This window comes from Falco cherrug, chromosome 6 (genome assembly GCF_023634085.1).
Source record: "Falco cherrug isolate bFalChe1 chromosome 6, bFalChe1.pri, whole genome shotgun sequence".
Lineage (NCBI taxonomy): Eukaryota > Metazoa > Chordata > Aves > Falconiformes > Falconidae > Falco > Falco cherrug.
The window spans coordinates 51,670,517-51,792,789 of record NC_073702.1 but is presented as its reverse complement, the minus strand read 5'-3'; the positions used below and the strand labels follow the sequence as shown (position 1 = coordinate 51,792,789).

At 39.3% G+C, this 122,273-nt stretch overlaps 2 protein-coding genes across 13 annotated transcripts; one reads left to right on the top strand and one right to left on the bottom strand.

Moving 5' to 3' along the window:
* Positions 1-8,179: 8,179 nt before the first annotated feature.
* REPS1 (RALBP1 associated Eps domain containing 1) lies at positions 8,180-78,187 on the bottom strand. 11 transcript variants are annotated; one of them, XM_055713064.1, is made up of 20 exons: positions 77,790-78,187; positions 61,571-61,694; positions 57,084-57,280; positions 47,162-47,315; positions 40,671-40,798; positions 40,039-40,201; positions 39,672-39,735; positions 38,663-38,817; positions 33,282-33,421; positions 28,656-28,736; positions 25,596-25,683; positions 24,643-24,744; positions 20,627-20,699; positions 18,271-18,389; positions 17,454-17,518; positions 15,623-15,808; positions 14,158-14,253; positions 13,481-13,586; positions 12,700-12,805; positions 8,180-11,636 (listed from the first exon to the last, which is right to left on the bottom strand). In XM_055713064.1, the coding sequence occupies exons 1-19, from the start codon at positions 77,940-77,942 to the stop codon at positions 12,726-12,728; spliced, it is 2,274 nt and encodes a 757-aa protein (XP_055569039.1). In that variant the 5' UTR covers positions 77,943-78,187; the 3' UTR covers positions 8,180-11,636; positions 12,700-12,725. The 11 variants fall into 11 exon arrangements, with proteins under 11 accessions (XP_055569039.1, XP_055569029.1, XP_055569030.1 ...); XM_055713054.1 differs by having other exon boundaries at positions 13,438-13,586; positions 77,790-78,186; XM_055713055.1 differs by having other exon boundaries at positions 13,438-13,586; positions 20,627-20,696; positions 77,790-78,186.
* Positions 78,188-94,923: 16,736 nt separating this feature from the next.
* On the top strand, positions 94,924-99,156 carry ABRACL (ABRA C-terminal like). 2 transcript variants are annotated; one of them, XM_055714831.1, is made up of 3 exons: positions 94,924-95,069; positions 97,431-97,497; positions 98,591-99,156. In XM_055714831.1, the coding sequence occupies exons 2-3, from the start codon at positions 97,437-97,439 to the stop codon at positions 98,773-98,775; spliced, it is 246 nt and encodes an 81-aa protein (XP_055570806.1). In that variant the 5' UTR covers positions 94,924-95,069; positions 97,431-97,436; the 3' UTR covers positions 98,776-99,156. The 2 variants fall into 2 exon arrangements, with proteins under 2 accessions (XP_055570806.1, XP_055570807.1); XM_055714832.1 differs by lacking the exon at positions 94,924-95,069 and adding an exon at positions 95,206-95,350.
* The last annotated feature ends 23,117 nt before the right edge of the window (positions 99,157-122,273 follow it).

Sequence of the window (122,273 nt, the reverse complement as noted above, 5' to 3'; positions counted from 1 at the left end):
TTCTTAGCGAAGTCCCATCTGGTCACCAAAACTGTTGTCGCTAAAATGTGAGTCTGTTCCTGGCGTGCAGCGAGCCAATCTTAGACACTTGCAACGAGACACCGTTTTATTACAGAGTGCACAAGCCTGGAGCTGGCAAATCAAGCCAGCGTACCACAGCACTAAGCTGTACGTCATATAGAAAACACTTTCTGCGCTTTCCCTGCCCAGAGGGCAGGTCCATACAGATGACTGGCTGCACATCTGCATCTCCATTACCTAACTTCTTCTACTGCTAGGCATGCTCTCTGAGGAAGGGTCTCTTCTAACGGGCCTGGGTCTTTCCCTTAGGGGGTGTGACTTCTAGTATGATAATGAGGGTCGTTCACTTCTAGGGCAAGGCTAAGGACCGTAAGAGCTGGACATGAACAAGCTAATCTAAGTACATATGGCTTGCATCACAAAGATGGGATGTTCTTTGTTCTGTCATTCCCAAGGCTGACTCCCTTGATTACAAGGCCCTCCATTCATCATTCTTGACAGCTCTAGCAGGTCAGCTTGACCTAAATTCTGTGCACGTGTTCGTTTAACATGGTTAAATACTAAATCAGAGTTCAACCCTAAATCAGAGTAAAGAATTTGGGAGTTTAGACAACACAAGGGATTCTCAACTGGCAATTCTCACATTCTCTGCACAAAAGACCTTAAGTAAAACAGCCTGAATTCCTGTGCAAGCAAACTCATATTTTTCCTTATAAAACTACCAATGTAATTAAACATTCAAAAAGGCATCTATCTGCTCCCCGGTGAATAGCATATTCTATATATATGCTCCACATGTGTGTATATATATCCATGCATATATATATATATGGAGAATAGACTCCACGCATATCCTTTGATTGATGGTCTTGTTCTCCGACTAAGTGCATGATGTTTGGGTCTTGAAGAACAATAAGAATCAAAGCTGCAGTTCATGACCTACAGCCAAGAAAATCAGTTTTAAATGAGTATTTCTCCTAACGATCCTTCTTAGCTAGGTTTTAAAAAAGTGACACGCTTTGCATAACACTTAGTAAGGTGTTAAGGCCTACCACATTTTAATACAATTAATATTAGTTTCCGGTAATAACCGTACTTTAGAACTTAAGCAGCTCTCAGATTTGGGAGTAACCGCAGATCCCTGTAACACTATTTGGTTCTCTAAAGAGTCAATTTATTTTGGTAATTTTTAGTTTGATTCTTAATAACGCTTTAGTTTTCAAAGTTGCAAAATAAACAGTCTGACTGTTAATATGGAACACTTTTCAAAAAGAACAGCGTTACTAGCTTAGCTCTTCCATACAACTTGGCTCGTTTTTAGTTTTGGCTAGGAATCTGCAAGTGGTTGATGCCTCATCAGACACTTAAAACAGATGCGAACATATGAAGTGAATGAGTGCTGCTCGGTTTTGTGAACTCTTCAACATAACCAACACTCAGGAGTCATTATGTATGGTGCTGGGATAAGGACCGCACGGTTACCCAAGTATCACTGGCTCATTCGTGGATAAAGTGGTCTACTTATCGTTGGCTAATGAAGAAAAACAATTACTATTTGCTTTTCCCCCCACTACACAACCATACACACAGAGCTCATAAGTTATCCCTGCACGGAGTGTGACCTGGTCCATGCCTCCAGGTGCACCACTCTCTCTCCAGCAGAACACGTGCCCAGAGGCTAGCTGGTCAGCTAACCCACCTACCTGCCAGTGCTTGGCCTTCAGCTTCAGCGTCTGGTTTGGGTCCAGCCAATGCTTCATGTCTTACCAGGTTATTCCTGAAGGACATTCACGCCTCTGTCAGACAAACACCGCTCAGGCTGGGGCAGTGCCACAGCAAAAGGCAGATTGCTGCTGGGCTCCTACGTGAGAGGGAGGCCTGAAGGTACAGGAGCAAAGTCTGCTTCTCCTCACCCATGTCTGTCGTGCAGGATGAATTCAGGCACAGCTGGGGGCGCAGAGCCTTTAGAAGCATTTTCTCAGAAGTTTCTTACTGCAGTAAGTTTGATTGCATTACTAACACTTTAAAAGCTTTTATAAGAATCATTGTAACACATACACATATTTAAGACTTCTGCCAGTCAAAAAAAGTTGACAAACTATAGCAGCTAGACCAGGGAAAAATTTTAACAGCTTAATGTGAGTAAATACTTTAAACAATGTGTTTCCTATTCAAATGCAAAAAGGTCTATATTGAATTCTCAAATGTATCACAGAAAATGAGATATCCCTGAATCGCAGAGCTAATCGAAGAATGACCAAGAACATGTAAATCACCACATAGAGTCTATAAGCAGTGAAATTATTTTACATTGTTTTCTGTGTATTTTTACGCTACAGGTTACTATATAAACACTAGAAGATTAAAACTCCCAGCAAAATAGACATAGAAACGCACATACGAGTATTTCTGTAGCAAGTGCTACTTTTTGTTAAGCAGGTGCCTAAAGACCATTTTTATTTTGGAATCTGTAAGCAGAATTCAGAGGTGAATGCCTCAAGGAATACATAATTTTAATTTTTGTACTTTAAACAACAAATAATCTTTGCCATTAATTCGTTTTTTTGTTCTTCCTGTGCTCTGATCAAAACAAAAAAAATCTATAGATATTACAGAGCTGAAAAAAACACCATTTCCTTGTTTAAACCATCATCAGACCAAAGTGAAACTCAAGGCGGTGCTGCATTTCAGCTGTTTGTCCCCACCGCTGCAGAAATTTAACACCACTGAGTTAACAATACCAAAATTTTATTCAGCCTCAGAGTAGAAAGTCCTGCTCCATGCAGAAATACAGAAAGTACATCTTTCTTCAAACACCATTAATGACGTTTTCACTACAACTTCTGATCTATCCTAGAGCAAAACTTGATTTTTTTAAATAAAAATACTTCACTGATGGCCAGGGCTGCTGATACTTCAAGTTTAGGTTGTTGATTTGACAGGTTGCCCTGCATTAACTTAAAAAACAAGATTTTCTTCAGGATCTCTGCATTAAAGGGATACTTGTATCTGAATAAATGCGGGACAACTCTTCAGTTATGAAGACATCACCCTTCTGTTTTACAATTATGCAAGCATTTAAAAAAAACCACAAACAAACCAAAAAACACCCACTTTTTCTTCTGAAGCCATGTAAAGCAATTATCTATTTTACTCCTTTTGTGTACTGTTTAGTGTATGTGTGTATTGTGTAACCTCCACCAGTCACAGACCTATTTTAGTCACTAAAACACCTAATTTGGATTTTAGGGTGAAGCCACAGCAGACACACGAACCAAGCTTGCCAGGAAGCTGCTCACAAGCAGGAAGAGCTACATGCAAACTCTGGAAATTGTGAAGGTTTATTTCATTCCAAGGAAAGCAGCATCCAAAGTCACGTTCAAGTGATCTTCTCTGATATCACGATCTTACAAGTGACAAAGTGTGCTTTTAGCAACCAAGACAGACGAGCAGGAATCTGCTCAGAAGCGCTGCTGAGGTCGCACCCGTTGGTTCAGTGACTGGGAGCTGCAGCCCTGCCTGGGGCACTGGCTGAGCTGAGGGCCCTCACTCCAGTTTTGCTCATGCTGCTGGCTTCTCACACCCTATCCCTGGGAAGTCCTCCTTCTTTAATGACAGTCTGCAGGAGCAAAAGATAACACAGAAGAGTTCTAATATATCACAAACGACTGCGGCTCCAATTCTGAAAGACCTCACGTGGCAGGTTTCCACATTAGCACTGAACTTCGCTGAAATAAGGCTTTACACAGAGAACTGTGGCACACTCCCATGAAAGCTGTAAATCTAAGTCAAAATACAACAATAAAAACCAGAACGTGAAACAACTGAGAACAAACTAGGTTTTCCCACAAACTGGGGGAAACTGAGACCAGAGTGCATGAAAGAAAAAGTAGTCTGCAAATCATCTGACCTCCCCAATTAATGCAATGTTGCAGCACTAAGCCAAAGGCCAAAATACTGAAAAGACCGAACATTTCAAAACACTAGAACACACACAGTCTAACAATTGAGCATGTGCCAATACGAGAAACTTGTATATGGAACCCCAAAAATGGCAATGCACCTTGAAAGAAAGTAGGGGTATGTTAGAAGAAAACGAAAACGAGCATTCCAGGTTAAAACCATTCAGACCACCATTTGCAACAAATACAAATTGTTTCAATTTCTGTATCAGTATTTTCAGCCTAATTTAAAGTAAAATAAACCCCACAGAAACTACAAGAAAAAAGTAAGCATTTCTTATCGCAGTTTTAAAAGCTGGCAATTCAGCTGGTTCAAAATGTAGCCTTGGCAGATACTTCAATGTTCACTGGTTTTACAAGAAAGAATATGCAACCCAGCTGAGAAAAAGTGTTCTTACTTTTTCAGAAACTGCAGAGTTATAAGCATCTTAATACTTTCAAAGCAGTAGTAAGGGGCTGAACAGACTACCAAATCAAACCAGGTCAGAGATCAAAGCTGTACATTTATAAGGTGTCTTGAATTCATAGAGAACCTGAGGATCTTAACAACAAAACCAGAAACCTCTCACTGGGTTACCTCCTAACTCAAGAATGAAAATTAATAATGATACTACAATATATATATACTATACGTGTATACACATACATATGCTAAGCACCAGTCTAGAAAGAGAAAGTAGACTGAGAATTTTTTTAGAGTAGTAAAACCAGTTTTTAAAAGTTTAAAAGCACCTGCTAAGTTGGGCTTATATTTCACAGGGTAACAATTTATTTTGTTCTCATTTGAAACCTAAGCAGATCTTAGATATTCTGACAGAAACATTTTGAGAGTAAAGTGAGCCCAGACCTTAAGCAAATTATTAAATTCAGTCTACTCCTTCAAACATGTACAAACTCCTTCCGCAACACGCTTTATCCTGCAGACTCTGCGGTTTGCAGGGTAAAGCTGAGATTGACAGCCAAAGTCCACATTTATGGTGCTGGAAATGTACAAGAGCTTCTCACAGCTTTAATAGAAGAGTGAGTTTGAACAAAAGATTGATTCCACAGGATCCCACCTCAGAACTGAAATTCGCTGAAGACAACCACAAGCAGGATGTAAATCCACACGAAACAAGAATGCATCTTCTATTAAGACTACTAACTTCATGCATCTCCACCACAACTAGATGTACCGTACTACTACAAGTTTGCACCAGGCTGTACTTCCACATTAGTTTCAGGAATACACTTCAAATACTGCCTTGCTCAGGAAGAAAGCTGCACGCATGCATGACTTCAGATGTCTATTGGTAAATTTATAGACCTAAGTAAGGAGTACACAGAAATGCACATAACGCACCAAAAGTCTCACTCAGTAAATTCATTTTGAAGTTACCGGCTTGATCATCCGAACATGTGGATGCAGCACAAAAATTGCAAGTCTCAACCCTGTTCCTACCTTATTTAAGCAGACTAGGCAAACGCGTATTCAGGCTTATAATTAGGCACGTAGTATCTAGTACCAGAGCTGGACAATAGAATTACGTCTATAGATTCTACTACACACAGTTGCAAGCTTCCTTTGGATCCAGGACGCAGTTGATTTGCCCCCGCTTTTCTTATCCTTACTGTTAAAGTGTGAGGACACGAATATAAAACAACACATAAAATAATACATGGTAATGCTATCTTTATAAAAATTTTAAACCCAGAATTCTAGCTTGGATTCAACATCGCATCTATTTTCAGTTCAATTCTTAGGAGTACTCACTTTGTATTAATTCAGATCAGGAAGATCTTGAGTTGTGACAGCTGAAACGCAACCCCATTTCAATCAATGGATAAAATTTTTTTCCACAAGTGGAACCAATATTTTCCTACTATTCCACATGCGCAGTTACTTGGAAAAAGAAAGTTTTAAAACTTCAAAGGATTTCACCGTTTGAAAAGGCTACAGGAAAAGAGGATAAAAAACCATTCACAAAACAACATTTGATACTTTTGGCAAGAAAAGTTAAAAGAGACTATCAATTTTAGCTGGTTTGTTGGTTAGTGGATCCACCCATGGAAACAACTTGGCATAAACCATAAAAACTATCAAAATCATCAGCCTCTTAATTTTGATAAAATGATATGCAAATTACTACTGCTTTTTCACAGGAATTTTCTTGCTTCAACACAACCTTTCCCTAAAGGCAAAGTGCAGAGCAAACCAAGGAATATTTCCTTTTAACTACCCTTCTACAAGCAAAAGGACCTCTTCATTCTTCCATAACCTTACGGTTCCTTCTGATCAGAACACAGGTGACTGAGTTCCTTCATGAAGGCAGTGAAAGACAATGGGACTGAAACTCTAGGAAAAGGGTTTGTTGTAAATTGCAGCACTCTTCTTCCAAAGGCAGGGGTACGTAACAGAAAAAAGAAGGTACAGTTGGAGGCATGTCACTTGTGCATTTTCTGACAGAATACATTGAATTACAACTTCCTATAGATTCCTTTTATAATCTTTTTCTTGAAATACATACTGTATTTTCATACTTAGACTGAACTCAAGCTTTGTATCAGTTCAAGAACTGCAAAATTAAGGCATAACAGCACTTGGCAGAGTGCTGAATTCCACGGCAAGTTAATGAAACACATTCCTAAGATGTATCACAAGGGTTCAAAAAAATTTCCTTCAATTTCTGCTGAGAAATCATATATTGCTGAAGCTACCCACTATACATACCTTCCCGCTAAGTCTGACACAACCAACCACGTATGCTAGACCTTCAGAAGCCCTTAAGAAGTGTTTACACACAGAAGTGTTCACAGTTTAGAGCAACCTTTCTAACACTTATTCCACCCCATGCTCCCCCAGTTGCGTATCAGGGCAAACCACTGATTTTAGTGCCTCCTTTCTCAATATGCAGCTGTTTTTTCACACGCTAGTCTTTAATTGCCTTTTGAATGGATACCAAAGATGACAGGCTCTTTGCAGAAGGCATTCCTAATTCAACGTGCTGTTTTTTACATTTAACTTGTTCCACCCCATTGACCGTACCTCTTCTGTCAGTTTAAATGCAGTCTCATTCAAGCCAAAGAGAGAAACAGTTAGACCCCTGAGGTCAGATGACAAAGCAAAAGCCACCATTGCTGCTATATGGGCTATATCAAAAGAGTTTACGTGCATTGTGGAGTAGGATGTATCTGTCGAATTCTTCAGCAAACCGGGAAACAAATACTACAGTCACACAAGGTTCAACAGCAGCATGGCTAAAATTTGGTTTTTCATCAATATACCACTGAATATCAGTTTGAGTCACTTTCACTTGTTTATGACGCTTTGTTCATTTCCTAGGTCCCTCATAATCCAGGTTAGTCAAAACAACAAAGTTCAACTGCTCCCACATTCTTACATATTAAGATGCATTCTTAGTGTCTGCAGGAGTGGAAGTATCAAGAACATATCCTACCAGAGATGGAAGGGAATTCATGCAGCTCTCTGCACCACAGCGTGCTGTTACGAGTGTGATAACCAGTACTAACAGTCATCTTCAAACTTTGGGTGCAAGTTGTGAGATCACATGGAATTTCACAGTTACAATTCTGAATTTTTGAGTATTACAGTGAAACAAAGGCTGTACATCGCATGCAATTTTTTTTTGTTGTTTTTAGAGAATAAAGTCCTTTGTTTTCATGTGTTTTCTTCCAAAGAGCTGTACCCCAGATGGTTAGTAGATCAATATGCATGGCCAAATAAGCTGGCATTCTGCCTATGAAATTAAGTTGTATGTCTGAAATACGTGGAACTTTGTGGCAGGGAGTATAAATGCTCAACAGCACATGCACTGCTTTGTAAAGTATTTAAGCAGCTTAAGCACACAACTATGTTTAAAATACCCAAGTTATTCTTTAATCTTCCTGAGTAAGAACTGCATTATTACTCACTTGGGAGTACCGTGTTTTTATAATATATTACCATTTCATGAAACTACATTCTACTAGAAACCCAGACCAGAATGAGTCAGGAGACAGTGATTTCCACCCCCCATTCCCTCCACCCCCATTTTTTTTTCTTCTAGGAAAAAGTGATTCAGACTAGGTCATCCGTAAAGCTGCACTTAGAGACAAACTCTGTGCATAGCCAAACCCAGGAAAGTAACTCAACTTTGTCCTAAATGTAGAATGGAAACAAAGCACACCCCATCCATAAGGGACAGAGACATCTCACACAAGAAACAATGCTGCAAATTTATTTTCTTTTTATAACCTCAACTTTGTGTATCCCACATAAGACATTTCAGTAATAAGAGATCCTCTAGTTCATGTACTATACAATTGCAAGTAAAATGAGGGGCATGTGAAGTACAAAAAAATTGAAAATACTAGCTTACATTGGGTAGACTTCAAATACTGCTCAAAAGAAGTGGCTTTTCAGGTTTTTACCTTTGCGCTTTGGAAATCTTCTCTGCAGTCAAAGACAGGCAATGAATGGAGAAAAAAGTAACTCCAAAGCAGGTGGAATGAAGAAAGAGGCACATTAGTAGGAGAATGAAAGGAAACACAAATCAAATGAGGAAAGAGACACTCCTCCAGTCACAAAGTCCAAAGAAAAACATTTTGCAGCTGTTTCAGAAATTCATGCTGCTGTCCATCCATCCTAGCTGGGTACATGAATCACACTCCATACTATTTAGTAGTCTACATTTGTACTTGCAATATAGAGAGCACATCTCTCACATGGTACATAATTCCTTGCCCCAAAGAGCTTACAATCTAAGTTCATTAAAAAAAAAAAATGCATCAAGTAGCTGGATCAAGATCAAACAAATGGAGAAGACAGGGAAATAATTTTATAAGGGATTAAAGTTGGGTTACATTACTGAGGTACTTGCTGAACATCACTGGCAGTGATGTTCTTAAGACATAAGTATTTTTTCAGTTAGAAGCTCTTCTGATCATGAAAACTGCCTTAAAATGTACTGAATGATGCATTTAAAGTAATCCGCAAAAATTCTTAAAAACAGACTTGTTGGTAAGACACAAAGATGTTCAGGCTGCCTAAGTTCTTCACTTGAGACACTAACTTGTCTTTCTACTAGAAAGATATGGATGTTACAGAAATTCGTATGTACACGTCACATTTGAATGTAAAAGGCTCTTTACATTTAAGCGTAAAATGTTAAATTCCGATTTACGCTTTCTGCTGCTATAAACATAGGCTTAATACTTAAATATTAATATGAAAATAGTACTATTTAAAAATGTATTTTTGATTTTAAAATAAACTATGGACAAGATAGTTGGTTTGAAACCAACAGTTTTTAACTACAGTAAGTGACCCACTTTTCCCACTGTTTTTAAACACTAGTCTTGCTACTTGGCAATTATAATGGAAGTGATCAGTCCATCAACTGTAAAGCTTTTTAGTTTTCTTTTGGGCTGGGTTGTTTTTGTGGTTTTTCTTTTGGTTTGGGGTTTTTTTGCACTTCACTAGACATCTTATTTTCTGAAGGTCTTGCACTTTATCTAATAATTGCGCTTTATCTACTAATTGGCAAGACACAGTTGAAATGTAATTTATATGTAACCTTTGTGCCCATTTAGTTATCATTTCTTAATCCCTTTACATGCAAATATAAAGTACCATCTTTCATGCAACTATGGCATTTGTGTCTTTCATACCAGGGAATCTTGCTTTGAATTATATACATACGCCATGTGCAACATTTCTACGACATTTGAAAAAATGTTGGAATAGTTATAGTAATAAAAATTAACCATAATTATCCAGTGTGCATATGATAAACAAAAAGAGAAATACCTCTTTTTCCCTGTAACAAACAGCATATCCAGCGGGAAAAAAATTCTGACTTCAGCTGTCCTCTTGGAGGGGAGTCAGATGTTAAGAAAATTTCATTCAAGCGCAGAAGTGAGAAAATGAGGATAAGGACTGCTAACGGGCAATCACTTAGTTTTAGTTTTTAAAGGTACTTTCAAGAAAACCAAACCAGGAATAAATACTAAAGAACTATAAGTTTCTTTGACCCAACTCACTACTAGCATTTACTTTTTAGAAATTACAACTGTATTTTAAATTTGCTTGTAGGAGGATATGAAAGGAATATAGCCACAGATTACCAAGAGAATTTGATCACTTCTAACCAACAGCTAAAAAAAGGGAAGAAAATGGTCACGGGATTATGAGCAACTGTTTCTCATACTTGCCACAGAATTACAAAAAAATTCCCTGCAGACCTGTAACAAAACCCTCCCCCCTATTTGAATGAGTTTCAATTCCCAGGTAAAGATGAATCAACGAAATTAAAATATTGTGCTGTTTTATTGGTGTAAAAATCACACAATTGCTAGTTCTGATTCTGCAGAGATACATCCATGCAGTTAAACATCTATGACCCCACAGCCAGAAGAAGCCATTAAATAGAATATCTGCTGTTAGTCAGCAATTAATGCAAATTTACATATGAGATCAAAATGTGTGTATCGTACAATATACAACAAATCCTAATACAGTACATCAACCTGAATAGCAGGATACACTCAAGGAACTCTGTTAATAGTGAAGCCTGTCTATATGCCAGAGAAATAAGGCCTGGAAACAAGATGACAGAAGGTACCCCGGAATTCCTAAGAAGCAAACTGTTCATTTTCTGTTGTTTTCTTTTATTGTGTTTGTTGGGGATTTTTTTGCTGGGAATTAGAAGTTCATAGAGGTATTGACATATTACTTGACAATATGATTTGTTATAGTGAAAACTGGTGGATGTGAACCATTATTAAAAGGTAATGTGTGAAACATGCAATTACAGGTGGTGCTTAGGTAACGTGTGAATAGTATGCTGGGGATTTACACCCAACTTTTTCACATGAGGGAGGACTGAAAAAGGTCTGGTTGATAGACTACCAATTGTACCATAAATCTTTATATGCATGCGGCTGAATCAGGATCATGAATGGATAAAATGGGAACAATCTGGCAATCTGTGGTTACGTACTCTATAATGTATGCAACAAAAGCACAAAATCAAATCCAGCTGATATGGCAAACAGCCTGCAAGAACTCTCTCAACCTGAATAAGTTGGTTTATTGCAAAGAGGCAGGCTTTCTAGAATTGCGAACAACTTTCCAATTGTGAAAGGCAGCTTGGGAAGTAACACTGGCTGATGACAGATTACTAGTTTTTCTTTGTTCTGGCACAATAAATGCCATAGAGAGAAAGAAGGGTTTATGTGCTTAAGGTCAACTGATTAGCAGTCCGCTGCTGCAAAGATGTTTCAACAGGAAAAAAGAAACCACTAAAAAATTCCAGTTGGAAATTTTGGCGACAAACTCTGCAAACTCAAGTCCAACAAAGATCACAGATGCCCACAGTAAGTGATGTGAGAGGCAGTGTCACATTCAAGGAAAAAGTTGTTTGTTTTTTTTTTCTCTGTACTGAAATTAAAATACTTAAATACAAAAGTGGACAAATGACAAAACAGAACATCAACATTTAATGTAGAATAGAGTGCACTGAGCTATATGCATGGATCTTTAAATAGGCTTTGAAACCAATACCCCTTTCAAAATTAGTAAATTCACAGTTAACGGCAGTAGGCTTAGAGGTGAGAGAAGGGTCGAAGTTGTTCCAGTTGGACTTCCAGGGAGATTCTCTCTTCAAGAACATCCTACAAAAGAAAGATTTTCTACTGACTGTCCACAGAAAATGAATGTTAAAAATTTCTTTACGCCATTACAAGAACTGGTAAATATCAGTTTCAGTTTTGAGAACTAACATCTTTTTCTAGAGTCTAGAGAACTCTTCCCATAATCCGCATAGAAGACTGGCTAGCTAGTAATTACACGTATATGAAAATAAATACTTTGCTTAAAGGTGAAGCCATTTAGTATTTTTTCCATCACTTTCAAATCGCTCAAAACCACAAAGTTGTAACCAGCTGCAAATCCAACTATAATATTTTCAAACAAAGTCTAAAATGTTACAGAGGCAAGCTCTCATCTCGACGGATTGGAAACTCCATTTCTGCCCCCCACCCACTGTTTTTCCTCTTACGTGAATTTTTATACACCTTGACTCTCACAAAAAGTGAAAATCAGGCCTGATAAGTTTTTAAAATGGCTTATCTTTCAGTCTAGACAGTTATCACATTAATTTTCCAGTTTGGATTTCTTTTTTATTAACTTGATAATTAAAATTAGATATCTTAAGGTAAGACAGCAAGAGAAAGATGTTAAGATGGTGCCTACAGATAAATCCAAAACCGTAATAGCTGACATAGATAAACAGACTACTATTGTTGTTGTTCTTAAACTGCAAGTTTTGTATCCCAGATTATAGTGTTAAAAATATTTATGATTTTATTAAGCCTTTGAGGTTTGCTTTTTCTTTCAGCATCTAGCCACCTCAGCTGCTCTTCTCAATACTAAGTATCTGATGACCACAACAGCTACTTCTAATTACTAAGTTTAGATTTCTGGGTTATTTTATTTTAGTGTAGCTGAAAACAAATCAATACATTGAAAAATGTGGTTTGTAGTAGTAAAGTGTCCTTTGTAATTTCACAAAACTTGTCATAATTAGGTATCTTCTGTGATCTACAAAAACAACTAAGTATTTTGTAACAATATAATCTATGTGTATGACTGGCTTGCAGAGATGCCTGTTACTTTGCATCACTAACATCTTGCCCTCTCAGCCTCTTCTTTTAAAGAGAAAGATTATGGAATTACCTTTAGTTGCTGCTGTAATTCACTGTTCAATCTGGCCAAAACAGTGTTGGTTTCCTTGTTACGTCTGATTGATGCCTGAATTGCCTTCTTGTCTTTCCCCACTGATCTGAGAATATATTAAAAGTATTGTAATAAGTAATTTTGTCACTTAACTGAGTATCTCTCATACAGTCCCTCTTTTCTAAATGAGCAGAATCCTCTATTTGAATTTTTTTAACTTGTTACGCTGTTGATTTTCCCTCTTCTGCCTGGTTCAGTTAACCTCATTTGTTTGCATGGAAGCCACACATACTTGGTTAAAACCAAACAGCAAGCAGCATATTTAAAAAACTTGTAATCAACTTTCTGAAGTCCCAACACACCATACCACATTCACTTACCTCAAAGTGACTAAGGTAATAGTCTACTTTCAAGCTAGGAAACAAACTGCACATTTTTGACTGTTTATAGCAACCATTATTTGAAGTTAAACACTACATCTTAATACTTCCACCACTTATTTCCAACGTACTTGTAGAAGTTAAAGAGTTCACAGTCCAAAATTCAGGATCTCTAAAAAGTCTCCCAGTAGCAGAGGCTCCAGGACAATCTTGTTTAAAAACCAAAAACTTTTATTCTGTTAAATTAATCTAATTCAAACACACTGAAATTCTTTGCAGTTCCTGGAACAGAAAGTGTGTATGCTGTTTAAATGTAAGCTTTCCAGTAACAGATGTATTTATACACTTCTTGGGTTACCTAGGAATAGATGGCTGTGAAGCAAGAACAGCAGCTATGACACCTGTTTTCTGTGTATGTTCCTCAGCTTCAGGTCTTAGCTCATCTTCTGATTTTAATCTTCTGCGAATAGGCTTTGGTGGCGGAGCAAGTGGGGTAGTGCCTTTACCCTGAAGAGGAAAACACAGCCTGTAATTCTCACAAACTGCATTTTACTTTGATTAAAATGGGGTAACTTGTTTGTGTTATATATTCTTAAAATCAGTTACTGAGCTAACTGAATTTACAACTGCATTTTCATACGGTCTGGGAAAAAATAATTAAGTACTAAATCTCACCCCTTGGTGAAAGGTAAGTTGCTACACAGTGACAAAGAACTGTGCAAGCAGAAACACCATGCTACAACTGACAATCGCAAATAAGCATCTCAGAGCATGCTTCCCCCAGTAATTATGTGTCTGTAACGAAAAAATGCTGTTAACCAAGTTCTGCACTAAAAGATTTGCTCCATTACAAAAATTTGAACACTTAAGAGTATCTTAATTTTCTGCTATCTTGAGAATAAACCCAATCACAAACATCACCTGATGCAAAAATTCACCATACACATGCCCATTTCAAGAACATATTTAAGAAAATCGGGTTCAAGTGCAAGCGTATAAAGTTGCTGCTGCATATCAAAACAAATGTATAATTTCATATACATCAACTGCGCTCTCCTTCCAAGTGTACTTTGCATACCGCACTAGTGGGGATGTTAACAGGTGCTTTGTCTTCAACTCTTCCATCTGCTTTGGCAACTCTAAGAGAACTTGCAGAATCAGAGGGCTTTTCAACCTAAAGGGATATGCATTATAATTTAGAAAATTAGTTCTTAAATACTTCATTCAGCAACATTTAGATTAAATACAAGTATGTTGTGTTATAACAAAATAGTTGACACCTAAAATTCCAGTTCAAGTCCTCTTTAGAAACACAAACTGGAATACAACAATACCTGCTTTGGAACAAAGCCATCTAAATCTTGGTCACAAACACTGTTTTGGCCTGGGAACAGCTTAAGAGGCGGCACATAAGTGCATAATGTACAGAAAGCTGTACTTCCAGAATCAACAGTTAGACCTATCTTTTGATACAGAAATTAAGATTTGATACAGAATCTAAAATCACTATTAAAAAAGATGAAATAGCTACTTGAAAGTACTCTCAAGCACTGTACTCTGAATAAAGTCAAATCCTCAATGTTATGAGGCAGAGTACAAAAGTCTATGGCCTGATGATAAACTGCTACAGCTGTTTCTTCTATTACATTACCACCATTACCTGTTTGTTACTGCCAAAGGTTAATCCCTCCGATGGAACGCAATGTAACAGTTCCCCATCCACCTCAACGCAAAATGATAAGCTTAACAGTTTTCAGTGGCAGCTTAAGCTAACGTAGCTGATTTTGCAATGAGATTCATAGAATGCTCAAGTAATTCCACATCATCCACCTTCCTGATTCAAGGGAAGCAAGAACACGCTGCTGATACTTGGGAGAACTTTACAGCACCACAAGTACTTTTGCAACTGAGGATGCAGAAGCGCCCTAGAGAATTTACAATCTGAGGAAAACACGAAGTAATTCATGTAATAGCAGTAAGCTATTAAGACATTAATAGGAATAAACCATGAGGCTCCTTTTAAAGTCCTATGTCTGCAGTAGGAAACAAGGTTTTGTAAACATCTCTCATGATCCATTACAGAAGAATGCCAGAGCTCATTTTAGCTGTTTGTCCAATGGCTTTGAACAAAACCAAATCAAGGATTTTTAGCAGATGTTTACAATACCTGACTGTCATCCCAATTATTAAGATAGACTACTTTAAAACTTGCCAGTAGGTCATTTGGAAGGCTGACAAGAGTGAGAAGAAGAAAAGTTTTGCCTGTGCTAAATCTTAAATGCAATAATGCAATTGTATTTGTGCATATATGCTAGTAAGTACAAAATCTTTTGAATTACAATCAAGAACTGAGAAGAATTTCTTCTGCCTTGGTGTTTTGTTGCAATTACTAAATAAGTGTAGTAGCGTGTCATGTAATTGCTTTCTAGCAATGGATTGGGACACCATAAAAAACCCACTAAGTTCAAACGGCAGACGTAGGTATTAATACCACCAACATTATGAGGCTTTAAGCGACTGACAAGTTCTTCACTTCTGCTCACCTGCAAGACTTCTGAGTGTGTTTCAATTTCATCTTCTTCCTCTTTGTTTACACCTGAAACAGCAAATGCCTCAAACTGGCTGAAGTCAGCAAAATTTGGCTGTTCTGGTATTTGTTGAGGTGAGGTACTGCTATGAGCTATTAGGCCTTCAGCATCTACTGGGCGATGCACATGAGGACCTGCACCCTGCAATAAAATAACAAAAATATTTAGTGATATTGTTCTTAACAGTTATCTGATGTAAAGAATCTCTCCAAACAATAGTTTGTGACAAAACATTTTTTGTGGTTTAACTCCAGCTGGCAGCCAAACACCATGCAACCGCTCACTCACTCCCTCCACAGTGGAATGGGGGAGATAACTGGAAGAGTAAAGTCAGAAAAACTCACGGGTTGAGATACAGACAGTTTAACAGCAAAAACCACACACGCAAAGCAAAACAAGGAATTCATTCACCAGTTCCCATGAGCAGGCAGGTGTTCAGCCATCCCCAGGGAAGCAGGGCTCCATCATGTGTAATGGTTACTCGGGAAGACAAATGCCGTAATGTCCCCCCTTTCCTTCTTCCCCCAGTTTATACACTCAGCATGACATCATATGGTGTGGAATATCCCTTTGGCTAGTTGGGGTCAGCTGTCCTGGCTGTGTCCCCTCCCAGCTTCCCGTGCCCCTCCAGCCCTCTCGCTGGCAGGGCCCAAGGAATGGAAAAGTCCTTGACTTGGTATAAGCATCACCCAGCAACGCCAAAACCATCAGTGTGCTATCAGCATTGTTCTCACACCAAATCCAAATCACAGCTCACAGCGCTGCACCAGCTAAGGAGAAGGAAATTAACTCTATCCCAGCTGAGACCAGGACAATGTTAAAGACTATTTGCCTTTTTAGTGAACAAAGATTTATGTCTTGTCAGTAGGACAAAGTGCATGTCCTCCAAGACACAAACAGCCAGACCATTCTCTGTTCATAAAAAGAGAGAAATATTTAAGAAAAAAGGAAGTTCAGATGGGCTATTACCCAGAGAATGAGACTAAAGATGGATGCACCACAGGACCAGCTAGACTCGTTGGACAGTAGATGTTTCTGCTATAACACAGTCCAGCTTGGCTCTGTCAGGCTCAATAGAGATTTTTAGTTTAGTTCCACAGGAACACATGCTTATGTGATCACAGTGTATGGAATATGTTTATATTGTACCCTCTTCCCTTGCAGATGGTTTCTGAATCCATTGACTGACTTAAATGGCTGGTAACTCAGATTCTAACAAATAGGTGCTGCTGAAAAACAACTGAAAAGCAATTTTATCTGTCCCATGTCAGATCTCCACAGCAGTTGAAGAATTCAGCTGGCTGAGACAAAGAAAAAACAACTTTTGCAGTATTCTTTATCCACCAAATCAGCTAACCAAACTGACTCAGACCAGGACTGCAAAGATCATGAATTCTATGACAAAGGAAGAAGTGGGATCACTCCTTTTGGGCACAGTCCTTTTGGGACTATGAAAGACTGCTCTCAGTCTGTTATGGCTTATTAGCTATACAGGGACAGGTAAAGAAATGTGGAAGTGTAACTTTCTTTCCTACAACTCGGAGCTCCAGAGCCACTCATTCCTCCTTGATCTCTACTTTAATCCCTTCCCATGGTTCCACCAGAAGCAACTCCTTATTCAGGAAAGGCTAACATTTGGCTATAGCCCAAGTTTTGCCATCATTCACATCCTGGCAGTTTCAAAAAACAGTAAGCAATGCTACTCATGTTAGAGATACATTAAAATTCAGAGTTAGATAGAAATGATGCACTGAGTGAGAGCATGATTTTTCAAAAGTGACATCACCTGTGAAGGCTGTGGTCTTGGAGGCACTGCAGGGGGATAGGCAACAACTCCAGCCTGTTGCTGTCCTGTAAAAGAAACATCATGTTTGGCCAAGACTGTTACTCTTCACATTAAAGTGCTATTTAATCTTTTGACTTATCAACATGAAGAAATCCTGCATTTTGCTTATGTATTAACCTGTCATACTGAGGAACTAATTGTAACAACTGAGAAGATAATTGTAATATCTTCTTTCAAATTCGTGAACAGACAAAACAAGGAATCAGAACATCGACCTTGTCCTTTTTTTCCAGCTCAAAGAACTCACATGGTCATACTTTTCTGATTTTAGTCCTTTTTTCCCTTTTACTCTCATTATACATTCTTAACATTTTCTCATACTTTGTGATCCTGAAAAGTACCGACAAGTCAGAAGTACAAGAAAAACCCTTAAGCAGAGAATCAGAAGTGACCTTTAATCATTTCCTCTGAAGTGAAATACTTAACACCCATCCCTGATACATGTGATAGCAAAAGAACCCTTCTTGAAAATTTAGTGGCAGATGCAATTTGTTGCCATGTGGATGCACTACCAAAACATTATCTCCTGACTTCGTTTCCCATGTTCATCCAAAGGATTACAATGTCAGCATTCAGAATTTACTTCTAAGTTATCTGTCTAAGCAAATAAAACCAGAAGAGTGACAACATTTTCAGCTTTTTCATTCAGAAGCAGTGTTTAAAAACACACTAAATCTTTCTTCAGAGGAAAAAGAATCATCTGCTTCAGGAATGTACATGGTGAAAAATAATATATTCTAGAACACAGTATACCTACCTGGGGTAACTGAGAATGATCTGTTCATATCTAAAGATGATGATCGAGAATGAGAAGGATGAGGCCTTGGAGGGGGTGGCGGTGGCGCAGTGTTATCTGGAGATGTTCCTGAATGTGATCTGCAAAACATATAGGCTTCGGTAATGATTTTAGGCAGCTACAACAGAACTAAAATTCAGAAGTTCTTCTAAATATGCAATTAAAAAACAAACTTTGACAGATGGAAGAGAGCCTGATCGCCGCCGATTTTGGAGATTGTAAGAATCGGGTTTGAACCTTCACAATTGGTTTTATATTTCTATTTATTTAAATCTCCATTATCCCAATTATTCCTGTGTTACACAAGTAATTTATTTTTGGGAAACCAATAGCTTGAGAAACTTCCCAAAGAATGATAGTTCAGGAACAGAGAATCCTAAATGTGGTAATTCTATCCAGACGATAGTCACTACAATTTGCAAAATGTTTAAGATTTAGTCAACATCTTGAATAGATTTTAAATGGTTTAAGTTCAATGTCATTGAAGAAACCTAAGTTTCTCTTGGACCTCCTCTCCATGTACATCAAGCTTAAGGAATATCTCAGTGTATGAGATAGCTATCCAATTCTCTGCCTGAAATTTTCCAAATCTATATACTTGGTAGCAGCTTGAGGAGTTAACTCATCCTTAGGCAGGACCACCATCTAGTGGATACCAACTGTAAGTTCATCGAACACACATGCAGAAAGGATAAAAAAGTATTGCACTGAGCGCCGTTTAAATGGGATTTGTTGTATATAAAATTTTTGTACAGCTTCCATTTAAAAACAGTGTGCAGAACCTTCCTAACTAGTCCAATTTGGGCAAGACAGATTTACTGCATCACTGACATGAATACAGCTACTCTTCTATTCAACTGAAATACATGACGAAATCTTTTCTATGACTGACTTCTGTAATATTCTTCTATAATTACCCTAAGATATAAAACTAAAAGTGGTAAGAGGTACCTAAATTTCACACAAAACCTGAAATTCCTGAATGTATAAGTCCAAACAGAAAGTTATCACAATAGTAAAATCTCCTTTCTTAATATACTCTCCAGGACAATGCTTCTGATGAAATACAAATCCAATTACATTGACTCCTAGGGTCATCCCTCTTGCTAGTCTAGTATAAAAGGCACAAGTAGGATTAAAAAAGGGAGAAAGTGGTTTAAGGACACTCCTTAAATATCATTATCTGACATAGCCTTATCAGTTTTTGCTTTTTGAAAATACAAAAAGTACCCTGGACTAATGGTAGCATTAAGGACAATGTTGTCTCTATAAAGTTGCAACTGGTAGAAGAGGTATCAGTGGAAGGAAGAAAAAGTGGAAGAAAAATTTTCTGGGTGGACACTGCCAGACCTGGACAGCTGAACAGAAGCTACCTGTGCCATGAAGTGGCAACTCATCAGAAAGCTTTATTCATCTACACAAGTTCAGCAAGAGAACCCAACCCAAAATTTAGAGATGAAAAAGAACATTTTGAAAACATCATGTTGGGCAGTGCAAAAACATACAAAGCCGTAGGACAGACAATCAAATTTGCCACTAAGTAATAATGGAGGAAAGAAGTTTTCAAGCTGCTGTACTGACGGGCAATTACAAATCTTTCTTTGCTACTGAAGTCAGCCTAATTATTATTTTCTTTTAAACTTACCTCTCAAACTGATAGTAAGATGGTTAATGGCTAGCTGGTTTTTAATCCTATTCAGGTAGATTCAATGGGAACAACTAGCACCAGCTAGTATAGCACATTCTCTTACGTAAAACCACGCAGTTGTTCGTTACGTGCTTGCATAGCTCCCTCCAATCCCTTAATTTGTTGGGCCTATGACTGATTTATGTTTTATAAAATGACCATTGTTAAAACAGATTGAGTTACTGTCATGGTATTTCTAATTTATGTATTATTCTTCTTTTATATTATGAAGTCACAAGGTTCTTCTCCATTAATGCCTAATGGATATTTTCAAAAACACAAAAAATTGCTTTCAAGTAATATCATGATTGTTTGTGCTTACATTCTCTTGTGTTTAAGGAAAAAGTCTGTATTAAGATTTCTGACAATGTGGAGTTTCATTTCATTGGCCAATCCAAAAAACCCTTTTTAGACTACATAAATTTTTGAATTTTCACTTTATGTGTTAACAGGAATGGCATACACTGTTAATGCATTAGAAAACAGACTGTCTCCAGATTCCCGAGTGTTAAGAGTTCAGAATCTATTTAGCCATCATTTTACAAGCTAGTTGTCAAACAACCAGAAGCTCAGAACAGGCTTCTTTAAACACCTTTCAACACATTTTTTTTCAGTTGCTATTCTACTGACCGTTGCCGTGTTACAGTGCTTCCAATTTGCTCGGGATCTGAAGTATAGGAGTCCGAACTGCTGTAACCATCTGCTGGTAAAAGAAAGTACAAAGTTTCATATTTGTTTCGCACCATTAATATACCCCAACAGATATAGGTAGCACAATTTCAAATATCAAATTTTTATTTTTTTAAAAAGTTATGTCCTTGTATTGTTTCCCTGTAAGGTATCATCTGGGCAGGATTCAAAGTATCTTAGTTTGAATAACTGAGGGATCCAATAAAATCCAGCTCCACTCACCCAATACTACGAGTTGTTCGTTTCTACTGGGATGTACCAAAGAATAAACTATGACAATAATGTTGTACTTAAAATACAAAATATAAGTATCATAAGCAGTAATTTTTAAACACTTAACATTCTATCACTTCCACAACCTAGCCAACAAGGGTAAGGGACATCCAAGAAAAAAAGAAAGCAAGGAGTAAGACTGCTTGGTTTTAGAAGTGCTGAAGGATTTTCACCAACCTTAGAAATCAGGAAAAGGAAAAACTATGTACAGTACACAGATGAACTCAGCAGCTTTGCTAATACTGCAACTTCTGTACCTTCGAGGCTGGTAGTCAGCTCTGTTTCAGACTAAATCTTTTTATAAGCTTTCAGCTTTTGGTTAAGGCAATCTATAAAAATGAAAGATGGTATTATGGCATCACATAGGCTGTTTCTTTAAGGACACTCTTACCCTTAAAAATGGTGCAAAGCTTGAGGTTTTTCCCCCAGAAATGAGGAGTCTCACTAAAATCACAAGATTTATGTGGAATGAATGTATCTCAGAATAATTTATCACAAAGGATGACTCCAGAGCACCTAGTAAAGCACAATTCAAGGTAGATAATCACTGCAGCAATGAGACTCACCTGATTAGTTATCAGTAAAGAGGAAAATTCTACTCAAGAACATCAAGATTTTTCTGAATTACCCCATCTCAAAGGATTACTTTAACCTCCCAGGACACTAAAGCTTTCAAAAGGGTTAAGACACACCAACCAGGATGCAGAGAGAATCCTGCAGAGATGGCTTTCCTGTTCAGCAAGGTCTGTTCTTAGCCTTTTTTTCCCCCCCCTTAAAGCTGCAGGTACATTAATCTAGTGAAATTAGCTTAAGACCTTTATCATCCACAGTCAGCTGAGGAATACCTTATTTCAAGTTCATTTCAGATCAGAAGTTATTTTGCAGGTTTACAGGTATGTCTCTACTCAGTGAGTACTACAGAGTTTAAAAAAAATTATTTCTATACATACATTCTTTCAAAAAAGTCTACCATGAGACGACATTTAAGTTTTCCAGGATCAAGTGAGAAAATTAAGTTTTAAGCAGAAGTGGGTTATGTGGTAAATGAAATTATCTCCCTCCAATCCAAGCACCTCTAGTACTGCGTATATTTCTTGAGCCACTCAACCTAATCAAACAAGATTTGATTTAGAAGCAATCACACTTCTAAGGAGGAAAAAATAAGCCCTTTTGAACCAAAAAGTTTTACATCATTTCACTACAAATCTAATGGGTTTATACTGATGATAGAAGAAATATTTCTAAACCAATTTCAAAGATATGGACAGTAAACAATTGTAATGGGTATGTAAGGCAAAGGATGGTTACTTAGCAAATGTAATCTTCATGCCTCACCAACATGGGCTAACCCAAATTCATGAGTTTAAATCTAAGAGAATCCTTTTCCAGTATTTCCAGTAAAATAAGTATGATAAGTAAAGTTCCTAACATGAAGGACAGAGACTTTTGCAGTATTATTTTTGTTCTCAAGGGAGGTTTCTACTTTTCAGTCTTAAGTAATACAAGTTATTCTCCAGCTTTGTTTGTATTTCCTTATGAAGAAAAGCAATTGAAATCATTCCTTCCCTTCTGACTGCAGTACTCAATCTTGTTTATATCATCTAGCAGGAGTTTAAAGTAACATATTCACAAAATTGTCCTGAATGACATATTGAAGTTGCATGTTGCTTTAAAGTTAAAACAATCTGGGAAAACAGCAGTTACTTTTGCTGCTTTTATTTTTACTTGCATAATAACAGTTCCAACACTGGGGGTGTCCAACAATCAGAGGAATTACTGACGAACTTCTCCAGTTACCACTTTCTGAGGTTACAGATCCCCTCTCCTTTGTTCCAAATCACACAGCTTGCACAGAAAGACAATTGTGCAATGCGTATGCCTACTCACTTCCTTCTTATCTCATGCAATGAAAAAGTTTGTCCCTGCTTCCTGGCTTAGGTCTGAGCTGCTATTTACAAATTCATAACTTCCAAGACGAATTACTGTTGATGTAAAGCATGGGAAAAAGAGACAAATGCTTTTTTCTCAACATCAAGTTGATGCTTATCAATCTCCATTGGTTCTCAGTTCGAATACTGTTTTAATACATCTATCCATGAACAGTAGATTATAAGATGTAAAACAATTAACCTGCATCTAAATTTTGATCAATAAAACACCCAATCTGTACTCTTCTGTAGATGAAGCAAAAAAGATGTGAACCTATGAACAAAATATTATAGAAGTGTTCTTAAGAATACCCATTTGTGAAACAAACAACACTTCCAAAACTGCAAGACATAAACCAAAACAAAACCCACTTAGAAAAGGGTTTGCTTGATACACTATTATAACACTAAAGAACATTAAGAAATGCAATCACCAAGACAGCAAGTCTGCACAAAAATAATCCTGTTATATTTACAGTGTTTTTTTAAGCACCAGAAATTATTTTTCTAGAGCTAGCTTGCATTAAATGAGTCCTTCAGGATTCACCTGAAAGGTGTTAACCATTCAAATTACTTACAGTATTGACAAGAACCATTTCTTGACAACAAGGATAGGCGTCCCATAACTACAGCTTGAGGTACTACAGGATGGCTTTACGTTACACTGCAATGAGTTTTTTATTATTTCACTATGTTGTTCTTCTGAGGGAGATAAAATATTTGGTATAATCACAGTTAACAGGCCCTTTATCAAAGTTTAAGCTAAATTCAGATAAGGAAAATGGAGTGCAGAAGGGCTCTCAGAACTTAGAACCTGCATATAGTAGTAGTTTCCCTGCTAAAAGACCATGTTTTGCTCATTTTCTCTTTTGCATTAGAACACCAGCTAGTAAAAACAAAACTCTGCTTGAAAAGAAATAACAGGATCAAGCCATTGCTCAGAATAGAGTGCCACTGAAAGAGTTCGTGAGGAAACAAAACACATTGCAAGGAGGCACTTCCTAAATACTGCAAACCAATTAAAATACTTCTGTCTTAATAATGCAAAAGACTTAAAGTAATGAGTTCTCCAAACCTAATTTTTGCTGAAGAAAAGTTCCCAGCTTAAAGAAAAGAAAACAAAAAATATCAAGAACCCTGGATCCAGAGATTCAGTCAAACCACATATAATCTGGGATCTCTCAATATTAGAAGTGGACTAATCAAATCAAAGTAATGCAAAATTTTTTGGACACAGGAGATACTGAAAATCAAAGATGTTATTAGAAGCAAAGGAACTGTTGAAAAGCTGTACCTAATAAAGAAATCTAGAAGTCTACTGCATCTTCTTAGTAGCTAAACCAGATTAAAATTGCCTGAGAATTGTTGTTAACAGGTTTTCACTCTTCAGAAAATGTTTTACACGATTCTGAGGAAGTCTAATCAAAAGCTACTTAGTCAATTCCACTTTCCATACATTTAAATTCCTCATCCTGAGATTAAAAGAGAAAACAGGAAGATGGAATAGGGCTGGCAAAAATGAACTTTTTTGAACACATATGGCAGGAAAATATCTCCAGTGACATCAGCAGAACTTCCTTAATTGCTGCTTCTAATATATACTTTGTATCAGAAGCATGCCTATTCTTACGATAAGTTTATCTCACTTTAGAGCTTCTGCTGTCTAGCAAGTTTTCATTCACTGAAGAATATACATACCATATCTGCATTCCGTGTAATATAAAAAACGAGATCAGAAAATATTTTGATACTTACTAACTGTATTTCCAGCTGTAAATTTTACAGATGAACTCATTTTGTTTTCTTCTGGGAGATCAGGTGGTTTCACAAGTAGTGGGCTAGTAGGGTTAGCATGATCTAGACAGAAAAACAAGTCTAAATGAACAAGTGCATTCAAACTAGCCTTCACTTCTGATGCCAAAGCTTTAAATTAGTTTTCTTCTGCCTTTATCTGGAGGGCTGCACTGAAGACTAAAATAGCTCTACTTTAACACTTTTGGTGTACGAATTATTTTAAGTTTTACATTATAATAGTGTTATTTCTATTTCTCAGTGTTAAGAGTTGGGAATTTACCTATTTATAAGACTAAGGAAATTTTAAAAGAAATATGTTGTGGATACTTTTTTATTCTCATATGCTGAAGACTTTGAATGAGTTAGGTAACTTTAGGAAATACCAGCATATTGGGACACATCTATAAATTGAGACTCCACTGTTTCTCAAGGAAAATTATCAAACCACCTTGCTTATTACTGACCAGCGTATTACTTACAAAAAAAGAAAGGCCTGCCAATACTCCCAAATGCTGTCAGGTTTCAAAATAATAAACTCAGTATTTCTCACCACAGCAGAACAAGCTTTATCAATGCAGGCTTGTTCTCCATCTTCACAGTCTCCTTCACTATTTATTAAGGAAACCTAGACACTCTCCTGCAGGCCCAAATCAAACCTCTATCATGATGCTCCTGAAACACTCAAAGCAATGATCTCTAATAGATGGTGAAATCCTCACCAGCAAATGGCCAATTCAAACTCTGCACCTATCTGAGCAGTACTCTTAATTCTTGACAGAGAACCTCATTAATTATGCTGGTTACAACTGCAGATAAAATTCATCTACAGAGAAGAAAAAAAGTCAGCATGTTTAAGGAAGCAAAGGCAGCCTCAGCTGTACAAAACTTTCCTCATTAGTAAGAAAATATCCTACCGCTTCCAGTTCTTTTAAGCTCCATTTCCTGCATATGGATTTTGCTTGGAGTCATTCTTATGGGAACTGGGTGCACAATTGCCGTATCCTGCGGAGATCAGAATTAAGTGATGTTAATCTAGTTTTCAGTTTTTCTAATTCAAGTCTGACACCATGTGAAATGTAACTTGTAAATAAAATTTCACAGATTTAGGTTTTTACACAGTTCCAAGGAATTTCGTATACCCATAAACCAAAACTCTATAAGCTGATGTTTCTCTAACAATATGTAACGTGTAACCTAGCATACTACTTTAAAAGGACATTAGAAATGTTTCTCTAGATAACTGCGTTGCTAATAGGACCTGAATTTTACCAGCTTTCCGCCATTCTTGGCATACAAGATGTGTTACATCAAGTGCATCTCCAAAAAAACAATCCTCCAAAAACCCTGAAAGTCAACAGCAACACCCCCATTTCCCCCAGTTTCAAACCCCCTCTCTTCAGCTTCACTAACAATTCCCTAAAAAGTTATAGCCTCTTTAAATAGTATGAGTAATTATCTATAAAATAGGTACTTCGTAGTAGTTTAAGATAAATAGTTTCAGAGTCTTTAAAAATAGTAAGAACTTCTGAACTTTAGGATAATAAACCCTATGGAATGTACCTCTAGATAGGTGTTGACCTTACACTTAGTGATTTTCTTTGTAGTTCAGACAAGGGACTCCATTTTAATGTACTTTATAGATAGCCCTTTCCATTTGGTTTGGAGACTGAGTGTAGATAACTAAAAAAAAAATAAATCTCAAAACTTTACCTTTGTTCACAAGTAACAAAAATATGGACATAGCTGTCTGAGTGTTTGTTATTTTTACTGTCATTTATATTCAGAATATATGAATGGGTGGGACAAGGACAACACAAAAAAACCACCCCAGATTATATTCTGTCCCTAGAAATAACAAAAAGTTTCAAAACTACCCTTTTATCAGAAATTTAATCTGTTCTGACTACTTAAGTAGATAAATTTCACCAAGCATAATACACTTACACTAATATTTTCTAAAACTGTTTAAACTGACTTGCACTACTTGCTGCAAATAGTCTTTGAGCTTCATAGTCACAGCTCAAACACACTTGTTGCACCAGCCTTTTAGACACAGTTACCACTTTTAAATATATTGCTTCCCTGCCTGCCTCATAATGGGATTATCATGCAAAGATCGCTCTCTTGCTGTAGCTACTTCAGTCCTCTGCTGTAATTTAATGTGCAGCTACTACAAGAATGTCTCAAGTAGTTAAATGGATTTTTATATAATGTATTAATTCAGATCATGAATCTGACTTTACAAGCTGCTTTTCCAACAAGAAGAGGAAACACCCCCCCCATCTATGAATTTACTCATTAGTTAGTTATCAACAACTGCTCAGGAAAGCCAATTCATCTAGGAAAGCAGTTGTTCAAGAAATCAGTCCTATGCATCACTGTTGAGACTGCTAAAATAAGAAGTTTGCGCACTGCTACTGAAAATTTGCTGTCATTTGTTCTTATTTGCATATGAAAATGAAGTCTCTGAAGCATCTGTTCCCAAAAACCTGTTCCCTTAGCAAGCATTAACGATGCTCACCATTCTTCAAAATTATTCTTAACTACAAGCATTGTAAGAGAACATCTCAAGAGTGTGATCTTCCAGGATAATTTTTGTGTTTCTATTTAATTTCTGTTTATACACACATGGCTATATATGAGTTTTCTATACATTAACCACTGTTCTATACATACACCACTGTTCTACATTTTAGGTTATTAACATATGGGGAAAATTTCAAACTTCAGATTTCTGTCATTTACTAATTATGTATAAAAAAATTACTCTCTTACTGTGGAAACAAGATAGCGATAGCTCTTTACTGTGTATAATTGCTTGACAGTAAGAAGCATCTATAAACTGATTTCCATCATGTTTACTTCATTAAAACAATACAGTACATTTAACCAAAGAAGGCTCTCAGATGAAAAAGGGCTAGTTTTCACTTTAACTATGAAATTTTAATTTGTTTGGAACGTTTACTAAAGGCAATTGTGAGCACAGGGAACAGTGCAGTTTGAATTCTAGGTTCCAGCATCTACAAATGCTATTTCCACATCAGTGTTAACCCTGAGAGTGGAACACTGATGTATTTGAAGTATTTGTATATTTATGTATTGTATCTTTTCAGAAGTGACCTATTTAATATCAAAAGCGGTTAAATGCATATTATGTACACCTATTATATTTTGTTATATAATCAAATGAACACTAAACACTAATTAAATTAAAATGGACTCTTAACAGTGGTAATTAAATCTGTAAGAGAAGCAGGATGAAAGCAGCAGCTAAATACTGAAGTAATTTTAATGCATTTCAGAACTGCTTCAATGTCACATGCTGTGAAAGTTTAAAACCAGCAGAACTTGAAACACTGTAGTGAATTTCTGGCTCCCAAACTTGGCAAGACACTTTAACTACATAATTCTTCAGAGCACTCCTCACCGAGTAACGCATTAGAACAACACTAGTTTAGCTGGAGAAATACTAAAAGCCTATTAATAAAATAACTTGGTGAAAACATTAGGAATATGAAATACCCCACCCGCTAAAGTCCAGTAGTTTTTTTCAGTTAAGTTGGCATTGTCAACTCCTAAAGAGTTTATGCAAATCAAGCTCTGCAACTTGAAAGAAATGAAACACTGAAGACAAAGTCTAGAATGAGACTGGTTTATCACTGGGAGTAGCCCTTGCATTGACTTACAAACATTTTCAAAAAAACATTATGTTTAAATAATCTGTGTAATACAGATTTTGCTAGCCATGCTGTATTACATCAAAATCAAAGGGAAAAAAGCATTCTTTGCACTCAGATATTAAACATGAGCCGACTAGAAAATTTATATACCTAGTATAAGCCAAAAATTGAGAAGCCTGCTACCGTTCCCCAAAAAGCAATCCATGGAATCATGCATAACAGCTAAATACAATGAATGGAAATTCAGTGTTAATAAAATTAATTCCAAACAAGCAAGCTAAGTGATTGACTTACAGGATCAGCTGGTGCAATGTTAGAATCAAATTGGGTCAGAGTTTGTGAGCTTGAAGAGCGTTCGCTAAATGTCTCCCACTGCTGAACAGACAGAGGAGAGAAGTCAGCATGATCAGAAAGATGGGAGTAAAAGATCACTGAGGAGATTTAGCATAGTAGTTTGGAGATTGCACTGGTAAGCACTATACGTGCTCTGGACAGTACTTGACTTGGAATGCACAATAATACACAAAGTATTTCTATTTCAGTCTCAAATTGTTGTGCAACCAAGTTTGTTGTCTGTCAATATTAGTCTTTACATCCACATTTCTCAATGAGGATACAGATGCACAGTCAACATGGAAGTACCTTCAGAGTTCATATTTGGCAATGAAAATCATACAAGTAAAAAAACCCAGCCATTCAAATACTGTAAAGCTAAAATCAATGACACAACGTGTGTATTTGTAATTATAAAATCCACAGAAAGGTTCCTCAGCTTTGTAGCTGACAACTTTCTAACTTCTTTTGTAAATTCTGATTTCCTTACAAAATCCCAGACAAATGAACACTGATCAGAGTACTCCAATTACACCAGTCCAGCTTGCCAGTGCAACCCCTGAGAAGTGATTCTGTACTGTAAAAGAGCATTTTTACAAATCTAAATCACTGACAAGGCAAAGTAGTAAATTCAAACATACTGTTGATTGCCAAAAGCAAGTAAGTCCATCTCTGAACAATTTTACAAGATATAAGCATGCTGTATCATGGTTGTCAAGAGTCCCCATGCTTAATAAGTCAAGCTACAGCAACAACTGGATCAACAAAGCACCAGAGTACATAAAATTAGTCTGTGATCCAGAAAACAGATTACAAATCACAATAGGAATGCTAAACTTGTTATATTTTGGTAAAATAACAAGTAAATGTTAACAAAGTTTCAAACGCTACAACAAAAACTACAAATAAAAAAAATGTAGTCATCAAAATTTGACAAAAATGGTGTTAGTATAGCTGTGAAAACAAATCAATATTCTTGTCCTATTTCTATAGGCAAATTAATGTAAATGATTTTAGAGGATACAGGACAAACTATATGGTGTTAGTCAAACTAATCTCACATACTCCTCTACACTGAACTATAACCAGTGTATAGCCTGAACCTATCCTAAAACAGTTACTTCAGAAATAACTACAGAAACTCCTAAGTAACTGTTTTCAATCAACTGAAATTAAATTCAGAAAAAGATTAAATAAAGTGTTCTCCTGCATGGTGCCCCTCCTTCTGAAGACAGAGCCTTATCTCCTCATTTCAAACTTTAAGGCAAAGATTATGGGTTCATATGTGGGAGTTGTGTTTTTTTTTCCCCCTGTGGGTTTTGTGTTGTTTTTGCTTTTTGTTTGTTTTTTAAACACACAAAACACAACTTCATGGACAGAATCTAACAAAATCCTTTTAGTAAGGATGTAAGGTTTCCCTTCCCAACTGCTCTGTCCCACTCCCTGTATTAAACAGTTAATCTCCGTGTCACTCTACCCCTTCATGAAGGGGTAGCACTGCAAGTAGTTCACTGAGCCAGCTTTTACCAAATCAAAATCTTAACGGCCAAGTTCCACCAGCCTTTCCCCTGATTTTGCCTCTTGTATTTATACAGCTGCTCATTTTCATGAGAAGTGCATTAATATTTATTTTAGGGCTACCACTACCCTTTTAAACTTGATTTGGCCAGTGGCTTCAAAGTTACTGGCGAGACTGGAAAACAGACCATTCACTTACAGAAAAATTGTTTCTCAGTTTTCCAGAACTTCTGTAAAGGCATTCAGCATCTACATTACAGTTAAGATCAATGCTAAAACATTATTTCTTAGAAATGTATGCTGAATTTATCTCTTATTTTACTCCTCTGAAGCCAAACTGCAGGACATTTATTACTCATCTCCATCTTCCCTAGCTGCACACAGACAAACGAACACCAAAGCCTCCTAACTGTTCTGGGCAATATGCTATTGTGCTCCATCTCGAAATACTACCAGAAACCAGTTACTGCTAATTCCCTGGTTAATAGAAAGCTACATATATTAAGTATCTACTGGACTGCATCTCAAACTCTGTGCAAGGTTTAAAAGCACTGATAATAAAGTTCATTTGCTGGGATAAAGCTCCAAATAGCTTAAACTAAAATCCTCATCCTCTAGACTTGCAAAAATGTTTCAAAAAATACTTTCAAAAAGTTAATTATTAGAAACTGAAACTCACAGCAACTTGAACCATTACTAAAAGAACACCGAGACATTTGAAACAAGGTGTAACAGTTGTAAACTCAAAAGCAGAACTTCCTATCTGTGTCAAAGCTAACATGACCATATGACACTAGACTGTCTTCAGTGAAAATTTAGTAGCCTTTTCAAATTTTTGTTTTAAGCTCTCACAACTAAGTGCTCAGCCTTGAGACTTTATGGAAAAGGTGTCCAAAGTAAGAGAGAAGTGATGAGTGACGAGATGAGAACGTGAAGCATGTATTATCCGGAGTTAGGTAGATTTTCATGGTGCTTTTTATCCTGAAGTTGGAGATTGATGCCTTGGTTCATACTTGCGAGCTTACAGTAACTGAGGCTGGCAACTGGAGTCTAAAAATCAATTATGAGCTAGAAGGAACAGAATAAGCAACTGTTCTGAAACTAACGGGGATGAAATTGCCTGGAAAGGCAAATAATCCAAAAAAGCCCAGTTTTTTTGAGTAATTTGTTGGTGACAGTTATAAGAGGTTCAAAGAGGAAACAATTAGACTGGTGCCTGCAGTAATACCAGAAATTTTTTCATGGTATTAAAACCTTGAGGACTTTGACCTGACTCATGCTGAAAAGAAAATGCTGAGGAGCAAGAAGCATGCACGGCGATATAGCTGAAATGTCAGAAATTCCTTTGTGTTAGAACAAAACACTCAACACTTATTAAATGTTCAACTCTAATTTTAGTATAGTTAGTATCTGGTAGTATATTTAGTGTGAGAACTTTTTCAAATCTTTTAAAGTTTTAGTAGATTTTCAGAAAGAAAATACCACGTTATCTATCTGAATGGACAAAGCCAGTTTTGTAGCGCAAAATTTTGGCTGACAATCATCAATAACTTCGTTCTACTGCTGCAACTATCATATTCAATTGGCTTGAGTTGCATTGGATGCTGAAAGAATGTGTTCCACTACAATGCAGCTTACTGAATGATTAGCTTATTAACTCTTTATTGCAAACATGAGGGAATGTATCAATGCAAATTTAATACAGTTTCAGACATTTACAGCTTTTTAGCAACAACTGAGTATCTGCTCACCTCCCTCCTAAAACATAGCTTCCTACCAGAAGTCTAAGAGTCACTGTGTAATTTCCTATGTTTTTTATTTGGTAAGGACATCACTGTGAGGATAACATTCGTCCTTAAAGAGGGACAGCAGGCTTCGTAAAATCCTTTTTCCTGAGAAAGGAAGAAAATTCCCTCTGCTCCTAACTTTAATCCCCAAAACGTGCTTCTTTTCTGTTTCATACTGACTCTCCTTTGGTTTGTCTAAACCTTTTACTACCAACCCTTCTGTCCACTTGAAATCTAATGAAGAAAGAAGAAAGCCACAAAAAAACTATTTCAATAAGAGAAGGTAAGAATCCTCAGCTACTGACAGAACCATCTTAGATGTTAACACAAGTTTCAGATTCTTCTTGAAAGTCTCAGACTATTAAAAAAATAATTTAAATACTTTTTCCCCTTTTCCCCCCCTCTTACAATGAAAAATAAGTCTACATCATCTTTGTAGTATAGCTGTAGTCAGGAACTCATTAGAATCTCTGAAGTAGTTCTCAGAATAAAACATTGGTTTATTCTAAGTACAAGGCAAAAATGTTAAAACAGCAACAAGAAAAACTCTAGGAATCAATCCTTTACAGGCTTTTTAAATAACGGATGCTTGTGGAAAAATAAAAATATAAAAAGTCCTGTTTGGTAACTTCAGTTTCAAATTCTGCCAGAATACAGCTTTACTATATAAGACTGCTTATAGAGTAAATACGTATAGTAAAGGATGGTAAAGCAGCAGTACATAATAGTAAAAGCTCAAAATTAAAAAAAAAAATCTAGCCAGCGATTGGCTTCAGATTAAACTTTGTGTCTTTGCTTATGAAACAAACCCAGAGCTATGAATTCTCTACGTCGCTGGTGAGGTATATTTCAGGGTAACATCACCTCCAAAAATAATTCTCAATGTCTATGTCAGTCAGAAATTTATTTTGAGTTTTGCAAAAGTTTTGGCTATAAAAGCACTTCAGAGGTAAGAAAAAAAAAACCAACCAAAACCTCGCCCTAAACTGGGAAAAAAACCAAGCATGAATTCAACTTTTCCAATAAATGCTGTAATTCTGTGATTAATATAAAGCTTAAATACCATTAACAACAACATTATGTAGTAGCTCATCTCACAATGAGACAAAAATCAGAAGGAATTACCTTTTTTACCATTTAATGTGTAGAACCTTCCTGTGTCTACTGTCCTGCTAACTTTTTCATTATTTGCGATCAACAATCCACTTATGATCAATTATGGATGTGTACACAATTCAGTTATCGAATAGCAATGAAATAACTCTTAAATAAAAGTGCTAACCTCACTGCTCTGATTCAATTCTGGCCAGGTCTGGTTTAGGGATGGCATTGATGGAGACTTGCTTGGAGGTGCTTCTGCTGGAGAGCTGGAGTAACCTACCTCACCAGTCTGTTCCCCAACTTCTGAAATGACAGGAATCACTATAAACCAAAATTGCATTCAGTTTATTCTAAAAATAGCTGGTCATCTCATGCAAAGCGCAAAGTAACCTTTGGTTTCATCTTACCCAGGTAAATACCTAGCAGCAGACAAAAAGCACTTGTTCAAGTCAATCTATTTAATAGGTGCCACTCTTATTTTGAGGATCTTTCTGAAAACTAGACTTTGAAGATTACTCTGTACCATACTCTCTCCCTGTACTTTGGCTTTTAAATAATATTTTTAGGTTTTGATTACATGCAGAAATGAGTAATTCTTTCTTAAATTGAGACAGTAACTTCACACTACGTTTATTACATTAAATCCAGTACTGAGGAGTTTCTTACAGAATAAAATACTTTCTTAAATAAAAGGTTAAAGCAAAGCCAGTGTATCAATGCAATCAGAAACCAAAAATATGAAAACAGATTGAGAAAACCATTCCCCTTTAGATTATTTCCCAAAGAATATTTTAAGTTTTAAGCCTCCGTACTAAAACAATGGTGTTTCCATTCACCACATTTTGCAAACTGAACAAGTCTAGCAGCTGTCACATTGCAACTGTACATTGTTACTGTTATTTCAGTTTTCTCTGAGCTTTCAGCAAGTACAGTCCCTTGCAGAAACATTCCTTCAGAGTTGCACACATTGTCATGATGCAACATGCATTTTTGTTCTGTTCAAACTGTAAGAGAATTGGGTAAGCTAAACTGAAGAGCAGATTAAGCATTCTGCTTAACACAGTAAAATCCTGCTTAGTGTCTTTATTTTGCTAGATACACAATACAAGCTAAAGCAATGCATTGAAAGCCTCAAAAAACTGAAGCTGAGTTTATAACTGTATAATGTAAGTAACAGAAACAGAAGTGACTTGTAAGTAGCCAGACATAGTAACAAAATGTTTGTAGTCCAAAGAATGAAAACTCAAAACAAGACAAAATGCTGCACAAGAGGAAAGATGGCTTAATTGAATTACTATTTAAAATAACTGCTTAATAGATATGTGATTGAAGAGGCCTGCCACAAGCCTGTGTGATACACTGTACCAAAGTGATTAAAATTTAGAAAAAGGACTGGTTCCAGGCTCCTGAAGAGCTGAACTCTGCAGCCTGCTCTCCTGCTACAACTGCTCAATATTCTGCCTGCTTTCCTCCATTCAGAAGAAACCTGTAACAAATCCAGTGTCAAATTGAACTGGAAACACTTGAACAAACAACGGTGACCAACAGCACCTCTGAAAACCAACAACCCATTATGGTCTCCATAGTGCTGCTGGGGACAGCAAGAGGCACAGACTAAGATGAGGAGCCAAAACACTGAAGTCCAGAAAGAAGTTAAGTGTCCCATCTTGGGGTCAAAGGACACTGAGGTGCTACTGACATGAAAAAAGCCACACAAAAACCAGTCACTCATCAAAATTTTCAAAGGTCTTGTCAACTTCCAGTAAATGGCCAGATATCAGGTTGAGACTCAGTGGTCCCAAAACTGTGCCCAGCACCTAGCATCTTGTACAACTGTCTTTTAGGAAAAACGGCTTTACAAATTATTCCACACAGAACTGCATTTAATACCTGCCTTCACGCAAAAAAGCACCTGGCAATAAAAAATTGGCTACATCAGGCTGATATTTACAGATGCAATGACATCACCAAGCAGTCAAGATGATATGCTGTGGTCATTGGACACAAAATATACTAAGTTCTAAATATGTCAGTGGTAATATTTTGGGAATGCATACTGCATATTAATTGCCCTGAAGTGTAATATGAATAAAAGTTTTCTAATGAATTAAAAAAGCACCCAAAATTCTCATTTCAACAGTGGTATACTAGATAAATGAACTAACTACTAGCGTTAAGTGCAAGGTCAAAAGATAAGGCTGACAACTGCTGTGCACAGACTACACAGCTACTTGTAATTCAAGGAACTTTGCAAATATCTACACGAAACATGCATGAGACACTTAAAGAAAACTTCAGGGGTTAAGCTAACTAAATTGTGTAAGATGCAATGCATGGCAATTTTTTTTTTTCTTACCAAGAAACAGCATTGTTGCAGCAACCCAGACAAAAAACAAATTCACAGGGAAGCAAAACTTGCTGATTTTTTTAAAGGGTTGGAAGCTTATTAACTGAGATAAATTTGAGTTTCAAGGAAAATATTCACATTTTATTACATAACAGGAAGTGAGACTAGTATTCTTGTTAGCTGCAGACATAAATTCTGCCAAGAATGATGCAGATGCTATCAACAGTATTCAATTCATAAAGTAAGTGTATAAGCACTCTGAAAAGTATTTGTACAAAACTGCCTGATTTCATGCTCCCATTTTCATTCACTGCAGTTTTCTTCTCCGGGCTGCTCTTACACAGACAGATCCTGCTTATTCTGAAGTGCTGACATTGTCCATCTACAAATAGCCCAACACATTATTAACTCCTAAGCGGAGCTGCTACAATCCAGTTCAAAATACTAAATGTATTGCAGAATTACCACATTAGCCTAAGAACTTAAACCACCTCATCTCTCTCCAGCCAGCAGAATGATACTAGCACCTGATTTAACATTTTTTTTTTCTATTAAAATTCTGTAGAGGCATAGTGCTATACCAGAAAATTTACCAACTATATAAATGCGCTATTATACAATAGATCTATGCCATGTGAGAGAAATACATATTCCCTGGTCATGAAACCAGTGTGAGGCAAGAACATCCGTTAACAGGTTTGGAACACCTGCAGCTGGTCACATAACAGATTCAGAGGGGCTGGTGACGGAGAGGCTGCCAGCATCAACCCCTGTCTGAACAGACACACAGGTGCAGGGAGCCTCTGCTACTTTCTGCCAGCCACTAGTTCAAAATGAAAAGACAGCAAGTTTCAAGCACAGAGCAAAAGCATGGAAGATCAAGGGGAAAGTTTCTGACAAAAGGACAGAATTAACAACAGTACTGTTAATGCTTTTGAATAAAGTTTACCATCTTGCAACTGTTTTAAAAAGACATTGAAGTAATTCACCTTCTTGAACAATTCGAAAGCATGTTATTTGCACTGAGGGTTCAGACAGCAGCAGATCATTAACATTTCTTTCTTTGAGAAAGTTGTATCTTATGAAAAAAAGTGGACTCAAAAAAACACTCTGGTGCCATACTTTACAGTTTCTATTTCTGAGAATGCTATCTGAAGTGACCTTTATTGAAATACAGCTTTTATGGGCACTAAAAAAAAAATTATTACAGAAATTTAAGTGGTTGATCTTTCTAGGCTGATTTACAGCCCTTAAGTTGAACTCATGTAATTTAACATGCATTTTAGTCTGCACACCGACCTATGATTTTTTATTTAGATTAAAACAGTAAATATATACTGCTGATTTCTTCTGTTGTAACTACAGGATAAGCTATAGCCGCATCAATAACTTTTCCTGAAGTTTTTCATTCAACACATAAGTTGTGGTGATAAAACATGTTGGGTGCTAGAAAAGATTAACTATTTGCAATACTGATGGCCCCCCCAAAAAAATAAATTAAAAAAACTAGTTAATTGGAGAAAATTCAAGAAGTTTGCAAGAACTGTCACTTTTTGTTGTAGCTATAACAGCAACATTAAGTAGCAGTCAGAACTTTTTTTTATTAAGCACAACTTACACAGGATGGTAAGCTTTTACCTTTCACTATAACAGGGTGACTTCCCTATAATAACCAGAGGGAAAAACTTATTTTTTTACTATTAAAAGTAGCTTGTCCTCAAATTTACAGTCCACTTTGTACTTCATGAAAATAAGTCATTTTTATATTAACAAAATTGCCTATAAAATAAGAACATACACATATAAATTTTTGGTTTAATGTCCAATTTAAAAAGTTTCCAGACAACTTCAGTTAAATAAAAAAAGCCTTGAAATCTACTACCAATAAAGGCAGTAGTAGATCAAGTACAGATAGAGTTGTTGGGTTTGTTTATTGGTGGGGTTTTTTGTGTTTTTTTTTTTTTTAAAAAAAAAAAAACAATAATGGTTTATACAAGTAAGTGCTACTCCACTTCCTACCAAGATTTTTGCTTGGCACAAAAACGGAACGGGTAGGTTTTAGACACTTGCTAGTTATTCACACAGTTAATTGTAGGTAGTTCTTATGAATATCTTTGCCATAGCAAAATGCTTACACACAGAGAAAACACTGCAGTTGCAGCTGACTGCTGTTGGAAAGGTTCTCTGAGAAGCCAAGCAACTCCCACAAAATATGGTTTAATTATAAGGGAGAGGTAGTAGTAGCCACAGTATCTAGTTTAAGAACTCAATAATTGTCTGATGAAAATCTCTGACATTTACACACACACACACAATATTAAAAAACCACCTTTGAAGTATTCAGTAAAAAGAAATAAAACTCTAGGAAATCATACTACCTAAGCACACATAGTGTAACATGATTTTCCAAGCAAAGATTGCTTGTTAAAAAGTAATCTAAAGCAGTTCTAAAATATTCCGTTTCCTCCATCTGTTCTAAAGTAAAGGAAGATGGCTACAAACATCATGGTTTTAAACACCACTTACATGGAACAATAGTTTGCTTTTCAGTTATGGGACTGAGTTTTTGGCACAAAAAACTAACGAGCAGAACTCACACATTCAATGGTTTATCTGGGAGTGTCCAAAGGCAAAGGACTATGTATACAAAGACTAGGTGCCAAAGCAATGAGGAACAGATCTTGTCAAGTCAGGCATATAATTAAATTAAAAAAAAATAAAAAAAAAATCTGTGCTACTGATCCTGTACTTTTAAACTACAATCCTACCTCTAGCACTGAACCCCGGAATATTTTCTAAGTACTTTCAAGACTTAAGAAACTCATGCCATATTTTCAGAAATGAGGGTGAACAGAAAGCATATTCACTTGAAAGCAAATCTGAAGTATAGCCATATTGGGAATTTGGAATACAGTCGCTGATCATGAATAAAATCCATACTGTGACAGTTTTGTTTTTGTTAACCTTTAAAGGACATGGGTAGTACTTCCAAGTGTAATAGCCAATGTGTACTGTTTCTAAATAACACCTCCCTGTACAGAAATACATACTTGCTCAGATTAGCCCTGACTACTGATTAAGATTTCTAAAAACTGCATGTTACTTTACTCCATGTTCGCTAACGTTATCTAACGTATGACTAACGTATCGGCCGATACACAGTAACAACTATACCATCATTCGAAAACAGTGACATTTGTGTAAGCATGTCTTACCTGTTGAATCTTCCAAATCAATCAGCTTGGGCATTAAACTTTCAGGTAACTTTTCTGGCAAATCATATCCATTCTTTCTAGCAACTACCAAATGAAATGCAGCACAGAACTCATCCAGTGTCAATGCACCATCTTTATCAAAATCTGACAGTTCCCTAAAAAGGAAGATTTAGTATAAATAAAATTTCTTACAGTTATTTTATTTCCAAAAGACATACTTCTGTAGTACTACTTGGAAAAATCAAAGAATGCAGTTTATAGTTAATTTTACCTTATTAAACACTTCATAGTAGTGCTACATGCTTTAGTCTTCAAATAAGATGAGCCTTAATTGATAACATTTCTTAGTGCTTAAAGATAATTTAAACCCACTTTTATCTCTCCAAGTTTTTAACTCATTTAAGACAGTTCTACATAATATTATTAGCCTCACATTTTTGGCAAAGCATACTAAATAAATAATAGTGCAGAAGCAACGTGATTAATTTTAAATGGGAAAAATACCCGAATTAGAAATCATTACACTGAAAAAAGGATAAAATCTGCTAAGCCAAGTCATTTAATGATAGCAACGATGCAGTACAAATTCCAGAATACAATGAAATACAAGCTTTGCACCTAGTCAAAGCTTGATTTGTCATCAAGCCTCACTAAGCGAATTTAAAAATATTTGCATCTGTACATTTTATTGCAACTTATTTAAATAATTCCTTATCTATATTTATTCAAGTCTAATCGCATCTTTAACAATAAAAACTTCAAATAAATTACTTCTTACTCTGAAATGTTCGACATTTCTTCAAAAGCTCAAAATGCCTTGTAAATAGTGCCAGTCTAAACCCATTAAAGCCTACTAAAGTAATATTGGCATAAATCTGAGTAAGACTGAACATACTAGAATGCTACTGAAATTTCACTTAACACCTTCTAGTAAGTAGATTATTAGATGACTGCCAGATAGCTGTCATCTTTCCAAAAATTATCCCGAGTACAGACGCATCACACTTACCAAATATGAGAAAGTTCAAGAATAGGTAGTTTTGACTTAGTGAAAAATTCTTTAGCTGCAGATCCTGAAAAGTTACAGTAACCATTTTTAATATTTAAATCAAGTTAAATCATTAGAAGACTTACAGTTATGGCCAAGGAGATGAACTACTTAGCAAAGGTTTTGGGGAAAATGGCACTAATTACTACCGTTAAATGAAGGAAAGGCAAATTAGTTTCAAGTCCTTTCTTGAATTACACTGGAGTTTACCAGACTATCAGTAAAATGCAGAACTTCCTTCAAAATGGTATGCAAACCTAAGTGCACAACAAAGTCTTTGTAACAGAACTGCTGCAATCACAATTATATTTTTTAAAGAGCAACTTACCTGGTATAAATCCATTTAGATCAGGTTGAATGGTTTTAAACTGATTAACATAATACTGCCTTTGTTCATCAGTTATTTTCCAGGGGTCATCATAACTACTTGATTGCCTACGAATTTCATTTGTTGTTGTAGCTGATGCTACAGTTCGTACTGTTGTCTGGTCCTGAAATGAAATATTTTTCCTCAGTATTATCTACCTAAAATGCTCCTACGACTTCTCAACTTCTTGCCTTCTAAAAATAAAACATAGTTAAATCTCGCAGTTGTTTAAAAACTGCGGAAAATCATCAGATTTTATCTACAGGATGACGACAGGGTATTTTTGCACATTGATACATATGGATAGGAATGACTGCAGGTATGCAAGCAGAAAAAAAGGTATGGCACATATGCAAAAAAGCTAAACAAATGTTTTAAAGACATAATTATTGATACTTTTAAAATTAATAGCTTTCAGTTAATCATTCCAAACAAAGTCAACTCAGTGAAACAAGTATCTCTTGGGTAAATAGCACTGAACAGACTACAGCACAGATACACAGTAAACATCTGCAATGAAAATTATTTAAAAAAAAAAAGGATTGCAACATCAATCTGAATGAAGCAAATCAAATACCAATAAAGTGTCACACCTGGACAGAAGCAGGATGCATGGCTAAAAGAGCACTGGTTGGTGGGGTATCTGCAAAACTGACCCAATTTTCTTGATGGGGTGGTGGTGAATGGCCAGACCACATGGGATCACTAGAAGTAGATGAGCCTGAAAACAGAAGAAACATTTCCTTTTCAAAAGGCAACCCTGAAGACTGAGTAAGAACTACGGATACGGAAAGCAGTCAAAAAAAATATAATCCTGAAACACATGCTCCTGTCAGGGAGATACACACTTGTAGAATGGTGAGGAAAATGAAACTCAAATTGCACCAATATGACAAAGTTCACCTCTTGACAACTCATTCCTGCAGATTTTTACATTTGTCACATTAAATCTGGACTAAAAAGACAGAAGTGAGCAATGAGCTTATTACAACATGTAAAATATAAATTGGCTTTTACCCATTCAATGGGTTTTGAATAAGTGAGTTAATACCCCACATTTTCACTTAACTGAAATGAGCAACACTTGTACAGACATACAGCTATTTAAAAGTGGCATACAATACTAGCACTAGCACCACTATGACTAAACTTCTTTATTTTCTAGATTTTAGTTTGCCATTCAAAGAACAAAACCTTGGAAATTCCTCTTAAGAATCAGGCTTTTTGGCAAAGGTAAGGGTTTTTTTCCTGAATTATTTCTAGACTAACTTCACTCAGTTGCTTAAAAACAGGCCAAGAATAACAAAAAGCATCCACATATAGTGCTGACATCTATGTATTAGCTATCTGGAACACAACTACTGAGAGATTCACCCTAGTGCCTTGTTATAATCTACTTCTGAAGTACTGCTGATGTTCAATGTCTTAATATTAAAACAACAATGAACCAACTGTAGAAAAATGGCCACCCACTGCTTTATGTACAAACCCCTCAAAATTCTCCAGTCACAAATTAAAAATTTATGGAACACCGATCAGAGAGAAGACAAACCATTTAGAACAAGTCTAGAAGAATCTCAGGACTCTTCCTACTCCTTGACTCCTAAAAGAAATGCTGAACTTCTTAAATCTGAACAGCATTTCCGATTTACAGATTTATCAGGTTCACAACAACAAAAGTTGTGAAACTGATTAATGTACTCTTGCAACTAAATGCTTTCTCTTGAAATATGTTAATGTCATACTTAGATAGGAATTTCTGCAGCATAACCTAGAAGCATATTTCCTTTTAAAAGGCAGGTCAACTTCCTGCGAGCTTCTGTAAGCCCTCCACACACTCACAAACAAGAAATACGACATTAATGTCATATTTTTAATCCTGCCATTAAGGTCTAAATTGAAGCAATAAACCCCAAGAAGTTATTGTCAGGATGCTGACTAAAAAATATTGCTATGAGAAATCCATTTATATATATATATAGGTAATCTATTTATGAAGCTGACATATCAACAATTTCAGGTTCTTGGAGACTGATGAACTACTCGTACACAATCTGCAGTAAACAGAGTGAAGGAAATCTGAGAATCAGCAAGGCAGACCAAGGACTAACATCTGAAGTAGCAGTAACATTATTAAATAGCAATTTTGCATACTAACATGTGACGGTATGCAATTACTCTTTCATTCCATAAATGCCCTTTTATTCTTAGGAGAAAGTAATGAGTGAAATGCTTAGAATTAGTTTATCCTTGCTCTTCTCCTACATACAATAGCCATAATTGTGCACAATACATTTAACCTTCCATTACACAGAATAAAAATCAAGATTTCCAGTAGGAGTAAGATTTTTTTGAAGGAGAAGGTAAGTCAAATTTAAAAAATTGAGAGGTTACATTATTTCTGAATTTCATCAAAATATGAATCAAGGGGTAGGGTTTGTTTTGTTGGTTTTTTTTTTTGTATTATGTGTTGGTTTTGAGTTTGTTTTTTTAAAGTTAGCTTTACTAGGTTGAAAAGCCACTATTGACTACTCCTTTTGTTCCCACATTTGTCATCCACTTCTGGGAAATCCTGTGTGGCCCGCAGCTCCTAGCGAACTTCATCCAGCATTGCTGAGAATAAAGGCAGTGAGTTTGACAATACTTTTAACCTTGGGATTCTTCTTCAGTAGCTGGCCTAACTCTAAAACACTAGAAAGAAACATGCAGAAAAGCCCAGTCTGTCTCCACCTGGTCTCTTAAACACAGGGCTAACAGTTAAGATTCAGACAAGTCCTTCCCATCTCTCCTATGGATATGCCACACGTAAAGTTTTGATACAATGGCTCTCCCCTTCCCTGCCCCTCAGACACTAACATTACCACCACTTGTACATTAACTCTGTTTTGACTCCTCCCAACAACTTTTCTTCGTACAGTTCAATCTGTACCCCATGTAGCACAGCACCTTTTCCAAAGCTGTACTTTGACAGCAACGAAGATGCCAGTAGCACCAAACTGTCATACCTCCCGAGTACTGTACAAGTTATTACAAGAATTGTTTCCTCTCTCACTTGTTCAAATAATCCCAACAAGAACACTCTGGCTTTACTGTTCCTGTTACTCACTCTGCAATGCAACATTTTAGGACACAGGATAGGAATGCTGGAGAAAGATTACTAGTTACTAGTGGATGCCTGGATCTACACAAATACTCACGGACTCAATCATGGAAAGTACATCTGTCTGAATTAAAGACTGTCACTCCTCACCTTCTCAAACTACAAAACTAGACAAGGAACACTGAGGTAGAAGGGAAGGTGCAAGAAAACTGGGTCACAGAGAAGACTCTGAACAACCAGTGTGTTTTTGTTTTATTAACTCGATTCTTAACCCAACGAAGAAACAACCACCAATGGTGTCTGTGCATTTTCACCAGTGAGAACACCATTAACGGCACTTTGAATGGAGAGCAGGCCTAAAACCAGCTGTTAGATTTGAACTAGTGGGTGAAGCCCAATGCACTAGGTTTAGTGTGAAGACCTAACTTGAATTCCTGTCGCTGCTCTATATCCTTCTCTAGCTTGAATATCTTACCAGCACATTCATAACTTGTGGAAAATGACCTCCATTCCTGGGGGAGAAGAGTTACCCCCTTGCTTTAAGCTACAAATTTAAGTGTAAGAAAAGGTCTATCTAGATAACATCCGAGTAGCCTGTAATTTTCAGCAACTATACAAATGTGGGTTTACTCACAGAGCACTAAAATTTCAACTTCATTAACTAGCAAGACCTCTCCTCACCACCACCTTGTGATGAAACAAAACCAGAAGGTGAGTAAAACTTCGGCAATAAAATGAAGTGGAGCTCTTCCCTCCCTGAATAATCACATACAAGTAAGAATATTCTTTACATTGTAAAAAGGCCAGTTATCATCACTTAGTTAAGCAGTAGCTAGGAAAAATAAAGGACTATTCAGTCCCCTGCAAGCATAGTAAATATCTTGGAGGACTCTAAAGATGCAAACAAACTGTTAGCCCAGTAGACACGTTCCACTTTTGTCCATGAAGTTTTCTGGTTCTTGATTTCATGAACTGCAGCAATATCTCTCCCAACGAGGAAAAGAAAGAAGCGTGGGTTAGGGCTGCAAGTTCTCATTCATATTCAGACATCAAAACAAAACTTTGATGTAATGCCAAAGAAAGCTAACAGAGGTCCTATGACTGAACAGAAGACCTCAGATTTTTTTTCACTAGTTTGAAATCATTATTTAGATACTACCAACATAAATGCTCTGCTTTGCCTCCAGCCCAAACGGACTACAAGGTAATAAAAAAATAATTTCTAGCCTCTATCCTGACATGCCATTCAAATTCATCATTTGAAATGGAGAAGAGGTTCTTTCCAAGTTTGCTACCATTAGCACACTTCTAGCAGCTGAAGCTGTAGTGCATGTTTTCAGCTCATTTTGCAAGTGTAAGTATTTTTTTCCCTTCCCTGGTAACTATAGGAACAGGAGGCTCTCATATACAATTCAGTTTCCTACAAGGGGTTCAGTCATTCACTGTATTATTCTATGAAGATTGATCCTGATCAGAGATGCAAGCCAGAACTGGGATGTAACATGATTTTTGAACGGCTTTATCTTAACTGTCAAATCAAAGATACCTGGAAGACTTGAGAGACTCGGGTTTTAACAGAACTGAACCCAACATTTAAGGATGAGACCTGAACCAACTATAAACTTCATTCTACACAGGTGATCAATGTCTGTCACTGCATTTTTAATCCCTGGTATTAAAGTAAAATACATGCACTCTTTGGGGTCTCTTTACAAAAAAGCTTGACGAAAGAAGGTAACAAACCTTGCCTTCCAACTTCGTGTGTATAAGCACACTGTGCTCGTCATGACAGTACCTCAGAGTCCAGCTTTATGAAGCATCACTAACACTATCTTAACTGAATTACTGGACAACACAGTGGCAAAAAAATTGTAAAATCCAAATGAATTTGCTCTGTTGAGATGAGAACAGGTTTTCTCCCTCAAGAAACTGAGAACCACAGCTGTAAGTCATGCTTAAAACTGATACAAAACAAGGTGTAAGATTTTTAAAAACTTCAATCAAGTCATTATCTAATAATTATTCTACAACCCAATTCAATACAGAAAGCACTACTTAATTTTGTTCATGGTGGCAGTATGATGATGCAATGCAATACCTTTACTATGTCAGAATCTTCCCATTTGAACAAAACAAACCCCCAAAAATTACATTTTGATTTTTGTTCTTCTGGTTTAAGGCAACATGCTATTTATTATTAGACTCATCACTTTCACACTTGACATTCCAGGCTTGCAGTTGAGAACCCCATTACCCTCAAATGATGTTTCACATAATATGAAATACAAGCAAAGAGACCTGGGTTTTATTTTTCTTGGATCACAACTGAAACAGCAGCTCTAACTTAAATCCTACTGAAATTATATCAGGTACTTGCAAATTACCTGATTTCTCAAAAACATCTTGCATTGGAATTAAGACGAGCTTGCAGTGCTGATTTTAAGAAAACTGTCTATCTGGTTCTACCTAAATGTCAGCAGAATATAATTATTCTACAAAATACCATCCTTAAAAAAGTAGGCTCAAAGGGAAAAAGAATGACCAACTGTCTACAACAGCTGAAATTTAAAGGAGTAATTAATCACCTGCAGAGCAAAAAAAAAATCATCCACAGTGATTCACAATAACAATTTTTCTTAAACCAATATATGAAAATCCACTCTACCCCTTAGCGCTGGCAGAACATACAATCTTTCTATAACGGTATCTCCAAATCACTTTAAACACACTATGAATGTGTTTCAGTATGGAGTATAAAACTGGCAAATACTGAGCTACTGTATTACAACCTTATTTTTAAGAGGGCAATATTGAATTCTTAACAGTATGAATAGTTTGCATGCTTTCCTAGAGTCCTTCACTTAAATTAGAAAACCTTAACAAGTTAGAAATCAGCTACCAAAATTGTAGTTCAGCTTGTAAGAAAAGCAAATCAACTAAACTGTCCAAGAAGAGAGTCAAGAAATTGACTGTGGGGGGAAATCACAACCCTTAGAAGTAATTATGTATATGCAACGAGCAGACTAATATAAAGTTGACCGGCACTTCCTAGCAAACGACATTCAGGACACTGGTATAAACCTCTGCATACAACCCATTTCACTTCTAAAATAAGTTTTGTTTCCTTATCCAAACAATTCTAACAACAGAATCCCTGGTCCTCCATGGATGCTTATAACTACAGAATGGTGATAAATTGAAAGGTATCAATTTTGGAATATCACAACTTAAATCAACAAACCACAGTTTAATCTGAAACTACAGCCTGCAAAATACAGCATATTATTTAACGTTTCATCAAAACCAGAACCTGAATAAGAATTGCCCCACTGTTCCCAAACATATTAAGTCTATTAAGCATCACAAAAGAAAACAGAAAATTTTGAAATATGTGATATTAAGAGGAAAGCTTTTTAAATCTGAGCACAGTGATACAACAAAGCGAGGGTCCTCATGTTAAAGGAACAACAAAGGATGAAAAGCTTTACTGAAATAAGTGGTTCTACCTTGACAGATTGGAAATACAGTAGCTTCAGTTATATAGACTTTAAAGAAAGAAAAAAATGCTAAGAGAATTAGTTGTTCTAACAATTCACCTAATCTACCAGAAACACAAGTCAAACAGTAAGTTATCTTTCCCTTGCTTGCCCTTGAGCTCCTCATGTTGTTGGGTATACTGACAGTTCTTGCACAGTTTCAGAATGATATCAGTTGTGTATGAGAAAACTTTCCCCTGGGAAACTTTCATACTCTCTTTCCCTCCCTCCAAACTCTTAACCGTTTCCCATATCACATTAAGAAACGGATCTCGCCATATGCAAGACCACAGATTCCACAGTGCTGCCATGAACATGAACATTTGAATCTGCAAGAAAGTTTCCAGGATTGGAATACATGAAGATAAACTGCCCTAAACTCATTTAATATACTTAAGAACGTCACAACTTTGGGTTACAGCTGAAGCATAACAGAAGACATTTATACCTGGTTGTGCTTCACTAAATGGAGCCCAAAAAGGCCCAGGTCCAGCAAGAGGCCGTTCATTATTCCCTCCGCTGGGATGGCGGTTGTGCTTCCTCCATGTATGTGGAGAGGTTGGTGGGGATTGCTGTGGTGAAACAACTGGAGATGTGGACTCCTAATAAAACAAAGGAACCTTTTAAGTTTTTTACTAAATAACTAATTACACAAAAGCCTGTCTAAAACCATTATTTCAACCATCACTGCAGTTAAAGTCTCATTTCGGAGTGTGAAAATTTTAGTACTTATTAAAGTGAGCGAACAGCAGAAGTCACGTACAGTATAACAGGGACTGGATATGTTCACTCCAAACAATGTCATTTAATGTATTTTTAACTTGGAATTCTTAAAGAGAACAGCAATGCCAAGTTAAATGATTTAGCTACAAAGGAAACTAGATTATAAGACTCACTTTCACTTGTGATAAAAGTTACATTTGAAACCAGGTCTCAAAAGAAAATATTACTTACTGTAGAATTTATTATCATACCTAATTTTCATCAAGTGATAAAAACAAACCAGAATTATACATTGGGGGGGAAGGGGGGCAGAAATCACTAGACAGGCCATGTTTTTTTTAATATGCAAGAACATAGATGTAATTTTTCCAAAGAGTGATGCCATCTAGGATATACTTCTCTGCTGTACAAATTGCAAGGTAGTTTTGCCCTGCTGTTAAGCCTCTCTTTAATCCCATATTGTACTATGTTCTCCCTGAACAGGCAGGAAAACAGAGAATCACAGAAGCAATTTCTACCTGAAATCAGTTCTCACGAGACATTTAGATTACCAGATTATTCCATTTCAAATAAAACAAACAAAAAAATAATTTATGTTGTGAAAAGTATTTATATAGTAGAAAGTTATCTCCTCCCTATATCGAGATCTTTTGAAATTACCGTTTGCCTGATCTCTCAATGTGAACTAAACCGTTATCAGTGAAAACAGGTACAACAATAAAACAAAACCTGAACTCAGTTTCCTGGAAAATAAAAACAAAGCTAAAAATCTAAAAATCTGTTTCAGCAGTAGAGAAAAAATAGTTTGGTACTCTGTGTTAACAACTGTTAACATACTATCAAGCACCAACACCCAGGCTGACTGTAGGCTTCCACATGATTCCCAAAACTGAACTGGTTTACCTTGCTGAACATTCAATGGTCATTATGCTTTTAAAATCAATATTACATCTGCAAAAGTCTAAAAGCAGTAAGAAAGTGCCATAAACAAGCTTTTCTCAAAGCAAGGTACACACTAAAACTACAGGCATCCTAACAAAAAAGTTTCAGGGCATGACAACTGGTGACTTTCTAGTGTGCTGATGTAAACTTTCACCCTTTTTCCCCCCTCTGATTTTCATGTTTCCTAGGATACAGGACCAGCCCAATTGATTCTGCAACTGAGGCATTTTCTGAAAGTTCTGACCATTCAGTCAGATTTCCTTAAAATGAGTTCCTAGGCCACAAGATTTTGAACTTACCATTCAAAGCATTTAAATACGTATTGGCAAAGAGTATTACAAAAGTGGCTGGCAGCAGCACTAACTCACTCCAACTTTTAATTCAGGGACCAAGACTGCACAAAGTCACCGTTTTTCCACAGTACCTCCACCAGGTCAAGGGTTTTTTGTTGCAGTTACATGCCTTTCTGAAATCTGCCTGAAACTGTTAGCACCTTACGTTCCTTGTCAAGTATTTTAGATGACAGCACATTCTTACCCTTACAGGTACGTGGGGGCACGAGAAGGAGTCAGTTTATCCAAAGTGCCACTTGCAGGCTGGAAGCTAGAACTGAGGTTGAATGGTTAGTCTGCTTAGCATAGTGCAACACGAGCTAGGATAACCATGATGATGCGTCACTGAAATCAATTAAAAGCTTCCTTTTCCCTTGGCTTTTATAGAAGCCATCTTTTATCAGACAGTATTTGAAGGATGCTCGAGTTCTTAAGACAAAATGCCATGAGTAAACCTAGGGAAAGCTATGCTTGGTTGCAGACACTATTCATTTACTCCAGTACTCTTACTTAAGTCAGTCAGATGGTCCAGAAAGACAAAGAAAACCTGAGGCAGACAAACATACGACAGTCTAAAGGAAACCACTCACTACTTCTAGTAACTGCATGTGAACATTAAAACTCCTGACATGTAAGCCTCAAAGCAGCCTTGCCCTGATGAAGCTGACAACTGACTATTCAGAAGCTTCCATCTAACATTTGGCCTTACGCTCAAGGCATAGGAAGAAACTGCAAATATGATCCTCTTCGATTCTTTTAAATGTTTACCTTACATGTGATTCTGTAAAGCATGTAATAATAGTAATCAGTTCGCCTGAAGTACAAGCATAATAAATAATTAACTTTGTTCTCCATGTTTCCCATCAATGGTGTATCAGAATTCTGAACATTTACAGATTTCTCACAATTGATTTGGAGCTTCAGCTTACAGACTCCAAAATTACTGAACATCAAAAGCATGTCACGAAATCTAACGTCAAAAAGCTTCTGGAAGACAGACAAGTCACACATTCCCAAAACAGTTTAAACCAAATTTAGATGGCATTACTGTGGCACCACCCTTCCCTTGTGCAATCCCAATCACTTGCATATACCACTCATGGCATTAATCTAGCTTATTAGAAGCTTAGGAGACCTAAACGCCTTAACTAAAAAAAAAAGTATATTTATATATGCACACAAAAACATATATGTGTGTGTATATATAAATAAAAAATGGCTTAGCCAAAATACTGACGGCTTGATGCAAGTGTAAAGAAGGAAAGTGAAATCCAGAAAAGACTGGGGAGGAGGCAGGATTGTAGAAACATTGACTCTCATTCAAAAGCAGTCATGGGAAAACACAATGAGTACAGATTTACTGAAACTGCAGTTTACATATAGGTTCATTCACCCCTTATGTATAGGTTAACATCTGCTACGTATCTGCCTTTGCAGGGAGTAAGAAGTTGTCATTTTCATATACTCATGCCTAGAAAACATGGTTTGTTGTACAAAGTTTCCACTTCAGTTTTGCATTGAGCTTCACACTTTAGGGAACAGAGGCCATAGGTTCATTAGAACCACCTCTGTTCCTCAGCTGCAACATACACTCTCATAAACTGAGAGTATACCTTGCAGCTGAGGAAGTAGGGTTGTCCACTTTGGCCTGTCGAATCTATTAATAAAAGAAACAAATTTTGAAAGCCTGAAATACCCAGGGTCAGATTTTTTTAAGAGTATTAGGGTACACAACCTAACCTAACTGCTCTTCAAAATGCTGAAATTCAACTACAACAGGTTGCCTAGTTTGGGTTACTGATAACTGCAATTTTGAATTTCACCGATTTTAACAGAAGTTACCCACCTAATCTCCTTGGGAACTTTGACAATTTTACTCACCATCTGTATACTGTAGTTGATATGTCATTTATTATAGCAGTTGCTATTAAAATCTTATTTTGATAAACCATTTTAGCACTTTGAATGCAATTAAACATTTTAAACACCAGCTTTTAATTTTTCTCCAAACAAACCTCAATAAAAAACATAGCAACTACTATGTTCTAGTTTTTACTATCTTAAGACATCTATTTTTCCTCTTCAAATTTCTCCAGAAAACTGATCTAAATAAAAGCATGTTGACATACGTAGTTAATAACTATTTAACATTTTCATGCTAAATCCAACTGCTGGGCACATTCTTCTCAATAACTAATAAAAAAATATTTTTTGCCTGTTAGCTATAACCTTAAGCAATCCATCTTAATTGTAAAAAAACCCCACATTTTAAGAAGTTCTAAAAAAGCATGATTTTTGTCAAGCTGGAATTACAAAACCAAGACACTGTCAAGGACTCGGAACTTGGACTTCTGTGGAATGACAAGCAGTTACCAAAAATAGCATGATAATTAAAAAAGGTGATATAACATATGGTTCTAAAAGAAGAACCTCAATGAAGGTAAGTCAAACAAACTGGCATAAGGCAACACAATACTGTGCTAAAGCAACTCTGAAGGGATCTCAATCTTAAAAGGGCATTGCAAGCATACACGAGTCAAAGGAGATTATAAACCTTTTCCTGGATCTCACACCTCAGGCCAGAAGAAAGCCTCCTAAGGAGAATTCCAGAGACAATGAAGCCAGACATGGTATCCGAAGGGTAGCTCTAAGGGTGTTGTGATCCAGGTCTTGATACCACACAGCCTGCATAAGAGTCAGGGAACAGATCCATCATGAAGAAATATTATGCTGGAGATGGTAATTGCATTGCAGAACCCATGTTTTTGTAATCAACTAGCATTCATACTGAAGAACAAAATAGTCCAAGGTTCAATGTGAACTTCTCCACATGCAATACTACAAATTTTTAGAGGCGGGGTGTCTGGTTCAGCCAATTACAAACTGGTTAGTCTGACCTCAACAGTTTGAAAGGTTTAGACTAGATTTTGAAGAAAGAATAATTACACACACAGAGGCAAATGAGAAATGGATCAATCACAGCATGGGAAATTTTACTTAAGTTGGCTGGTATTATTTTTATGATTTGTCTAGGCAAAGGACCCACACCAAACCTTAGCATACTTCAGCGGGGTGGCCAGACAAGGTAATTGCAACAATGTGAAGTTTAATACAAGAATCTAAGGTGCAAAAGAACTGACTACAGAAGGATCAAGGCTCGATTGTATTAGAATAGGAACTATGGGATTGAAGGGAATTTTCTAGTAAAGCTCCTGAATGACTGATTTGGGGAATAACCTGATCTGATACTATACGTAACTGATTATGCACAATAAATAGCATGCTGATGAATTCTGACAACGAATCTAAGGAGGCAGATGGATGGATTCCTTTCAGGACATAGGTAACAGTAAATTATCAGGTTTTAAAGTATAAAACACATTTTCTTGCATAGTTGAAATTAATAGCGAAGTGCGTAATGAGAATCAATCAGCTGAAAACAGAAGACTGGATGCACAGGTCAACTATCAGACCACAACAATATGACAGATTTGCTTTATTCACAGCTGCTAATAAGTAAGGTATATGAGGTGAGATGTATCAAGCAGCAGTAGGCAAGTACCCTACGCAACAGCATTAATACTCGTGAGCTCTCGTTTGGACCAAGAAACATAAATCTAGTAAAATATTTTCAATAAGAATTCAAATTGGATCAAAGGCAGAGAAGGATTATGAGGATTACTGGCAACTACTTTGTGAAGCAAAACTGAGACTATGGATTGTTTTTCAATCATAGTTTTCAAGCAAAACAAAACTAAGGGTGAATACAATGGTTTCCTAGTAAATACTGGTGGTGTTCTGCGGGTAATGCTAAGGACAAAGTTGTTAAAAGAACAGGATTACCTCATCTGAGTAAAGTTAAGTAGAGTTCCCATCATATTCCCATGAATATTCCACTATATTCCTATTATGGCTCTGGAATAGCTTTCCCCAACATGGCTAGTGTGGATAAAAGGTTGTGATTTCAAGGAAGAACCCCAATATATTTTTTTAAACTCATTATCTAATACAATGTCTTATAATAGAGGGTTAGACTCAATGGCACACAAGGTCTTTTCCAGTTCTGTGCTCTGAAACAATTCATGTAATACCTGATATTTTACCTGGAATTACCTGGTCAATCTCCAAAACAGAAGCAAACTAAAACGGACTGCTGGCAAAACTTAAAATAAAGGCACACAACTCCTCACATAGTTAAAAAAAAAAGTTGAAATGATCAAATTTTGACTGCTACAGGTGCCAAATTTGAGCTGTCCCCCCCAAAGGCTGCACTGGCAATAAATCAGAGTGCTTAATGCACAGATAAGTAGATGAGTACCTTCTGCTTTACCTTTTATTTTCACCAGGATATATAGCAAGGTTCAGCCTATACCCATGTGCCAGATGCATGTTTTCCAGCTGTTAGAAGCCTCAACATCTACCAAAACTAGCTACCCTGTTTTCCTGGAAGAGGTGGCAAGCCAGGTGAAAGTATCCTAAAACAGTATCTGATCAACACCTGGATCACGCCTAAAGAATGTGGAAAAAATATTTGGTTTTTGGCTTTAACAATAAAAATCAAACCACTACAACCAACCAACCACAAAACATCCAAAGGCAATATCTAACAGACTGACATTGAGAATGTTTAGTTACTTGTAAGCTACTTTCAGAAGACAGAAAGTACTTCCTAACTCAGCACTACTGCCTCTTCTAGGAAACTGTTTTCAGTACATTTGCCTTACTCTTTGAAAAAAAAAAGCCAAAAAAAAAGCTTCCATCTACACTGACAGCTCCCAATTCTACTACGAAGATTTCTTTCTAAAAAGCACAAGAACTCTACAGAATTTAGATTCTCAAGATCAGCCTACATGAACATTTTTAGTGGCGTAGCTGCTATTACAGCTATACAAAGTACAGAGATAATCTACATACACTGTGGTTAACACACTTATGTCAACAAGTGTTTGTATAGATGTCAGCAGAAATGTTCAAATCTACTTAGCCTCTATTATTTAGGAAGAAGAAACTATGATAGCAGAAAAAAAATATGTTTTTCCCCTAATGCTTTATCTCCACTAGGATGTGCAGTCAACGAGCCATCTAGTGAATGTAGACGTCTTTCGTTGTTTGGCTTGACTCCTAGAATCACTTCTGTAGCTTCCATGACAGCTGGGCGTGACTTCAGCCATCTTCTACTAACACTAACAATATTAAAAAGATAGAAACTTCTGGCTAGTGCTATATTTACATAATCATTAGCCATTATAAACTAAAAATGACACCATAAAAATTACTAGAGATATAAAAAAGGAACTTTGCTCACACTTACTTTAAAAGATGACCTCACATATAGCTACTCTTTCAAAACACAACTTGACTGCTATTTTCTGATGCCCCACCTCCAAGTGAAACTCACTGAGGGGAGCTGCCAAAATAATGCACTGAAACGAATAGTTTTAGCTAGGACATTTCAGTAGACAATACCTTAAGTTAAATTATTTTACATCAATTATTTGTAATTATAAGATATTAACCTATGCATGACAAATCTCACTAATATGCAAAGCTGCACTTGACTGAACCCAGTTTTTAAAGATGAAGGTATCTTATGATTTCATACAAATAATATTTTAGCCAGTGTATTTTATGAGATCGATCTACTTTGAAGTGCAAGGCACATTAACAAAGCCAGTAAACAGTTTAAGAAAAAAAAACCCCACACACCCAAAACCAAAAATCCCCCAACCAAATCCCAGACTCACTAATGGAGTATCTAACAGCTACATGACAAGCTCTAAGAGTGAAACTCCCAAGCTTAACTCTGACACAAATTCCTTCAGAAAGAACACTGATCCTTAGGAAAATGACATGCTGCAACTAACTTCTCAGACTTCAGATCTTCTCATCCTCACACTGAAAGTGGTGGCATATAATGAGAATTTAGTCTGAACCTCTTTCTAGGTTGTATAAATCTGAGTGGTATCTCCAGGTAAAGACAACTGGATCAGTATCCTGGTCTCTGCTGGGATAGAGTTAATTTTCTTCCTAGCAGCTGGTTGGTGCAGTGCTGTGTTTTTAGATGTAGTGTAAGAATAATGTTGATAACACACTGATGTTTTCACTTGTTGCTAAGTAGCACTTACTCTAAATGAAAGACTTTTCAGTTTCCCATGCTTTGCCAGAGAGGAGGTGCACAAGAAGCTGGGATGGAACACATCCAGGACAGCTGACCTGAATCAGCCAAAGGGATATTCCATACCATAGAATGTCATGCTCAGGATATAAACTGAGGCAAATTGGCCAGGGATTGCCGATCACTGCTTGGGGACGGGCTGGGCATTGGTCAGCGGGTGATGAGCAATTTTATTGCGCATCACTTCTTTCTCGGGTTTTATTTCTCTTCCTCTCTTTGTAATCTCCCTTTTCATCATTATTATAATATTTTATTTCAGTTATTAAACTGCTCTTATCTCAACACGTGGGTTTTACCTTTTTTTCAATTCTCCTCCCCATCCCTTGAGTGGGCGGTCAGGGGGAACAAGCAGCTGTGTGGTACTTAGTTGCCAGATGGGGTCAAACCACAACAATCAGCAATTTCTACAAAAACACTGATAAAAATTGTCTTTTGGAAAATAGCCCCATTAGAGTATTCATGTGGTTAAGCGAGCTCAAGGGCTCACACCCCTTTTTCAGCTTATTTCTAACATGGTGTCCAAACCAGTAAGTATTAGACTATGACAGGAAGGCTGCTTGAATGGATTCACTGTACCACCAGAAATGTAGAATCAGTCACAGAAAATGCAGTTTTACGATAGGGTGCAAAATCAGACAATACTTCCCTGATGTTCTAGACCATGAATGCAGCTTAAAATTGCTGGACTCAATACTGTGTTGCTGTTACACTTGCTCCAAGTCTGCTTTCTGGGCCAGATCTCTCAAAGGACTTAAACACGGTTTCTTTATTCTGATGATCCCATATAGACTTGTGTGAAAGAGAGATACCAAGCTGCTTCTGTCAGCCAAGATGGAGAAAAGAAACTCAGATGCTTATACACCTTTGTGAATATGTGGCTTCTTTACCCAGAATGCAGAGATCTCAAACACCAGATTTTTTGTTACTTTGAAGTTACACCAGTACAGATTCCTGTATGAAACCACAGCTGTTCACTAAATCTCAACAACATGATGGAAGCATATAAAACACTATTTCAACCAAACTAAAACCCCATCATCAGATTGAGATCTGCGATTGTTAATTTCTTCATGAAGCACTGGGGAGCTCTCTCAAACACATCTACTAAAACTAGACAACAACAATCTATCTTCAGATCTACTGCCAGTCTTCCTTTTGCTACAATCCCCATCTCCCATTTGGGAGAAAGGAAACTGCAGCCAAACATGGATTATGGATGGCCTCAGCTAATTTGCTTTTTCTTTATATTGGATCAGTCCAGACCATTCCCAGAGAGATCAATAAATGTTTATGAGTGATTCCTTGGTTCCCAGAGAGATTAAGGGATGTTTGCAAGTTCCTTACATTCTTTACAAAACAAGCCCAGAAGAGAGCATACCATGGGGAAGACCACAGGTCATTCAACAGTTATACACAGACACATACACCCAGCAAAATTTAGTATTTGTACTCAGTGTTCTTACTTGTAGAAAAGACAATCAGCAAACATTTCCCCATGGAAGAAGAGTGTAAAAACTACAAAACCCAAGGAATTAAAAGGAGGTACAAAGCTGTAAGCCTTTACAGTTTTCATTTGAGATATCCTGTAGCTGAAGATGAAAGAACCAGTGGGCAGAAGGAAATCCATTTTCTCACTATTAGAACACAATAAAAAGCTACGTGAAAACTTTCTTATTTCTGGTTCTCACTGTCTCCACTTAATTAAATAGCTGAACAATAAAGCGTAAGGCAGAGAAAAGTAACTGAGATTTAAAAAAAAAAAATCTAAATAAAGTATTTCAGATTTAAAGGTATTGCAGCATGTTGAAGGACTAGAAACCCAGTCTTCCATGGCATTCAGTACCACTGTTCCAATGACCAGGAAGCCGATGTGAACTATCTAATAAATAAGGTATTAACATCATAATGATTGCTACTTGATATTTGCTGTCGTATCTTACCCATTAATTTTCTTTTCTGTCTCAATTCTTTGTCCATTACCACCATTATTTTAAACACAGATAAAACTTCATTAAAAAATGTCTCCTATATGCAAGTATTTCAGCAGCATATGCGGTCTTCATGTATAATATATATCAGTATGAATTTTTTAAAAACAAACTATATTGAAAGCAACAAAGCTTAAAAGCCCTATCAAATTGACACCTATGCAGCAAAGTAGCGATTAAAAGTCCTGTTTAGTCTTTAAGTTAACTTACCTGTTGGTCAGCTGATGTACGTTGCTGAACTGCATCATGGCTCACAGAGCCTTTTTTCACTTGTATCCTGCCAGGTGGAGGGGGAATCACACCTGAATATGAAGCAGGGTTATCAGCATCTGAAGAATACAAGGCTGTGTGTCTTGACTCTTGCTCATTCTTTGACACACCAAATCTGGGAAGAGGGAGGTCCTTTACTGTGGAAAAAAAAAATAATAGAGCTGGCTATTTACTATACAGAAGTATGTTTAAAAGTAAAAATGCAGTTCTATGTTGTAATTAAAATTTCACACGTGCCCCAATTACTTAAACACTGAGAATGCTGCTATAGTCAAGCCAACATCTGCCAGCTGGAAAAAAACAAATACCCCTTCTGCATTATACTTCACAATTTCGCTACCCAGATTCTGGCTTTGGTATGCAAAGAGGACTTCACCTAGCTAAGTAACAGTTTAGCACTACAACTCTGCCTTAAATGCAGTAGCAGTCAGCTAACCTAGATTTAGCTAATTTTTTCTTAGTTTTGCCAACGCTTAATTATGGAAGTGCGGTTTTCAGAATTTATCTACCATTTCTAGCACATATGTAAAATTAGAATGTCTTCATACAGAATGGTTCATCAGCAAAACAAATGCTAAATTGCTGCAATATATTCAATATCACATTTTAATGAGCTCATGTCATGTTTGTATTTACAGCAGGTAATATAATCTAGTCTTACTGCAAAACCTGCAACTATTGCTTAAACACATCTGTGTGCACCTTTCTGCAACAGAAGTTAAATTAGCTGTTTTACTGGGATACAACTGAGAACATTCCAATATCACCTTACTTTGTAACAAACACCTATAAGGCAAAGTTTCTTCAAAATGCTAGGAAGTCCTTAGCTTTATGTACTCTGGTTCAGAGTAGTCCAATACAAAAAAATGAAGCTATGCAAGTCTTCAATTTTTCCCTGCAAGATTTCTACCATTTTTCTGAATCCCAACCACAACTTTCTTACTGCTCCACCGTGAATGAAAACAAACTGGATTTGCTACAGCTTACGTGTAAATTTGTTTTGCGTTGGAAAAATATTTCCAAGCACAGCTCAAATTTAATGTCTTTTGCTGACTGCTTACTTCTACTACTTTTGGTATCAAAAACAAGTCAGTGGTATTACCAACTGTATTAGAAATGAGATTAAACTGCATAGTTTATTACATAAAAATTAAAGACTAAATTGATTTGTATTCGAAGAGTTTCATTTGAATCTGTAGTATTCAACAACTATGAATCCATAGACATCTTTATGTATCCAGTGTTAAAGAATAACACTTCAGCACTTCAGTCAGAACATAAATTCTTGATTTAAGCCTCTATCACTAAGCAGAATTCAATGTGCCAAACAGCTTTCGACACAGGGAAGGAGCATGCAACACAGCTTCTTTGCTAAATTTGCAGTTACCTATTATGTGGAAACACTGTTAAAGCAATTCCTGATGCCTTCCTCATTCCTAGATGCCAATTTTCATGTTAACATTGTAACTATGTTGTGCCAGGAAAGTTATTCACATAGCTGAACAGTGAACTACAGCCACCCAGAAAGTGAAAAAATTACTGGACACAAGTGAAAAATTGTATGCTTGCAAAACGAGCCAATACAGACACTAAAACATCCAACTGACAGAGGGGAAGTCTATGGAATCAGTTGTTCCAACACAAGCCTTTGGCATGAGATACCTAGCACTGGTTCAACAAAATAATATAGAAGGCTCAGAAGGAACACAAAATACTGCCTTCTTTAAAACAAGACTAGATAAATATAGGTTTGTTTTGCTGTACTAAGCTTCTACATGACCAACTGAAGTTCTGCCATTTTTAACTACCTTCTGTCTTTTCCCTAGAACAGCAGAAAAACCTTATTTCAACACTACAACATTTATTACCATTCAGAAATCCCTCAATTATAAATCCAAGAGCTGTTCTGAATGGAATTAAATCTCAGTATTGAATAAATTAGACAGCACTCTGTACTGTGTATGCCTACATCCTTGTTAACGTTTTCTTCCACCAAAAAAACCTAAACATTACTTTGAAATAAACACTCCTCATCAATTTCTCAATTTTTAGCTTCCTGGAAGGAAAATTTTCTGGGCCAGCAAAGGAACAACAGATTTAGAGGCTTTACTACAATAACTAAAGCCAGTATTTTCACTATACTGCACACTGAGTAATCAAAAAAGGACTTAGTTAACGAAGAATCAACTGGATGGCACCTGTGTTGGATGGACTTAGTACTCAAAATTGGACTGTAAACTCCACTCAGTAACTCACATAAAGCAAGGCTCCCATCTACCTGAGACACACAGTGAAACAGAGAGTAAAAAAAACAGTAAGAGAAGGGGAGAGAAAATACCAAGGTAAGAGTGAATAACGTTAAGAAAAATCATAGAATAAAACATGCAAAGAATGCAGAGCTCAATAGTAGATGTCCTAAAATATAACGTTCAACTAATTTTATACGTTTCACTTTGAAGAGAGAAAGAATATATGGTTTAGTTTGGGATGGCTCTAACAGGTCCTCTTCAAGACCTCTTGGAGATGGACTGTGGGCAGAACCCAGCTGGCCAGGTTACTGAACCCCAGTTTTCAGGGGAAGGTAACTAAGCTCAGACTCTTTATGAGTCTTCAGCCTGCTGCATTTTAGCTGTTCAGTAGCTGATACAACCACTTGAATCATCCTAGGAGCAGGAACTTCATTGACAGGACTGGAACCACTCCAACCAAGGCAACAGACAACCAAAGCTAAAAACAGTTAGGGTAAAAATAAATGTTCTGTCAATTGTACTTGCTGTATTTAGTAGACTTGGAACCAGTTACAGAAAATTATTCCTAGAAATCCAGAAACCATTACAAGTATTTCTAGTATTGTCATTACTCAGAGAAATATATTCCATTATAAAAATTCCAATGGCTGCTGATTTTTACAGTAATGTCTTTTATATTTTGGAATTTATCCTGCACCTTCATGTCAATTTCCTCCTTCAAATTTCTTCCAATATTTTTTTAAAAGAAACAGAAAGGCTCCTTCCAGTTAAGGTATCTTACATTAAAATGAAGCCAAGCATTTAAAAACCCTGGGAAAAGCTACATACACAGATTTTAGTCTTTGTGTTCTTCAAGATGCATTTGGCAAGAAATTCCACAATTGTTTTATCAAGTCCCAGTTCTATCAGATATTAAGAGCTGAAGGTCCCTTTTCCAGCTTTCTGATTCTAGGGCATTCTGCTACAACCTGCTGAAGCTTTAGATCTGGGAACACTCATCAGGAAAATGGTTTATAAACACAGAGTGGCTTTTGAGCAGAAAGGAACTTGAATACTAGCAAGACATTGAATGAAGTCACTCATTTTTCCAAAAAGCTACAAAAAACATGAAAAGTATATATACTATTTGTATGAGGCCCGAATAAACATAACTGTAAAAGTCTACACAATGATTCTTTTCTTTTTGTATAGCTTTGTAAAATACTTCAGTCCTATCAGATTGTTTTTAAGTCCCCTTAACTATTGTTTAATCTATATCCTTTAGACACAAAAAACTTCCTTTCTTTTAATTACTGGCATACATAAGTATATCATAACATGTATTCTACAGACATAAAATCTACTAGAAAAGGCACCTCAATGCAAAGCTGTACTCCAAAGATATTGTTAAGTTGTGAGTTGTGTACTACGCTGCAAAGGGCTACAGTAGCTTATAACCCACTACATCTTAAGTCTCTTTTCATCTTACAGAGCAACACTGACGTGGATCCACTTATGTCACTCTGGCAGCTATAGCAGAGACTCGTATCAAAGCTCTTGCTGCTTTTCTGAGCTGTCTTCCCAGAATAAGTCTTTCTCCTGTTCTTATTTCACTACCCACACCACAGCTGACCTTTGAAAAATAAGACGACAGGTGTTTTGGCTGATAACAGACTTCAAAGATCTTTTACAGGTCAAGTTTTTCACTAGAAAAATCTTAAAGCCACTAATCTCTATATCTGCACTAGGAAGGGAGAGAACTGTCAAGCCAAGTGTGAAGGAATGTGACTTTAGAAAAGATGACCTTTCATATGTTACAATCAAGGCTTCATAAACAGTAACTACAAAAGCCTGCATTCTTTTCCTTCCAGTTCACATTAGTTCTATTAGTACTTTATTTAGAGGATGCAGCACACAGGTTCTCACAGTAGTAATCTACAGAATGAACTTGCACCTACACAATAGTCAGTAGTGGTTGCTCATTTACCTCATGAACACAATACTTATTCAATAAAAGTATTTAACCTCACATTTATCACATAGTAAAAATACACTCCCTCATAGTCTCTCCACATTTAAGTTACCAACATGTATAAAAAGACATACCAAACTAATTTACAAGGTTACTCTACAAGACTCTGTGAGCCAAGTGCAATAATTCTGCTTAGCAACCCAATTCCTACCCAATTTGTGATTTACCTGTATTTAAGCTTTCCACTCTTAGAGGGAGACCAGACTGGGCCACAGCAACAAGTTTCAAAGCAATATAAAATTGACTTCTTCCAAAATAGCCAAGTCTTGTTGCACCACAGAGTTCCATAATCTGAAACAAAACACAGTTACCCGAATTAAAAAAAAAACCTTAGAAACACAAACTGATCTACAGAGGTGCTTTCATACATTTAAGAGCAGCATGCCTTGCATTAAGTGCTTGTTACAATTCCTGTATACAACCTTCAGTAACAATTTCACATGCAATCCATGAGTCAGGGTATGTGATTCCTCACAAGCAGCAAAAGCACCAAGTCTTAAAACAAGTTTTTCCCAATTATCCACCTTTTCTTTCACCTAGGCTTTAGAGGCTCTACAGTTGATGTGAGAGAGTAACTGGGGTCACGTTCCTTTAAAAAAAACAAACAACACAACACACAAAAACCCCAAACCCAAGAAAACATGTGATAAATATCCTATGTCACTATTAGCTATTCCGTCAGTAGCTACATTGTCCATATTCAGTAACTGCAACAGAAAGTGAACAGCATTCAACATTTTTAGTATTAAATTTGTCAGATGTAATCCAGAAACACAAAATGAAGACTTTCAACTAATTCACAGACAAAATTGAACAGTGTGTTACTGACAAAGTTAGAGAACTGGTAAATTTCTCCCTGAAGAATTTCAATGACAAGGTTAGAATTTATAGAGTGAAAAAGCTAGACAATTGCAAATGATACCTTCCAGCCTTTTCCAATATAAGCTTGCTATAGCTCAACTTTTAACTTATAAAATAAACCCATAAAGCATTCATTTAGAACACAAAGAATTATCCACACATATGCAACACATGGATTTCAGCATTGAAAGAGAATGCAGAACTTCAGGTTCTCTGAACAGTGCCACAGGTGCCTTTTCATTTAAGAAATACAACAAAATAAAGTGGTGTTACCTTATTCCCTTTCTTCCCCTGGCGTTCTTTATAATGGAAAGGTATTTTTCTCTTTTGTTATGGATTTTGAGAAATTTTGGTCCCTCCAGACAGCAGCCACATATTCAAACATACAGACTGCACACCCCTCCACATCTAAGACCTGCAAACTTGCTGCAGCTGTATTCCTGCTTGTGCCAGGTCACATAAGGTACTAAGCATGACATATCCCAAATCAGACTCTCCCAGCTAAATGATCCAGACTGTCTTTTTATCTACCTAGCAGTCTCATCTTGATTGCTACATTCCAAATGAGACACAAGGATGCTCCTGGATACCATAGTGAAAGCCTTATTGAAGTCAAGGCAGACAACACCACTGCTTTTCTCTCCTCAACCAGTTCTACTCTTTCCATGGCTGCTGACAACCTGGTTGACAAGCACCTTTCGTAAATTCATGTTTGCTAATCCTAATTACCTTTTTCACCTTCATATGCCTAGACATGGCTTACAGGCAGAATCACTCCACCATTTCTCAGGGACCAAAGTGCAGCTGACTAGTCTGCAGTTCCCCAAATAAACCTTCCTGCCATTTCTGAAGACGGCTGCAACATCCTTCTCCCATCATCGAGGCCCCCACCCCTGATCTCCACAACTATTCCAAGAGAGAGCTGGCTTGCAATGACATTAGCTAACTCACTCAGCACCCTCAGAAACATGCCATCTAACCCCATGAACTTAATATTTCCCAAGAGATCCATCAATCTTCTTGTAGTACTACTAGTTTCTCTACTTCTATCCCATCTCCAGGCACAAAGGCCCATAGGACCCTGTCTGTGAAGATCAATGTAGAGAAGGCATTGAGAATCTCAGCCTCACCAACATCCACAGGATTGATTTCCTCCTCACCGTTCCCACCAAAGCTCAGTCGTAAGTTTTCTGGCAAATCTGGTCTCTTGACACATCAACACATTTTCCTAACTATGCAGACAGACTGTTATGCGTCTTAGAGAAAGCTGTCCTGAAAGATTTCCCAGCTTTCAGGGGACACAGTTCTCAAGGGCAGAGGATCCCTACTTGCAGGTAAATTCCAACTGAAAGAGTCAACTACATTTTCACATAGCAGTAATCGAACCACATGATCCACGAGAAGTTGTCTGTATGCTTCAGCACTGCTGAAAGAAGAAATAAGACTTCAGCAACTCTGTACAATCAAACGGATGGGTTTATTAACTACAGCTGAGCTAAACAGGTCTCAACAAAGCTGCTTGGGTATCTGTGCACCAGGATTCTGGGCCCTCATGAAAGTAAGCTGTTGTAAAACCTGTCAAGAGGAAAATGTGGGAAGCTGACAAACCTATAGTCTCAAAGAAGTCCCAAGAAGATCAGCAGGTCTAGGGCTGTGCCTGCAACTCAAATCCTGGTGGACAGAAGCCAGCTGCATTAAATCACTTGGCTGCGTCTGCATTATACTTCCCATATTGTCCTACATACTTTTTCATTATAGTATTTATGCAGCATGATGTCTGGACATAAGTCAGGAGAAAACAGGGCATTTTCTAAAGGTCATTAACCTAAACAAAATAATTCAATACAGTTGAATACAATATATTAGTTTCAATGGGTTAGCTGGTCTACAAGAAGTGCCACAAGGAAAGAAGTGGCAGTGTAAATTAACAGGTGACAATTCATACACTCTGAGGCATCAACATCTAAAATAAATTGCCTATACCCAACCTAATGCCAAAAATAATTACACTAACTTGAAATAATTGGCAGAACTAAATCAGTGGAGATTCAAGAGACAACTAGCAATCGGAATCAGTGTGACAGCAACAGTAATTTTTTTTTTTTTTAAAAAGCACTGTGTCCTGGAAGACTGATGAACATCCAGGTACCTGACTACACCCAACACAGAAAAAGCTTGTGGATCCAGTGGCCTAGCACTGACAGATGAACAACTGAGCAGGCTCCAGAAAAGCTTCTTATGAAAAGAACCAATGACACAGGCATTTGGAGCCTATGGAATCATCAGGCAGTAATGGTTTGGGGCAATTTCAAAGCCAGTGCTGGACTGGAAATTATCTTGTTTGGAGCTAGTCAGTACTGCCAATTTAAAAAAAAACCTCCAGTTAAAAACAAATTAAGCTACCAGAGCAGTTAAGTATTAGAAAGGAAAGACAAGCATGGATTCAAAGTAAATAGATATAAATGTAGAAAATACACCAGATGTAGTATCAAGAAAAGAAAAATGCAAGGATACAAGAAAAACCCCAATCCAACCAACAAAAAAAGAACATCCTTCTGCTGCTGAACAAGTAGCTGTCAAATCTACCCATAGATAGCTAAAGGAGTCCTCTATTTCAAACACAGAATGTAGCCCCACCAGAAACATGACTGAAGGTTGGGTAGGATCACTGAATGCAAACATCTAGTGGAGAGTCCTCTGCTGACTGACAGCATGCTTGAACATACTCAAAACAGTCTACCTATAATCTCCTTGAAGGAGGATTTAAACACGCAACAGGTAATAAGATATACTGACAGAGGGGGGGAGGGGCAAGGAGGAATAATAATTAAAAAAATAGTCAAGGGATTGCTTCTCTGAGATTTATGTTTAGAGCTTTCATCTTCTTAAGGAAGACAAAGGATAAGCAATTTCATTAAACTCTTCAAGGAATGCAGAGCCATATTCAAGACAAAATTCTCTATGGCTGTTTTCATCTCCTTAGATACAAAGATCCTGAGGTCAAACTAGTGCAATTAACCTGATTAAGGCCAACAGCTCTGTGAAGCTCCAGAATTGCTGGAAGCTGTTGATGCAAAAAAACCCAACACTCAGTGCAGTAGTTGTAAATTATGAAATTGCACACTCAGTCATCATGTTGCAAAGAAGTAACAGCAGCATCACCAATATCAGGAGCTGGCACAGATCAGACATGCACAGGAAGCAGCATGTTGACGAAGAGCTCTATTTCAAGCACACACTCCTAGAACTCTTACAGGTTTCAAATAAGAGGTCCTTGAACTTGGAAAGGTTTGTGAACCAAAACAACTAAGACTTGAGAACCTTTAAAAATTCCAAGTGAAGTGGAACAAATCACATCTCTATCAAATGTGGTCAAATGCACTTTCCAGAACTCAGAATACCTCTCTGGGAGAACCTTCCAGAATACCGCAATGCCCCTGCCCCCAGATTTTTCTGTAAAGCAAATCAAGCCCATTACCTGTAAACATTATTTATGCAGAAGTACAACAGTATTTGAACAGGGATGACTTCAATGGTAAAACAATAAATGAAGCAACATACATGCCACCTACATAGTAAAGACAAAAAAATATTTCAACTGTTTGGAGACAGTTACTAAAGTACCTACTGTTCCATACCAGAAGGTGTTTAAGAGGCAAGACTTTAAGGCAACTTTTGAAGGCTGGAAGTTACAGCACACACTGTGTAGGCTGGCAGGAGTGAACACACTTACTGGAGGACCTTCTGTATCACCTCATCTGAACTAGGACATTAATACAAATCTATCCACTACCAAAAAAAAAAAATAATCAAAAAATCACATATTGGTAAGAAGCCAGAAAGAAGAACTGGGTTTCAGAACATACATTTTGGTCCCGATTTTATTAACACATTCTTAATTTTAGGTATTCTAGTAGTCCTACTGTCATGTGGCAGGAGTTTTCATGTTTGTATTGTTGGTCTAAGACTTAATAACCACAAAGAAACCCTACGCAGAATCACAGAATAGCTGGGCTTGGAAAGGTCCTCTTGAGATCATCCACTCCATGCCCCTTGCTCAATGCAGGCTCAGCTACAGCAGGTTGCTTAGGAAAAACGCTATCATGTCAACAATATTATTTCTTGTATCCCATACACAGCAATTCATTGATGAGATTTCTAAGCTCTTTGCAAACTTCAGCATTAAACAGATCATAAAATCATGGAATCATAGAATGGTCTGAATTGGAAGGGACCTTGAAGATCATCTAGTTCCAATCCCCCTGCCCATGGGCAGGGACACCTTCCATTAGATCATGACAGGATGTTTTTCAAATTAAAAGTTTATTGGAATACAGCCTCAAATTGGGTGCTAGAATATGCTGTCCTACGAAGCTGCTCTCCTAAGTCATGTAATCCACTCACCTCAGCTACAACAAAAATTAACCATATCTCTACAGTGTAAGGTAATCTGGGGATGTATACGGGAAGCTGGAAAAAAAAAAAAAAGAGGAGTATTTCCTAATCATTGCTACTGTAGCAGCAAAAACCTGACCCTCACATACCAAAGACCTATGAAAAACTCCTTTATACTTTTTTCTAGATTGAATACATTTCTTTCCTCACAATTATAATCTTGTTATTCTGCAACCAATGTTGAATAGATCAACTCCTGTCAGTTCATTTATCTCAATCTGTCTCACTAATTACAGAAAGCTGTGTCAGTCTGTGGTCTAACTACAGTCTCTCACCTATCAACTGGACAAAGCAATACTGATTAGTTATTCATCAAGAATTTTTAACTTCTCTTCAGAAAAATCTTACTTGACAGGTAGCTTCTCAGATGCAACAGTTGTTGACATCACTACATAGCAGGAACAAGACAGAGAACTGACAAAGATCCTTCTTTTGATGAGTTATTTTTACCCAAGTCAAGCCTCTGACCCAGTTCTCTGCAAGGCTCCCACAAATCATGACACATGGCGACACCCACGAGAAAAGAAAAACTGGAGACAGGACAAAAAAGAGCTACTAAAATAAACAGTCTAAGTATTGCTCTGCATTCTACATTTCAGCACTAGTAGCAGTATATGACAAACATTTACACAGTCTTACACCTATCCGAAGATCACTTGCAAAATGCATTTATGACGAATTCAAGAACTACTACATTTAATGCAGAGTGTGAAGTAGGAAATGTTCATGTGCTGAGAAGTATAAATGCATGTATTGGAGGCAATGTTGTCTTATTAGGTATTTAAGAAGCACAGCAGTAAGTATAGTTAATACTAAGAATTCCCAAGCACGAGGTGTATTTGGGACAGCATTGTATTTCATTGCATAAGGAATAGTAAAGTCTTCTTTTAAATCCTACTGACTGTTCCATGAAGATGGAACTCAGTCAACATCACAAACCTGGCTTCAGAACACAGGCCTTTAAAGAAATAAAACCAATAGTATTGGAGGACTTCCAAGATGACACATGCTCTCTCACAATGAACTATTTAGAGTCTCCTACCGTCTGAGCCTCTCCTAATACTTCTCCACCCTTGATTTTCACACTGCACATATCCACAGTGGAAACAGACTGCGAAAATACCAACAGGAAGAAAAAGTTACTCATCAGTTTGGACAATTAATTCTCTATAGATACTTTGAACTAAACCTTCCCATTTCACAGGTCATTTCAGCTTCAAATATACATGTATTTCAATCAAATGAAATTTCAGAAATAAAGAATTAGCTGTTCAAAAAATGACCCAATATTTTAAGCCTTAGAGAAATTATTCTGCCCCTGTACTCTGGGATCTGTTTTACAAGATGCCCACTGCCTGAGCAAGGGCTGGCAGATTTGGAGTCATACTTTCACTCTGTTAATACAAAAGCAACAAAAAGTGCTGAAAATTTAAAACTCTGACTCATGACAGATACACACAATACATACATATCTTAACAAGTGAATACATTGAACACCATGAAACACACACACAAAAAAACCCCACAAATGTAGAAATTTTGCCTCCTTTAGTTTCTGAACCAATTATATTTTAGGTCATTCCTGACCTCAATCCATTCCAAAAGTGGTCTGCAGCATCTCTTCTTGTTCCTGGTAGCACACATGTTCGCTGTGGATCAGCTGCATTTACCAAAGACACTTCCCAACATAGTAGCTCTGATTCTTCCATTTGGAATCAGTTTGTGGTCTTGCTAACAGCTCTTGCAAAAGCTGTTATAAGCCATACACATGAATCTTACCCACAGAGCTCCACAGCTCTCTAGAGGTCAGTGGTTCCCTTCTTGATTTGGTAGTACACGCTAACTGCCATCAGTCAATCCACAAAGATGAGGCAGATGCACCCTACATGCAACTACAAAAAAATTCAAGATACTGATTTAAGAGGGGTTATTTCTCTGAAGATCTAGAGCCATAGACTGTCCTACTTGACTGTAACAAACAAACTGTTGCCAAATACCTTCAAAACAAGGACAGAATAAAGAAGCCTATTCCTTTCTGACATGTTCAATAGCACCAACAAAGGAAAATCCAGACAGCCTGATGAACACTCACTTAGAAAGCAACTACCATCCACGCAAGTAAAAAGTCATAGCTGAAGACCTTGAGGCACAGTTGCTCTTTGCTTGCATTAAGATTTCTCTCTACTGTTGTTCTTCTGGCAGAGTAGGTGCTCATGAGAAAGGCACCTTATAAACAGTAATGGTAATAAAGCAGCAAGAAGAACTGGAAATAAAAAAAAAAACAACAACAACCACTGAAGCAGCAAAAGGCAGTCTGCAAACCTACAAGAACCATTTCTAATTCTTGATGCATAAAGAGGTGGTCTTGGAAGTATTCCACATATCCGTCGTTTCTTCCTATGCAGTTTTACGTTACTGATTAACCTAAACAGCTCTTCCCTCCTCTGCTTTCAGCTGCACAGTTCCCCATTCCTGAGCACTAACTGTTGCTCATCTATCTGATCACACACTGTCATTACTCCACACAGCCAGACAGCAAGAAGTTCCTGTGTTAGTCACCTGCTCTTTCATTAAGCTGAATCTATTTACTGTAAAACCAACAAACACCTCAGCAGCTACAAGGCACATGGGAACATGTGGCTGGTGCCAATAGCTTGTTCATTTGACTAAATGTCTTGTAAGGCTGCAGCCTCAAAAAGTTGTGTTCTTCAGCTTTAAGAGGGGCAAAACAGGTAGAAATGAGGCAACTGAACAGAACGTCACATCAAGAGCACTTGCAGCTCCAACTTCTTTGCCTTGCTCAAAGAAAACCTACTTAGAAGGGAAAGATATATTCATGATATCAGGTTGCTAAGAATTGCTCTCAAACAACTGCCTCAAAAAAACAAAAAAAAAAAAGAAGTGTCTCCTCTTTCCTAGGGGTTCCATAAAACTCAAGCAACAGGAGATGAAGAAACACACTTTAGCAGGAACTCTCAGTGCCTGAGCCAGCCTGTGATGATCTGGGACTCCAGGATGACACTGTAACTTCTGTGAAAAACAGTAGCAGCTGTAGTATCCACCTAAGCCCTAAGAAAGCATCTAGCTTCAGCAGGCATTGGAGAGATACTTTACAGCAATAATACATTTAGTATTTCAAATTATTACTCCAATAACAAATAACTATTTGGAGGTCACATGGATGTTCTAACTGTGGATGCTCCCGCCATACAGCATTAAGTTGAATATTTTCCTGCAAAAATTCTACTTAAGTGCTAACTGTTGACGAGAGCAGCATTCAAACATTTTCACTTCTTTCACACTCCTCTTATAATTATTCTAGTGATTGATATTCCGTGTTAAAATTTATTCTCTTTTTTTTAATATTTTCTCCACATATCACCTTTCATCAATATGCCAGAACAAACGTAAGACATAAAAGTCTTAAAGAATGAACACAACCTTCTGGCTTTTTGCTAATGTAAAATGAAGATTAAGACATTCTCTGATCCCACAGTTAATGGTCATGCTGTGGCCTGGCCAAATAGGACTGCTCAGATCTGGTCTTGTTATTCCTGAGCACTTCCACAAAAGTTGACCTGATGCTGCTGTGCCCATTACCTTATACTGCTTTCTGATCTCAACCTTTTTCCTCTGAGCATCAATCTGACCAGTGTTAATTAGTTACTTTAGACTGCTCTCCTCCTCCCAATAAGGCCTACAAGTCTTAACAATGCATCTATCAAAGTTCAAACAAACCTTAGTTAAAAAGTTCTAAAACCTCCACTTTTACAGAGGTACACTGGAACTCAGAATACAGCTGCTAACCCTAGGGTCTTACATCATTTAAAACATTTTAATTCAGAAAAAACAAGTCATACAGACCATTGCAGTAAGAACAGATTTTACTAGAAGATCCATGACTACTCATCTAAAGCAGGAATAAGTTCACACCTAATGCTAAATTTTACACAGCTCAGTCCTAGTCACCCTTTTCTGGGATTCCTGAAGTTCAAAGACGCATTTGAAACTGAGTCTAGTTGAAACTACTCATTGAGTAGACTTGAGTCTACTCATTGCTCTGTTAACACACCTCAGGAGCATTTTAGATGTCAGAAGACAGTAATTCCAGAAATTCAGGTCAGACTGTCTTTTCCAAGTCCTTTAAGCTATCAAAACAGTTCCTATACAAAGACAGTCATGCCTAAGTTACAATGTATTTTTTATATACCAAGCCCAGGGGATAATTTAACTCTTTAGACACCAACCCCAGCTGGAAAAACAAGCAAGTTACAAAACATGATCTTCAACTCAGGACAATAGTTTAGAAAGAATGACACTGCTGGCTTAATAATATTCTTACAGTCTAAAGTACCATAAAGGGAAAAGAACAAGTGGAAAACACATTCTTACACTAATCATTACTCAAACTCCAGTGAGAAAAATCTGATAGTCAACACATTGCTCCTACACCTACTTCTGACTGCAAACTCATTTAAACAAAGAGCAAAACTCCAATTTGAAGTCTAGCAAGTCTACAAGAAGGACTAAACGGCAATTATTTATGACCTAATAGGTGTGAAACTTGTCTGTAAGGACTAATATTTTGAAAGCTAGCAAATATAATTTAAGAGTCATAGAGACTTCCAGCAAAGTCCTATGATTTCTCAGTATCTGCAGTAATATTTATTGAAGATTAGACTACGGTGAAGGTATGTTTGCCATTTTTCACAGACAGTGGGTGAAGTGCTCAAAGCTTCTAATACAAAAGAAACACCTTTACAGGAAAAAGATCAAATTTACAATTCATAATTCTGTACAGTTAACTTGATTCTAAAACAGCTGTATTTGCCAAAGTTCCTGGTATTTCTGAATAGATTTTAGAATTCTAAACAGTCATGTCAGAATGGATATTAATCATCCCTGCTGTCATCTGACAGCACATTTAAAAAGAAAAAATACACAAACTGTTTTCAAACAAAGCTGAGCTTCGATTCTTGAAATTTGCGGAGTGCTGTGCTGGCACATGGAATTACAAAGGATTTATTTACTATGTAAGTGACTAGAGATGTGGCTACACTGTGAATGCCAGTCAATTTCAAAGGCTTAAAAACAATTACACTGAGAAATCAGCTGAAAACAAGTAAGTTTAATAGACTTAATCTACGCTCCTAAAGTTTTGCCATTAACTTCCTGCTTCTCATTTCAAAAGCAATGATTGTCCTCTGACTAAATGCTGCTGAGATATGAAACTATCTCAAACTAACTAACTGCAAAGGGAGAACAATCTGCACCCCACTATAGTCTCTGTGAAGGTAACATCATTAAAGTAAACATTTTTACCAGAATTCTACAGAAAACTCGAAGTACAGGATACAAAGCAGACTAAGAGCCGTTCCTGGCACTAACAGAAAGTAGGCTGCTTATGTATCTCATCATTACAGAGAAACAAAACATACTGCTCAGCTGCGAGAAAAGAAAAATACTCTATTACAGTAACATTTCATGGGAAAAAAATACGTAATTCACAAATTGGGTATTCTTAACTGCGGACCCAGGCACTTTTTGTACTTATAACTGATTTCTAATAACTCTTTATCTCCTACACAACTGAGACACAGCATAATGTATGTACAAACATCCTTTAAATGTATAAATACTATATATAAACTACATAAGATTATAATCATAAATGGCTACAGTTTCCAGTTTATGGCACTCAGGCTAACAGAATATTACAAATGAGTATGAAAAATACTACAGTAATACAGTTTTACACTGGAAGAATGCCTTAATAATGATCTGTCATAAATACTGCTACAGAATAATTTTATTTTGTAATGTCACATAGAAAAGCTGTAAGCTTTAAAACCAAAAATATAAACCCAAAATGCATAGGTTGGATTCAATTAAGTGACTTTTTAAAATTTGGGCTCATTTGCAGATTAGGTAAAGGACAGTATTAGCAGAGGAAGTCTTTTCACACAGCATACATTATTTTTAAAGATCTGAAAGTGCTATATATTTTTAAATATACTCCAAATCACTGATAGGAAGGCATGGGACTTGCCACACACAAAAAATTCTAACATCTTACCCCACCAGTTCTGAAAAGATCATAAATTCAGCAAATTAACCAGAATGAGGTTGAGTCTTTTGCATATCACCACCACACAGGTAAACCTAGACATGCCCTGGCTCAGCTTCCATTTGCAGTTGACATTTAGTAAACTCTACTGATTTGACAAACAGGTAGCCTTTGCGTAGGAAAATCCACTAAAATGCTAATTGCAACAATAAAATCACTGTGAACAAGTTTTTATTTTCTTAGATCCCTTTTTCTCTACATCCATTCTCCAACAGAGGCCAACATTTTAAGTCAAGAACCTGCAATTTTGTTCTGCTATGTTCTGCCCAAGGATAATAATTCCGATAATAATTGCACTGCACACCAGCAGATGAGCTCTGGCATCTGAGAAAGTTATGATTCCATGTACTCTGTTCCCCACGTTTGCCAAAAGCTATCACCCCAAGAACAAAAGAAGGCAGCATGTGCCTGCACCTTTTTTTGCACAGTGCAGACACCGTAGCTGATGAATGAGGCTTTATGCTAAGAGTCTGGACTTTACAGTGAAACAGCTGCATCACAGGTATGCACTTTCTTACAGCTTTTGATGTGAAGGCAGCAAACTCTTGACAGAAAGTTGAGGGAGACAACCAGACAATGATTTTTTTCCATCAACGACAAGAACAATCAGAACTTGTCTGTAAAGATTCCTTAGAAATGGAAAAAAAAAAAAAAGCTTGAAACTGGCTAACAAGCCAAAAATAGGCTTTAGACTAGGTTTTTAATGGGCTAATGCAAGCATACTGTAATTGAAGAAACTGGGCATAATTTTATGATTCATTTGTCATTTCAAAGACATTCTAACACTAAATTAGAAGTCAGGTAATGTTGCTGTACAACGCCAACACTGAAGATGACCATTCATTTTAGAAAAAGTACATGCAAATACTCACATATTTGTTGCTTTATAGTAATGTTGTCTTTTAAAGCAAGATGGCTTTACTCAATTTCAGATAAGTATCATATGCACAACTGTTTCGTTTCTTGTGAAGTTTCTATGATTCATAATCAAAGAAAAGAGTGCAGGTTCATAAATGTACTATGATTAAATCACCTAAGAAGAATTCTACAAATTGAACAAATGGGACAGTTTTTCTATTAATTCCATGCACAAATAATGAACTTCACAACACATTTTTTGGCAGACTGTAGCTTTTACAAGCAACTTCACCACCAGTATAGAGACACCAAGACCTGATTTTAATAGCATACCTACATCAGCATTTTAGGTCAGATGTGGAATATGCTTTTGAAGCCAATTTCCCGAGCATCCTCACTGCTCTGGTTCACACTGTGCAGCCACTCCAGAATAGGCAACTGTATTTCTTTTGTATTAAGCTAACCTAGAAGATACGCTCCAGGAGTGCACCTAATGAATTCCAGCTAACATTCAGGCTACAGAACCAGGCCAGAACTTTATCAAAGATAAGCTTCTGAAATACATATAGAGGCTGGATGGCAGCTCCTCAGCATCACTTGTGGCGTGTCATACTAGTTGCTAATACAAACACCGATGCACATGCAACTGGGCCATGAGCTCAGGCAGCTGAGTCAAGTGAAAAATAGCTTGACAAAACCCCCTAACTTTTGGCTGAACAAGCTCCCTGAACCAGCTCTCACTGTCTGTTCAAATGAATGTCAATGCCAGCATAAGGCAGCTCCAGCTTCTAGTGGTTTAAGCTACCATGAAATCCATGCCAAGTCACAACTGAAATAGCCAAACGCTCTAGAAAAAGGAAAGTTCTGCTCTTCCCCTCCATCAGCAAACAGTTTTCCCGCCTCTTTCCTTGTGCCACCCATGACATTCATTCAACCCCACCATTTGCTGATACATAGTTGAAATCAACAAAAAACTGATTAATTTTCTGCATGCATAGCCCCTAATGCCAGCATACAACAGCACCAGACAGGCACTAGCATCTCTGCAAGGAGAAGCAGCAGCAGGAGCACATGGCTAGCAGAAAAACGAGCCACCTCATCAGTGGCAACTCACCATTAGATTGGTTCAGCTGCAGGGTGAAACCGCACCCTGAGAGCAAGTTAAAGACTCATGTAACCCTTGTGAAGTAGCTGGAGTTCTTATCCCAACACACCTGCTTTTATTCACTGTTTTATGCAAATCTTCTACCTTAATGCTAATTTCAAGGATGTGCACAAAAAGGCAGAAATATGGGTTAATAAAGGCTGGTGTTCTCACACACGCAGTTCAGGCTGTAACATCTTCGGTGTTGTGTATTTGTTCTGGTAACAAGGCTGTCCTTTTGTAGATGTGTACTCAGTGGACGTAGAGCTTTTTTCCCCCCCAGTGTTTCACTGCTTTCTGAGCATATGATTTGTATACAGCAACCATAACTGTTTCAGTCTTTTATATGTTTATCTATTCCCATTTAACAGGCAGCTGACAGTGTCCTTTAGAGGCAGAAATGAGAATGATTAGGAAAAACTAACTGCATATATTAACTTCTCCTGCTGCAAGATATATCTCACAAACATAACTCTTCACAGGGAAGTTTGCATGTACATCCAGCCTTTAAACAACATTGTGGAAAACAAAACAAGTTATGGGTCCAAAAATGCAACTGCACACATTTTCATTTCCAACAGAATCAATTCTGAATTATTCAAAGGTATCTACAAGATCTGTACTACTGGAGAGTAAAAACTTCAAGGTAGCTCCTCAGGACTACTTGGTCCCTGTGGGTTTGAAGAGCGGTAATTTTGTACTATGTTTTGCACACCTATGAAGGTAATTAGCATTCACGTGACAAGCACTACACTTGCATTCCAGGATTATATAAGAATTAGGTAACTGAATCAAGTTCTTTTCCCAGCAAGCATCAGGTATTTCAAATGAACAGGTAAGAACACAGTACAGTCAAAAGAAAATTCCACCTCCTTCACAGGGTTTCCTTATTTCTTAAGCTACAATATCTTGATGTTTCAGTTACATAGTCACAGCTCCCCAAGCATGAAATCCAACCTCCCTTTGAAGAACCCCCATACAATATATTCATGCCTGTGGCCTGTGTTAACCTGAGGTATAGCCATATTTAAAGAACATAAAAATAACTAGACAACTAGATTCTTTCCCTCACAAGTACAAGGTATTTAACAGGTGACCAGCAATTGCACAAGATATTCATAATGGGTCAAACTGCTAAGGGCATTTTGACTTTATTATTTACAGTCTCATTCCTCAGGCAATCTAATATCTTGCTTGCCATTTTAACTGCAAGGTTTGCCTTGAGATCACTACAATGATAAGCCAGGTCTGTTTCTTGAGTTAATTTATTTAGAACCCATGGAATGACGCCAGAGTAGTTTCTCTTCTTCAGATGCAATCTACTTTGCAAGAAAATATCTGACCTCCTCCACAACAGATAAAGATATAATCCATGGCCACTTGTATTCAAAATTCCAAGTGCTTCCAAGTCTTTCCAAAGTTCTTGCACTAAATCCTTGCATAAACCAAAACCTCTAGCACTAGCCTACTTTATCTATACACTGATCAAGACCAGTCTTACGGAAAATAGATTCTAAATACAACAAATATGTACACATTCACTTTCCTGGGGTGATTTTCCTGAAATTTTGGCCACACACAGAAAGAAGCAGTGGGTGGCCCTTGAGATACTTCACTCGTTAACACCGAGCATGAGACTCTCTTACCATTAAGGCCAGTCTAGCAAGTCATCAAATAAGAGACTACTAGTTTTACCAGTAAAAAGCATTTCTTATGCAGCCCTCTTCCACTTTTTTTTTTTCCATCTTGAACTCATTGTAACCAACCGAGTTGCTTTTAGGAACTTAAAACACATCAGCAGTAACCCTAGTTAAACATAAGCATTCTGCTGAAATCTGGTACTAAACTGCAGAACGCTGAAATTTGTGTATTATATCTCCGGCTACAGTGACTTTAATGCTTTGTTAAAAGGGCTGCTTATCTCACTAGGCTGAGGATGAAACTGCATAAAAGGCAGCAGGGCTTTTTAGATAAGTTTTACCCACAGCAGCTCAAAACGGTACATAAACTTTAAAGCACTGAACAATGACAGAGGAACTGCAGCAGCAGCAAATGATTACAAATAGCCGTTCATAAGAGCGGGTCACTGAGAATACTTCCCGCAAATAATTACACAAGGCACATCGCAGCTGACTTTCCCTTTTCTATGTGGGTAGCTCTGCAATACTGCTACACCTTAAAAACGTAACCTGGCCAAGGAATTAAGCGCTAAAACTGTGCACGTACATATTGCAAGTGCGGGCCCGTGTCATTCTTTACGCTGCATTTTTCGCTGTTAGAAATGTTTTGATGACTACAGGTAAGTTAATACCTGCTGGGAACCGATGTCCAAAAAAGACTGCCTGGCTTAGGTAAGCGGATCAGCATCGGCAGCGCCCAGCGAGCCGAACGCAGATCTCCTTCCGTGTTGCTCTCCAGCAGCAGACTGCGGGATGAATCTCCCCCGCACCCCCAAAACGCTTTGGGGGTCTCACGCTTTGGATGGCCTCTGCCGACACGACACCAAAAAGCCACTTTCCCACCAGCTGCCGGACACTCCAGCGGAGGTCACGGCCACCCCGCTCCCCGCCCCGCAGCCAGAGGCCCCAGAGCACCAAGCGGGGCCCCGCCACAGGCAGCTCCGCGCGGCAGCGCTGCGCCCCCCGCCCCTCCCTCTCCCCGGCGCGGCTCAGCCTCCCCCCTGCCCGGGCTGCGGCTGCCGGCTCCGGGCCGGACAATAGCTCCGCAGTCCCCGGCGGGTCCCGCTCCGGCCTCCCCGCCCTGGCCCGCCACCGCCGGCGGGACGACCCCCGCCAGGGGGCTGCCGGGCGGGCAAGGGGCCGAGGGCCGGGCCGAGCACGGCGGCGGGAGGCGCGGCAGCACCGGCCGGGGCCGTCTCCCCGCGGGCAGTAACGGCGGGGCGGTGCCCGGGCCCGCCGCCCCCCGGGGCCCGCACGGCTACCTGCATGACCACGTCGTTAGGCAGCTGCGCGGCGCGGAAGAGCTCCAGGACCCGCCCGTTGGACGCCACCTTCTTGGTGCTCTCGGTGTCGCAGTAGGAGAAGAGGTCGCAGTAGTAGCGCTGCTCCGCCTCGCTCAGCGTCAGGCCCTCCATCTTACACGCCGGCTCCGCGCGGCGCTGCCGCCGCCGCCGCCGCCCCGCATGCAAGGGCGGCGGCCCGGCCGGCGGGGGAGCAGCGGAGAGCGCGTGGGGCTGCCTCGCGCCGCCCGGAACGCCGCGGCGCGGGGGACGGGACCGGGCGGGACGGGACGCGACGCCGCCGGCCGCCGCGCGCCCTAGCCAACCGCCGCGCGCGAGCGGCCGCTCACACCTTCCCCCCACCAACCGCCCTCCCGCCCACACGGTGGCGCGCCTGCGCGCCTGCCCCGCGCCTGCGCCCCGCGCCCGGCCAGCGCGCGGCCCAGAAAGGGAGGCGGGGCAACGCCGCGCGCCGCCGGGCCCGCCGCGCCGCGGGGAGCCGGCCCACTCCGCGCGAGAGGCGGCGGAAGCGCCAGGCCCGGGGGGCGGGGCCAGCGGGGAAGAGGGCCAGCAGCGCTCCCCGCCGCGCCGCGCCGCCCCGCCCCGTCCCCTCCCCGCGCCGCGGTGCCGACACCGGCGGCGGCGCCCCCGGGCGGGGCTGAGCCGGACTGGCGGCGGCCCGGGCGCACCGCCCGCTTCCCGGGGCCCGGATGTGCGGGGAGGCCGTGCGCAGCAGCGCCCCCTCTGGGCGTGGCGTGGCGGTGCGGGGAGGCGCGTTGGGCTGCGGTGGCCCCGCGCTGGGAGCTTCCTCAGGGAAGCCCTTGGGCTCTCTCTGGGGCGTTTGTGTTTTATGTCTAAAAGTAATCCGAACATCTGAAAATTAAAATCCGAAATTTTAATTGAGTTGTTATTTTATTATTTCCATTTTTGCAGCGGGACCACTCTTTTGCATTAACGGGGACCACTTGGCTGTAAGTTTGTCCCAGACACGCCGATTAGTACGGGGAGGAGGTTGCGTAGCGCGGGGCTGCTCCCACCTACCCAAGTGCCAGGCAGTTCTGAAGTAGGTGTAACACGTGTGCATGTCACCAGAGCCGCCGTGCCACGTGCAGCGGCGAGACCCCGCACAGTGCCACCGCCGTGCCACTGCTGTGCCACCGCCGTGCCACCGCTCGGAGGCCGCTCCGGCGGCGCCGCTGGGACCCAGGCTGCCAAGTCTCATTTCCAGCTCCCATTCCATAAAGCTGCCTTTCTCGCTTTGTGCTAGCTCAAAGACTGAGCAGAAAGAGTAAGAAGATGACATGTAGAAAATTAATTTCTAATTCCCAAGATATACCTGTGGGAGAAGCACCTCTGCCTCGGAAAGCCCCGTACAGTTCGTGTGTTTGGCTGTGGGATCCCTGCCCCCCCCGCCCACCCCCCACCCGGCAAACTTCCAGGCGGAGGAGGGATGTGCTGTCCAGAACATTACCTGTTCCCATCAGGCCAGACTTAGCATCTTACTGAAATTTAAAAAAAAAATCTTTTTCAGTGCGTTCTCAATGAGGATTTGGTTTATTTGGCTGGAGAATATGCTGTTTGCTATGGGATGAACTGAGGAAACAGTATTGCTGCATGCTTCAAAGGTGTATTAACTTACGTGTATTTGCATTTTTCAGTGCAACTGACCCAAACAATGAAACCGTATTTCTATTTTTACTTCTTTTGGTTTGGAAAGATCAGTAACACTGCATTTCCCAGGGCTAATATAAGATACACAAAGAAGTTTTAGGGCAAAATACCCACCAACATGTGTCATTAGTGAAACACTTTTGATGTAGTAGATTCAGCCTTTGGTACATAAAAAACTTGATTTATCTCTCTTGAATTTCGATTTAAACAGAACAAGAAGGGGAACTTTTCTTGGCTTTTTAGGTATTGTACCTTATATATTCCATCTTTTTAATATATCCTCTTAGCATTTAAAGCTCTGAATAGCTGAGTTAAGCTACTCTCCAGATGGTGTCTAATTTTACTGTATTTTCTTTTTCATGAAGCAACTACTAGATGACATATATTGATTTCAAAGCAGTCATCCTTTAAAAAGATCAAAGTCAGAGAAAATCATAATTGTCATAAGAAGACCAAGTCTAATGACCCAGGTGGAAGGAAGTGCAAGGTTATTTTGCTGCCCATAACAACTCATAGAATCTGAGCCAAATTATACATCAATAAAACATATTTTTTTTAGAAAATGAATACTTTTACAACTTGATATGTGACCAGAAGTATGTATGTCCATTACTGCTGGGGAAAAATAAAAATGTTTTATTCATTTAAGGGAAATTCCTGTTAAAACACTGCTCAGGTTCCAGTATCTTCTATCAGCTGTGAAATTACTATTGATTTCTAAAAACTGGTTGTTACACATGCTGAGACTAATTTCTACAAATAAACAAGGCTCATATACATATGCAGGGTCTACATCAAGTGTCGTGGGAGTGCCATGTCTAGGGTCTGCCTGCTTTTGATGGGCCTCTGAATCTCCCAGTTCTTTTTACAGTTGGTGGGTCTCATGTACTACCTTGTTTGCATGAAAGTAAGTTTTATGCTCAGATTTTACTTTTTTTATTATTCAAACACCTTCAAATAGCTTTCAACCTTATAAAGTATGTATTTGGGTCCACTTTCCATCTTGCACCTCGTTCCCCAAGTTTAGAAAAATGGCCCTGCGGTTATTTGTCATTGCCTTTCTAAATTCTTCGGCATACATAATGCTGTGGAGCAGGTTTTACAATCTCTGTCAATATACTTTACTTGCAGCTCATCAGGAGTTACAGGAACTTGGTCTATCCTGAGTCTTTAGTAGAAAGGCAAGTAGATTAAGCCTAGGAACAAATGGGAGATGTTTAAAACAACCTGCTCTCTGAAACTTTAGAGCTGTTTTATTGTTACTGCCTGATCTTTTCAAAAAAGAAGATAGCTTTGGAGGTAGGGTACTTTATTCCCAGATAGAAGAATGTTTTGAGAATGGTGTTAACACAAATAAAAGAAGTCCCTGATCTGCTTTTCTAACAGTATCCTTATTTCCTTTGTACAGAAGCTACATCTTAATGCAAATATAGCCACTTTACAGATCTTTGTACCCATAATTTAGGAAATTTTTGTATGTATGCTCTGTGTGTTACAACCTCTTTCCAACATTGGTGTTTACATTCTTGCCATTTGCAAGAACATCAGTTTTGTCACATGTTCGGGTTTCACCTGCTGCTGATTTTGCCTTCTACAAAATGGCACCCACATTTCAAAGAACCTACTCTCTCTTCTACCAGTCCTTCTGGGTTTGTTTCTCTGTCAAAAGGGTGCCCCACATTTAAGGCAATGAGATCTTCCATGGTGGATGGAAAAGTCCTTTCCACAAAGAGCCACGTAGCAGACAGTAACAACAAAGAAGGTATCTTTTTTCCTTCTGTAGGAAGAGCACCTTTGCAAGCAGCGCTCAGCAAGCAAATGGTGAATCTAAAACAATGTTGTTATTCATGACAATGTGGTCATTCTGGTCCTTCCTGCACCCCTGTGCAGACACATCCTGTAAGGGAAAATAATAACTTCTTTCTCAGCAGCCTCCCTAGTGTGTTGTGTCACCACTGAAATATGTATGGGTCCTGGCTGGAGACATCTACTACCTGTGGAGTATTTAATAATATTTCTCTGTGCAGATTCCCTCAGTGGAAAATGAGTAATACCTTTTCTGTATCATTCACAATTGTGACTACTTGGTTTTCCCTAGTCTCTCCTTTAGAGCTTTTAATTTGCATAAACTATCATGGTCCTTGTAAAAGTTGCACATATTTTAAAATTTGCCCCCTTCTCTCTTTTACCCAAATACATCAACTGAAAGGAGTAAGCAGTCAAATGAAAGCCTCTAAAGGAAAACTTTTTCAATTAAAACAGTCAAAGTGGAGGGTACTGGAAAGGAGAAACCTTTACTCCTCCATGATTTTAGCAGATTTCTGTATGAGATTTCATCTCTGCATCTCAAAAGGTGGGGGGCACCTACTCTCACCCCAGCACAACTATATGTGTCTGGTAGGTTCCAGAGCAGAATTTCTTTAGAGAATGGATTGAAGGGAGAGTGACTTTTCATATTTATCTTAGCATCCCAAAAGCCTGAGCAGCTGGTCAAATCACAGCTCTTTTTAGATTTTAAAACTATACTTTTTCTTCCAAAAGGAGAGGATGTCTCCTGCTTGCATGATACTATCAAATAAATCTCTTCCTATAGAAATTAAAACTCCTTTTAAAGACATTTAACTATAAATCCATCTGGTCTGGCTGCTGTATTTATTTACAGATTATTCATGACAGTCTCTACTTCCTCTTTTATAAATATAATCTCTGTAATTTTGTAGATTCAGGAGGGGAAAGATAGTTTAACTTTTCTTTGTAGTTTTTGGCACTAATATATGTAATTCATAATAAAATTGTTTATATATTGATAACAGCTGCCTTGAAGTATGAGGAGATTATATTCAAATTACTTTTTCTTAATGATTTGATTTGGGTTACCTTTGTAGTCTCTCAATACCTCTCTTTGTTTTGAAGCCCAAAAGTTTACATTATTGAATCCCCAGGTAGTCTGAAAACAGTCTCATACCTCCTTCACTACCTTTATTTACTTAGCTCCCGTCTCCCTGGATTCTTGGGCAGTTCTCATTCTTCTAGTACTTTTTACTCTTTCCTCTTACTCCCTGAATGTGGAAGTGCACTGTAGCTTGCTGATGGAAGAGGATGTTATCCCTTCCTAATGGATCGTTATTTCACTGAATAGTGATTTCCACCTGGGAGGGTTGTTAATGGCTACTTCAGGGAACTTCTGGCACGTTACTGAATTTGTCAGAACTTGGTTACGAGGTGGGAAGAAGTGCTGAAAGCAAAATTTCACATTTCTCTTTCCTGTATTGCACACATACTCATCCCTCCTTCCTTTTCCTGTTCTCTGCTTTTACCTGTATATGTAAATGTATCTTTCCTTTTCCATGTCATGTTTCTTTTTTCCTTAACAATTTTCAGTTATTATCAGTTACTCAAGGATTATAATTTCCCCTTTGAACCTTTCTTTCTATGTATTTCTTCCTCACACTAGCAATACAATCCTCCACAATATTGATAGTCTCGGGATTTGTACTCCAACTTGCCTTTTCCTTGTGCTTTGGTACCTTCTCTGTTCTGGATTCACCAGTTTGTTATTTCACAGTGTGATTCAGCCTTTTGGTCATAACTTGACAGCCTGTTCTTTTAGCTGTTTTCCATTAAGACCAGTTTCCCAAGGATTTTAATCCCTTTCTTTTTGTCCATAGTGATATGAGCTGCTCTTGATATGTTAAGATAAATAAAATGTAAAACTCCCTCTGTGTCTTATATTTGTTTAAGATAGCAATAATCTAGTTTATGTCTTTTTCTTAAAGTTCTTTAGATCAAAAACACCCCAGTGTGCTTTCAAATCTGCTTCTTTTGTTGAAAACAACACTGTTATGACATTTCTCTGATGTTTGAGTCCGGTATAGGAGGGATATTAAGAATGCTATATGCTCCATCTGTGGTGGCTGTAGGAGTCTTAATAATTAAACGTCTCTCTACATATGGCTTTGATTTAATATGTTCTACAGACTCTCACTTCTTCATGTCTAATTTTTATGTTAATTTTTTCTATCCCCTATCTTATCTTTTTTTTTTTTTCTTCCAAACATCTTGGCTTGTTTTGAAGATTACCAGTTACATCTCTTTACCCACATTTATTGTCAGGGATTAGCAGGGGAAGCTGAGAGCAGAGCATGATGACAAGACAGGCAGTAGCCATCTTTGCCAACAAAAGCCCCATCCCAAATCCAGGCAGGGCACTGGGCAGGGCTGGGAGGTCTGGACCAGCGGCCCATGACCAGGCACAGGCAGTGCTGCAATGCAGTGGGGCTGTAGCTCTGGCCAGACCCCACGGCAGAGCCTCAGATTAAGACAGTTCCCATGGGGTGAGGTCAGGCCTGGCTCTGACTGCCCCTCTGGCAGCCAGCTCACAGCTGGTCCTGACCCCCACAGCCAAATGCTCACTTACCTTTGGGTTATTGACCTCACCTTCATGTCCCCAACTTACATATATTGTAAAAGCTAGAATAATTCCATTATGTTGAGAAGTATAATTCTGCATTTACATTGGTGCACTTGGGAGCAGAAGCTGATCTTGAAATACGGTCGCATTTTCATTGTAATACCATTCCTATTCACAGAAACCCCATTTTTTGAGTTCAACAGTAAGATATATACAACATACACAGAACTGAAACTTCTGTTTGCAGTAAGAGAATCAAGATGTCAGAGAAGAAAGATGTAGTTTTCCTGTTAGTGTATAAATAATTCCTGAAGCAAAGCTCTTAACATCATAACTTCCTGCTAAACTTGACTCAGCAAATGCTAATGACAGTCCTGTAATGTAAAATCAATAAATGTTATTTGAACTAAATCTATTATTTGAGCAGAGTGAAAATATACTTAATTAACACACATTCAAATGTTCTAAAGAAATTACATTATTTTTGAAACATCATGTTCTGTTGGGGCTACGCCTATATAGTGCTACGGCTCTCTGAATTTAACTGGAATCATTGCCAAGTACTTTATTTCTCCCTGTTCCTTCTAGAAAAAGGTTCAGATCTTAACAGTTCTTTAAATGAATCATAAAATGAACATACTAGAAACGGGCAGGGTGGAATGAATATATGTGCATAAATACAGAAGCACATTTGCAACTTTTGTTGTCCATGCATTTTTTCATGTAAACCGTTTACTTGTGCGTGCCCTCATGTGTGCTTTCTACCAAAGTCCTTTGCCAGGACTTGTGTTCGTGACAGAGAAGAGAGAATACTCTTGAGTGCATGAAGTATGTAACTCTTACTGGAGGGTGAAATAGAAGGTGAAGTAGCTCTTTGCATCATTAGTCTTCCCATGTGCCTTTTCTTACAGGCTAAGAGCAGTTTGGCTCTCTTACAGAGAAAATAATTTCATTAGCAAGGGATTAGAATGCATAGTTGTCCCTCTGATGGAAAAGTTGTGTCCTGAATTGGTATCTCTTCTGTATTCCCCAACAGATCAAACAATGGTTGTGATAAATGGCACTGCTGATTCTTTGCAGGAGAAATCCAAGCACTGTTGTCACCTGGCTAAGGTGGCAGCCTTTATCACCTAGCTTGAATGGGTGCTAGAAAGTATCTCATCCTCCTCTTCCTCTCTTGTCCCAGAGAGACATGTACTGGTAGGTTTGTTTATGGCCAGCTTTGGGAAATATCTGGGTAATGCTTGTTTTCATAGGTGTATAGGTGTCTTATAAATGGCTGAGAGACAGAGAGGACAAGCTCTGGGCGTGATCCCCGCAAGTCCTTTGCGGAGGATCTTGTACAGGCAGAAGCAATAGCACCGGACAGCAAAGCAGGGCTTGCTGGGGGCATACAGTGGGCTCATGCTTGCTTCCCCAGATCTCCAGTTGCAGCTGATTGCTGAGTGAGAGCAGGAACTTCTTGTACCACTTCCTGGTTCATTCCAATGAGAATTGTTCCAACCCTGGCAAAAAGCCTGGGGTGAGAGTAGCCAAGAGCGGGCCAAACGTACTCCATAATTCAACCCTTTCTCTTGTTTATATTTGATCATCACACTTCAGTCACTTAGATGACTGAAGACTTAGGAATAACAGTCGAGAAAAAGAAACCCAAAAATAGTTTCTTGAGATTTTTTTGGGCAGGTTATTTATTCGTATAGTTTGATTTTATTATCTTGGAAGAGAGAGAACACCTTGAATGAAAAGCTGATATATGAAAGAAAACCAGATGCAGGAGCTACCTTTGACATACGTTTTTATCAATAAAGGTTTTCCTGATATTGTCTGTGTACTACAAGAGCCACTTATATATTATTAGATATGCAAATACACTAAACAGACATGATGCACTCAAAGTGGCAGACCCTTATTTTTTTTGAATGAGGCATAATGAAAAAGGAGGCAGGAAACTGTAAGAACAATAGGTCTGCTCCCATTTTCCTCTCCTCTTTATACAGAGACTTTGAAGGAAGTGAAACGGCTCTGTTTCCTCACATCTGACTTGTGAGAAAAATAGCCTGTGCAGTCAGTTTTTAGCTTGGGAACACACATGAATTCTATTTCCCAGTAAAGAAATACAGGTAAAGGATGTGTACTCCTTAGAAAGTAAGTGAATGGAAAAATGCCTGCATTTCTTCCAGTATGAGATAATAGTCTTTCCACCTTCTGTTTGCCTCTGTGATGGAAATATTCGGATCTTTAGCAACCAATTAATTGACATACAAAGTATTTATTGATGACTATTTGCTATTTTGAGGAGCTGTTAATACTGAGGATAATTTGTGTGCTTGCTTAGAGAATCTTTGTTTAATTGATAAAATGGGGTCAACAATACAGTCTTGGTACTTTAGTTTGTACATGTCTCAGCCTACAGCTGTGATCAAAGAAATACTAATTATTCCATGTGTCTTCAGCTATCTAAAAGTTGCCATCTCTGACCTTCTTATTGAAGCTTGACCTACTGATCAGCTGCCTCTGTTTTAGACTGTTTGTCAAGTTTCCCTGCACCTAGAGGACTTCTGTCAACGGCCTTCTTATGGCTCCAGCTACGTGACTCTCTAAAATAATGGAATGCCTTTTGGAAGGTGAAGTATTTATCTCTTTTCTTTACTAAGAGGGATAACTATGTATACATGCAGAGAGTTAGTCAAATAATTAACTTAAAATACACACCTTACTTTCAGGTAGCTAAAGTCTGGTGAGATGAATACTGATGTAAGGTGTACGCACAGGTAATACAATTATAAAAGCCTGACTGAAAATTAGGGATCTTTCAACTCCTACCCAAAATCTTAGCCGCTGCACTTTACCCAATGATTTCTTAAATGTCTGCTGACTTTTCAGGGAGATTGTTAATTGTCTGCTACACAGTTCACAGCAGTCCTACTGTGCTAGCATCTGCAAATAAACAGTTTTCCACGACTGATGTACATCCTAGTGCAACACCAGCCACTTTAAACAGTGTGTATCATGGTCAGTCTTTCTTCTGACGACAGCACTGGGAATATGCCAGCTGAGGTTGAGGCAAGTTTTCTGAAGGATTAAAGCACGAAAGGTCACAACCCACCCTTTTAAGAAAAAACAAGAGGTTAGACTCTCACTACATTTTTGCATCAGATCTCTTTTCTCCTTTGCTTCCATTGGCAAGCAAAATAATTCAATAGGAGGAAAGAGAGAAAGTTGGCTGTCTGGAGTGTTCGGCTTTGCATGCATCCCTAGCACTAGACAGAACTGATCCACTGATTGACCTACTGATCAGCTGCCTCTGTTTTAGACTGTCAAGTTTCCCTGCACCCAGTGGACTTCTGTCAACTGCCCTCTTCTGGCTCCAGCTACATGACTCTCTAAAATAACTGAGAATAAATTCCTGTTGCATTTTTGATTTCCATTTTAAGACCCCACCTCTCCTGAATCTACTCCTGAGGAAGACGGCTATATTTCCTCTGTACCTTATCCCAAGTACTGTACCTGTGCCCACATGTGCCTTTTCCCTCTGACAGACAGGCATACCTTGTTTATGTGGCTGGGAAGTTCCTCATCCTACACTGAGTTTGCTTAGTCTATGAGGCAGCTGATTATCTAAAAAAAATTGTAATACTACTCCCATTTCTGTTTCCTGTTAGCACTGTAATTACAGTTATGATTTTTAGAGCAGAAATACTTATATAAATTCAGAAATCATCAGCCCCACACCCAGCACATTGTTTCTGCCAGATTCTTAGACCATCAGAAGCATGCTTTCATGTCATCTAATACTATTTTATAAGCTTCCATTCAATTTAAAATGGACATGAACTTTTAAAATGGAGTAAAATGCTGTTTCCTGATAGCAGAAGGAAGTTGAAGCTGGTCTAAACTTACATAAGGAAGACTTGGACTCAGAGGAAGTGCATTGGGAAGTTTCTGTAGGAGTTTACAAAGAAAGCACTTGTCTGTGTGCAAGACAGCTTTTGTGCTTCCTTCAGTAAACATGAGAGACATGAGGTTCATTTGTGCTATTCGTGTGACAAAGAGCAAAAAATATTTGCTTCAAAATATGATGTCACAATGCTTGAGAAGCAAATATTATTTATATACATGTAACACAATTACACAGAATAACAATTAACCAAACAAGAATATGGTTATACTTAATTTTCTTAACTATGTCTTTAAATCTCAGCTTCTCCAGCACATCAGAAATGCTTGACCAAAATTTCCTTGAGGAAAAATAAAAAAAAGGTAAGACTTATCCCAAGAAGTTTGGGATTCACACTTACAATTAACTTTGCAGATGAAAAATGCATAAAAATTCATAAAACCTGGGTGTCAGATGAAGGAGAAAACTGGCACATCATTTGTAATCAAACCATGTGGTGTGTTTAAAAGCCTAAATTAATCTGTTGTTCTCGTAGTTCTTCCCTGGTAGATATTTGTCTACTTTTTGAAATCAGCATACAGTTTGACCTTCTAAACTGTGACAGAAATTCCTCCTAGGCTATTGGGTCAATAGGTGAGACCATTAGCAGCGCTTTATGGGAAGCTGTGTTGGAGTCTGTTGTTCTGTGTTGCAGCTTCAAACAACATGAAATCAAATGATTTAGGATCAAAAGACTTGTAGCTGCAGTGCCAGTGAAATTAATAAAGTTTGTTCAGTTATGAATTTGAACCTCATTTGGATTTCAGAGCTGGCGTTGCATCCTGAAACCAGAAAAGAATTCTTAGAAGGCAGTTTATATATACATTTGATCCTAAAAATACACTTCCCCATATGCAGGGACCAACAAAGTGCTCATGAACTTGACTTCAAAATATAGTATCAATTCAGTGTAATTGCAAAGATTACCAGATTCAAATGATCCAGTGTGCTCCTTAAGCCCAGTTTTTGAGCTAGGGATCTGGAAAGTAGACTGAAAATTACAGGTTTATCCCTAAAAATGCTTCTAAAGAGGATTATTGCATTAAATTATTATTAGCCGTCGTTAATACAGTGATAAAGAAAGTTTTCTTACGTTTTTTTAGCCAACTATAAACTTCTGTGAACCATACTTGCATGGCCAGCAGGAGGTCTTGACATTTCACTTAAAAAAAAAAAAAAAAAAAAAGTAATGTAATGATTTTTGCCATGACAAGATTTTGTATGTTAAGTAAATACATTCTGACAAATGTTAATCCACAGTTCCATTTCAATAAGATCTCCTTCAGGAAAAAATTTTATGTACTTCTGTCATGAGTCATTATAAATGCCTGAGCTTTAGGAAGGAAATTTATATGAAACTAATAAATAAAGATATTACACCTAGAGCTGTATTTGATGTGGATGTGAATAGTAATTCTATATTAATGTAACTGTCATCTCTGCTACCATTATTTGACATCTTTATGCAAAGCCAGTATTTTTGGTTTTCTGAAAAAGTCCCCAAAATGTCAATATGTGTATGTATATGTGTAGAGGGAAAGAGAGAAGGGGAGGTGATTTTTTTTCATGATGCATACTAAACAAGAGGACAGAGGGACTAGATGATTCAGCCGTTACCATGATGTCTGGAGATCAGGAGATGTACTGCTGTTTCCTTGGTACAAGAGATTTTTTTATACCCGGAATCTGAGACAGTAATTAGTCTTCATGTTCCTCTCTCTTAAATATTCAGCTGTTATAGCAAAGAACACTGTAAAACACATTAAATACCATCAGCTATTTATATATTTCTTCTTTTTGTAAACTGCAGAGGTTTACTCTTGGTTTAGGTGGAAGGCAAGTAATTTTGGTGATTTACATCAAGATTTTAAGTACTCATCCTCTTCTCTAGTCAACTGTAGTAAAGACTTGCGTGCTTAATTTAGGAAGAAGCAGCATTACATTGTTTGAGGCACCTAGTGGATGATGACAAGAAGGGTATGATGCCCTGAGGCCATTGCTGAAATGAGTCGTCTCTCCTGGATAGACACAGGTGAGTAACAGCATAAGTCAATCATTCCATTTACCTCAATGGAATTGCTCATTCATGTGCCAAGACTGTCAGCAGTCACTGTGTTTGCAGTCTCTCTTGTTGTAAGGCTGGCCCATCATGTTTGCTTTTACGTTAAAAGAAACACTTATGTTTTACCAAATTGATTTTTCAACTCACTGAGAGAGAAAAAAAGAGAACGTGGGGGTTTTGTTGTTCTGTTTTGGTTTTGGTTTGGGCTTTTTTTGTCATTATGGGAAAAGTAAAGCTAAGAGCCCATACAATTAATATTTTAAAACATGTCTTTACAGGAAAATTCTTGGAAAGTTTTCCAAAACTTCACTATGCTTTTCATTTTGGTAAAATGATTTTCTCCCTTGAAACAACTGCTGACTTAAAACAGAGCGAGCAGCCAAGTAAGACTAACGATTGGACCAAAAATGATGGAGATGCTTTGGATATGGAGTTCGCAAGAGGATAGAGTGCTATTTTCCTGGTTGGTTGGTTTGTCTCAAACAATGCATTTGTTCTGACTATCTGTAACATCCATGCTCTGAATATTGCTTACTCCCCTTTTTCAGATTTCTATAATGGCATTGACTTGCTGCAGTTTTTAATTTCTCATTGCAGCCAAGGACCCCATCTTGTTCTAGGGAAAGATATCTTATTTTTTCTGTGGTGTTACAAAGTCCACAGGAACAAGGAATGTAGTAGATCCTCTACTACCTGAAATCTTTAAATATGTGAAGACATATTTTTTAAAGACCTGTTTTAGCCTGGGCTGAAGTGGCTTTACAACTTTTTGTTGAGACATAACCTTACAATGGGTTGCATAATACGGCACACCCATGGTGAAAAGTGACGGCACAGATTTGTGGTGGGGTTGGGCTAAAACAAGACACATACACACATATCTGGTTGAACCACAGCACTGTAGTTTCTGTCCAGCTTTGGAGACAGTGAGGACAGTCTTTGGCACTTTGTGCAGGTGTAAGCTTCTGGTGTTAAAGCAAAGGGATGGGACACAGGCACGTATGGCAGGAACTCATGTCTCTACTAAATCAACAAGTCAAGAATGTGTTGAAAGAACAAAGACCTGGACTATGTAAGAAGGCAGATTAAGATGACCTCTTCCAGCAGTGAAATCTGCAAATCACAGTGGCAGTTCTAATGGTTTTTAGCTGAGGTAGATTCAACAGAAAACTGTGTGTATGCACATGAAGTGCATATGTCTCCCTATTCACAAGCACACGTAATGCAACAAAAATTCAGAACAGCACTGACAAAACAAGAGCAGCACAAGTTACCAAGATACACTAGCAAAGTGAGAGTATTTAGTTAATATATGCTGGAAAACGGAAAAAATGGCCATTACCTGGCAAATGACCTTGTAACTTTCTCCAGCATTTTTCAGGCTTGGCCTGTGCTGCTACACACCTGTCTCTGGAGAAACCGGTTATAACAGATATTTTTACAGCATGTTTACTGTAAACATTAAATACTTTTACAAAACTAATTTATCATGGGGTAGGGAGACAGGTTCCATTCAGAATCCATAAACAGCTGAAAGGTAGGATGAGACAAAGAGGTAGAGCTGATGGTCAACTTACACGAGGGAAAGAGGTTACTAGTGGGTTCTTAGTACCATCTCTGTTTGGACCTGTGTTGTTCAAAGCTGTTGTTGATGACATGGGAAAAGAGGTGACAAAGATTGTGTCACCTTATTTCAAATCACATAGTAAACCAGCCAATGATACTGAAAAATATTTGGGAAAAATAATCCTAATTACCTGTAACAGAACAATTAATTACTAGCACTTTGGAAACAGTTTCTGAAAGCACTGTAGATAGTGCTCAGCAGTATTCAAAAAGGCTACTAAAAAGTTGGAATTGAGTGAGAACAAAACAAAAAACATCATTATGTCTTTGTGTATACTGTACCCACGTGCTGAGTAATGCTGATGGTTCTACTAATTCATCCCAGAAGAGAACATGGGATTACGGGATAAATTATAAAGAACAACAGGAAGGATCAGCAACATGGAAAGGCATTCATTTTACATGAGATTAAATAAAACTAGGCCTTTTCAGCCTGAAAATAAGCTAAGTGATAGGGGAGCTACAGGCATGGATGTAATGGAGAAAGGAGAAAATGGAGTAATTACTTGCTGCCATACAAGTGCCAGGAATGAGGAGAGAAACCAGGGCATCAACTGATAGTTTTCATTGGTTGTACTGTTTTCCAAATGCCTGCTCTTGGTCACTGCTGGAGGCAAAATGCTGGGATAATTGTTTGAGCAGATCCAGTATGTCTACTGTGGTGTTCTCAAACTGTTTTTAAAATCTTACACTACATTATTCCTCTGTTTGGCTGCCTTCATGTAAAACTGTGCGTCTAGGGGGACAGTAACAGTACAGTGAGATGCCAAGGAAGGTCAAATTAGAATAGTGTGTTTTAAGGCAGAATCTCATGACTTTTGGGGAGCACTCTTAGTAAATGCAGCTAAAATGATTAATGAATTATGAATCTGATGATGACTCTAGCCAGTGATATGAAATATGTGTGTCCATGTCTATCCCATGAACTTGTAAAGGACAATTTTGCGCTTCTTTTTTTTAAAAAAAAAAAAAAAAGTATCATTTTGTGGAACCAGAATGACCGAAAATCACCATCTCCATAGTTCTCACTTTCCCTGCCTGCTGCTGCTGCCTCTGTAAGGACATAATCAGTCACTTAGTCCTGATGCTCCCCAGCTCATTTTCACCCTTTGGCAGCATCACTGTTCCCTTGTCACAGTAAAAGATGGGTTTGATGACTTATTTACCTAGAATTATTTTACATTACATGATGGGAAGGGCCATAGAAGAAATAGTTTCAATAATCTCCTGATGTTTTCCTGGGGACCAATACTTGGGTACATCACACTTCATTTTCAAAAGACATCATTTATTTTAAAAAATTGTACTTCCTCAAAAAAAATGTTAAAAGAAAGTAAGGAATTAAAGATTTTTGTTCACCTTTCTCAGATGGATAATTGATCTACTGCTTATAAATTAGGGGCTATGATTCAAAACAGAAAATAATTTCTAACATATTTCATCATAATAATATCTTTGGTCTAAAAAGTCCTAAGCTATTACTTCATCAAACATAAATTATCCATAATAATAGTCACATTATGCAAAGGTCTACAGTATTTGTGCAAATGTAATGGTGTTCTGATGATTAAGAAATCTAGATTATGTGCATGATACAACTGAAAGCACGTTAATAACAATAAAACCAGAAGATAAGCACTTTTATTCTACACTGCTAAATAACTGGAATATTTGCCATATTTGCTAACATACTAATTAGATTCTCTTTTAAAAAGTTTATCTCAGATTCTCCTTTAAAATCTATCCTTTTTACGATAGTATTTAGCATTGTGTTGGCCAACAAGATGAAGATCCTAGGAAAAGCAGTATGCCTTAATGTAAGCACATACGCCATCATATGCACTAAGCATGAATGCTCTTCAGATACTACATTTTCCTGAGAATTCTCCACTGTCTTTTGATGCAATTCAGACAGATTTAAATTTCATTAATTTCATTATTGACTTAGGAATTTACTGAAAAATAGTGCTGGCCCTTTCAATCTAACTTGTTTTCCTAACTGTCAAGGTTTATTTTTGAAAAGAGCACCCCTTACTGGTGTCAAATACAGCTAATCTGTTCAGGAAAATGTTTTGATATGCTATCACCTGCTGAATATATAGCTCCTTGAGGAGAAAGCAGCATGTTTTCTTTTTTACTAATAAGATTCTGTTACTGATAAATAGTGATTATTCTAAGGAAAAGTTAATCGTCTAATAAAAGCATCAACATAAAAAAAATGCCTTGGAAAAGCAAAGGGCTTGGACTCCAGTTATACATCCCTGGAGTGATAAAAATATGATCTTGGCGTAATTTCCACTGTGCAAATCAATTTATCTAGCTGCAGGTTCTGCCAAATGAGCCCTAGCAGAGCTTGCTGTAGTGGTTTGAGGTGCCATTATCTATTTATTCATCCTTGCACCAGGGATGGGAGAATGTAGTAAGGGACCAGACCTAACTGGCACAGCTCACAGTCTGAGAAAGTCTCCCAGCCTCACCTTCAGAGGCTAATGCATGAAAATGTGGATTGCAAGGGCTGGAAATAGCTTCTCATACCAACTCTGCTTTAGGGCAAGTCAGGCCTCGTAAGGAGGTGGGAGAGACAGCTGGGAATGGCAATGCCTTCGGCTGTGCCAGTGAGAATTTTCCAGAGCCAGTTGGTGTGAGCCTTGCCTCTGACTAGCAGGTTGGAGGCTGCCTGGTTGCTTTGTGGAGGAGGTAACGCAGCTCTCAGTTTTAATGCCGGTGTCCTTTAGAGAAGATGTAAACATTTCTGTGAGGTGAAGAGGAAGCAAGAGAGAGAAGTGCAGTAACGAATACAAGATTCAAGATGGAACAAATTAAACTGCATTCTCTCCGCAGTGCAAGGACGTGGCACTGAATGAAATATTAGCTGCAACGTGACTTTACTGAAAGTAAATGTTAACCTAGCTCATTCACTTTTTGTGGAAATACAACGGTTTTTCTAGGAGAAAACATATGTGGGGGGCATATGAGAAGGTGTGTTGTCACCCGGGAAAGCCAGCGGAGGCAGAGAGCATGAGGCACGGCACGGTGAGGGAAAGTGACCGAGGCGACAGTGTCGTGTTGAGGTGGCCTGCTGGAACAGCGCGAGCTACTGAAGGGCCGCCCGTGGAAGGCATTTTCCCGAACAAACTGGGGAACGCCTCTGCCACGAAAAGAACGAGGTGTGCCCGTGGAATCCGTACATGGCGCCAAGTTGGGAGCCGCCGAGGCGGAGGAGTGGGGCCCTCGCCGCGGGCAGCACGGCTCGGCCCCAGAGCCGGGCCTGGCGCCAGATGCGGGGTGTCCGCCGGCCGCTGCCGCGGGATGCCGGCGGGGCAGGGCCGCTCCGGCTGCAGCCACCAACGGCAGAGCGCAAAATGGCCGGGGGCGGCGGGGAGCTCAGCGCCGGGAGGGGGCCCGGACCCCGCGGCGACCGAGCGGGGCGAGGCCCCGGCGGCGGGCGGGTAACCGCCGCCCGCCCCTTCGCCCTGCCCCCGCCTTCCGCCGCCTGCCCGCGCGCTGCCTGACGCGGCTCCCGCCGGCGGCGGCCCCTGGCGGCGCCGGCAGCGGGTGAGTGCGGGGCGGCGGGCGCGGGCGGCGGGCGCGGGCGGCGGGAGCCGCCGTTCCCCCGCGGCGGGAGCAGAGGCGCTGGCCGGGCGGGGGGCGGCTGCCCCTCGCCCGGGCGGGGCCCGTTTCCCGGTCGCCCTGCGCAGGCCGCGGTGGGAGCGGCGGTGGGAGCGGCGGGCGCGGCCGAGCCCCGGCAGCGCCCGGGGAGGCGGGGGGGTGCCTCCGTGGGCAGGGGAGCGCGCTCCGCCTGCAGGCGCGGCCCCGCCGGGGCGCCATCTTCTCAGGTACGGGCGGTGTCTGCGGCGGGGGGGGACGGGTGGTTGCCAAAATGGTTTGTACTGGGTAGCGGTGAGGTGGGTTTCCAGCAAACAGAGAACTTTCGGGTTTGTACTGTGTCCTGAAAAATCGTGCTGGCCTGCAGCAATGTATCGCCATCAGAAATACGAGAGTTTAATAGTTGGCGTGTACTTCTAATAGCTGATGTGTCGAGTATACGACGATATAAATAAATATTTAAGTGTTCTTAAAATACCGCGAACCCCTTCTTCCTTCCTCTTTAGGCAGCCACGGTTCTCTGATCTCCAACATGTCGCATAATAATGTGGAATTTATTTTTCTTAATTCTAAGTGTTGCTGTTTGAATTGACAGTGTATGAGGGAGAATAATTTTAAATGAACCTGAATTTAAAGAGTTAAAAGTTACAAAGCATTTAAAGTTAAACCAACATCTTTAAGGAGATGCTAATCATTGCCACTCAAATGACCAATATTAAAGTTGGCAGTTTTGACAAATTGATGATGGTAGTGTAAGCTATTTGGTAGATGGGTCATGTTTTCCTCGGTGACCCGTAACGATGTATTTAGTGATCAGTTAAACCAAATCTAAAAGTTTGTAGAATCCTGAGGCGATCGCAGTTCCGCGCCCCGCTGCGGTGCTGGGCGCTGCTGCTCTGGTCGTACCCGCCGGACCGTGCGTTGTCACCGTGCCTTAGGGACGAGTGGTCGGGATGAGGCTGATCGGAACCTGTGCTGATACTAAAGCTTACGCGGTTTTGCATGGTAAAAAGATTTTTTGCAAGTGAACTTGGGGTCTGAAAAGCAGACTCTGTGACAGTTTTTTTGGCCTCTTGGATAAGTCAGGGTGTGGAACTATGTCACTCTTGCCTGTTTTAACTCAAGGGGGGGGGGGGGGGGGAAGCTTTTCTCGAAAAGTTTCTGATTCATCCAGATGTCAGCTTTTTAACTCGGCTTACTTACCAGATCTGCACAGAAATCCCGAACAATGGAGAGGATCTCGGTGCTCGCTGAGCCCCCTTCAGACAGCGCTCAGCTCCAGAAGGTCTCTCTAGAGGTTTTGTGCCAGACTGCATTGTTAGCAGCTGTGGAAGCTGCATTTGAGGCTTTGCTTTCTGTCTGCGGGGCCCGGTTTCTTGTGCTTACCTTGATGACAGTTTTTGCTTAAGGAGTTGCACACCTAAAGGTTTCTTTGTGCTGATGCTGCTTTGCACAGCACAGATCCCAAAACAGCTTTCAGGTGCCTGTAGTTACTCACTTTGGATGCTTTGTAGCCAAATAGTGTTTGGTGTGACTGTAGTGTTGCCATGTACTAAGTAGCATAAGGCTAAACTGTTGCAAGGCATTGGTGCACATTGGTGAAAATTGCTGTGTGTCACAGCAAAGAGACGAACGTGATGTGTTTGGCAGTGTAGTAGTTCCTTGGGATCGCTATGAATAGAAATAAATGTTGGCCACCTTAGGATACTTTGTTTGTTTCTGGTTCAGTTCCACTCTCAGCAGCAGGTGTGCAGTAGCTGCTGTCCTTTCAGGCACCGTGTACATAGCTGTGCTGTAACCAGCTGGATGTCTGTGGTATCTTGCCAGAGTAAGTGGAAAGCTGTGGCATGGTTTAAAAAAACCCAAATCTACCACATATCCCATATCCCAGAGAGGAATTTAAAGGAAGATGTTCCACTTTTTTGAGGACATTGACAGAAAGTTGTGAAGCCCCTGAAAACCTGCGATGATACCAGAATGCTCAGATTCTGTGGCAGCCTAAGCTCATTCTTTAGAACAAACAAGCCCCTCTCCCAAGCTTCCCACAGTTTTCATATTTTGTGATCAGCTCCTTGTATTTGTGTGTAGAGTATATGTACCAAGGTGTTAGTTTCTGCTCACTTCCCCTCAAATGTGGAGGCTCTTTATCCATTCAAGACTGAAGTCTCAGGTTATCCTGTAGCCGTGTCTCCAGACTACTGGGATTTACAAAATGCTGTGACATTTCTGATGAACTGAGAACAGGCCAGGATGGTGCAAACAGTTTACACATCTCCTAATAACTTTTTCACCGTGTATTTTACTTTTTAGACCACAATGAATGTGGAACATGAAATTAGCCTCTTAGTTGAGGAAATTCGGCGGCTGGGAACCAAAAGTAAGTATTGTCATATCTCTGACCATACAGATGTAGTCATCTTATATCAGCCTGTGAACTTGGTAAATTTAATTAAGCAGGCTCAGGTAACCTGAAAACTTGCGCATATACTTAATGTTGGACTGTATGTACTTCCTGCGTCCCGTCCTTTGATTAAAGTAGTTCTGTTACGAAAGTAAATGTTTCAGCCTCTACAACACAGAGGACGTAGGCCTGAAATCCTGCTTCCACTAAAATCAGCTACATGATTGCCCTGTTCTTTGGACTTCTAATGCTCACTCAGAGAAGAAAGTTGCACCTCCCTCCTTGGCAACTTCTGAACTTCAGAATTTATACACTTCAGTCCTGTTCATTGTGGTATTATTTGGAAGGCATAGATCTGTGAGCCTAAAACTAATCCAGGAGTTATAATTGTTCCTTAAACTTGCTTAGAACATAGTCTTTGCTCTTAAAAGAACTCTTTAACAAGCCTTTGCTGGTTAAAACTCCTTTATTTACAAATATTTGTGCAATTTGTGGATGTGCTGCCTGCTCTTGTATTTCAGTTCTGATGCAGTTTCGTTCAGTTCCATTTGTTTTTCAAAACCTAAATGGATACGTATGTCTTGCATTTCGTATGTCTGCATCTGCCCTTTTAGGAATAACCTAGCTAAACTTAACATATATTTTTAAATTCTTGCTTTGTGTGAGAAATGATTTCACATTGCAGCTTTTTCAACACGAACCTTAAATGTTAATAAGTGGGGGGAAATTATTTGAAAGACATATTTTAACATTTTAATTATATAAACCCAGTTTCTTCCTTATGCTTTGAAGAGGTTTGATAGCCTGTGCTGGTCAGAAAGTCATCAGTAAAAATAAACATAGCAGATATGTGGTCCTTGATGCGAGTCTCTGGAAAAAAGGGGAAGTCATACCAGGCAGGAGTTCTGTCTACTGTTTATCGTCAGCATTCATAATATGTTCCCCAATTAATTGGGAAAAACCATGGGGTTTACTTTCAGTGTTCTGACTGTGTATCACTTTGGTTCCCCAGTAATCTCCTAATGGAAAGAAAATCTGCATACATTTTCGTCTTATATCTTTGATATAGATGCTGATGGACAAGTGAGCGTGAAATTTGGTGTGCTCTTTGCTGATGAAAAGTGTGCTAACCTCTTTGAAGCCTTAGTGGGAACTCTTAAGGCTGCAAAACGACGGAAGATTGTCACTTATCAAGGGGAGCTACTTTTACAAGGTGTTCATGACAACGTTGATATCGTGCTGCTGCAGGACTGATGCAGTGTTTCGGCTATGCATTAATGAAATTCTTTAAGACATTGACTTGCAACATCCTCTTAATAAGGCTGATCATTCTAAGGTGTTTTGATGTATTTTCTATATCTTTGTAGTTCAAAGGAAACTGTCCTATTTTGAAAAACATACTCTTTTGTAATTCTTCCTAAAATGGTACTGTATGTGAGTACAGTAAAATGCCAGATCTTTCTTTTTTTTTGTTTTTGTTGTTTGTTTGTTTTTGTTTTGTTTTTTTAAATCTCAGGTAATGCTCTCGAATGTCTGGTTGTTATTTTCAACATATGTAGAAGAGGACTGGTGATTTAATGTTTACAAATCAAAATGTGCCATGAAAATATAAAATAAAAGCACATCTTAAATTTATGTAATTTTTATTGCTGTTGTTTCTCTTTTTATTTGCAACCTGAAATGAAAACAAACTGAAGTCCTGTAAGGAACATAGTTAAGTAACTACAAAAAGCACAACAGTGAGATAGAAACAATTTTGCAGCATGATTCAATTGAAGAATGACTGTCCTTTGGAGTGATGAGGTTGTGCACAAAAAGCCATGAATTATAGATATAGCTCATTCATCTCTAGCAGTGTAACATGTTTTCACTTTTTTGTCCTCTAGACTTTTGAAGTGGGTGAAGAGCAACCTGAACGTTTCCATGCAGTGTTGACCAGAAAATGGTACAGCAGCTTCAGGTTGTGATTATTTTCCTCACAAAAATCATACTTTCTCTACATCACTCCAAGCAGAAAGTAGGAGGGGAGGAAAAAAAGCCCTTTTGCTTGTGTTCTAGCTTACTGATCTTCTTAGCAGGTGAAAATGCTCCCTCCAGTAGGAAGAAAGAGTTGCTGCACGAGGAAAGCAGTAGTGGATAAGCAAACTGCTTACAGCTCTCTGCTTCCGCTCTGCAGCTGCAGCTCTTACAGTTGCAAGATGGGTAGATTTGCCTTTACTTAGCAGTTTTTACAAGGGCAAAATGCTTGAGAAGTGTCTCCTTATTTCCAGATACCGGAAATGCACACACAGTTATGGAATCTCTACAAAGCTGTGTAATTCCAGCTGCTCCTCCTTTCATCTTTGTTTGCTCTGCTTCGAGCAACAGGAAAACAACTTAAATCCTGTGTGCAAACAGATCTGGACTGCCTCTGCCTGTGCTGGCCCCAGAATCTGGAGAGCAGGGAAGTGATACGCAGAGAAACTTGAGCTGTCTGGGTCCAAGCCAGCTGGAGCAGAGAAGCAGAGCAGGAGCTCAGCACAGCTTACTGGCTCCAGTGTCCTGACACTCCAGTGCAGCTATTCTGCTTCCAGACCTGAGCTGCCTGCACCCCAGTGCTCCATAGGTCCAAAGAAGGGGGGCTAAGACCCCAGGCCTTCTGCACTAGGGGTGAGACCAGACAGCCCTGTGTTACCAGACAACCACAATTGTTTTTCCTCTGCCTCTATTTTGTCAAAAGGCTGAATCATTGTCTGGGTTCACAGGATAGCCTGAGTGTGCTGACAGATAGCAAGTGCTTTGTGGTCGTCTGAGATGCTGGTTTTGTTATGGGAGGGCACCAGCCTGTCCCAGCCAGGTTATAGTTCTCTGTGCATGTTCGTGACAGCTCTTTAAGCACCATAGGGGCCTCGGTCTTGAAAATTTAGTAAAAAAAACAACCCCAAAACCACAAAACCAGTAAATTTAAGGCTCAGTGCTGAGTTGGAGCTGAGACAGGACTGTGAAGAGACCTTTCTGTCTCTCTCATTTTGGATTTATCCTCTTAACAATGCTAATAAATGTATTGAGGGCTTCTGGGAACATTGTGTAGAAAGAGGCAGAGAAACTTGGCACTGAATCAAATCTGTAACAACCAGAGAAGAATGTTTCTGTGTACTGCCTGCGGAAGTGAAGATTCATTTTCTCTCTGTTTCTGGAAGCAGAAAAGGAACAACATCAACAAGGATGTATATCCAAGGACTTGCCCTCAGTGCAGTGCTTAAATGTGTCTGCTAGTCCCAGAGTTGTGTAGGCTTCTTCAGGTTATATACAAGAACTGTTGACTTTGCTCCTGAATTGTTCTTGCAGAGAAAGTCAAATACTAGTGTTGCTTCACACACATGGGACCACACCTCTGTTAAGGAAGAATGACCACAGCAAATGGCCTGGACACAAGATGTAGTTCCTGGAGCACTTGGCACAATAGTAGGAAAGCTAACTACGGGGAAAGCATTACCTGTTTCTGTAAACAGTAGGACAATCAGCAGTCCCCTGTGATGGGTTCGTGACCTTGCCAGTCATGGTCTGAAGGAAGCTTGTAGGTCAGCCAGGAGCACCAGTGATTCTAAAATAGCAAATCATTGTCCTGACTGCTGGGAACTAGAAAGATACAGAGGTCTTTGACAACAATGAAAGAGGTGTCAGTAGGGCTGCTACCTGCCAGTGATGCTGGAAAATTAGTGAAAGAGTGGCTTAGCTAATTCATTCTCCATCTACATATGATCTGGGAGCATGGCGGAACCTCAAAGAGAGATTAGATGAGCTCCAGGGAAATCTAGCTTGTACAATTTAAGATGTTACCACTGTATGTTTTCAGCAGGGACTGTTAAAAGTAACTGATTGGAGTGTTATGCACTCACTTCATCTGTTTCCATGCAAAATCCAGTGACTGGAAATACATGTGCTTTCCAAAGCGGCTTTGACTAAGCTGTGAAGGTGCTGAGTTGCAGGTTTGCGTAACCTCTGGTGAGGGGTGGTAACATCTTAAACTTCAAAGCTATTTCTCTTGTGAGCACAGGTTTTTGCTGGGCATTGACCAAAGAAAGGGTTGAAATGTATGTGATACTATTATTTTACGTGCCTCTCTCACATTGGAATGAATTTTGAAAACGCGTGATGTTTTGCTTGTTTCTCATCTCCCCTCCAAAGCTTTGCTGGAGATGTTCTTTCCACTTCAAGGGATTTCTCTCAGTGATAGCAATGTTACTTTTGCCATTCATATCTGTGTAAAGTTGGTTAGGTTTACTTAGTTTCTTTGTCACAAAACAGTTGAAGGAAAGAACAAGAGTAAGAGGAGCAGGAAGTTCTTACATGCTGAAAACTGATTATATTGCCACTAGTACTTAGCAGTTCTATTTAAAAGTAGTTGGATGTTTTAGAAATAGGCTCAGATTCTCTTCTACTCCGGCAGCACAAAGTGACTATTAAGCATGTTTAAACAGTTGCGGAGGCTTTGCTAAGATGATGCAGCATGAACCAATGAATGCCAAGGGACTGGCAGTATGGCTCCATATCAAAACACTGACCATTAATGATATCTTTGTATCACCTACACCTAGTATAAAAGAACAGTCTGAGAGGTTTGATCTACACCCTGCAGCATAATTCATGTTTGGTATTACCTGAAAATAATAGAATCATTTAGGTTGGAAAAGACGTCTAAGATCATTGAGTCCAACCGTTAACCTAGCACTGCCAAGTCCACCACGAAGCCATGTCCCCAGGTGCCACTTTTGCATGTCTTTTAAATACCTCCAAGGAGGGTGACTCAACCCCTTCCCTGGGCAGCCTGTTCCCATGCTTGACAGCCCAAATCCTCTGATAATTCTGTGATGGGAATCATGGTTCCAAGGACTTTAAAAAAGCAAAAAAGCCAAACAGGCATTTCTTCTGGAAGCTGGAAAAGTCAATCATTTTGCAAAATTCATGTTCTTGTTCATGTCCTTCTCAAGCAAGTAAAGGATGTTTGGTCTGTAATGAATCTTTTTTTCTGACGTGTAAGAAAGTGATTCATTCCAAAGCCAGCTACGAAGGGTAAAACTAAATAGGAACAAAGTAATTTGAAGGGAAATGAACGCCTAGACCAAAAAATATGTTTCAGTGCTCTAGCAGGTGCAGGTGATCTGGCTAGGTTGAAGAACGTGAGTTTGGTAACCAAGTGACATATTTAAGCCTGAATACCTTTCAGGACAAAAGTCAGTATGACGTACTTTGTTTTGCAATCCAAAAGATGATGATATATGCCAAAATACTCTGGGTTTTTTTCTGCTTCCCTACAGACCAGTCATTTTTTACTTTGGAAACTGTCATTAAGCATATGAAAAAGACCCAAACTGTCCCCTTTGGGGCATTTATTATGTACCAGAGAAAAAGACAAGGACAAAAGAACTGCTTAGTACACTCCAATACACGCAGACAGGTTCCAAGTCAAGACTGTTAAATGTTACAGGTGATGTCAAAAAACAAGTCTGCCTCTGCTCAAAGGTCCAGCACCCATACCAGCTTGAATCTCATAAGGTTTTGATTTTCAAGACAAGCTATCTTCAGCGTTTTGGTCTGGAATGGCACTCTGAAAGAAAATCAACAGCAGGTTGAAGAGTTGCTCCAGTCCAATGATTTCAAGGAATCTGTATGGTCAATATTTCCTGGTACTCCTTTTTTAAAAAAAAAAAATGGTCAAAAGGTTTAGTTAAGGATAAGTGCTCGACAGTGTTTCTAGAAAGCTGGTGCACTTAATATCTAGTTACATAAACTGCTTAATGTGAAATTGTTCTAATAAAGTTTTCCTGAGGGTGGCAGTTCAGTTTAGTTCTGCCACTCTGAGTACAGCTTTAGCCACAAATGCACTGTAGATGCGTATTTAAGCAGCTGAAGCTAGTCTCCTGGCAGGTATTTTGAATAATGCACCAGAGGAAGCATTATCTTGTGGTGTAGCCTAGATGTCATCACAGATTATACTTATCTCCACCAGAGCACCTGAGCAACTCAGGGAGGTTAAATACTAGGCTGGTAACCTGGGGAGGGAGTAGTGTGATCTATAAAGGCGCTCTGGAGCCTTGTCAGATCAGATCCAGATCAAACCTCCTTTTAGAGAAATGCTTAGAGTCAGACCTGAGCATTTTCCAGTAGAGCATTTTCGCAAATATAGCAGCATTATGTCCTTTTTGGAGCTTATTCCTGCACAACCACTACAAGCTGAATGACACTGAGAGTTTTACGGCCACCTTGCCATGCTTAAAGCTGTTCTCCAGAGAGAACAGTAGGAAGTAACATGTATTTGTATATGCATATTATGGATACGTATTAGTACAATAGGTACTCAAAACCTGAGTACTTTTTCCCAGTGGGGAAGCACTCGGTAAATGACTATTATGTTTGAATGGGAATGTAGTGAACTGCATTTTGCTAAGTCTACTAAATGCCAAAGAAGATCACATTAGAATATTTGAGAGTTTGTATCTTGCAGAACTGGGTCTTTTGTGAAACTGTTGTGGTTTAACCCCAGCCACCAACTAAGCACCATGCAGCTGCTCACTCACTCCCTCCGACCCCCAGCGGGATGGGGAGGAGAATTGCAGAAAAGGTAAAACTTTTTTTTTTTATATGAGTCAAGATAAGAACAATTTAATAATTGAAACAAAAAATAATAATTGTAATGAGAAGGAGAGGGGAAAAAAGGGATAAAATTCAAAAGGAAAACAAAACCCCAAGTGATGCACACACAATTGCTGGCCACCCGCTGACTGATGCCCAGCCAGTCTCCAGGCAGCGATGGGCAGGCCCCGGCCAACTTCCCCCAGTTTATATACAGAGCATAACATTCTATGGTATGAAATACCCCTTTGGCTAGTTCGGGTCAGCTCTCCTGGCTGTGTTCCCCTCCACCCCAATTTCTTGTGCCCTTCTAGCCTTCTTGCTGGCAGGGTCTAAGAAACTGAAAAGTCCTTGACTTGGCATACAGATTACCCAGCAACAACTGAAAACGTCAGTGTGTTATCAACATTATTCTCATACTAAATCCAAAACAGCATTGTACCAGCTACTGAAATGAAAATTAACTCTATCCCAGATGAAACCAGGACAGAAGCTTTGGTAATAGAAGACATGTTATTGCTAGATCTTTATTAGTCAAGAGGCCTTGGTCTGTCTGTCTCTGCAGCTGATGTTCTAAAAAGCTTCCTTTATATAGTTGTATTTTGGAGCACAGTGTTATTTCCTCGGAAATCTGCTTTCAGTTTTCTTGGGGAAAAAAAAGACCCCAAAAAAGGCAACAGCAGTTGAAGACACTCACCACCGTCCAGGAGGAGTTCAGCCCTATGTAGCAGTTGACACAGAAGTCAAGATGCAAGCATGAAAATAATTGCATTATAGGTACCTTCAGTGGCATTGGAGTACTTAAATTCAAGTATATGACACTTGCAAGGTACTCCAGTAGCTCCAAGTCCACAGGTATCCAAGGTTTGACTGGAAAACTTTGCTGGGAACCTAAAATCAGGGAAGCCTCCTTATACCCAGAGGCACTGCCACCTTGTCTGCACAGAACACCAAAGTGCCTCTCCTAGACTTATGTTCACAGGGGATCAGCACACACTGATGCCTAAACTCCCCCGGGGAACTGTGCTGGGAAGCATGGACACTGAGTAGTCCTCAGCCCTGTACAGAAATGTCTGTAATTTTCTTCTTAAGAGTCAACTAAGAGACCTTTTGTTATCCTGGCACATCGCTCTGGCTTGCAGGGGGCAGGAGTATCTGCAGCAGGTGGGCATAGGTCGCTGCTGTGCCCTGCATACTTAGCCCCTGCGTGGCATGCGGTGTGCTGAAAAACCCATCAGCAGACAAAGAGAAACCACTGTGCAAAAAAATGTGCCTTGGGCTCCTTAGGCAGTTGGTCTGTGCTTCTGTGTTAGCAACACCAAGGCTGAATGGTTTGCTCGGAGCCAAGAGTGGGATTCCCTAACCTGTGTCTTACTTTCTGTTGTGGAAAACAGTGCTGCTCTGTGTGCTTCCATTTGTATGGTATTAGACTCAAGCAAGCCCAGCCAGCTGGCCCGGTAGCAGGGAACTACTGCAGTGGGACTTCCCAGAATAGTTTTCTTCTCTACAAACACATTTGGCAGTTTATAGAATCACAGGATATCTCAAGTTGGAAGGGACCCCTGAGTCTGTGGCACACATCAGCTAGGTCCCCTCTCAGATACCTTGCACAGTGAGAAAAAGCTCCCGATCGCTCTTGGGACCCCATTCATAGATGTGCACCCTAGCAAGGGTCTTGACAGCTTTGTTGACATTAATGAACACATCTTGTTTTGAAAGTGTAACAATATGCAGCCCAGAAAACGAAGAGTTAAAAAATGGCAAAACCACAGTCCCATTGTCATCACTAAATTTAGGCCTGTACCCAACATGCTTCTCTTACATTTTAAAACAGCCAAAGACAGCAGGCTTTGCATTTGGATGCAAAAGTCCAACCTTCCCCTCTGCGGTCTGCAGCCCGAGCCCCAGCAGGATGTGGCGGTGGGTGACAGCCAGGGGTGAAACACACCCTGGACTTCTGCAGAAAGGAAAACGAAACCAATTCACAGTCAGCAGAAGGAAGAGGAAGTAAACGGTATAAACAGTGCAAAGAAAATGATAGCGTGAATTTTTGTTTTGTTGCAATCCAGACTGCTACTGATCCTGCAAGCACAGATTTTAAATTGCTATGTTGGTGATCTCCATTTTAAACAAAAAAAGAAACATCACTGAAACCGTCTAGAAAAATCCTGACTTGAGCCATACCTTGCAAGTTGCATATGTTGCTGTCAAGTCTTATGACACTCCTTTAAACTTAAGAAACAAAACTAGTAATCTTTGCAGTATTAGCTATAGATGATGGCAATAATCTTGGCCAGTTAATGATGTCTTGAGGGTAAAATGCAGACAGTTGGCATTTTATCTATTTATAATAATTTTCAAAATGGCAGTGCCATCCCTTCACTCCCACTCTACCTCTCCCACACACACTCAGCATATCATGAGTCAGGCTGCGAAAATATCAGGCAGCTGATGTAAAGATAAGGTTTTGGAAAGTTCTTCCTTAAAAAGTGCTTGAGGTATTTTTTCTTTGTGTCCTTTTTTCTGTCTGTGAATGGATCACATTTCCAAGCCACTGTCTGCAATACAAGGGCAAAGTTTTTATTAAATCTAAAAACTGAAGGTATTCTACGGTTAAGGTGAGGCCACAAGAGAAATAATTTTTTTTTGCATCAAATTTCTAATAATGTTTCTGCATCTCATAGGACCTTTATTTTTTGCAAATGTTTAGGGGTCAATGGGGCAGTTCACACGCAATCAAGCCATGTATACGGCTGTGGCTATAGCAGCAAGGGGGAAATCAACATGAAAATCACAGGTCTTATCACTGCACTCACTATTTATGCACATTCCTATCCCCAACACAGGTAGTTTGTGAGTTATTCAGACATAACATCATGATCTTGTGGCTTCATGACCATAGTAGGTAGTGATACCACACCGTTGACCATATGGTACCAAGGCCACAGCTTGGACATACAATCGTATTCTAGATACATTTGTCTCATGAGAGAGGTTTATATTACCGTTTTATCCCATTAACATTGCTGTTTAAAAAAGAAACCTGACCTGAGATATGTTTCAGGTTTAAAGGTTCACTGGGGTAGTACAGGTGTGAAGGCTGCTGGGTGACCTGGTGCCCCAGCTGCAGGACGGCAGCAGTCCTGGGGGAGAAGCCCAGCCTGAAACCCCTGTGTGAGCCCTAGGTCCCGCTGGGTGCTCAGCCCAGTCCTGCTCAGGGCTGTGAGATGAGGCTCTGCTCCGGGGACACTGCTGTCTGGGAAACACCCACATAGCTCCTCCTCACCTGGCAGTCTGCAGTATGAGGGGTGGGCACGCTGCCTCCACCTCCCACTGCTCTGGAGATGGGGCTTTTTGAGTGACTATCCGAAAGGGTGACTATCTCTGCCCTTGTTGTCTCTCTGTAACAGCAGCAGTTCATTTTATAGGTCTCTATTTGTTGTTTTAGTTTGTATCTCTAGAGTAAACATTTAAATTGAACAGAATTACATCCCTCCTTGCTCTCTCCAATCCCCTAAAGCCCAAGCAGCATAACCCTAGCTGTTACACTGCAAAGTATCTCTATCTTCGTGTAACGGGTAGACAAAAAAACCCTTTGGGAGGCCTCAGCCAAGAAATCCTAGAAAAAGCTCTTGTCAAGGTGTCTGATCACAAAACCCGTCCCTGTGGCTTTCCAGGTGTCACTAAGGCTTTTTGGTGGAAACTCTCCAGAGTAAGTATTGTTTCTTTGAATTTTACCATGCATATTACACACCACTAACCTAGCCCTTGACTGGAACATCTGCTTTACTGGTGTAATGGTGCAAATGGTAGTATTGTCAAAACCTACATATAGTAGCTTTCCAAATAATTTTTTCTCTTGTCAGTTTGTTTCCCACAAATACAGCAAAAAGTTTTTTAAGAAATCCATATAAGACATTGTTTTGCACCAGGGGTGGTGGTGAGGTGAGAGAGACAGAGATGGAGAAAGATGGGTGCAGGGCTCTTTCTGGGTCTCAGTAAGAAAGGCCCAACCACAAATAGAGTAATTATTTTAGAAAGATAGAATAAAGAGAGGCACATAGTGAGTAATTCTTATGTCACTTCAGACGCTGGGCACCCAGTGTTTGCACAGCATCAGAAACACACCAGGTGGATTTTCCCATGGCAGATCCCCCCAAGGACAGGTTCCTCCTTTTTGGTCCTTTGAGCTATTAAATAATTTCCTTACAAGAAGACAACTCTGTTCCTAAAGGATGTCTGCATGAAAACTTCTCACTGTACTTTCAGATAAGGGCAAGGTCAGGCAGGAGCCACCCACAGGCTCCTCTGTTGTCAGGAGGTGGCAGGGCTTGTCCCACGGCCATGGGCCCCGTGCCACGCTACGCCGGCTGCCGGCCATGCTGGACATGCGGCACAGCACAGGCCTGGGACCACTCAGGTTCGCTGTGATGTGGGTGACCAATTTCTCAATGCACAGCAGCCTCCTGGTCAGGATCACTACACAGATACTTTCAAATTTGTAGTTTATTCCTTCTAACAAGCTGCTAAGCTGCTCCTTGGCTCACCTCCGAAATGAACTCATTTAACATACCAGTGGTAACAAGAAGAGAAAGTCCTTTCTGTTGTCGTTTTCAAGTAGAGTAACTGGTCTTTCAGAAAACTTGGGTTTTTCACATGTTGGAGTGGAGCTTGAGAATGGTCCCAAGGGGAATTTTGCCAAATGCATATTTTCTATTATGGAAGAACTGTATCACTGTCATGTAGGGCTAGGATATTAATAGGTACCTGAACCTACTGAGTGTTGTCCTGTTCCTGTGCCTTCCTTTTCTTACAAAGACTCTGTCTTTTCTGATTTTTCAAAGCTGCCAGGCACTCTAATGTCAGCCCACATTATACCGACCCACACACTTCTTTTCCTCCTGTTGTGTCTAAACTGTTGATTCACTGCCCGAGAAGCAGGCTGAGGGAACTGTGGTTACGGTCCGGGAGGAAGGCTGTAGCAGTGGCAGGGAGACAACTGAGTTTTATTTTGTAATATTCATTTGCTTTATTCCAAAAGACATACTCTCTCCTGCAGTTTCCTGCCTTTGCTCTTTGCAGAAGTTCCATTTCCTACACAGTGGAGCAAATGAAGCAAGGAGCCTCATTAATTCCCCGTCTTGCTACTTTTTCTTATCACTGTTCTTACCATATGACAAGATCCCTGTGAAAAAAACAAAAAAGATCAGCATTTAATTAAAGGTTGTCTTCCATTGCACATATACAAGGAACTGAATTAAGGCTGCATGGAAGGTGTCATTTATAATTCGAGTGTTTAACCTCTGTCTAGAGCACATTATGTAAGTGCTGTATGTACAAGCATATATACATATTGGTAAGCGTTATCTCTGTATTGATAAGCATTTATACACACAAGTTGTCTGTGAGGAAGATGGATAAGCAGTGTCTCACTCTGGATCCATGTACAAGTTGTTCCTTGTAGTGGGCTCTCTCCTCCCCTTGTGGAAAGGCTCGTGCTCAATTATTTTGGCAAGATCATGGTGGTGCAAATGCAGATGGCAGAAGGACCACAGCAACCTGAAAAATGCTGTTTGTCATCCAAACTTGAAAGGATCTCCATGGAAGGCAGGCAGAGCACTTGTCACCACTCCCCTCCGGACTTGCAAAGGCTTGCTACAAGGCAGAGGTAGCAACTGAGCTCCTCCAAAAAAGGTCAGGTATCTTTTGCAATAGCAAGTATTAATCAAGCTAAATATGTAACTTCTCACAACCTGCACACACAAGTCCAGTTTGCTGTCTCATATCATCTTTACTGCTGAACTAAGTCATGGCAAAAAGCAGTGAAACCTCTTCAGAAGAATGATTTGGATATGCTTATAAATTTGGTAAACTTACACATGTGTTTTATCCTTTTCTCTGTGGATACACAATGGATTTTAGAAGCAAGTGTAACGTTTAAACACATCCCATCTGATCCAGTGTCACTAATTACATCTTACTGAGCATCACTAATTGACAGCTGTTTGTTCCTAAATCCTTTTTAGGGCTTTCCTTTCTTAACATTTCCTATTAGCACAGTACTAGGTCTCAGATAGTGCGGGTCCAGCATGAATAATATATAAACAAGATGCAAGCTGTGTTTTCCCTCCAGTCCTCAAGACTGCCTGTGAGCAGGGTTACAGGACAAGATGCTAAAGATGATCATGTTTTCCTGCTCTCTGTTTGATGTTGCTTGTAGGAATGAAGCTGCTGCACTTCCATTCTTTTTCTGCTTCCATTTTACATAACTTCCACAATTCTGTGAGCATCCTTCATCTTTCCATCTTTTTCTACTTATTATAGCCTGGCAATCTTGTGGAAGCAAGAAAATTGCCTCTCCAACTTCTTTCTCCTTGCAGAACAAAGCATTTGTTCACCGTAGCTTTGCACCTCACAAAGATGGCAAAATGATGTACAATTACTACTAGATCAGAAAGGGTGTTTGTGCTCAGTTTGCACAACAGCAGGTGATAACGCCAAGTACGAACTGCTGTACAATTAGGCCCAGTGTTTCCAAGTATACACAGAACTAGAAAGGGTAAGTTTTGCTGGAAGTTTTCCAGCAGAAAGTATTTGATCTTGCAGCTTGTACTTTGATGTTTGTTGAATATGTCTCAATCAGAGCTGTAGGATTGGGCTCAGGATATTCAAAGCGATTTGAATCTTTCAAGATCATGTCTTTTTTCCATTTCCAAACCCAATGGTTTCAAATCATCACATTCCACTGTAGCTGAAGTGATTTTTATGTCTTAGAAGTGCTGCAAAATGCAGTCTTCTAACCTGGAACTCTCCCTGCAAGGCATTAATTCTCCCCAATGATTTCAAATCACTTCACATGCTGTAAAAAGGGCTATGTGATTAACACCCTTAAAAACTCCCTATGTTTGGCAAAGATTTACATTTAAATCCTAGGCTTGTAGAAAGCCAGGTTGATACAAACCCCAAGATGTATTCTTTTGTACATTCAAATGTGAAAGGTATTTCCCAAGCTTTTTGCTCTATCATTCAGCTAAATGGGTCAGAGTCTGTAAAATTACTCTCTGCCTCTTAACTTCAGCAAGTTCTAGTAAAAAAGCCAATACAAATGGTGGGATTTTTTTTGGCATAAAATGCAAACTCTGCCACTATTTTATTGTGCTTCCCTAAACTATATACCATCTCTGTTTCTCACTACCCTTTCTTCTCTCCTTTTTCTTCTCCACAGTCTGTACAGAATCGCCTGTTCAGCACAAGATATTGTTTATCTAGACAACGGGGTGGCTCTGAGACCATACAGAGCAGATCCAAAGCTGCATTCAGGGATTAGAGTAAATCTGATGGATTTCTCCCTCCTCCTCCCTTTCTATGATCTAGTAAAATGAGGGGACATAGAGTGAGAGCATGTGAGGTTGGATCAGTGGGTGTTGGTGTGCTGGCTGGAAGCAGATGGACTTTCCAGATTTGTTGCCAATGGATACAAAGGTATTTGCACAGGTGGAGTAAGAATGTCCAGTGTGAAATTCCCGTTTTCCTTTTTCTTAAAATGCAGAACAGGCTTTCTTTCTGGAAAGAAAAGGGCAGAGTTTACTGCCTTCCCTAACCAGCTGCATGCACAAAATCTGTTCCCTCTTATGCACATAAACACCATTTTTGCTCCATCATGAGCTGGATCTGCCTGGAGATGGACTCCTCCAGACAGTTTCAAATCCTTGTCTCTTCCTCATATTCCTTTCGCTCTATTGCACTTTTGTTTCCCCATACAGCTCGAGTCCCCAGTGGTGTATTTAACGTTACAACTATGGTGAGCTCTAATTGCTGATGCTGGGTCAGTGACTTCAGCCTCTGAATCCTTCTTTCCTTTTCTCCCAGCATCCTAATACAATGTCCTCCTTGAGACTAAGTCTCTTGAGTTTGGGTCAGCAGAGTTTTACCACCGAGCTAGTAATGTCCACAGAGACCTACTCCTTGGTATTAGTCCTTCTGATTGTAAGTGCCAAAATCTGTGTGTTCGCCTTATCCCATCAAACTGGGGCTAAATTCTGCTGTCAGCCCATAGCTGCCCCATCACTATAGTCAATACTGTTCAAGGGTATAATGGAAGGGCAACATCAGCTACATACAATACTTGTGGTGCAAAGAGCAAAGCTTTTTTGATAAAAGGATCCCTTCCTGAGTATGACGCTAGGGGATTTCAGCACCAGCCCTGAGGGTGAACAAGCTGAACCACATAGTTCTTTTGTAGCACATAGAATTACTGATGTGTTAGTAGGGTAAATCAGCTGCCAGCTCCCCCAGAGAACTAGGTTTGCCCAAATACCTTGCTTTCTTTGCTAAGTTTGATGTTGGTTTTTTTTAAATTATTTATTTCTTTATTATATTTTCTTTCTTTGTTCTGTTGTGAGAGCAAAGGGCTTCAAGCTGAACAATACCTGCATGCTTATTTCAAGACAGGCAGTCTCATGGGCCAGCAAGCAGTGAGTCTATAGGATGAACTGAGTTGTAACAACAGGAGCAAGAACTTTGTACTGGTCTGCCTTTAAAAAGGACGGAGCCAGCTATGGGACCTGTGAAGCATCTACCTTGATGCCTCTGAGTTTAATGGAAGTCTAGGCTACTGGTTTTATTTTCAATGAGAAGCTTTTAGTCTGCACCTGTGTTTCTATGCACACATATGAAATCTTGAAAAGTAAATGGAAATGAAACATTAACTAGTCTTCAAAGCTTGTCACTGTTATTTTTTGTGCCTGCTATTTTGCTACTATAAAGCAACCAGAAACCTCTAGAAGTATCACATTGGGCTCCTTCAGACCCCAATTCCTCTCAACAAAGAATAAGTTACAAGAAGCCAAACGTTAGGAAGTGCAACGTGCTCCTGCCAAACAGCAGGGTCTGGCTGCCCCAGACAGTCTATGTGACATCAGGACAGGTTGGCCTCTGCCTTTCCCTGTTCCAGAGGAGCTAGCTCAAGTCTGACCACGGCAGACAAGTTTTGTGGCCTGAGCGAAGCAGGATGAAAGCTAGCAGGCTGGGGAGTTTGGATGTCTGTTTCCCAGTGCTGGCACTGGCCCCAGCTCTTCCTGTGACAGCTTCATGACTCGTTTTTCCGGTATGTAAGATGAGGGTAGTAGTATTTACTTACTTGACAAGGTGAAATGATGATTAATTGGTCTTTGTTTTTGCAGTCTGATGTACAGAGTGCAATTAGTTGCAACGAGTGCCCACATCCCCCGGAGCAGGCCATCTTCAGGCTGCCCTTGGCAGTGTGAGCATGAATCCCAGCACAAGCAGCTGCTTTCGGCTCTTCCTGAACCAGGGAGGTGCCTGGATTTTCCCTTCCTCAGTCCCACACAAAGGTGGTTGCTTGTCTTTTAGCTGAAGGCTTAGTGCAGATGTGGGTGTTTTAAAATCACCTTGTTAACCATTCCTCACATTCTGGGCTGACCCTGTGCATGGTGATGAAGATCCAGTGGGCGTGAGCTGGCAGCTGCAGGTGGCAAATTGCACTACAGATTGCCTGGGAATATCATGCTTGTCCTTCAGTGAGAGCAATGCCTCCATGAAGACAAATTTCAATCGTACTGTAGCAATATTCTTTGAATATAATGAAACATAATACAAAAAGATTGCGATGACAACAGTATAAATCAGCACAGCAGTTAATGAGAAAACCCTACAGGCCATTCATGCGTACACTCCCAGTAACTGGTCTTCATTCTGTAACTTCATTATATTCCTGTTTCACTGCAAAGGATTTACAGGTCTAGACATTAAATCTATTTGACTATTGTAACGGAGTAGTAAACAACACTGCAATCTAAATCTAAACTCAATACCTGACAGAAGTACTCTTGCTCATTACAGATGAAGGAACTTAGGGGAAAAAAAAAAGGTCAGCTTGTCCAAGAAACTTCAGGTATTCTTGGTGTTTCCAAAGACTGAACATCACCTTCACTCCCTCTGCTCATTTGGTCATGTGCCCGGGGCTATCCTCCATAAATCCTCTATGGATTCTCTAGGATTGCTAGAGCTCATGGCATTCCTACAGGTTTCAATGCCAGCTTCTCTTTTCTGTAGTGCAGAGGTCTATACTACAGAAAAGAGGGAAGGAGCCTCAGTGATCTACCCCAGAGCCACAGGCTCACTTGGAGAAATCAAGGAATGATGGAAAAAGACCCCTCAATTTTTTTTCTAGTTCCTTCTTCCTGACTGGTAGTGGATTTTTTTGCTGCTGGAAATTACCTATGTATTAGAATTTCATTATTAAAATTCATGCTGAGTTCATGCATGTTTCCTGGTGTGACAGTCTGTGATACACGATCCTACTTTTTCTTTGGGAGTTGAAAAAAAGACTTCTACTTCTTACAGCAAGAGAGACCTTTCAGCCTGTAACAGGAATGGCAAGGAGGTTGTCTGACAATGACAGCTGTGCCAAGTGGAGATGCTGTTGGCATCCATGTACCACCTTTCTGTAAAGTTATTTATCATCTTTACCCATCTCCATCCTGCTCACGACATGCTGACTATTTCTTGTGGCAGAAGTGTACTGAATTGTTACCTAATGGAGTCTGCTCCTGAAAATCACCAGTCTCAGATGTTCAAAGCAGGCAGCCAGGCCCAGAGTAACAATTCCCTCACATTAATGCTCTTTTTCTATGGTGAAGAAAGTACATTGGGTGTTCTCTTAGCTTCTTTTTGAGCTTTCAGATTGCCCTGAGAGCTTTTTTTCACCTTTTCTCTTAAATTATCTAAGGTGGACTCTGTTAATTCGATGCTGTACCCAGCAGTAGGAGCTTTGAGAGAGACCTCACTCAAGGTGCAACACTCACTGCCTGGACGGTGCATCTGTGCAAGCAGCCCAGGAGGACCTGCGTACCTGAGAGGGAGGTAAAGCCAAGCATAAGTTACGGCATGAATAAGCATGGGAAAGACGGTACTGGGAAAATCTCCTGGGATCTTGCTGAGCTGAGTGCTGGCGGCCGGCCACACCGGACCCCCTTCTGAGAAGCTGTCTCCAGCTTGCTGGTTTCTGCCTTGTTCAAGGAAGCAAGATTTTGTAAATAACTTGTAAACAAGTGGAGCTGTGGCAAAGACACCCGCTACTCTTTCTGACAGAAAATGACGACAGAACCTTGAATTATGGCAAAGCGTTAAGGTTAAAACACAAAAAGAAGAGGATCAGTAATTTAAATACACAAGGTGTATCTGGTTCTCTTCAGGCATCCTACAAGGCTAATTTTCTTTTCCTCTGTACCCCCACCTGAGGCACCCATTGTTTGTAATGCAGGATTCACTCGGGAATGTAATTTCTTTTGGAAGCCACCCTTCCTTAGTAATTCTGATTATTTTATTTTCCCTTGTAACTTGCCATTTACAGGAAATAGTAATAATTTCTGAGTTTGATGTGATTTGGGCCAAAACTGAAAAAAATAAAAAAAGCTAATTGTCCCTGAGCTGGGAATGCAGCCTTTTCAGACAGCTTTATCTAACTAGAACACTCCTGAATTAATGTATGCATTTTTGTATAATTTCAGGGTAGCATTCTGAGGTTCTTAGAAGTTGCTTTGTAAATGCATACAACTGTTGATTTTTCAGTGTAAGGCTTGATTTCATCCGTGGATTTCAAAGCATTTTACAAAGGACAGCCGTATCATGGTCCTTATCCTCATGAATAGGAGATTTTAAACTAAAGCGAGAGGGTGATTTGCTCAACATCACACCATAAACACTGGAGTTGCTGGGAAGTGAAGGCAGATCTCCTGGAAGCAAAGTCAATATTCACAAAAAATAGCCAGCAGTCCCCATCTCTGTATCCCAGCATGAACTAACAGTTTAATTGGCTATGTGCATGATTTTGAGTCACTAATAGAGGGTCTGTTGGAACTGAAGCTATTTCTGAGTGACCTCTCTCAAAGCTTGCAATTTCATTTGTCCGGGAGTTTTATTACTGTATTTACAGCATCCCATTTGTCTTGTTTTGTTGGCCTGTAGAACAGAATGTACTATTCTGCAGACCTGAGTCTATACAAAGAATGACAGACTACCGGCAGATAAAACTGGAAAAATATGAAATAACTGCTACCTTTGGCATCTACCAACTCAAGTCAGATTAGTAGAGAGAGAAAGGTCAAAGTACTGGCAAATTCCTTCTCTCAGCTGGAGGGAAGAGAGCAAAAGTTTCAGAGGCAGAAGTACATTCTTTGATGGGGAATTTTGACAGATAATATAATAGACTAAGCTGGGACAAGGAAGATGGGGAAGGAAAATCTCCATTGATTTAAATTAAATGTAACTGCCGCAGCTCTAACACAGTAGGTTTTGTCTGCATTTAATAGTAATGAAAAAGGTTTGGAAGTAAAACAATTAGTTGAAAAAGTTTAATTTAAAGACAATTAGTTGGAAGAGATCTGTGAATGACATCGAGGCTAATAAAAGATTTTCTGAATTTAATTTCTCATTTCTTTGCATTATTTTCATACAGCTGCAAATTGTATTTTCCCCCTTTGTTACAACACTTCTTGTTCAAAGCAATTTTTAAAAACCTTGCAGGTAATGTTTTGGTGAACAGCAGGACTTGAAACCAGAACCAGAAATTCCCTGAAAACCCGAATAGTCTTATTTCCCTTTTAAATGGGAAACTATGGATGACTGCATGCTTCTGAAAGCAAATGACTGGGACCCAGATTCTCAATCTGGGCTTCAGAGGCCTTGTGACATTTAGTTTGCAATTTTTTTCTTTCCTGTGCCATTAATTCATTATGAACTACTTAGCAGCAGCAGTCTCGCCCTGCCCCACCCCACCCCACCTGATGTTTGGGGGTCCATGTAGCAGAACACCAGGAGCAGTGGTGCCCTAGGACCTCTCAGCTGCCTGGTGTCCACCTCCATGGGCACAAGCAGAGCCAAGGAAATGGGCTCCCTGCTGGCTCCGGGGTGTTGGCAGGGCTGAGATACACGGCAGGCTCTTCTTTGGCATTCACCCATTTTTTATCAGGCTCTGGACTTGTGACTGCTGTCGCTGGTGGCTTAAGTCACAATTTGACCCATGTGCTGGAATACAGAATTTGGTGGACACCGATGGCAGGGTAGCGATTCGCTACCTGGCGCTATCTCATCATACCGGTCCACGTCTCCCATGAGTCTGGGGAAAAAACCCCTAAAATCTCACAAAGACCTGTAAGCTATTCTATGACAGATTTGAAGCCTGGGATATGCCTTTCTGTAAAATACACTTACCCCTCGCTATACTTAGGTACATTCTCAGAATGATCGGTCTGGATTAGCCCTTAAAATAAAATTAAACTCCCAGCGGCAGCAGCCATAACAGGGTTGTCATCAGCAGGACCCAGACTCGGTGCACGCTGAGGGGAACAGCTGGTGCCGAGATGTGAACAGCCAGCCATTGTCCTTGCACCTGGCCGGTACCGGCTGCTGCAGCCCGAGATGATAAACAGGGCGACCACGGAGACGACTGGTGTATTTTTCTGGAGAGGCATAAATTAAATGATAATTGTGACAGAAGTGTATGATATGTAAGAATGATGTATAAAAGAGATGTGATGAACATGATCTTCCATTCCCCCCCCCCCCAGTGAAAGCTTTTTAGCTCTCTTGTTTTAGGGACAGAAAGACGTTGGGGGGGTCCTTTCATAAAATGGAAACATGGGGAATAGCCAGATCAGGGAATGCAAATGAGCCTCCTGGCACACTGGACGAGACTCTAATCCTCATTATTCTTTGTGGACACAGCGGTGATTTTGATTGTTGCTTTTGTTAGCTAAACGCAACTGAGACATGACTTGTACATGAGGCCCATCTGTTTGTAAGAGCGAGGATGGGGGGAGAACAGCAAGCGCTGAACTCAGCCTGCCCGGCTGCTTAAAGCGGAGGGCACACGCAATTATTACAAGCATTGGTGATGTCTTCAGACATGGAATAACTGGCCATTATCACCATGCAGAGCTTTACCTTGTGACTGGGAAGGGACAGGTAAGCCTGCTGCACTGGCTGTGCTCAGGAGGCTGGAGAAACCCTGTGCCTGCGCTGTGGCCGGAGCTGCCCTGGTGCCAGTACTGGGAAATAAGGTCTGGGACAGCAGGAATGGGTTTCAGCACAAGGTGAACATCATGCTCATGCTTTGCTGGAGTCAGGGCCTTCACCTTTGATCATTAGCGCTCAAACTCGCTTCAGCAGAAGGGACCGCACACAACACCAGTTTTCTGAATTTCACGTATAGCCCTGCGGTGCTTTGCAGTTTCTGTACCACAGATGTCTAAACCAACCTTCCCATTCAAATGAGTAACAGCAATTAGTAATAGCAGAACCCGTCTCCTGAGATCTCATTATAAATCCCCAAACCCAGGCATTTACACACAGCTAGCAGGAGATGGATCCCTTGCCTGTCGCTCCTCTCAGTGCAGGAGACAGATCCCAGGGATGACAAATGCTTCCCAGCTGGATGTTTGGAAACTCAATCCAGTTTTGCAAAAGTAAACACCACAAAAGCAACATGGAGACTTCTCCATCCCTTCTCCCTCAAAAACTGTTGCTATACCACCTTCCTACAGATGCCGAGCAAACTTGTCTGTGTGTTGCTTGGGGCCTTTGCAAAAAATAACATCCATTATTCAAAGAATGAGTAACAGCTCACAGATTACATGTTGTGTTTCCTTTTTTTTTTTGTTAAGAAATGCCTGGAAAAAATGCTAACAACTTCTTTGCAGTAAACACTTATGGAGAACTGGAAAAATTTTGTGTTTTGCAACTTCCCACAAAGTGGGTATTTTTCACAGACGCATGATAGTCCCTTGGAAAATCTGTGCACTGCCTGTCATCTCAGCAATAACTATGTGAAATTGATATAATTTCCTTTAACTTCATCACCTACTGACTTCTGAATAGCAGCAGCGAAGGTAACAAATGCCACCAATTTTCTCTTAGTAGTTGCAAAATCTTAGAAATGTGCTGCTCTGGAACTGAATCTCCCAGGACTTGAAAAATGCTTTGGTCTTTGCAAGAGTCTGTGTTCAGCCACTTGCCACAAATCATTTCTGAGCCGAGAAGCTCACATTTTCTGATTAAACCACTTTTCCCTGGCAAACTTCGCTGACCAACTGCGACAAGAACAGCCTGCTTGCCATTATTCCACATTAAGGCAGAGAAAGATGCTTCAGGAAACCCAGATTTTATTGTCTTAAAAATTGGAAGGATTCATGTAACACTGCTTAGGAAAAATTGTAAGTGACTTGTAGGAGCAAAACTACTTAGAGAGAGTGAGCTGAAGGACCAAAGTCACTTCATCTCTTGCTTTGTGACTTTCAGCCAAAGCCATTGAGAGGGGAGCTGCACCATGGATGTTCTTGGCACTCAGCTAGGGGCTATAATAACAGGGGATGAGGGGTGTAAGACCGCTGCAGCACCTGTGGAAACCACGGATGGGGACCGCAGAGGGAAAGGACAAAGGACTAGTCTTTCTTCTGAGAGGGTATTTTTGAAAGATAATTAACTGAAGCCCAGAGGTGAGTTTTTAGTCATCTTAACTAGCTGGGTGAGCAGCAACCTGTCATCTGAAGAGGTGGCCGTAATAACTAGGAATAAAATAAAGCACTCTATTTTGTCTCCCACAAAGGATGTTTTATTTTTATCTCTTGGTTATGGGTAGTTCCATTTGATCAGCTTGAAACTGGACTTGGATAAACATTTTAAAGTTGTGCAGGAGAACTGGAGGGGTCTGAGTTTGAGTTTTCGGTGTCTTCATCTAATTCTTTCTTTTTAACCCTATGCTTCAGTGAAAGGACCTAAATGAAAGTTTATAATAAAGGATATTTGTATTAAATATTTCAGACAGGAAGATCCCAAGATGACTCACAACATTTTCCCATTAGTGCTTTCTCACACTTTTGACAGCCATGGAGTAGAATACGTCTCTCTCTCTGTCAGCAATTTAAGTAAAATGACACTACTTCATCTACTCCCATTTCCTGTCAATTGAGTCTCTTTTCAGGGTATGACCCTGATTTCAAGTGTCTAGTCTGTATCTACTGAGAAAGTCTCGTTTGTTCCTATACCATCATACTGATTAGGCACAGTCATTTATTTCTGTTCTTGACGCTTTCAAGCTCAGTTTTTAACCTCAAAGGAGATTACAGCAAGAATGAAATACTGGCCAATACCTGTAAACCCAAAATATATCTCTTGCGGGAATTTTTCTTCTCTGTAGAAAACAGTCTTAGTACATTTTCTCAGTGATCCTTTCTATGTGCATCTCTTTTGAAGTATATAAATGTGATGCTGTTTATGCTACTACAGCTGGGTGTTAAGGTGTCTTTTATGTTCTAAATCAAAATTCAGTGAGATCTAACGATTTGTGAACATCTGCAAATCAAGTAAGCTAAGGCCAGCTTTCTGAGGCTGTTGCTAGCCCTTTGCATAGAGAAAGAAATCAAATATAAAAAATACAAACAAATAAGAATAAAAGGTTGTGAAAGGTGGGCTGTTTTGCTAACATCTTCCTTGTTTATTTATTAAAGGAGAACATACCTGACAAAGTATGATAAATGGAAAAAATCCCACTGTGAACAGAAATCCAGTTAAGTTTTTCAAAATTTGCATGAATAATGTAACTACTTACCTTGCTTTTAAAATAACCCATTTCAGAGTGAAATGGTCACAACTACTCTATGCAATATATAAAGAAAGAAAAATAATGCTTATTTTTGAGTTATGAAAAACAAGGCTTCTGCAAAGGACTGGACTGTGGAAAGGGAATTTGCAGTACTGGTTGGTGTGGACTAATTGCCCTTGTCAGAAAGATGCATCTCTAGGACAAGTCCTGGCTGATGATGTGCAGTAAGGACCTGCAGACCCAAGCAGAACAACCTTGCCTCCATGGGACAGGGAACGGAAGGGCCTCTGAGGAGAGGCTGGTGGAGATCCCTCACCCTCACATGGCGGGATCCTCATGACAAACCTGGCTCATGGCTAGCTCAGAGCTACAGGAATCCCTGAATCGCCTAGGTGAGGGCCACTATCTGCGCTACTCCCTTACTGATGCCACAGGGTTTTTTTGGTGCTGACCAGACACACCCTTAATGATGCCCAGTTTGTCTTTACCAAGTCAGCTTAGAGACATCATACGACTTCAGAGAGGAAATTTCACCTTGCTGTGATTACCTAGGACCCCGGTTCTGTCCTCCTGCTACTACTCACAACCCTCCTGCTCTTTGTTAGCTGATGGAGGTCTTCAGTTCACTAAGTTTTGCCACATAGCTACAAATCTGTCCTCAGCAATCTTAACAAGAGGCCTTTCATTTGGATATGCGATTCAGTAATGGTGTTTTGTAGCCATGGAGGGCTTATCGCAACTTCATTAAATAGATCTGAACAAGAAAAGCCTGAGAGGCAGACACCTCTGCACGAGCCAGCAGGTACTCGCCACATGGAGTGGAAGACTTTTTTTCAACCTCAGAACATTACAGCAGATCTCCATGACTACTGAAACTGCCATGAATTACTTGATTTCTGCACATATTTTTACGGTATCACCCTGAGAAGGTCTCACCTACACATGACACTACCCTTGCAGAGCGTAAAGGCTGACTAGACATCACCAAGATTTGACCTTACAAACCATGAAGCTTAAATTTTGCAAAACTGATGTTTGAGACATTACACTTTTGTATCCAGCCACAGCATTTCAGTGGTTACTCCTCCAGCTCCTCTGAGGCATGGTAAGGAGCTGCTTTCTTAGCTCAAACTGGACCATTTAGTCTGACACTCCACACCTACTCTGGACGTGAGAAGCAGGCCCCTATTTCGCATCCATGGGGTTTTCACTGCTTTATAGCAACAAGGAGACTCGAAAAGATTTCCTTGAAGGTCTGACCCCCTGTTGCTGCAGGCAAGCATGTTTATGAGCCTGTGAGCATGGAAGTAGAAGGGATCAATTTTTTGTTTTGTTTTGGAAACCTAAAGAACTAGAGGAGAAATCTGCTCCTGCCAAAACAAATGGAAATTCTCCAGCTGAGACGGCTGGGATCAGGATTTATCCAAACTTGTGGCCTCAGAAATTGGCCACACTTTCTCCATTCCTCTGGTTTCTACACAGAAATGTAATTTAGAAGCTTGAAAGCTGTGCACTAAGG

Excerpts from the sequence above, each read along its gene's own strand:
- ABRACL (XM_055714831.1), top strand. The coding sequence starts at position 97,437 with ATGAATGTGGAACATGAAATTAGCCTCTTAGTTGAGGAAATTCGGCGG. Across the intron at positions 97,498-98,590 it reads TCGGCGGCTGGGAACCAAAA|ATGCTGATGGACAAGTGAGC; the intron begins GTAAGTATTGTC and ends TCTTTGATATAG.
- REPS1 (XM_055713054.1), bottom strand. The coding sequence starts at position 77,942 with ATGGAGGGCCTGACGCTGAGCGAGGCGGAGCAGCGCTACTACTGCGAC. Across the intron at positions 40,202-40,670 it reads TGCATCCTGCTTCTGTCCAG|GACCAGACAACAGTACGAAC; the intron begins GTGTGACACTTT and ends ATTTCATTTCAG. Across the intron at positions 28,737-33,281 it reads AATTGAATCAGAGCAGTGAG|CAGTGGGAGACATTTAGCGA; the intron begins GTTAGCACTTTT and ends CTGTCTGTTCAG.